This window comes from Cetorhinus maximus, chromosome 3 (assembly GCF_964194155.1).
Source record: "Cetorhinus maximus chromosome 3, sCetMax3.hap1.1, whole genome shotgun sequence".
Taxonomy (NCBI): Eukaryota; Metazoa; Chordata; class Chondrichthyes; order Lamniformes; family Cetorhinidae; genus Cetorhinus; species Cetorhinus maximus.
In genome coordinates this window covers 126,090,522-126,234,700 of record NC_135881.1, presented here as the reverse complement: position 1 = coordinate 126,234,700, position 144,179 = coordinate 126,090,522, and positions in this window count along the sequence as shown.

Sequence of the window (144,179 nt, the reverse complement as noted above, 5' to 3'; positions counted from 1 at the left end):
AACCTGTGCTTCCGTTTCTTTATCCTCTTCCTCCGTGATGGGTAGGTATGCATGTGACAGAGTGTCTACGATGTGCATTTCCTTGCCCGGTTTTTATTTAACTCTGTCCTGGTACTTCTGCAGACGTATTAATAATCCTTGGATTCTTGGTGGTGCACAGTTCAGGGCTTTATAAGTATTGCTTCCGAAGACTTATAATCAGACTCTACCTCCACATGTTTGCCATAGACAAATTGATGGAAACGGTCTAGGCCAAACACAATTGCTCATGTTTCTATCTCTATTTGGGCAGACCGTTGCTGTGTTTCAGTCATTGCCTTTGAAGCATGTGCCACTGGTGCCTCATTTTGCAAGAGGACAGCTCCCAGGCCAGTCTTTGAAGGTCCACTGAGGTCTTGACTGGCTGACTGACATTGTAATACTTTAACACTGGTTTCTGGGTCAGTGCTCTCTTCAGATTGGTCAAAGCTTTCTAGTGACTTTGTTCCCATTGTCATTCCACATCATTTTGTAGAAGTTCGCTGAGGGGCCCTGTCAGGTCTGACATGTTCGGAATGAATTTCCAAAGATAGGTCACCATTCCCAAAAACCTCTCCAAGTCTTTCTTGCATTCTGGGGTTGGCATGTTCATGACTACTTTGATTTTACCCTGGTCCAGTTTCAGCACATGTCCCAAGTACTTGGTTTCATGAACATCTGTTTATCGCTTTGCCTTCTTCAACTTGAGGTTTCTTTCTCTAGCTCTGGCCAGCACCTGCCTCAGTCTGTGGTCAAGTTCTTCTCATGAGGCTCCCCAGACCAGTACATTGTTGATATAGGTTTCCATGCACTCTAACCCTTTAAACAGCTGCTTCATTGTTCTGTGGAACACCTCCAGAGCTGAAATAATAGCAAAAGGTAAGCGTAAAAACCTGTATCACCCATATGGTGTGTTGAAGGTACAGAGATAGGAGCTGCGTTCATCCAGCTTGAAGTGCCAGAAGCCTGAACTCACATTCAAGACTGAATAGTATTTAGCATCAGCTAGCTTACACATGGGGCAGGATTTTGCCATCGGTGAGCAGGGGGCGGGGCCCGCTCGCCAACGCGTAAAATGACACGGGATGACATTGGGCGGAACCCCCGATGAGATCCCGACCCATTTAAATTTTCAGGAAGGCGGGGGTGCAACAAAATCAGCTGCGGGCCTGCCAACCTGTCAATGGCCAATTGAAGCCATTGACAGTGTCATTTAACCAATTAAAGGACCTGCCTGTCCAAACTTAAGGTTGGCGGGCAGGCCAGGAGCCCCGGTGGCAAATAGGGAAAACATGAAACCTCATCCAGTGGCGGGATGAGGTTTCATGCAGGGTTTTTAAAAATTTAATAAAGTTATTATGTAAATTATGAACATGTCCCAACTCATGTGACATGAGGGGGGACATGTAAGGGATTTTTTTTTTTCTATTTTTAATATTTTTCAAAGTCCAGGCGATCTCCCTGAGGCTGCACTTAGCCTCAGGGAGATGTGCGCTCTTTCGTGTGCATGCATGAAAGAGCGCACTCTCGCTTTTAGGGAATCCCCCCGCCCGCACAGGGAGTGCATAGCGCTTCCCACTGGACGTCATGCTAGGCGGGCCTTAATTGGCCCGCCCACGTAAAATGGCGGTGTGGCCCGCTTCACTGGCGGGGATCGGCTCCCCGCCCGCCGGAGATTGGGTCGGGCCCGCCCGCTCAATTGGCAGAAAATTCTGCCCCGTGGTCTCTTCTACTGTAGGCAGCTGGTAATGCTCTCTTTGTACTGCCTGGTTTAGGTCTCTGGGATCCAGACAGACTCGCAGATTCCCATTTGATTTTTCTACAATTACAATTGGATTAATCCACTTTGTTGGTTCTTCAATTTTCTTGATGGTGTGAAATTTCTCCATTCCATCCAACCCTGCTTTCAGTCGATCTCTCAGCATTACTGTTATTTTCCTGCCAGTTTATTTGGGGTGTCACAGTTTTGTCAGTCTTGATGGTGAGTTCTCCTTTTAGGCAGCCAATCCCCTGGAACACATCTTTATACTCGCTCAGGATGTCATCAGTAGTGACAGTTATTATTCTCTTGATTAGCTTCAGATATTCACAAGCTTCAATTCCGAGAATGGGATTTGCATCAGTTTTCCCCACTATGAATGGAAGTGCTTGAGACTGTTTTTTGTAATTCACTTAAGTGTGCACTTGCCTTCTACTGTGATTTCTTCGCTTGTATAAGTAGACAGCTTCACTTTAGTTTTAGTTAGCTGTTTTTCTTTGCTTATAATACAATACGGGCTGATGGGAATGACATTTGCTTGTGCACCTATGTTAAGCTAGAAATTCACCATCATGTTGGCAATTTCTAAATCAACCTTCCATTTGTCTTCTTGGAATTTGTTGTTACTGCTCCAGCAACAAGTTCAATTTCAGTGTCTGATTCATTATCTGTATTTGTATGCATTTTCTTCAATTTACACATCTTAGCAAAGTGATTTAGTTTATCACAGTTCTTACATTGCTTTCTGTAGGCTGGACAACTACGTGGTAAATGCACTGTTCCACATCAGCTGCATTTAAATGTTTTAATAGCAGTTTTCTCCTCTTTACCTTCAGGTTGTCTATTTGTTCTTTCCCAGGGCTGTTTCTATTTAACTGCATCTAACTGCTTGCGCACGTGCGGCTTAACATCTTCTGTTATCTGCTTAATCTGGCATTTTGTTGTCTCTGACACTCTGCAGATATTTATTGCTTTCTCCAGCATGAGATCAACTTCTCTCAAAAGCCATTCTCTCAGAGTATCATTTGCCATCCCACAAATTATTCAATCTCAGATGAGTGATTCTTCAAGCTCTGCAAATCCACACGATCTAGCTCATTTTCTCAGCTCAGTTGCGTCCTGACTAATGTTATCACTGCCTTGTGTGCACATAACAAATCAGTATCTTTCATACATGATGTTCTTCTTAGGGCTGCAGAAGGTTTTATTTTTTTTCTATTATTTCTTTCAAGTCATTTTGTTTCTCATCATTCAAACATGAATGTTTTATAGACTTCTAGGGCTTCTTCCCCTGCTACATGAAGAAAGATAGAAGACTGTACCTGAGGGTCTTTTTTATCACTGCCCATCGCTGTGAGGTACAGCTCGAATCGCTACAGGAACTTCCTTCAGTTTTCCGCACAATTTCGCTCCAAACCGAGCTCTGTCAATGGTTTCAGAATCTCTATTGGTGCATTTGTCTCTGCTGCAGAGTGGCAAAGGCAACAAAATGCCAGATTAAACAGATGAAGATAATGATAAGCTGATTTACTTCTGACACCATGTCTAGTTTTTTTGTTTTAATGATGCACACAGGCCGTTAACATTGCAGCTGAGCTAACTTTATTGATAACACATTTTCCTAACATGAACACATATCTGTAGTAACTGAATTCTATCAAGGCTGGCAGCAACATGTGCTATCTGACCTTCAACCCCAAGTCAAGTGACCCCCTATCTGATACAGTGCACTGTATAATATCTAATACTGGAGTCTACTACCACAATCCGCTATTATCATGACAGACAGGGAGGCAGAAGTCCAACCTTGGCCCGTGAGAGGGGGCTGCAGAAAATGCCAAACACGGGAGCCCGGGGGTTAGGGGGGCCCAGGTCGTTGTTCTAATTGGAGTTTCTTGTCACCCAGCCTGCACAGCCAGAGGCAGAGCTGCAGACATGAAAGACTGACTTTAAAAAAAGTCGGAATCTTCAGGCTGCAAGTCCAATTATTTTGTAGTCGCTCTTTCATGCCAGTTTCACTGAGTTGCTGTGCAGCTGATTCTGACCTTCAAACAGTTTTGTGGTTCTGATGTTTTTTTGAAAAGCCCACCAAAAAACCACAAAGCTGCCTGAAGGTCAACAGCAATGCAGCTACTGGGAGAGATCTAGCTTGAAAAATGACACGTGTAATCTCTATTTTAGAGGCAATTTGATGCTGTTGGAGTATTGTTGGTGTGGGGGGGAGGTTGGGGGGAGTTGGAGGAGTGGAGGTGAAGGTGGGGGGAGGTTGGGGTTTTGCGGGGAGGTTGGGGGCTGTCGGAGGAATGGGGGGAAGTTGGAGTTTTGGGGGAGGGTGGGGGCTGTTGGAGGAAGGTTGGGGTTTTGGGGTAGGGTGGGGGCTGTTGGAGGGCTGGGGGGGGGTTGGGGTGAGTTGGGGGCGGTGTTGGGGAAAGGTTGGGCATAATGGAGGCTGTACGAAGGATAGATGGAGGTTGGGGAGTGTTGAAGTTGTAGAGGGAGGTTGGGGGATTTGGAGGGGTGGGGGGAGGTTGGAGGTGTTGGAAGGGTGGGGAGGGAGGTTGAGGGGTTTGGAGGAGTGAGGGGGAGTTTTGGGATGCTGGAGGAGTGGAGGGGTTGGGGGGAATTGGAAGGTTGGGCTGGATGTTGAGGGTGGTGGAGGGCTGGGAGGAGGATGTTGGAGGGGTGGGGAGGTAGTTTTTGGGTGGGGGGAAGTTGGGGATATTGGAGGAGTGGGAGGGGGTTGTGGGTGTTGGGGGGTTGGTGATGGAGATTGGGGGTATTTGGAGGGGTGGTGAGGAGATTGGGGGATTTTGGATGGGTGGGGAGGGAGGTTGGGGGTATTTGGAGGGGTGGGGAGGGAGGATGGGGGTGACGGAGGGTTGGAGGAGAGGTTGGGGGAATTGGAGGGGTGGTGAGATGGGTTGAGAAGATTTGAGGGGTGGGGGTAGGTTGGGGGATTTGGAGGTGTGGGGGGAGGTTGGGGTATTTTGGAGGAGTGGGAGGAAGGCTGGGAGGTATTGGAGGGGCGGGGAAATTGGTGGGTGTTAGGGAGGTGGAGTGGCAGGGGTGGCATGGGTGTGGCTGGGAGGGGTGGGGTGGGGGTGTGACTCTCTTTTTGCTGTTGGATTTTCTTATTGATTAATTACATTTTTCCATTTTAGGCTGTAAATTCACAGCATACAACATAATGTGTTTCACAGTTTTTGGGGGAAGGGGAAACAATTCAGTTGTTGAGTTAAGGCCTTCCTTAATTTATGTACCTTGCATCATTCTTCTCTCAAAAATTCAGGTCAACAATTCAATTTACATTTTTCCTGAGCTGTTGATAGATGTTTGATTGACAAATCCTGGGGATAGTGTCATTAGTGTAAAAGGGGCAGATGTCATTTAAGGTATATTGTGGTTTGGCACCTGAGATGTCAGAAGCGTAAGGCTGTATTAGCTATAGAGTTGAGTTGTCATGTAAATGTAATTTCTTTGTAGCCACTTTAATCACATCAGTCTATTGCTCTGTGATTAGTTATCCTTGGAGAATCAGCATTGGGCCTCCAATTTCACCACTGCTGCAGTCACTCTGCCTCCTGCTTGAGGATGTAATGAAAGACAAAACCTACATTTATAGAATGATGTTTCAAATCACTTTACAATTAAATGCCTTTGAGTTGTAGTCTCTGGTATAATGTAGGAAATGTTATCAAATGGTGGAGCAGGCTTGAGTGGCCAAATGGCTTACTCCTTCTCCTAATACATATGTCCATATGTCATTCTGGAAGGATGAGATGAGCTGGGCTAGATGGCCTTTGTCATCTATAATGGTCTTGCAAACAAAGGGTGGAATCATGGCTGGAGTTCTGTTTATTTTCTAGCTGATGGAATTTTACTCTGGGCAGGCTTTGTGGGGTGGAATTGCCAGGACAGGAGTGCACAATGGGCTTATAGGAAATCAGTAACCTGTTTTGTGCTGCAAATGATTCTCAAGAGTCTTTGCATTGACTTCAATCTTGTCCTTTTGTCTACTTATCTATTATCCCATTCTATCTTGGTGCTTTATGAGCTTTTTGAGGAATTAAATGTAATGATAAAGTTGTTTAACATAGTTGATATTGAAAATGTATAGTAGTGAGAAGCAGCAATCAGCAGAGTCTTCAGACTCACTGATCAAGAAAACACAGATACAATTGTGAACCATTCAGTTTTGTCGTCTGGCCTCTTAAAAGTGTCATTACACCTGAGGACTTCAATGCTTCTCACTGACAGTGAAGACTTACGTTAATCAATCATTCCAATTTGTTGCTCAGGGGTCATTTGACCTTTCTACACTGTGAGATTACTGATAAAATAGAATGCAATTACACCTCTTCTATGAAATAATTATATTGAATAATATTATGCACCCAGACAGGACAAAGTCTTCTACTTCTTCCACAGAATAAAAAAGATCTTGTGCAGTTTATCTGGGTTTCAAGTGTTGAATCTTTCCCCCAAATATAAATTTACTTTCACCATGTTCATATGATGCAATGTGTAGAACAAGTTAATAAGAGTTGAGGCAGCCACTGAAATCGGTGCTATCGTCTACGTTGTGATAAAATAACCAATAGAATATCTTCCTGTCAAATTAACAATACCGCATGATGCTGTTAAAGTAAAATTGTTCTCTCTGGTTTGTTTAACAGTTGCGGTGGGATTACCTATAGGACACACACAAACAAACACTGCATTATATTGTTGTTGCTCTGAATATTAATGACCAATGCTGCATGTATATTGAATGATATTTGTAACCAGATGTCAACAATGGACGTATCATTTTACTAGTACCTTTCTGTGATTGGTGAATTGATTGGTGAATCTTGAAAGGGGGGGAAATATCATGCATGATTGAGGGGGAGGGGTTGTGGATTGAAACTTGCTTTTAATCTCCCTACTGGTGATTTTTCCCCTTTTCCTCCTGACAGGGGTTTCTCAAAGAAAGTAGAATAGTGATGTGAGAAGTAGCCAGATAGCTACTATGGCGGGATTACTGGAGTCTTACAAAACACAGGAGAGAGAAATTTCAGGTCTTCCCTCTTTTCAGGCTAGGAGCTGATCTAATGAACTATCCTCACACAGAACCTGGTCACTTGGTCAGAAGCCAATCAAAACATCATCACTAGGTAGTTCCCTCTTAAACCAGGTCTCCTTTCCAGCACCATTCTGTCCAACCAGGCACACACTGTTCCAGGATAGCAACATTGTAGATGTTCTTCTTCCTGCTCCATTGAACATCTCTTTTAAACTGCAGCCATGGTAGTTTTTAAAGCCACAGTCCAATCTTAAAGCCACAGTCCAAGAAAAAAAATGTTCTTTACATTACAATAATTTCTGCATTTCCTACTCCTCTTCTTCTTTCCCTTTTAAGGCCTTTTCCATTAACCTCCTCATCTCCATGTTTTTCTTCCTTCACAAGAAGATGCAGGTGAGGCAAATCATTTATATCAGCACCACCATTTGAGCCACTACCAGAACATGGGAGAACATTCTGATCCAGGGATGAATTTGCACATTAAGCCCCCAGTCCCATAAGTCTTCCCACCAAGCTATGACTTGGGTTTCCTCGATATCCTGCTGTACCTGCCCACTCCTCCATTACAGGATGTAATAGGTTTTATATACCCTGTTCAGGCCCTGCCTGATCTTTTTTTTATTCATTCACGGGATGTGGGTTTCGCTGGCTGGGCCAGTATTTATTGCCCATCCATAATTGCCCTTGAAGAGGTGTTGGTGAGCTGCCTTCTTGAACTACTGCAGTCCATGTGGTGTAGGTAAACTCACAGTGCTGTTAGAGAGGCAGTCCCAGGATTTTGACCCAGCGACAGTGAAGGAACGGTGATGTATTTCCAAGTCAGGATGGTGAGTGACTTGGAGGGGAACTTCCAGGTGGTGGTGTTCCCATCTATCTGCTGCCCTTGTCCTTCTAGATAGTAGTGGTCGTGGGTTTGGAAGGTGCTGTCAAAGGAGCCTTGGCGAATTCCTGCAGTGCATCTTCTAGATGGTAGACATTGCTGCTACTGTGTGCCGGTGGTGGAGAGAGTGAATGTTTGTGGATGTAGTGCCAATCAAGCAGGCAGCTTTGTCCTGGATGCCAAGCTTCTTGAGTGTTGTGGGAGCTGCTCTCATCCAGGCAAATGGGGAGTATTCAATCACGCTCCTGACTTGTGCCTTGTAGATGTTGGACAGGCTTTGGGGAGTCAGGAGGCGAGTTACTCGTCGCACGATTCCTAGCCTCTGACCTGCTCTTATAGCCACAGTATTTATATGGCTAGTCCAGTTCAGTTTCTGGTCAATGGTAACCCCCAGGATGTTGATAGTGGGGGATTCAGTGATGTTAATGCCATTAAATATGAAGAGGTGATGGTTGGATTCTCTCTTGTTGGAGATGGTCATTGCCTGACACTTGTGTAGCGCCAATGTTACTTGCCACTTGTCAGCCCAAGCCTGGATGTTGTCGAGGTCTTGCTGCATTTGGACATGGGCTGCTTCAGTATCTGAGGAGTCGCGAATGGTGCTGAACATTGTGCAATCATCAGCGAACATCCTCACTTCTGACCTTATGATGGAAGGAAGGTCATTGGTGAAGCAGCTGAAGATGGTTGGGCCAAGGACACTACCCTGAGGAACTCCTGCTATGATGTCCTGGAGCTGAGAGGACTGACCTCGAAAAACCACAACCATCTTCCTTTGTGCTAGGTATGATTCCAAGCAGTAGAGAGTATTCCCCCTGATTCCCATTAATTCCAGTTTTGCTAGGGCTCCTTGATGCCACGCTCGGTCAAATGCTGCCTTGATGTCAAGGGCAGTCACTCTCACCTCACCTTGGGAGTTCAGCTCTTCTGTCCAGGTTTGAACCAAGGCTGTAATGAGGTCAGGAGCTGAGTGGCCCTGGCAGAACCCAAATTGGGTGTCAGTGAGCAGGTTATTGCGAAGCAAGTGCCGCTTGATAACACTGTTGATGACCCCTTCCATTACTTTATTGATGATCGAGAGTATACTGATGGGATGGTATACAGGACATACCTTGGCAATTTTCCACATAGCCGGGTAGATGCCAGTATTGTAGCTGTACTGGAGTAGCTTGGCTAGGGGTGCGGCAAGTTCTGGAGAACAAGTCTTCAGTACTATTGCCAGAATATTGTCAGGGCCCATCGCCTTTTCAGTATCCAGTGCCTTAATCCGTTTCTTGATATCACATGGAGTGAGTCGAATAGGCTGAAGGCTGTCATCTGTGATGCTGGGGACTTCCGGAGGAGGCCGAGATGGATCACCCACTCAGCACTTCTGGCTGTAGATTGTAGCAAATGCTTCAGCCTTATCTTTTGCGTGAGGTGCTGGGCTCCTCCATCATTGAGGATGAGGATATTTGTGCTGCCTCCTCCTCCAGTGAGTTGTTTAATTGTCCACCACCATTCATGACTGGATGAGCTTAGATCTGATCTGTTGGCTGTGGGATCACATAGCCCTGTCTATCACTTTCTGCTGTTGCTGTTTGGCACACACATAGTCCTGTGTTATAATAATTGAACCAGGGTTGACACCCTGGCCTTGATGGTAATGGTAGAATGAGGGATATGCCAAGCCATGAGGTTACAAATTATGTTAGAGTACAATTCTGCTGCTGCTGATGACCCACAGCACCTCATGAATGCCCAGTCTTGAGTTGCTAGATCTGAGTTGAGTTGAAATCTGTTCCATTTAGCACGGTGGTAGCACCAATCAAGATGGAGGGTATCCTCAATGTGAAGGTGGGACTTCATCTCTACAATGACTGTGCGATGGTCACTCCTACCAATACAGTGATGGGCAGATGCATCTGCAGCAGGTAGGTTGGTAAGCAAGTATGTTTTTCCCTCTTGTTGGTTCCCTCACCACCTGCCACAGACCCAGTCTAGTAGTTATGTCATTTAGGACAGGCCAGTTTGGCCAGTAGTGGTGCTACCAAGCCACTTTTGGCAATGGACATTGAAGTCCCCCACCCGGAGTATATTCTGTGTCCGTGCCACCCTCAGTGCTTCCTCAAAGTGGTGTTAAACACGGAGGAGCACTGGTTCATCAGCTGAGGGAGGGTGGTACATGATAATCAGCAGGAGGTTTCCTTGCCTATGTTTGACTTGAGGTCATGAGACTTCATGGGGTTCAGAGTCAGTGTTGAGGATACCCAGGGCAACTCCCTCCCGACCGTATTGCCATCTCTGCTGGGTCTGTTGCCAGTGAGACAGGACATACCCAGGGATGGTGGTGATGGTGTCTGGGACATTATCTGTAAGGTATGATTCCGTGAGGATGACTACCTTAGGCTGTTGCTTGACTATTCTGTGAGACAGCTCTCCCAATTTTGGCATTTGCCCCCAGATGTTCTTAAGGAAGATTTTGTAGTGTTGACAGGGCTGAGATTGCAGTTGTCACTTCCAGTGCCTAGGTCAATGCTGGGTGGTCCATCCGGTTTCGTTCCTTTTGTGATTTTGTAGCAGTTTATTACAACTGAGTGGCTTGCTAGGCCTTTCCAGGGGCATTTATGACTCAACCACATTGCTGTGGGTCTAGAGTCACCTGTAGGCCAGACCAAGTTAGGGACTGCCTTCCTTACAGGGCATTAGTGAACTAGGTGGGTTTTTACAACAATCGGCAATTCTTCCATGGTCATCATTAGACTTCTAATTCCATATTTTTACTGAATTCAAATTCCCGCATCTGCCATGGCAGGATTTGAACCCGGGTCCATCGCCTCCCTGTGAAATGTTCTGGCAGAGGAGGGATGGGATAGGGGAATTGATTAACATATTGCTCCAGGCTTTCCCTTAGTTCTTCCGTGGAGTTCGAAGCCATTGTCTCTCTCTTATGTATGTCCACAAGCTCGACCCTTCCCACTTGTGATGGGAACTCTGGGGTGAAACAAACAATTCTGTTCTACAGTGGGCATTCCATGGTCCCAAGCCACAATAAGGTTCAGGAAGTGGCGACATAATACTGCCCTTTGCCTATGTAGACAAATCAGGTTGGGCTCGTGACAGTCAAAACTGCCTCCATGGAACAGTGTATTGTTACATTGAACCCACACAGAGCCTCCTCTGTTGCAAAGATAGGATGTAGACACAGCATAGTTGATTCCCCATTACCACACCTCTCCAGGGATGTCCCAATCATCACTTCTCCGTTCCTCACAACATAGGGATGGATGTGATGGTACATCGCATGGTGACTTTCTCTCATTGCTCCAATATTTTCTACCTTATATACTCCCTTAGGAACGTTACCTGGTGTTATAATAGGTATAGCCAATACCATTACCAGCAACATTCCCCCCTTTACAATACAGTCAGTATTAGTAGAATACACCCACATAAGACCTCTGAGTTGGCAACTGGTTATGCTGGACTTCCCCATTGTTGTTACCCAAGTGATCATTACTAATTCATAAAAACACCTCCCCTTAGTGAACTTGTTTCAGGTTTTCCCTGGTTTGCTCTACTACCTAGGATCCATAAGTGCTATATGCATAATTCTTGGCAGCCTGTTCAAAAGCCCACTGTTTCTCCTTAATCAAGCTATTTATTGATTTGGCATGGTCCTCCAAAACAGTGGCTATCTTCTGTACTTGATCCACAAATACTGGCCATTACCCAAACTGTCAGTCTGAATCTTTTGTCCACCTCTTAGGATTTCCTTCAGCTGCGGGCTCAGGATGCGCACCTTTTGGTTCAGATTGGCTGTGTCCAAGGTATTTACCAACCTCGTCCCTGTATTAAACCTGGACACTAAATCATTAACCAATCCTCATTTTTCCCTCTTCAAGCATTGTTGGGGCTTTGGTTGGCGGGGTTTCCAGTTGGGCTCTCCCGCTTCTGGAGCTTTCACCTATGATCCTTGAGCCTGTGTTTGCTGTTTATTAACCTGTTTTACCAACTTTTCATATAATGGCCTGGTCAGATTGGAGCACCAGGGTAGGAGTCTGTTATGTGAGATGTTCAACACAACAGGTACCAACTCACAGTGTGTATTGCCTTACAAAGCCTTTTTTGTTTAACTAATGCAAGTCCATTGGTGGGCCCTTCTTCTAGTTCAGGACACGGGATGGGCTTTGGAGTGCTCACTGTGGTAATTGGGGCTGGTGTGGTTGGTGGTGGAGCCCAGCAAATGGCTGTCATTGGGATGTATCCTGTCTGGAAGGGTACTCCCGACTGCTATACTTCTGTTGGGTGCCCCTCCTAGGTGTTATCATTGGAAATGGGGATACACGTACTCCCCTCTGAGGGCACATTCCACCACCTGACAGTTTGCATCTGGTCCAAAACTCGGGTCCGCCTTCACATCAGTTTTACAGATTAAAGCTCCAGTTGTGCACAATACCAAATTGTGTCCACCCCTCCGACAACGTTGATCCATCCATCCTGAACATGACTCATCCATTATGTTGACTATTACCTCGGGGGACCCATCAGGGCGGTTTTTCTGCTCGATTTTATTGCCCCTGGCAACACTGATAACCATGACCACCACAACGATCGGACAATCAGGCACCACTTCATGTTCTTGCAAAACAAAATATTTACAATTTGCTGAGGTCCTCCCTTTTCCAAGGCCTCACCTGGGGGTTTAATTTTTTTTTACCCTTCCTGGCCCCTTTTTAGTACTGGTATTTGGGCACGTGGCGTCACTTTGGGCTCCGACTACTCTGACGTCTTCGGTGATTAGCCAGGACCCGTCGTCTTTGTGTGTCATCCCATATTCAGGGTCCCCTCACAACTGGCCATGGGTGCCGTTCCCTGTCCTTGATCTGGGGTTGAGATGTGTATCCTTTCCATTTGATTGATGTGGAACTATTTTATTCGCTTGGGTAACTGGATGGCATAGACCATAGGGCTAGCCTTTCAACGACGTTGTAGAGGCCTTTATACAAGAATTCAAATACCCCTGCCCTTGCATAGTTTCGGACCATTACCTAGTCACAATGTCCCACTTTTGAGGTTTCCCACAATCATGTCTATGCCTTACAAAAGCTGTCGCATTTTGTTGTACATGGCTCCGATATAATTCAGGCACCTTTATCAATAACACCTGTAAGTCATATGATTTCATGGCAGCTACCAGACCATCCTTCTGTTGTTGGGCAGGAATCACCAGTATTCCCGATTCCTCCACCACCCCTCGCCACAGGCAGTTGTTGGCCATATCGACAGCCACACAATGGGCTGTCAACCAGTCCAGTTCCAAACTCCTTTAGTCAAATCCCCCCTTTTGGCTAAAATACATTCCCATTGTGTCTCAAAGGACGCCACCCTTAGACCCAATGGCTTAGCTGCCGCTCCCATTGCCGAGTCACCTGTGAACCCTTCCAGCTGGAAAACCACGCTGCTAGCTGGGGCAACTTTCACGGCCTGGTCAAGCGGATTACTGTCCTGGAGGCTCCTGTCTCCACCAGGTAGCAACCCTCCCTCCCCTCCACACTCCCCATTCATTATAAATTATCGGACGCAGGTACTCGGAATGGGTGCGGCCCCTTCATACCGGGAGGGGGCTGATGGGGAGCACCCACCCCATTCGATTTGTGAGTGGACCTTCCCTTGGGCCTTTAACACTGCCATTTCCTTTCACAACTGCTCCACCTCAAAACTTCCCTTGTCCAGGCATGTATCCCTTTCCACAGGTGGCCTTCTCCCTTTCGGGGGCTTTTGACACTCTGGTTTAAAATGTTCCCCTTGTCCACAGTTATAACACTCCAAACTACCGCTGTTACCTTCCTTAAATTTTCCCTCCTGTTTCCATAACTTTGGAGCTGTACTATTGACCTCACAGACCTTTTTGCTTCTGCTCAGACCCAATTTTTTTATCCCACTGGTGCCTTCAAACCTCAAGGTAATTTTCCTTAACACTCTTGCCTCTGTTGCTTGCGGCTTTGGGATCAAAGTCGTTGAAGGTTGCCTGTAAGTATGCAAAGAATGGGCTATCAGGGTCCTCAGCCAATGCTTCAGGGGGCATCCCTGTAACTGACCCCGATTCAGGGGTAGTCCCCCATGTACCGTATCATAGACGGCCCAGAGATGGTCGGCAAAGGCATTGGGTGATTCTGTGGGTCCCCGTGTAACCCCTTCCAGTGGCCTGTGGGGGTCCCCCCTAGTGGTTCCCATGGTGCCTAAGACATTGTTCTGCAAGGCAGCATATTGCTCTCCTCTCTGCTCAGCGTTGGTGGGGAGGGCGGCAAAGAAACAACTGCCTAACGTGAACAGTAGTACTTTCTCCTTTTCATCATTATCTACACCATGTAATATGTAATGGCCAATTGATCTATCTCTAAGGAGTGGCCATATGGATCCCTTCCAATTTCTAATTTCAGGATCTTTTCGATCACACCCCAGAACTGATCAGGGTTATATGGAATGACAAATTCCCTGTCCAATTGACCATTAGGCAACCTATGTTCTTGCCGCATAGGTGCCATCGGCGGACATCCGCCAGGGTTACAGGATGGCGGCCGTCCACCCGGATGCCCGGTCATCTGCCTGTCTTCAGCCTCAAACTCCTCCTCAGTATCCTCCTTTACGTCTTCTCCCCACATTGCATATACTATCCACTGTTTTATCTGTAATAAGGCTCTGGTCAGACCACATTTAGAATATTGTGAGCAATTTTGGGCCCCATATCTCAGGAAGGATGTGCTGGCCCTGGAGAGGGTCCAGAGGAGGTTCACAAGAATGATCCCAGGAATGAAAGGCTTAACATATGAGGAACGTTTGAGGACTCTGGGTCTATACTCGATGGAGTTTAGAAGGATGAGGGGGGATCTGATTGAAACTTACAGAATACTGAAAGGCCTGGATAGAGTGGACGTGGGGAAGATGTTTCCATTAGTAGGAGAGACTAGGACCCGAGGGCACAGCCTCAGAGTAAAGGGAAGACCTTTTAGAACAGAAATGAGGAGAAACTTCTTTAGCCAGAGAGTGGTGAATCTATGGAATTCATTGCCACAGAAGGCTGTGGAGGCCAGGTCATTGAGTGTATTTAAGATCGAGTTAGATAGGTTCTTGATTGGTAAGGGGATCAAAGATTACGGGGAGAAGGGGGAGAATGGGGTTGAGAAACTTATCAGACATGATTGAATGGCGGAGCAGACTCAATGGGCCGATTGGCCTAATTTCTGCTCCTACATCTTATGGTCTATGGTCTTAATTCCCTTTTCGACTTCTCAATCTTATTCTGGCATTCCATGTGATCTGCCAGTGATCTGCCGGGTCTGGTGATGTTCCTCCATCAAACACTGGTAGGCAACTCTCAGATCGGCACATTGTCTTTCTGCTTCCTCCGCCCTGTGCATGCTCCTTTTCTGCTCATGGGTCACACTGCCTTTGGTTATTTATGCACTGGCTTTCCACAAATTGCAACCAACTATACTGCTTCTCCTTTTCAAACTCATACTTTTCTACTTCCTCTTTTCGACCCTGCCTTTCTTCCTCGACTTCCTTCATTATCCCATTGTCAATGGCTTCCCTTTCCGCTAACTACTGTTTCAATTGTTCTATCTCTTCCAATTGTATAGCTTGGTTCTTTTGATATGCCATCAACCAGACAGCCTTTTCTATGTTTGGCCTTCGGGTCGATCCCTGTATCCACCTGCCTGCCTCGTTCAACGGATTCTTACTCTGTAAGATTGTCTGGACTCATCTCCCTTTGAGATAATTTCTTGACTATATACTGAGTCACTAAAGCCTCCACCCCAAGTTTAGCCATTTCTCTACCTTCAGCCTCCTGGCTGGCTCACCAAAAATCCTGTAGGCTATTTCTACCACCTGGGTTCACAGGCTTACTCTTGATATCAATGACCCAAAACTCAAGACTTCGCCCAAAACGACTGCACTTTTATTTGATTTGTTACACACAGTTCAATAATACTTACACCAGTGAATACGCACCCCATGCTTTAGTTGCTTGGTTTCTCCAAGAAACAGACAGGATCGGATGGTCGATCCATCCTTGTCCATTCTCTGTTCTGATAGCTGACCAGGTTATCCTGCTTCCTTGTCCGGCTGCAGCAATGGCCTCGAGCTTAACGAATACCGTGCTTAAATAGGCCTCTGCTTCCCACCCTGCCATATACACACTTTCTGATTGGTTCATGATTGGCTCCTTTCTCTGATAGCGACGGTCCATGATTGGCTCATTTTCACCCCAGCAAGTTTGGCCAATCTCCTCCTAGATCTAAAATAAAAGCAAAATACTGCGGATGCTGGAAATCAGAAACAAAAACACCTGGAAAAACTCAGCAGGTCTGACAGCATCTGCGAAGAGGAATACAGTTGTTTCGAGTCCGTATGACTCTTCATCAAAACTAAGAAGTATAGAAATAAGGTGGAATATAAGCTGGTTGAAGAGGGGTGGGACAGGTAGAGCTGGATTGAGGTGAAGGCAAAGAAGAGATTTCCAAAGATGTCGTAGACAAAAGGAGAAATGGGTGTTGATGGAAGTGATATTAGCTGAGGAATGTGCTAATGATGACATTATTGGGAAGAAAGCAGGACAAGCAAGTGACAGATAGCCCTAGTGGGGGCTGGGATGGGGGGAAGGGATCGAAATAGGCTAAAAGGTAGAGATAAAACAATGGATGGAAATACATTTAAAAATAATGGAAATAGGTGGGAAAAGAAAAATGTATGGTAAAAAAATATATTAAAAATGATAGATTATGAGAAAAAGGGGGATTGGAAAGGGGGTGGGGATGGAGGAGAGAGTTCACAATCTAAAGTTGTTGAACTCAATATTAAGTCTGGAAGGCTGTAAAGTGCCTAGTCAGAAGATGAGGTGCTGTTCCTCCAGATCTGTTCACTTTAGCACCTCCCCCATCTGTCCCCGGTTCCACCAAGCAACCATTGCGTCAGGGTGATTACAAACTGCTGAAATTCTACGTTTTCAATGATATTCTAAACAAACAGCAATCATTAGTTGCATTACATTGAGACATTACCTTTTGACCTTTCTTTGAGTTTTAAGCAAACAACGTTACACTATATTTGTAATCAAAAAGGTCACAAACTAGGAGAAAAGAAACATTTGTTGCCTGGTTTTTAACAAGTCATCTTCCTAATATTAGCACAAAACCATGAAAACAACATAAAGATTCTCTGTTAACTCATATGCAGAAGTTAGCCTATGTCAGCCTTATAAATAATATTAAATAATAATTGTAAAGTGATCTTTTCCCTATATCCATAAAAAGCTTCCACAATGTAATGACCCTTTTATTATGGCAGCTACCCACACCACTGTTCCACAATCTTCCCACTGACTTTCCTTCCATCATAAGGTCAGAAGTGGGGATGTTCGCTGATGCTTGCACAATGTTCAGCACCATTCACAACTCCTCAGACACTGGGTGGAATTGTCCCAGATTTGCACTAAGTGCAGTAGCAGGCGGGAAAAAGAACGTTTTAATGCTGGCCATAATAGTGACATTTTATGTTGTTTTTCACCATCCCAGCTCATTGATCATGCATTCCTGCAAAACATGCATTTCAATGTCGGGCGGCCTCTGATTTCCCCGCCACGCCGTTACCTCACCGCTTACTCAAGCAGGGCGCCATATTTAAAGTGCAGTCGCGCGTATACCTCTCAATGCTTCAGCCCAGGACTGCTGCACAGAAGACAGAAGGTAGGGACCTGAAAGGCAAGAAGGCTGCAGCCAACCAATTCAGTGTCACGATCTAGAACGCCTTTTGGACACTGTGGAGGCCCACCCCGACATCCTCTATCCCTGCTCTGGCTACAGGAGGGGCAGCAACATCACTAATCCAGCTTGGGAGGCGGTGGCAGCGGTGGTCAGTGCCAATGCCCTGCAAAAGAAGACAGCCACCCAGTGCCACAAGAGGATGAATGATCTCCTCCGTTCTGCCAGGGTAAGTTACTCTTCTGTAATAGAAGCAAAACACTGCGGATGCTGGAAATCCAAAACAAAAATGTGCTAATAGGTGACATTAAGGGTAGAAAGCAGGACGAGCAAGGTACAGATAGCCCTAGTGGGGGTGGGGTTGGGGGAAGGAATCGAAATTGGCTAAAAGGTAGAGATAAAACAATGGATGGAAATACATTTTAAAATAATAGAAATAGATGGGAAAAGAAAAATCTATATAAATTATTGGAAAAAAAGGTGGATCGGAAAGGGGGTGGGGATGGAGGAGAGAGTTCATGATATAAAATTGTTGAACACAATATTCAGTCTGGAAGGCTGTAAAGTACCTAGTTGGAAGATGAGGTGCTGTTCCTCCAGTTTGCGTTGAGCTTCACTGGAACAATGCAGCAGGCCAAGGATGGATACGTGGGCATGAGAGCAGGGTGGAGTGCACATTCCTTAGATAATATCACCACCTTCAAAACCTCTTTGTCCTTTTGTCTATAACATCTTTTGTCTATCTCCACCTATCACTGGCCCTCTATCCAGCTCTACCTGTCCCACCCACCCCCCTTAAACCAGCTTATATTTCACCTCTTTTCTATTTTTCCTTAGTTCTGTTGAAGAGTCATATGGACTCAAAACATTAACTGTATTCCTCTCCGCAGTTGCTGTCAGACCTGCGGAGTTTTTCCAGGTATTTTTATTTTTGTTTTAAGTTACTCTTCTCATCACTCTCAACTCACAGACTCACAGGCCCATCACACATCCACAGGGCTCTCACTCACTGCCAGTTCAAGAGACATCACCATTCACTCTCTCATACATACCTTCATTATCCTCACGCCATCCATGGGACCACTCACCACCCACACATGCCAGGCATATTTACCATCTGGCCTGGGCAAGCGTCCTGCTTATACCATCTTGATCTGTATTCATGCAGGACAGGCTGGCACACAGTAAGAGGGAGAGGTCGGAGGCTGGTGGAGAAATGCCCAACTTCAAGGTGCTAACAGACTTTGAAAACAGAACCATCCAGCTGGCCAGTGAGAATCTGTGCCGTTCCTGAGCTGACAGTGAGGTCGGTGCTGCTCTACCAAGTGAGGATCCAGTAGTGTAACATCCATCAGACAATCATGCTGTGAGTGATGTGTCCTGTTCCGCAGTCCCCTATCATGCACTAATAATCTCTCCTTGTTTTCGCAGGCACATCTGGGAAACAGCCGAGGGAGCCCATGACCCAGGGTCTTGACTCAAGCTCCAAAGAAACTTCAGAAGAGGAATCTGCTGAAACCCTAATTGAAGACCCATCGCAGCGCTCACCCACACTCTCCACCATGGCAGAGACACACTCCTCGGTGGGACCTAGCTTTAGGGTAGCCTTGGGGTCACAATCTGGTGAGCACATCGCTCTGTCTGATCCACAGCAGGCAGCGGCAGGGGCTTCCCAGGTTTCCACCATTTGGAAGAATGCTGGAGACCAGAAATTTGCTGAGTCTGAATCAGATGAGAAGCCTCTGGACTCAGTCATGTCACAGTTGCTGCAAAGGCAAGCTCGGGAACAACAGGAAGAGATGTATGCCGCACTCACCAGATTGCAAGACACAATGGAGGAGTGCATCCGCCCTAAGGCTAAGGTGATAGCGCCAGCATGCCAATGCACCAAGGTCAACGCTGGTAGGATAGCAACCACCATGGAGACCTTGGTCCAGGACATCTGTCCTGCACTTCTGCGCGGGCTGAACTCCATCACTGATGCCATAGTTGGCTTCCAACAGTGTCAACGCGAGATGGGTACGGGGCAGCTTGATCTCACTCCAGCTTCTCCTCAAGCAGTCAGCCAGGGGCGCTGATTAGAGTCATCACAGACAGGGTGTAGCAGTCAGCAGGCTGCCTCCACCTCCACTGTGGATGTCCGGGGAGCACCAAAACATAACGGCAGGGTTAGGAAGGTTAAGAAGATATAACTCTTTTGAGTGAACCAAGTAAAAGAAATTAACAAAATAAGGGACAAATTAAAAAGCAGCTCCTAAAGGGAAACAGCAAAAACAAAGACAAAATTTAAAGGAAACTTAAAAACATTAAACTAAAATGTGATTAAGGGGGTTGATAAAACACCCCAGTCCCTGCGGTGCCCACCGGGCATGGAAGGCCTCGACGGTGCCGGCAGACACCACGCACTCCCTCTCCAGGGACACCCGGCCATGAACATAGCCGCAGAAAAGGGGCAAACAGTCGGGTGGGACGACCCCCTTGATCGCCCGCTGCCTGGACCTGTTTATGGTGAACTTAGCCAGGCCCAGGAGCAGGTTCACGAGGAGCTCCTCCTCCCTCCCGGCCCCCCCTCCGCACTGGGTGCCCGTAGATCAGGAGCGTGGTCCAGGTCCTTGAGGAACCGGATTCACGACCTCACGAACGCGCCCCGGGGCCCGACGAGTTGCAGGTCCCGCAGCGCACCTTTCTTCTCATTGTACACCGACCGCAGGGCTGGGTCTGCGTCGGGCTGACGGAGACGTGCCTCCGGGACGAGCACCTCCTTCTCCAACTCCTCGACCCTGGATTTCCGTCTCTTTGTCGACCCCTTCGCGTACTCCTGACAGAAAACGCGGACGTGAGTCTTGCCCACGTCCCACCATAGCCTCAAGGAGGGGAAGTCTCCCCGCTTCCTTCTCCAGCCGGCCCAGAAACGATGAAACGAGTCCAGGAACCACTTGTCCTCCAGCAGCAGGTTGTTAAGGTGCCAGTACGCTGACCCGTCCGAGCGCAGAACGGAGTGAGCTCCACCCACACCAGACGGTGGTCCGTGCACGGCACCTGCTGCACAAAAGCCGACGGAACGCAGGACACATATGCCTTGGAAATGTAAAGGCGGTCGAGTCTGGACGCTCCGACTCCAGGTAACACAAAGGTGAAAATGCTGGAGTCAGGGGAGATGTCGCCAGACGTCCACCAATTCAAAGGACCCGACCAGGTCCCTCAACTTACTCGCACCCAGTGAGCGGTGCTGGGCACCGTGACGGTCCCGGGCCTCGAGGGTACAGTTAAAAGCCTCCCCGAGGACGACGCACTCGCCCGCGTCGATGGAGCCGAGATGAGTGGACGCTTCCTGAAAAAAGCTCACTTGCTGCTACGCGTCCAGGGGAGCGTACACATTCACAATGTGAAGCGCCGCGCCCCCCCAGGTGCACAGTAAGGCGCAGCAACCTGCCTGGCACCGGCTCCTTGACCCCCAAGATCTCCGGCTAAAAATGTGGGGCCAACAAGATAGCCACCCTGCCAGAATTGGAGGCCAGGTGAATCATGTAGACCCCCCCCCTCGCCACTCCAGGAGCCACATAGCTTTGTCTCCCGGAACGGTATGAGCTTCCTGCAGGAAGCACACCGCATACTTCCCATCCTGGAGAACTGAGAAGTTCTGGAACCTGTGCTGTGCATCCCTGCTGCCTTGGATGTTGAGGCTAGTTTTGGTAGTCTTCATTGTTAGAAGTATGTGCAACCATCGCCATGCCTAGCGTAAGAAGGAGAGGACTATTTTAGTCCTTCCTCTCCTTCAGGAGCCCAGCAAGGAACATGTGGACCCTCCTCTTAGTGTTCTGGTCCAGCCCTGGGGTCTTGAGGGCCTCATGGGTAGGCCAGAACACAAGAGGAAAAGAATGCCACCGGTCCACGGCCGACTAGACCCTGTCTCAGCGACCGCGATTACTCTCTAAAAAATCCTGGATGATCCCGTAAATGGATGAGGGGAGGGTTAGTGGGGAGCACCAGGGGATCCACCGCCTCACCCGACAACGACTCTAAGTCATCCCCAGTGCTCACCACCAAACCCTGTCCTCCTCCAGGTCATCGCCTCCAGCTTCCAACCCCTCCCCCATATTGAGGACGGGGGCTGGTTTGGAGCTGCCAGTCGGCTCCAACTCCACCTCGATCCCACTCCCAGGATCAAGGGCAGAGGTGTCCTCACTGGTCTCCTCTCGGGACGCTGGGTCAGAGGGTGGTAGCGGCTCAGGGACCTACTTTGCCTCAGGCACCAGGTCGCCAGACGAGTCCGGAAAATGTTCCAGACCCAAAACGGTAGCACTCGGCGCCAAAGGCTGAGAGAGAGCAGGGAGGCCCTGCTCGACACTACCACCCAATTACCCAGCAATTGGGGAATCACCGTGGACCCCAGCAGGCCGGATGACATCTCAGGGGCATAGGGTGGGTCAGGGCAGGGCATCGCCTCAAGGACGATACTCTCACCAACCCCCGAGGGGCCCTGCCCAGGGGACCGCAGCAAAGAATCAGGGAGTTGGGCTCCCCCCGAGGGCAGAGCGAGGACTTACAGGGTGGAGATGCCACCACCTCTTCATCGGGGGAGGAAACAAAATACCTCACAAATCGTGAGATCCTCCCCCTCCGAGGGGTGGCAACTCTTCTGGGGTAGGCTGGGGAGACCTCCATTTGCGAGGCCTCCGCTGCCTCATCCAGCCTCCCCGGACACTCAACCCTCTGGAGTTTGGGCTGGTCCACCCTTGTAAGGATGACCACGGGCTCAGGGTCGAGCGCCCCACCGCCGCCAGACCCGGGAGCTGGCACGGGGATTACACCAGGCCCAGCACATGGCGCTGAGGTGCACACAGGCTCAGGAGCACATGCACTCACAACACCAGGGCCAGATGATGTTTGTCCCCCGGTGTCTTCAGGGGTTTGGGGTTCATTGTGGGGTTGAGGGGGTCTTGGTGGTCTGGGGCGGCTGCCTCCAGGTGGCGGGTCTTCCTCCATGCCTCCTTCTGCTGCAGAGTCTCTCCCAATGCCTCCCCAGCAGCCGAGATGGCAGTGGCTGCCAACGCCACCTCCCCTTGCAGGGAGGAAGATGGGACATTGGGGGGAGGAGCAGTGATGCCAGCCACATCCGCCTGAATGGTGCTGGCGGCCTTGGAGGCAGGGAAATTCTTCCTCACATGCCCCACTCCCTTGCAGGCATTGCATTACACGCCATCTTCCAACCAAAAGATGCAATAGGCGGCCCCCTCAAGGGTAACATCAAAGCCCCCCTTTCTGCACTCCTCCTGGACCAGACGAACAAAAACCTGGTGCCGGGAGGAGTACACATGGCGAAGGCTCGCATCCTTTAGGCCGAGCGGGATCGGCGCCACCCCCAACCTTACCTATCCTGAGATGACAAAGATGGGGGAGGAGGAGTTCATCGGGGACAAAGGGCGGTACGTTAGATAATTTGAGCCTCTGGGCAGTGGCCTCTAGAGTGTCCACCGCCAGGAACGTCCCGCCCACTGTGAGCCCCTTTTCGAGGGCGAGGTGCACCACCCGTTCGGCCTTTCAAAGAACTATAGCCTTCCTGTGCATTTTCGAGGCTGCGATGATGGCCAAAGGGCCTACAACCCCAGCCAGAGCCTTCACACAGGCCTTGATGGTCATTGTGAGGTGGGTATAGCACTCCACCCCAAGCTGACGGGTCAGCAATTTAAATGGTGACAGGGCCGCGGGAGATGCAGGGGCCGAAGAGGCCACTGCCCCCGCATAGGTGGCCCCGGTGAGTCCCGCCACCAGCGAAGATGGTGCTGCCATCGGGGAGTGCTACACCCACCCCGATAGAGGTAGAACAGGAAAGTCTGGAGCAAAGGGGAGTGAGTGTAGGGGGGAGCGAGAGGGAGAGGGGGAGGGACAGAGGGGATAAAGGTAGGCAGGTGCCTTGATGTTTCTTGAGGTTGGCGGGGGCGGGGCAGGGAAGATCCGATGTTCCACTGCAGGGGGAGGCTTCCCCTGGGCAGCTAGCACTGCCCAGGCACAGTTCAGGAATGGTGTTAAATGTCCGTAGACGCAGCTGGCTCTGGGCAGCACTAGCTAACCTAGGCAATGCAAGGCAAGGGAGGGCTGGACGGGGTACAGATCTCTTTCCCTCGATGTTCAGTTTCTCACAGCCCTCCCTCCTCAGATCTTCTTTCCTCCCCCTGCAGACAACCAAGCTGCAAAAAACTGAATCTTTACTGTCCCAGCAGACACCAACCTCCGACACAGGAGCAGTCCTCCCTCTCTGGCCATAGTTAGTCCTCTCCCCTTGTTCTCCCCAAACTCCCACTCCCAGGCTCTTCAGGCCTTACTAGGCCTCACAAGGCCCTGCCCTGCAGCAACAGGGTGGTGTAGTAGCAGCAGGATATAGCAGCCTGTAAGCCCTCAGAAATGGCTCTCCTCCTCCTTCCAGGCAGCAGCAGTCTTCCTCTGGGAATATAGGGCACAGAACAGACTCCCAAAAAAGGCAGTAGTAGCAGCAGAAAAGGTAGCACTTTCCAGCTCCAGTTCCAGCTCCAGCTCCGGTTCCAGCTCCAGCAAACAACTGCAGCAACAGCTCCCACTCAGGCAACAACAAGGTGCACCTGAGCTCAATCAGGAAGTTGTAACTCTTTTGAGTACAATCATAGTTCTTGGTTTCCAGGAGTGGGACACGAACCCACAACCCTCTGATTCAAAGGCGAGGGTGCTAAGAACTGAGCCACAGCTGACACCTCCAGGAAGTTGTAAATTGCACAGCCTGGGCACAGTGTTAATCACTTGTACACACTGTTCACCAATGTCAATAAACTCCCCAGAACGTCTCCCTGCCTGTGGCTCCTTGTTCTGATGAGCAGTGTTCTTGTCACTCAGTTGTGAAACCTTTCTGCACAAGATAAAGACAGGTGTCTCACTCCAGAGCCTCTTCCCTATGCTCTGTGCAACCTTTGGACCACAGTGATGGTCTGCCAGGTGAATTTAAAGTTTCACGACGGCATATCTATGATATGACCCTGATCACAGAATGCAAGTGAGATGCCCTCAGCCAGACAGGGGGCTATGTGGAGATCTATGGAGTGTCCTCACCATATGTCATCATCATCCTCCGGGAATCTAGCGACTTTCTCTCCATAACAGGAACCTTATCACAGAGGGTATGTGCACTGCCATAAGCCAGACTGCAGTCAAACATTCACAGAAGCAATGTGAGGATCTATGGTGTCTCCTCACTGCATGTCGTCATCATCTTCCATGAACCTAGCAACCATAAGGGCCTCCCAAGCGCGCCTGCCTTGTCTGGCCAGTGTGATGAACTCAGCACCAGAGTCGGTTTCACAGCTACTGCCAGTGGATGTCCTCATGATGCCAAATCCTGCAGCAGGTGGCAGATGTGACTGACCAGTTCCCTGAACATGCGCAGTCTTCAGCATCACTGGTTTTCAGTCATCTGCAGGAATGACAAGTGCCATCTTTGGACCCTGGATCTAGTTAGATTGCAGTCTGTGCTCAGGGAAGCATCTGACGGCACCTTCATGCCTCTTCGCTGCTTGAGTGGGCAGATAAGCTAGAGGCCTGACTCCAAGCATGTTAATGTGGCTACATCTGAACTGCCTCAGCTGCAGAGGAATGGTAACTTTATACTAAGTTTCCCTAATGCGGAGTCACTCCCCAGCCCCCCACCTCGCATGTGCATTGCCATCAAAACGCAGGCCAGCCCTTGCTCTCACCCACCGTCCCCGCTAACTTGCCGTAACTGCAGTGCAACTCCATCCCATCTCGCTTCAACAGCACTGCAGCACTTGCCCACCACCCACCCGACATTCAGTGGCATTACAATCGCTAGATCCCCCACTATCAACATCTTGGGTGTTACCATTGACCAGAAACTCAACTGAGGCAGCCATATAAATACTGTCAGAGACAGGGAATTCTGAGGCAAGTAACTCACCTCCTGACTTCTCAAAGCCTGTGCAAGGCACAAGTCAGGAATTTGATGGAATACTCAATCTCCTGAGATACCATTATAATTAACACCCCAGTGAATATTACACATCAATTGAAACAATTAATGATAAACTTCACACTTGGCTAGATGAGAGTTCTGTGTGATATAATTCTTTTAAGATTTTTCAAGATTTAAAGTGAAAAGTATATCTCGTTATTAGTTTTCACATACATGCCATGTAACTTATGTAATATGTTACATACCTCACAACTTAGACAATTATTGCTCCAGGAACTTTGTTCATTCCAGAATTTTAAATTAATGGCATGAATCTTTTTTTCCTACAGAAACATCAACTTTGTTTTTATTTTTAGTATTTCTACCTGTTCTTTTCTTGCAGGTAATGTCCTTGACTTGAATTTGTTTTCTTGCACTGTGAGCAGCTGGAAATGCCATTGTGAATGACATAATACTGTTTGAGTGAGGTGCCAAATTTACCATTATTATACCCTTCACAGTCATGAGTCGCTTGAATAATTCATGTAGAAGATGAGCAGTTGCCCGATGGAGAACTGAAGCAGAGTACCTCCCAGCATGATTTCCTTTCACCTAGTAGAATTTCCAAGCTGTTGCTGTAATGTGAGTCAACTTGTTTCTGAGTAAATTGCCCCACAGAGACAGAGGATGAGATTCCTCTGTTAGTGCAAAATAAATTATATTCTAAGCAGATTCTCCCTACAAAAAAAATCAATTCAATTTCAGTAGTGGAAAGAAGGTTTTATAGTAATGCCAAGGTAGATGGATTGCTATTTTGTTCCTGAGACCCCAAGTTCCACTTCCCTAGAATGATTTGATCAAGTCAGGTTTTAAAACAATGTGCAATTCAGATTGGAGCATCAAATTGATTCCATTGATATGCATCACAATTTCACCATACATGAGAAAAACTAAATCATAATTTGTCAATGTGAAATAATAATGTTTGTGAATTAGACTTATGAGCCTCCCTGAGGATGCACGGACATAGATTGTTAATTTACAGACATTCTTGCACATTCACAATAGCTTGTTAATCCCTGCAGAAACTCAGAACAGCTTAAAACATATCTGACTTCCTACAAGTACTCCATCTAAGAAAGTGCAAAGGTTCTGAAGAATCATCTGATATGTATAGTGCTTTCACCTCTGGGTTCATATCAGGGTTGACAGGTTGAAGAGATCCTTTCACTAATGACTCTCAGGGATCATAAATTAAATTAGCCTATAGCCAATGTAAAATTGATTCTTTGAAGCATAAAATTGCCCTAACGTTTGTCAGAATTAGTAACAACCTGATAATCCCACTTAAGTTAATCAGAAGATTAACAAGAAAATAATGAAAAAATAGTCAGTTAAGTGGAATAGGGTGTTCTAACATTGGAGTTTAACACTTTGTTCAGGTAATGTAGGGAGAGTACTGAACCCAATTCATTCTATATCTGATTGCCTCCGTGAAATTGTTGGTGAATGCAAAGTCCAAACACACTTCATTCCTTGGAGTGTCATTCATCAGTTGATAAGTACAAACAACTTAATCAACTTAAAGAAAAACTGCATTCATTCTGAACATGAATAATACAACTGTAAAACTGGTATGTACCTACCACAAATCAGTTTCTGGGTGTGACAGGATTGAGATTGAAGCAAAATAGATTAATTCCAATTAAGATGATCCAAATTCATTCTATATTTTAAGATTTAGACTCACTACACAAATACAATGCATAAATAAATTAAGCAACCCTATCTTGTCATGTTGGGAAGCAACAATTTTTTTCAAGTACTATCATGTATTCTGGCTTAATATATAGGATTTATCACCTAAAATTGAAAGAAGAAAAAGTTATTTTCTTATTTTCTTAAAGCATTCTCTCTTACATCATACTTATTCACCCTGCTTTTTTCATTCAAAAGTCCTAAGTCAAAAGAACGTTTTTTTCATATTTTTGTAAAATTCTGTCTCACCTTTAGTAAGTTTTCTCATTCATTTGACACCGTGTGACTCTGCGGTTCCATACTCTGGCCACCAGGTTAAGATATTTAGTAGGTTTGTTGATTTTCCTCTGAATATTATTTTATTTGTCATGTTAGTAGAAAATAATTTTATTTTTTAAAGCAGGTGCTTGTACATTTTTAAAGCATTAAAAAATAATATTTCAAAATACCAAGATTAAATTTATTCATTAATTTGTATTTAATAACCTTATTTAATTGTCCAATAGAAATTTCTGCCTGTCTCAAAAACCTGACCTCTAACTGAATGTTTTCAACCCATGACACTGCAGAGAGTTTTCAGTTACATCTGTGCATTTTGAGAATGGGCAGTTTACAATACTTCCAGCATGCAGCCTGCAGATCAGCAAAAGTACCAGGTTATGTCCCCTTCACCTCTTCTGAGGATTTGAAAGTTTAATTTACTCCAAAAGACTTTGCAACAAATTGGGAATTAATTGTTCAAGGCTTTAAGTTCAGGAAATTGCTATATTTATATCAAAACGTTACAATTATACTTTTCTTTTATGAGCTCCACAGAGAAAAACAGAAGCAGCCTGTTAACAAAAACAGCCGCGAGTGATTTTTTTTTCTGTTGCTGGTTGGTTAGAAAAGAAAACAGAAATTGTTAATATTTTTAGTTAATCATCATTTTTGATACATATTAATTTAAAATTTCTGTCCTTAATCGTTTGTGAGGCTTAACTATTTTTAATATGAAAACCTAGAAAGTGGATGAATAGGTAATTAAAATTGACTGGGACACTGAACCTGCCATTGTGTTTTTATTTTAACCTGCCCTTCTGAGCAGGCAGCAAGGGCATCTAACTAAAGCCAGTGAAGTCTTTCTTTGAATGTGTAGATTGTGCCATTATTTGAAATACAATTTTAACTTGTGGCTGGAGTAGGCAAACCATTCTGGCTCTTTCCTGCCAGGTGAAGTTAAGGTGAAGGGTTGACAGGACCACAAGTGACTCAAAGCAGGTCGCTTTTAAACTTTTTTTAATGTTACTCCATGCCCCACAAAGAAAGTACAGGTCACTTCTGCCCTAATTTCCCCACATGCTGAACATGTAACTGCCTCCAAAACCCCCAAGCTCCGACTTACTTGAGTATTAGCAAAATTCCCTTGGCGCTAGCTGGCAGCCTCCTGTCACCTGCCATTTCATTCTAATTTTCTGGTCCGCTGTGGCTTCCAACATGTTTCTAGTGGGCAGCTGACCAAGGGCATACAGATAAGACCTGGGAGCTGAGAGGGCTTGGGCCTCATACTGCTGAGGGCACAAAAGTTTGACATTTGCTTTGGTCCTCCCCTGGTTGATTCTCACTCAAGGTTAAACGAGGCCTTTGGAACCCATGCAAGCAATTAACCTCGAGCATTTTGTGGGGTAATGTAGTTACGTATGGCAATTTATGTTAATTAAAGACCAAATGAGTTGCCAAACTCACTAATAGTGCTGTCCCATTGCATACCACGAGTGCATGATAAGCAAGCACAGATCTCGAACCCATGACTTTCTGTCTGTTAAATTTAACAAAAAGAACTTATACACTTAAATGTTTGAAGGTAAGAACATAAAGCTAAGTATTGCGTAACAATATGGAAAGTGGTGGTGGGGATACTTAATATGGGGAGCGCACGGTGCTTGAGTGTCAGATAGTTTGAAAGGGACCAATGGCGGTTTGAAACCTATTCTCCTAGGTCACCGCCCACCAATGAAGAGTTAAACCCGCCCCCCCCCTCCAATACTACAAGACCCCAACAAACTGGAATGCTCCTGCTAGATCTCAGGATTTCCCCTCTTGATCTTGCAACCCCCTTCTCAGTGCTCATAAACCATGAGACCACATACTGAGTGCTACTTAATTAGATAACCAAAATAATGCTTCCAGAGCCATATTTTCAAATCAAGGAGATTTTTAATTCAACTTGAATTTACAAAACCACCATTATAAGGTGTATAACTCAGCTTTGTACGCTGGTGCCATCTTCTACAAAATTCATTTAAATGGTGTAACTTCTATCGAACCACATACAAAACAAAAGCTGAGATACTGTCTGATATTTTAAATAAATGCAGTTTATGTTAACTAATAAAGGTGATTATGACAGGCGAATCAAATCCCTTCACCTCCTCTCACATGCTTATTATTTCATTTTCAAAGGAGACAACATGTTGTACCACTTACTCTGAGTGGCATGATCCTAAATGTAATGTATGACAAAACATTACAGATGGTTTTCAGAGGCAATGGTACTTATCACCCCTGACAACAAATATTAAACTAACTGTAGATGGTAATTTTATTTCATTCAGTCCACAAAATAATTCTGTTTTGATATACTATTCAGAAAGTAAGATTTTATGGCTTACTGCTCTATCAAATTTGGGCACTAAAAAATGAACAGCTAAAAATAATTCTGCACCACTAGGTGGATATGTAAATGTAACATTGGAACATTATGGCCAGGGTTCTGAACGGGGCTGGAAGGAGTGTGAAATTGCATTGACGGGATTCCCTCTGTGTTCCCACCTGCCCTGACCTTGGAGCAATTTTATACTGGGGCAGGCAGGGCCTCATGCAGGAAGCCCACCCTTGCTCCAATTAAGGCCTTTAAGTGGCCACTTAATGGCCACTTAAGAGCCATTTCTCACTCAGCCTCAATTTTTAGGCTGGCAGGCAGATGACAGCTTGGGGGAAGCCAGAAATAAAGATAGATGGATTGTGGTGGGGGAAGTGGGGGGGGTCCATTAGAAGCCCTCCCCTTAAGGCCCGGTGACCTCCAGACCTCCATCCCACCCCAGCCGATATCCCTATCACCCTCCTCACGACCTCCCAGGCGTTTCCGACCATCCCTGCCTTGGGACCCCTGCAACTTACCTTGTCCTACGGGTCCCGGGACTTACTGCCAGGCAGCTCCCTACAGTACCTCTTCTGGCCACTGCAGAGCTGTACCTGGAGGAACTGGAGAGCTGCCAGCCAATCTGATTGGCCAGCAGCTCTCCAAGGGAAGACTTCCTCCCGGGTGAGGGGCGGAAGTCCTGCCTTGTGCCATTCAACGCTGGTTAGAGCACGATATGACATTGGAGCTACTGGAGTCCTGAAAATTCAGGCCTGAGTAACAGAGTGAAAGTAGTAGGCTGCTGCCTAACATTATTTGATGGGGCCATCAAAAAGAAAAAAAGTACATTTATCCTTTCAACCAAGCAGTTTAAGAAAAAATTTTGAAAAGGTCTGAAAACTAATGAAACAGTATATGAAGATGGCTGGAATTGGAAAAGGATTTATAAACAAAATGCTAGAAGTGTAGAAAAATGTCCCAAGCAAACATGTGTGGCCAAATATGGCGACCAAAAGGACAGCCACAATAACCCAGCAGCAAACTGGGGGGAGAAACAAACAACATTTGTAAATTCATCGCAGAAACAAACAAGAAAAGAATGAAACCCTGTAAATATTCTCTGGCCACAGAAGAACATAAGGAATGCCATGAACCCTGGTGCGGGAATCCTGTTTGGCAATGAAGAAATGAAGCAGCAGGAGCTGGCTGGCTCAACGAGTCAAAGTCTAGACTTTCCATCCCGCCCGAATTCATATTCAGGAGCCCCCTAAAGATGTGCGCCTGGACCCATTGAGAAACAAACTGGCACCAAGAACCCTGTCCCCACCTGTTGCCAAAAACCAAGATACACAAGCACCCCAACCTGCCCCCAGAGAAACGAATCAGCATCTGGAACCCCCCACCCCTCCACTGAGGTGTAAGTATCTGGATGGCATCCTAGCCTCCCCGACTGAGGCGCATTATCAAAAACCAATAGCACCATCTCCACACACACATCCTTCCCCATCCAATCCTTTTCCAGCTCTTATCCATTCCTTCCTTTCATCTCGACCCTCCCTTTCACCTTTCTTTTTTACATTCCTCAATCCCCTCTCTTATGTCCCCTTTCCTCTCACCCTCTCCCTTCAATCCTATCCACTTCCCTCTCCCCCCTTTTCCTCCCCATTCCACCTTACCCTTACCATGCTCTTTCCACTCCATTTCTTCTTTCCTCCACACCTTCTCTTCCTTTCTCCCTTCTTTCTTTCTGTTCTTTCCCATCCTCGCCTTCTCTCTTCGTCTTCTCCTACCTCCCCTTCCTACATCACCCATTCATTCCTCTTTTATCTCTCTTCTCCCATTCTTTTTCCCCAAGCCTAGTTCCCTTCTATCGTTTTCACCCTCCTTCAACCCCGTTTCAACATCTACCCTGAGGTGTCTCCCCATGCTCACCCACTCCCCTTGCTCCTCTCCTCTTCTGTCTTTATGCCTTTATTTTCTCTCCTCCTTTGCTTCTTTCCTTTGCTCCTCCTCTCTCCTTTCTGTGTTTTTTCTCTACTTAGCTGCCTTCCCCTCACCTCTCCCCCTCCTCTTGCACAGCAAGAACTACAATATGCATTTATATAATGCTTTTACCATTTAAAAAATCACAAGATGCTTCACAGAATCATATTTGGACAAAGATTAACAATGAGCCAAAGAAGGAGCTTGTTAAAATAGGTATAGGGCAGAATTTTCTCCCTACCAGGCGGGCCCGACCCAATCTCCGGCGGGCGGGGAGCCGATCCCTACCGGAGAAGCGGGCCACACCGCCATTTTATGTGAGCGGGCCAATTGAGGCTCGCCCAGCGTGACGTCCGGCGGGAAGCGCTATGCGCTTTCCTGTGCGGGCGGTGGTGGGGGGGATTCCCCAAAAGCAAGAGTGCGCTCTTTCGCGCATGCGCATGAAAGAGCACACATCGCCCTGAGGCTAAGTGCTGCCTCAGGGAGATCGCTGACACTTTAAAAAATATTAAAAATAGAGAAAAAAAAAATCCTTAACATGTCCCCCTCATGTGACTATGGGACATGTTCATAATTTACACTAAAACTTTATTAAACTTTTTAAATCCCTACATGAAACCTCATCCCACCGGTCGATGAGGTTTCATGTTTTTTCCAAAGCCTGCCGGGGCTTCTGGCCTGCCCGCCAACCTTAAGGTTGGACGGGCAGGTCCTTTAATTGTTTTAATGATCCTGTCAATGGCCTCAATTGGCCATTGACAGGTCGGCGGGCCTGCAGCTGATTTTGCTGTGCCCCCGCCTTCCTGAAAATTTAAATGGGGCGAGATGACATCGGGGGTTCCGCCTGACGTCATCCCGCGTCATTTTACGCGTCGGCAAGCGGGCCCCGCCTCTTGCTCGCCAACGGCAAAATTCAGCCCATAGGGTTTAGGGTGCTCACCTGAAAAATACCCTTGGTTTTGCCTTCCTGTGAGCAATTGCAGGAAAAATAGACTGGTATCTATATAATCCTGACTGACTGGAACACACTAAGATCCAATGGGAAATCATTGATTTCAGTTAGTTTCCCGCTTGCCCTAGGCAGAATGAGGCTGTGTTCAACTTCAGATATATACAAACTGACTCAGGCAATGATTTGCTCTGTGTTCCAAGTTAGAATTTAATTACCTGAACAAATTAACCAACAGTATTAAGCTGTTCACTGTTTGAAGATGAAATTCCACATTGACAGCACTAGTGCATTTGCACTGGGTTGTTTCACACTTCTGGTGCACAGTGTGGAGCTCTCTGGTCCCTCTAAGGCCCCTTTGTTTATAATCAATTGGTACAGTCTGCGCAGATGTCAGGGTAGACTGGGGTTTCAGGCACAGGAGATAAAACATGCAGATCTTTAAACTTATATCTGTACTTCCTGTTCTTGGAAGTGTGCCATTTTGCTTCACCTGCTATGTGAGTTGAGTCTGTTGTCACGACTCATTGAGAATAGTGCGCTGTAATATCAAGCCCCACTGTTCCCCGAGCCAAGACAAAAGTGAAAAGTTTGACCAAAGCACTAGATTGCCCCAATTCTACCTAACTGTTTAATATAGGTTAACAGAATCCGAGCACCAGGTTTGTAAACTTAATAAGTAAAGAACTGTTTATTGGACAAATTGTCTTTAACTAGTAGAAAAAGAAAGGAAAATGAACTGCTAACTTCTAACACTATAACTTAAACTCTAACCCCTTCTTAAATCCCTAACCCCTTCTTAAATCCCTATACACACACACGACACATAAGACACATGAAACATGGATTTTAAGGGTGGGATAAAACAGTTCATTAGCATCAATCCAGAGTACAATGAGTTGATTTTGACCAATGTCTTCCAAATTTCTTTTAGTTCTGGTTGATGACATGATGTGGTCTTCTAGCATTTTCAGTATTTAGTTCACTGGTTGAGAATTTGCTTTTCAATGGGCAGAAAGTTTCGCTTGGCGGGCGGGCGTTGATTTCAGCCGAGCGTGGCAACATCAATGCGCAGTCGAGCAATAGTTCAGTCAGCGAGTGTGCGCCAGAGCCGGCAGCACGCCCGCCGACAATTAAAAGGCCCATTAAGGCCATTAAATAATCAATTAAGCTAAATTTTTTGCTGCCTAACTTAACGGTTGACAGGCAGGCACAAAGGACAAGTGGCCTTTGCATTTTTTTGGAAACCTCATCCATGGGCGGGATGACATTTCCAAAAGCAAATAAAATTAAAATAAAAGTTTTGCAATTGAATTAATAACATGTCCCTGCTCATGTGACAGAGTCACATGAGCAGAGACATGCTTTATTACATTATTTATTTTGTTATTTTTTCTTTGAAAATGCTCACTCTCACGCATGTGTGAAGCGCTCACTCTCACGCATGTGTGAAGTTTGCGCTCAGCCAGCTCGCCCTCCTCCCACCCCTCCCCTCCCACCCAACCCCCGCACAGGCAACACTGAGTGCTGCCGCTCATGTTTCACGCTGGGCGGCCCTTAATTGGCCCGCCAGCATGAAATCGCGGTGCGGTGCTGATCGCGGGTGGCAGTCAGCTTCCCAACCACCCCCGCCGAGCTTGCCCACCAAGGGAAAAATTCTGCCCAATGTCTCTAAAGTGGTTTTCCCCTTATCCTTTTTACAGAGAGAGAGAGCAGGTTATAGAGGTATGAGGAAGAGAGATGTTAGATGTTTTTTCTTTGTAGGCCAGGAGTTTTCTGTTTTGTGGAATTACTAGAATTTTCCACACATAGGAGCAAGAGGTTTTAGGTCTTGTTCCTTTCAGGCTAGGAGCTATTCAGCTGCCCTGCTTTCACACAAAACCTGGTCACCCGGTCAGGAGCCAATTAAAATGCTGTTGTCAGGCTTGGTCCAGGACTCCTTTCCAGCACCATCCTGTCTTTCATGGCACAATCTGTTCCAGGACTGTAACATTGTATATATCTCCCATCCTGTTCCAGTGGGCATGTCTTTTACCTGCAGCCATTATAATTCTAATCTACAGTCCAACAGAAAATAAAAAGATATGTTCTTTACTACAGCCCAACAGAAATAAAAACATATGTTCCTTACACTGTCAATTCCCATGGGGATGGAAAAGCATCTCTTTGCAGAAAGCATCCAGTGGCCATTTTTATACCTGACCGGCACCCTCTTCAGCAAACTGCCGTCAGGGCTGGGATGAGGTGACTAAGCAAATGAATATAGCTTCTGAAACCAAGAAACCATCCACCCAGATGAAGAAACAATGAAACACCTTGAAGAGCTTTGCAATAATAAACGATTGTTTTACAAGTGAACCGCAAAGGTGTTGCACCAATTGCATAATAGGAACTTACAGTAGCACGAGGCCATGATTCAGCAGGCTCAACAGAAAACCCAGGACAAATGCAAAGCTAGCATACGTCATGTTTTTATCATTCATAACGAATTGGCTAAACACATTGTGGGTTCATTTATTAATCCTAGGCACATGTGAACAGATATACATGGACAGATAGCTTGAAGACATCAGAGCTATGTGCATGCTCTGTTGAAAGCAAAAGCAAAACTAAACTGGATCACATGACACACTTCTCTCCTCGTGATTTCATGTTCCTATCCCTTAAAGGCATATTACAACAGTACATAACCCCATCCCCACCTCCTATTGTGCCCTCTATTGTGTCCTTTGTCTATCAGTGCATGAGAGTTGAATTTCAGCCTATAATGAAGAGCGCAATTAATACTAAAAATAGGATACATATGTGTTTGATGGTTTTCAAAGCTGTACATTAATTCATCTGATGATGAGGATTCACACAACACATATTTTATCTTTTCACATACCTTAAAATCTAATCTAATTTAATAGGGCATTAAAGGAAGATGAAAAAGCTAATTGCTCACCTTTAGATATTGCTATCACCTTTTAAATAACACACTCCACTTCAAGCAAGAGGCAAATACAGTTGGAAAAGTCTGTGTAAGCTTACAAAAAGATTCTTATAACTATTTAGTTTGCAATAGTAATAACCTGTGAAGCACAGTAAGTCAAGCAACGGTCGCTCTGTCTCTGGGACCTGGATTGATTCCAACCCAAATTGACAAATGGAAGTCACCTCTGTCTGACAGCCCTAAGAGTTCCAAATGAAATGAGTTTAAGCATTTTCACTCCAGTCTCTATTTGGTGTAAGTACACAGGACAAACCTTTCCAATAATTAAGCACTAACAGACATTCCCACTCAGCAAAGGCACAAGAATGGCTGGTCTGAGAAATGGAAATGTCAATCTAGCACAATAGGGTTTGTCTTCTAAGATTGGGGTCATGTCACGTCACTGAAGCAGAAGAGAAGAAGCTTTACTTTTCATTTAACCCATGAGGAACCTTTCTGGAAGCCTTCAGATTAAACACAGGTGTTAAACACGGAAAAGAAAATATTTCACAGCACTGGTCACCCAAATTATTTTGTTTCACTTCCTTTGCCTGCCATATTTCTCTATCGGTTATCCATCCTTCATTCCTCTCCTCCTGGAGGATCATTGTCAGTTGCCCTCCAGTATCAGCCAAATGCTTATTGTTATTTGCAAGAGTACCAGCAGGTTATCTGATGATGGCAGCATCACAGCCAACTCCAATCCCAGTCCACATACATGTATATCCAGTTGAGGTTACTGAACATGATCAACATGGCAACCCTCTGCTGATCTATGGGGAAATGGAAGGGGAATATGACTAATAGGATACTTCTTACAAAGAGCAAGAACAGTCATGATGGGCTGAATGATCGCCTTCTGTGCTGTATCATTCTAGGATCCTAAGAAAGCCTAGCAGTTTTCTGCCATTTTTAATTTAAAGGTACTGAAGCCAATTGTAGCCACTAAGCAAGCTGAGGTTACTTAATTTAGCACAGACCAAGGATCCAAGCTGGAAATGAAAAAATCCATAGTTTTTAATTCACAGAAAAGAGTGAGCTAAAGCAGGAGACAGTGGGGTGAATGGTGACTTTAACACAGTGAGAATTAAAATAAGCTCTTATTGCTCATATTAGCTAATGTTCAATACTAATGAATTGGAACAATATTGATTGCTTTGGATAACACTCTTATTTCTTAAATGATGTTCGCTGACAAATTTGCTATACAAATATTCTAAAACAAGTATTTTTCATATGGTTGGGCAGTAGAGTGATGTGCTGGATCTTCAGCAAGCTGTGCACATAGGACACTGGTTTCTTACAACGATTGCCCATGAGGGGCAGAATTTTTTGCAGAGCGGGCAGGCACATGCCCAGCCCGCTCAAGTGTTAAAAAGTGCATGATGACATCGGGCAAGTGTCCCGAAGTCATTGCACACTCGGGCAATATTTCGGACGGCGAGCACGCACGGGAGTCGGAGCCACGCCCGTCATCAATTACGAGGCCAATTAAGACCATTAAAAGGGCAATTAAGGTAGATGTTATGTTGCCCATGTGATTTCGTGCTCATCACATGGGAAAAACGGGCAGGTGGGCAGCTCACAATTTGCTAAATCTCATCCAAGGGCTGGATAAAAAGGGTCAGCAGCATTGCCAGTGTGACTAGTGAGGGGTTTTTGAGATAGTTTGCTGCTGGTTGCTTATTGGTACTTGGCAGCTTCATCTCTGTTTGGGGCTTCATTCTTAGCATTTCCAGGCTTCATTTCAGAACTTATTGGTGTCTCCAAGGCTCTCGGAGGATTCAGACTGTATGGACCCTTCCAGGTATCAGACAGCTTTATGTTACCCTGGTAATGGGGATTGCGGTCGCTGCTGATGGCACCTCCTCTGAGGAGGAAGAGAGGGGCAGAAGGGAGAGGAGGCCAGGTGTCCCTATGCAGCTTCCAGGGGAGGGACGTGTGGGAGGAGAGGCGCACGCACAAGGGGCACAGGGCCAGCAGTTAGTCTGAGGCGGAAGGATCACAGAAGACACCACCATCCTGCTGCCAGGGTATACAGGTGGCGATGCAGCTACCTCAATATGCCTGAGGTGCAATGCCGAAGGAGGCTCAGCCTCTCAAGGGAGGCCATGACCTCCACTTGTCAGATGATTGGGCCTGAGACCAGCTCTGACTGTGTGGGTGGACACCACATGCCAGTGGCTCTGAAGGTCACAGCGGCCCTCAACCTCTATGCCTCCGGCTCTTTCCAGGGGTCAGTCTTTGTGGAGTTTTCCAATCAGCTGTCACAGTTGCGTGAAGCTGGTGACAAAAACTCTGTTCAGACAGGCACTGACCTTTATTCTTTACCATATCGTTGAGGCCAGCCAGGCTGAGCGAGCCAGAGGCTTTGCAGCGATTGCTGGGTTCCCCCCATGTCCAGGGTGCCATTAACTGCACACATGTGGCCATCAAGGTGACAGTGGGTCAGCCGGCTGCCTTCGTCAACAGGAAGGGATTCCACTCCTTGAACGTGCAGATAGTGTGTGACCACAGAATGCAGATTCTACAAGTCTGTGCAAGGTACCCAGGCAGCTCCCACAATGATTACATCCTGAGACACTCACAGGTTCCGAAGTTCTTCAGTGCTCCAGCCCGACTGGATGGGTGGCTGCTGGATGACAAGGGCTATCCATTGAAAAGTTGGCTGATGACACCTCTCCGCCACCCAAGTACAGAGGATGAGAAGTGGTACAACAGGAGTCATGCCTCCACAAGGGCAGTGGTAGAGAGAACTATAGGTCTTCTGAAGATGCGCTTCCAATGCCTGGACCGTTCAGGAGGAGCACCACAATGCCCCCTAGAGCGGGTGTCACTGACAGTGGTTCCATGCTGCGCATCTACAATCTGGCACTGGCAAGGGGGGACCCATTGGAGGAAGGGGAGCTTGACGCAGCTGCACAGGCCACAGATGATGAATCCAGTAGTGAGTCAGAAGAGGAGCACAGTGAGGAAAATGCTGAGGCGTGGAGGCAGACCTCGGTAACCTGCAAGGAGGCAGGGACACTAGGGATGCCATGATCCAACGCTCCTTCAGCTAGGCTGCCAAAGATCTGCTTCCACCTCATGCCGGGGCTCTCACCTCCATCCCGGATGTCTGAAATGACCCTTTCATTTTCACCCAAAGTCCACTCGATGCCTGTGCAATAAAGTATCCACCCACTCATGTCCAGCATTATATACTGGTGTACCCTGCACCAGAAAGCAAACATGTGAAGCATACTCAGGCTATCAGAACTAAAGTAAATTTAATGTTATTGTCACATTGAATGCATAATGACATGACCATTACTGGTGTTGATGTCCACACCAGCAGACATATAAACCAAGCATAAATGAACAGAAAACCACCCGTGAACTGTCCTTCTTGTTCTCATGGTGCCTTAAATTTACGCTTCCGAGTGCTACGTCTAGGTGCTCCCCCCTGACTGGCAGTGGCATTGGAGACAGCCTGCTGACTCTGCTGTCTTGTTGGCCTTGATGACCTTGGCGGGTGTCCTCTGGCCAGTGGAGCCTGTGCTGGCCCCACCTGGGAGAGAGCAGCTAGTGCCACGGCTGGCATCTCCCCAGTCATTGAGGCCTCATCAGATGCCACGGTCATTGGCAGAGGGGCGGAACGTCAGCTGCCATCACCCAGAGTGCCCTGAGAGGAGCCCGCAGAGATGACAGGCAGCTCGTGCTCCTCCCTGCTCACCATTGATGGACGGGCACCTAGCTGGGATATTGGGTGCCTAATCCATCTCCCACACTGGCACTGACCACATGAGATCATTGCCTGTGTGAGGGCTTGCAGGTCCAAGCGCAACCCCTGGAACCCCTGATTCTGTCCCTGGAACAGCCTTTCCATAAGAGTCGCCACTCTCTCAATGGAGGAGGCAGTGCACTCGGCCATGAGAGTCAACGCAGTGCTCATGCTCTGCATGGACTCCTCCACCATGGAGACCATGGCACAAAGACCCTCATGGATCTCCGGAAGATCCTCCCGCAGATCCTGCTGGACATCTAACATCTGCCGCCTAATGGATGACTCCAAAGGCTCATCATCTGCCTTTGAATCAGCATTGTCCTGGCCCCCAGCAGCCCTCTAACTGTCGATGCCCTGGGCACTCTGCCTCCACCTGCACCTCAAGCCAGTGTGAAGTGCCCTCACCACTGTGCACTGACATTCTTGCCGCTGATCTAATGCCCACTGAGGCGCTGGTACCTGGTTCAGAGAGCGGGTGATGCAGGTGCAAATGAAGCCCGGTCATCCTCCGGCGTCAGGGGTGGCGCTTTGGGGTCCAGAGAGCGAATGCATGCTGGCAAATCTAAGGAAGAACAAGGATATGTTAAAGTCATCACACTGTCACTGTGCATGCCGGGTACCCTGGTGAGACAATGGAGACCTGCATCATGGTGCCATCATCTTTCAATGAGCAATGGGGAATCCAGTCTGGAGGCTCTCATCAATGATCCGAAACTTTCACCTCTGTGCACTGCATTCTTAGCTTCGTCTGGAACCCCAGCCTCTCCACGCTCAATTGCGTGCCAGCTCTTGAGCTGGAGGGCATCCTGCTCGAACTTGGTCAGCAGCAGCAAGTTGGGCAGGCCTCCATCTGTACATGACCTCTCTGATTTGTTACAGCTCAACTTCTCTTGAAAGGAAAGAGGAGCATTGATTAGTCCACTCTCTACCTGCAGCGCCATTGCAGCCTGGCCAATCTCAGCTGACGAACACCTCGTAGGGCACATCCAAGTCATGGCCCTTGAGCTGCAAGGCACTCCTTTGGCCAGCTCCGGCACCAATGACAGTTGGCAGGGCAAACTCTAGCACCCCTGAGGTCCACGGGGGACTGACCAATGCCAACATGGTACTCACCCTTCCTGAGTGCAGCAGGTCATTGAACCTCTTCCAGCACCACACCCATGTGCACCACACCACGTCATGGCTGCTAACCAGCACTGCAACCTCCTCTCATGCCCTCTTTGTGAGGTGGGGTGGCCTCCTCCTTCCATCTCTGAGGACAAGGTTGTCCCTCCTGGTAGCCACTTCCTCCAGGAGGACCACAAGGCATTCATCCGAAAAGCAGGGGGTCCGAGTGCCCACCCGACCTGTCCTCCCGCCTGGAGTCTCCAGCCGCACTCAACTCCACCACTTAAGTTTGCTAATGCAGAACAGACGTTCTTCCGTGGCAACCTTCCAAGGGCTGCCTATGCCATTTTAAAACTGGCTGCCGGGTCACCATTGGACCGGCAGCCGACAGGCCCCCGTCCCCGCTTGGCATTTCAAACAGGGGGAGCCATGTTTCCCGCAGGTGGGGCCTTAATTGGCCCGCCAGTGTGAAACCGCGGTCGGGGACTGATCGCAGGCGGCAGCCCATTTCCCAGCCGATCCTGAGCCCGCCAACCACGCTCGCCCACCAAACTCAAAATCCTGCCCGAGGAGTTACTGATCTGTGCAGTGCCATGAGAAAAAGATGCTAAATTGAAGAGACACTTTTTTCTTATAAACAAGGTCAAATGCAATGAAAGTATGTGAATCACTCTTACCTGCCTCTCACCGCGACTGGTACAGGCATCAGGCGGAATTTTACGGCCCCTCCCCACCGGGGGGATTTTCTGGTCCTGCCAAAGTCAATGGACTTTGCAATGCCACATTATCTGGCCCCACCCCCTCCATGACAAGGCCATAAAACTCTGCCCCTAAAAGCAGGAGCTCAGCTCACACTCTCAGCCAGACAAGGGTAAACAATGAAGACAGAAAACAAGAAAATATTTGCAAAGTTCAGCTTAAAAGTCTAAGAACTAATGTTAATTAATATGCAAGTCACTGAGCATATGACTCGACTTAACGTTATCAGACTCAAACCTAATTGACTTCATTTCTTTTATTATATCATATCGACTGATCTGTAAGATATAATGGAGTTCTGGCCTGTATAGAATGCTGTCCTGCATATCTCATGTTAACAAGTGCATTTTTTTCTCTGTGGTGTGGAGGCCAACCCAAGATAAGGAGCCGCTAACAGAGATGAGCAGGAAGCTGGCAATTTACATGAGAGAATATAAAGCACTCCAGGCCCCAAAAGCTTTACCTTTCAGATGGAAAGGTGAGTACTGTTAAGAAATTCACTTTCAAAATAGTTAACATCCAAATTAATTAATTAAATAGAATAGAGGTGGTTGGGCAGGCGATGTGTTGGAGCTGTAGCTGTACCACGGTGACCACATCTGTAGCAGGTGTTGGCTGCTCGAGGAACTTCAGCTCAGAGATAATGAGCTGGAGTCCGAGCTGCGGACACCACGATGCACCAGGGAGGAGGAAAGTTAACTGGACACTGTGTTCCAGGAGGCAGTCACACCCCTTACATTAATTACATCAAATTTGGACCATGGTCAGAGACAGGAGGGTGTGACTGTGAGTGAGGCAGGTATGGGGATCCAGAATTTAGCTTTGGAGGAGCCTCAGCCGGTGCCCTTGTCCAATAGGTACGAGGTTCTTGCTCCCGGTGTGGACGAGGACACAGATGGATGGAGGATGAGCGAACTGACCATAGCACTGTGGTACAGAGCACCAGTCAAGTGGGGGGAGAAAAGAGAAATGCAGTAGTAATAGGCAATAGCATTGTTAGGGGAATAGATACTGTTGTCTGCAAGAAAGACAGAGTCCCAAAGGCTGTGTTGCCTACCCGGTGCCAAGGTTAAGGACATCTCTTCTGGTCTGGAGAGGAACTTGGAGTGGGAAGGGAGGGATCCAGTTGTCGTGGCCCACGTAGGTACCAATGACATTGGTAGGACTAGGAAAGTGATTCTGCTGAGGGACTACAAGCAGCTCAGGGCTACATTAAAAAGCAGAACCACAAAGGTAATAATCTCCAGATTACTACCTGAGCCACATGCAAATTAGCATAGTGCAAATTAGATTAAAGAGGTTAATGTGTGGCTCAAAGTTTGGTGTGGGAGAAATGGGTTCCGATTCATGGGGCACTGGCACTAGCACTCGGGAAGGAGAGAGCTGTCCCGTTGGGATGGGTTTCATTTGAAACATGCTGGGACCAGTGTCCTGGTGAATCGTATAATTAGGGTTGTAGATAGGACTTTAAACTAATTAGTGGGGGAGAGGGTTCAATTGAAGGGAAGTTTAGAAAATCAAAAAGAAACAAGAGAGCAGAGGTGCAGGGTAGTGAAGAGGCGAACAATAATCAAAGTGTGACAGGAAGGGGCAGAAAATATAAGCAGAAGAGTGCAGCAGAAATTAGAAACAGAATGAGTAATAATGGTAAAAAGTCAAAGCCTAAGGCTCTTTGTCTGAATGCACACAGCATTTGTAACAAGATAGATGAGTTGACAGCACAAATAGAAATAAATAGATATGTCTTGATAGCTTTTACAGAGACGTGGTTGCAGGGTGATCAAGACTGGGGACTTAATATTCAAAGGTATTTGTTGTACCGGAAAAATAGGCATAAAGGAAAAGGAGGCAGGGTAGCTTTGTTAATAAAAGAAGGCATCAGTGCGGTGATGAGTAGTGATATAGGTGCAATAGATCATGATGTGAAATCAGTTTGGGTGGAAATAGGAATAGCAAGGGGAAGAAGTCACGGGTCGGAGTCGTCTATAGGCCCCCGAAGAGTTGCCTCACTGTAGGACAAAGAACAAAGAACAAAGAAAAGTACAGCACAGGAGCAGGTCCTTCGGCCCTCCAAGCCTGCGCCGATCACATTGCCTGTCAAACTAAAACATTTTGCATTTTGTAGGACAAAGTATAAATCGGGAAATAATGGAGGCATGTAAGAAGGGCACAACAATTGTCATGGGTGATTTTTTTTCTGCATATTGACTGGGCAAATCAGATTAGCAGGGGAAACATGGAAGACGAATTTGTAGGGTGTATCAGGGTTTGTTTCTTACAGCAATACGTTGCAGAACCTACCCGGGAACAGGCTATTTTAGATCTAGTAATGTGTAATGAGGTAGGATTAATAAGAGATCTCGTAGTTAAGGATACTCTAAGGGGTAGTGATCACAACATGGTAGAATTTCAAAATCAGTTTGAAGGCGAGCAACTTGGATCTCAAACCAGTGTCCTCAACATAAATAAGGGCAATTATGATGGTTTGAAGAAAGAGTTGTCTAAAGTGGGTTCGGAAAATAGACTAAGCGGAAGGTCAGTGGATGAGCAGTGGCAGACACTTAAGCAGATATTTCATAACGCTCAGCAAAAATTTATCCCAATCAAAAAGAAGGACTCGATGAGAAGGATAAACCACCCATGGTTAACAAAGGTGGTCAAGGAGAGTATCCAATCAAAAACTAAGACGCACAAAGCGGTGATAACTGGTGGTAGGCCAGACGATTGGAAATCTTTTAGGAACCAACAGCGGATGACTAAAAAGCTAATAAAGAGGGAGAAAATTGATTATGAAAGTAAATTGGCAAGAAATATAAAAACAAACAGCAAAAGCTTCCATGGGTATATAAAAAGAAAGAATAGCTAAAGTGAGCATGGAATCTTTGGAGGATGTGACTGGAGAATTGATAATGGGGAACAGGGAAATGGCAGATAATTTAAACCAATATTTTGCATCGGTCTTCACGGTGAAGGACACTATAAACATTCCAAAGATATCAGATAAGCAGGAAGCTAATGGGAAGAAAGATCTTGTAGCAGTCTCTGTCACAAGGGATATGAGAAACTAATGGGACTAAGGGCTGACAAGTTGCCAGGACCTGATGGCCTGCATCCAAGGGTTTTAAAGGAAGTGGCTGCAGATATAGTGGAGGCATTGGTCGAAACATTCCAGAACTCACTGGATTCCAGGAGGGTTCCAGCGGATTGGAAAACCGCTAATGTAATGCCCCTGTTCAAAAAGAGAGGGAGACAAAAAGCATGAAACTATAGGCCGGTCAGCCTAACATCTGTCGTTGGGAAAATGCTAGAGTCCGTTATTAAGGAAGAAATAGCAGGACGTTTAGAAAAGCTTAACAGAGTCAATCAAACAGAGTCAACATGGTTTTGTGAAAGGGAAATCATTTTTGACAAGTTTGCTAGAGTTCTTTGAGGATATAACAAGCAGAGTTGATAAAGGGGAACTGGTAGATGTAGTGTATTTGGATTTCCAGAAGGCATTCGATAAGGAGCCACATAAAAGGTTGTTGCGCAAGATACAAGCTCACGGTATTGGGGGTAATGTATTAGCATGGATTGAGGATTGGCTAACATAGAGAAGACAAAAAGTCCGGATTAATGGGTCTTTTTCAGATTAGGAAGACGTAAAACTAGCGGAGTGCCACAAGGATCCTAGGGCCTCAATTATTTAGTGTCTATATTAATGACTTGGAGGAGGGGTGGAGGGTAATGTTTCCCAATTTGCTAACGATACAAAAATAGGTGGGAGGGCATGTTGTGATGAGGACATAAGGAATCTGCAAGGGGATATAGACAGGTTGAGTGAGTGGGCAAAAACTTAGCAGATGGAGTTTAATGTAGGAAACTGTGAGGTCTTGCACTTTGGTAGGAAAAATCAAAAAGCAGATGATTTTTTAAATGGAGAGCGACTCCAAAAAGTGCAACAGAGAGGGATCTGGGTGTTCTTGAGCATGAAAACACAAAAGGTTAGCATGCAGGTGCAGCTAGTAACTAAGAAGGCAAATGGAATTTTGGCCTGTATTGCTAGGGTTTGGAGCTTAAAAATAGGGAAGTCTTGTTACAACTGCACAGGGTATTGATGAGGCCGCACCTGGAGTACTGTGCACAGTTTTGGTCCCCGTATTTAAGAAAGGATATATTGGCATTGGAGGCAATTCAAAAGAGATTCACTAGGCTGATTCCTGGGATGAGGGGGTTGACTTATCAAGAATGGCTAAACAGGTTAGGCCTTTATTCATTAAAGTTTAGAAGAATGAGGGGTGATCTTATTGAAACGTACAAGATTCTGAGGAGGCTTGACAGGGTAGATGTTGGGATGTTTGCACTAGTGGGGGAATGTCGAACTAGGGGACATAGCTACAGGATAAGGGGATGTTCGTTTAAAACTGAGATGTAAAGAAATTTCTTCTCTCAGAGGGTAGAGAATGTCTGGAATTCTCTACCTCAGAGAATTGTGGAGGATAGATCACTAAGAGTATTTAAAGAGGAGGTAGATAGGTTTCTGAAATGTCTGGGATTTGAGGGTTATGAGGAGCTGGCACGAAAGAGGATTTGAGGCCTGGGGCAGGTCAGCAATGATCTTATTGAATGGCGGGGCAGGCTTGAGGGGCCGAATGGCCTACTGCTGCTCCTATTTCTTATGTTTCTTATGATAATCACCTCAGAAAAGAAAGGGCCATATTAAAATTTAGAACCAGAGGTGGGCCAATTAGCCCCTTTATCTGTTGCACTATTCAGTTAAATCATGGTTGATCTGTTAATTTTTGTTTGATGGTACTCCTGTGAAATACTTTGGGATGTTATACTAGGTTAAAGGTGCTTATATACTGTAAATTGTCCTCCCACCCCCCACCCCCCACCCCGCATGATTCTATAACTCTTCTCTTGCCTAACAAAAACATATCAATCCCTCAGTTTTGAAATTGTATTTCCTTATCAACCACATTAGTGGCCTCCTCAAAAGATTCAGCTCGGTTAGTTGGACATGACTTAGCCTAACAAACTAATACTAGTTCTCTCTGATCAGTTCAAATTATTCCAAATTCTTAATCATACAGTTGCTAAAGATAGACTAATGTAACCTCTCCAAAATTGATGGTAACACTAACAGGTCTGGTTTCTCCTTCCCATCCTTCTTAAATAATGGAGTGAAGTTTATGATTTTCCAATTCAGGAGCAGAATTCTGGAATCAAAAGGGCTTCAGAAAATTATGATGAGGATCCAAAAAACACAGAAGTGTTATGATCAATCAGGTGCCAATTAATACTAGCGCCTACTTACTTGATTTCATGATGCATGAACATGTGCACCATCTGACAATCAACATTTTGGTATACTGCCAAGCCGAAGGCAAATCTATTATAGAATTCTGGTGCAGGATCTCCAAACATGAATAAAATATTGCAACATTTTTTTTAAATCAGAAATATTAATTCTAATAAAGAGTAGACACCTGAAATGGCAGAACCTGCCTTTTATCTTGAAAAGGGTTGACCAACCTCATGGGCATTTTCTGTTCTTATTTTACAAACATAAGAAATAGGAACAGGAGTAGGCCATTCGGCCCCTCGAGCCTGCTCTGCCATTCAATAAGATCATGGCTGATCTGTTTGAGTTTCAAGTTCCACATTCCCATCTACCCCGATAACCTTTGATTCCCTTGCCTAACAAGAATCTGCCTTAAAAATATTCAAAAACCCTGCCTCCACCACCTTATGTGGTTGAGAATTCCAAAGTCACACAACCCTCAGAGAAAAAAAATTCTCCTCATCTCTGTCATATAAGGGTGACCCCTAATTTTAAAACAGTGCCCATTAGTTCTGGAATATTTCTTTTAAGAATGCTCCTTCTCTGAGAGATGGGGAGGAGGAATGGAATTTGTAATGGATTCTACCCTCCGTTCTCCCTGGCTCTGCATGAAGGCAGGCACGCCGCCCCTCCATTTTAACTTTCAATTTGAAATTGCTATAGAAGATAGTTCAATGATTTGCATTTTTTCTACTGCCAACTTTTACAGAATCGCATTACCATAGTGATGGGAGTCATTAGGAATTGCTAGGCTTCCTTTGAGACAATACAGAGAGGCACATTCATTATTTAATATAGTATTGGCCTTTTGACTTTAATTAAATGCATTCAACTATCATTGTGTGCTTGCTGCACTGTCTGCCAGAGCATTAGTCCAAAGTGAGACTTAATCCTTGCTTCCAAAACCTTCAAAGAATTCATAGCATAAATGAGAACAGAACAGAAAGTTTGAAACAATATATCTGGCTTCAAAAGGCCATCAAAATAGTGACTGATGAAGCCAGGGAAAAGCATTGTGTGGATATTTTAATTTGGAATGTGATAAAACATCATCAGCTCCTCTGATGGTGCTGTGGAATTCACAAAGCGTTTTTCATTTTAACAATGTGTGATTAAAAATTACAAGTCTACAGATAATAGCAACCTGCAACCGTCATAATTTAATCCATTCTAACTAAGTAATTTGAGGAGCTGTTGTATAGCTAATTGGGTCAATAGTTTTAACAAAGACACATTAGATGCCCAACTTTAGGAAGGATGTCAAGGATGTGAAAAGAGCACACTAGGGTTTAACAAAATGATACCTGGGGTGAAAAGCTTTAGTTATGAGGAATGTTCCAATGCTGCAATGTTCCAGTGAAGCCCGACGCAAACTGGAGCAACAGCACCTCATCTTCTGATTAGGCACTTTACAGCCTTCCAGACTTAACATTGAGTTCAACAACTTCAAACCATGAACTCTCACCTCCATCCTCACCTCCCTTTTTATCTCCCTTCTTCAACATTCATCTTCATCTTTTAATTTTTATTTTTTCATTATTTATTCTTAATTTTTATCCACTTATTTTTATTTATTTTCATTTTTATTCATTGTTTTATCTCCACCTTTTATCTTATTTTCAATCTTTTTCCCACCACCGTCCCCTCCCCCTACCCCACCCCCACAAGGCTCATCTGTCACTTGTTCATGTTGTTCTTTCCAGAGTGCTTACCCTTGTCCTGTTATTATCACATTCTGCTTCTGACCTTAATGCCACCATCAGCACCTCCTTTAGCCAGTACCACTATCATTAACATCCCTTTGTCCTTTTGTCCATGACATCTCTGGCAATTTCTCATTTGCCTCCACTTATCACTGGCCTTCTATCCAGCTTCACCTGCTCCACCCCCTTTAAACAGTATAAATTTCATCACATTTTACTTCTCTTTAGCTCTGAAGAAGAGTCAAACAGACTCGAAACGTTAACTCTGTTTTTTCTCTCTACACAGATGCTGTTAGACCTGCTGGGTGTTTCCAGCATTTTCTGTTTTTGTTTCAGATTTCCAGCATCCTTAGTATTTTGCTTTTATCTTAGTGCTTAATTCACTGCCACCTCTCTTCCAGGAATGCCAACCTTGAAGAAGTACTGCTCTTCTCTCCAACAGGATTTCTGCTTGTCTCTTTTGCTCTGTTCACCTTCATTGCTTTCCATTTCCCTCCTGGTGTTTGACAAGGTGTTGACCAAAACTCACTTTCACAGCCATAAATCCGTCCTCAGTGACCGCCTCCACCTGCGACTTACCCCACGTGGATTCCAACTGAAGTTCCTTCTCTCATGTTTCGAATCCACTCAGGATTACAGGTAACTCCGGCAAATACAACACTCCTCGGACTGCTGTTCTCACCGCATCCTGAGATCCACACTCAGTGCCATGCGCCGCCATATGAACACACTTGACCTCTCCCTCCAGCAGCACGAACTCACCCTATCTCTAAGCTGTCCATGTCCCCAGTTCCATTTTATTCTTAAAGTCTCATCCGACACCTTAAAAGGAAATTTTATCTCTTCCTTTCAGATGCAAAGGAATGCAAGCTCCAACAACTCATTGATACCAATGCCCATTCAGGACCCTCCACCCCTTTCCATCCCTTTGAACCCATCCCATTTTCTAATCCCAGCCTCAGCTGTGTATTCACCATACCCTCTGACCTTCCCATCTCTGATGCTCAACATTCAGTACTCAGCAAAGGACTCGGTTTCATACCCTTATGCCCTCACCTCAATGAATTCCAGGCTCGGCACGATGCTGAACTTTTCTTCCACCGCCTTCGTCTCCGTGCTCACTTCTATTGGCAGGAGTCCTCCCCCCATTCTACAGATCCTTTCACCTGCCTCCATTATTATCCCTCCACCTGGACCCCTCCCTTTGGCCTCTTATCTGCTTATGATCTTTTCATTGAGAACTGTCAGCATGACATCAGTTGTCTCAATTTCTCTGCTCCTCTCACCCACTCTAACCTGTTTCCTTCTGAACTTGCTGCATTCCGTTCTCTCAGGTCCAACCCTGACTTTGTTATCAAACATGCCGACATGGGTGGTGCTGTTGTTGTCTGGCGTACTGATCTAAACCTCGCAGAGGCTGAATGCCAACTCTCAGACACTTCCTCCTACCTCCCCCTGGACCATGATCCCACCAGCGAACATCAAGCCATTGTTTCCAGGACTGTCAGTGACCTCATCTCCTCTGGAGTTCTTCCTTCCACAGCTTCCAATCTCATAGTTTCCCAACCCCGGACAGCCCGCTTCTACGTCCTGCCAAAATCCACAAACAGGTCCCGGTAGACCGATTGTGTCAGCCTGTTCCTGCCCCATGGAACTAATTTCTTCCTCGCTTGACTCCATTCTCTCTCCCCTTGTCAAGTCTCTTCCCACCTACGTCCGCGATTCCTCTGATGCCCTACATCATATCAACAATTTCCAGTTCCCTGGCCCCAACTGCCTCCTCTTCACCACCCCACCGGGATGGTCTGAGGGCTCTCTGCTTCTTCCTTGAACAGAGGCCCGAACAATCCCTATCCACCACCACACTCCTCCATCTGGCTGAACTTGTTCTCTCACTGAACAATTTCTCCTTAAACTTGTCTTACTTCCTCCAAATAAAAGGTGTAGCTATGGGTACCTACATGGGCCCCAGTTATGCCTGTCTCTTTATGGGGTATGTGGAACATTCCTTGTTCCAGTCCTACTCAGGCCCCCTCCCACAACTCTTTCTCCGGTACATCGATGACTGCTTCGGTGCTGCTTCAGGCTCTCGTCTGGATCTGGAAAAATGTATCAGTTTTGCTTCCAATTTCCACCCCTCCATCACCTTCACATGGTCCATCACTGACACTTCCTTTCCCTTGCCTGACTTCTCTGTCTCAATTTCTGGTGATAGGCTGTCCACCAATATTCACTACAAGCCGACCAACTCCCACAGCTATCTTGACTACAGCTCCTCACACCCTGCTTCTTGTAAGGACTCCATCCCATTCTGTCAATTCTTTCACCTCCATCGCATCTGTTCTGATGATGCCACTTTCCAAAATGGCGCTTCTGACATGTCTTCCTTCTTCCTTAACCAAGGTTTTCCACCCACGGTGGTTGACAGGGCCCTCAGCCATGTCCAACCTATCTCCCACGCCCCTGTCCTCACACCTTCCTCTCCCTCCCAGAACCGTGATAGGGTCCACCTTGTCCTCACTTTTCACCCCACCAGCCTTCGCATTCAAACCACTTCTGTCAACTCCAGCATGATGCCACCACAAAACACATCTTCCCTTCACCCCCCGTCAGCATTCCATAGGGACCGTTCCCTCTGGGACACCCTGATCCACTCCTCCATCAGCCCCAACACCTCATCCCCCTCCCACGGCACCTTCCTAAGCAAACGCAGAAGATGCAACACCTGCCCCTTTACCTCCTCCCTCCTCTCCGTCCAAGGGCCCAAACACTCCTTTCAGGTGAAGCAGCATTTCACTTGCACTTCCCTCAATTTGGTCTACTGCATTTGCTGCTCCCAGTGTGGTCTCCTCTACATTGGAGACCAAACGCAGACTGAGTGACCGCTTTGCAGAACACCTTCGGTCTGTCCACAAGCATGACCCAGACCTTCCTGTCTCTTGCCATTTCAACACACCATCCTGCACTCATTCCCACATATCCACCCTTGGCCTGCTGCAATGTTCCAGTGAAGCCCAACACAAACTGGAGGAACAGCACCTCATCTTCCGACTAAGCACTTTACAGCCTTCCAGACTTTACATTGAGTTCAACAAATTCAGACCATGAACTCTCTCCTCCATCCCCATTTTTTATCCCCTTTTTTGAATATTCATCTTCATTTTTAATTTTTATTTTTTCATTTTTTAATTCTTATTTTTTATCCACATTTTTATTTTTATTTATTTGCATTTTTATTCATTGTTTTATCCCCTCCTTTTATCCTATTTTCAATCTTTTTCCCACCACCGCCCCCTCTCCTCACTCCACCCCCACAAGGCTCATCTGTCACTTGTTCATGTTGTTCTTTCCAGAGTGCTTACCCTTGTCCTGCTATTATCACATTCTGCTTCTGACCTTAATGCCACCATCAGCACCTCCTTTAGCCAGTACCACTATCAGTAACACCCCTTTGTCCTATTATCCATGACATCTCTGGCAATCTCTCCTCTGCCTCCACCTATCACTGGCCTTCTATCCAGCTTCACTTGCCCCACCCCCCCTTAAAACAGTATAAATTTCATCCCATTTTACTTCTCTTTAGCTCTGAAGAAGAGTCATGCAAACTCAAAACGTTAACTCTGGGTTTTTTTTTCTCTCCACAGATGCTGTTAGACCTGCTGAGTTTTTCCAGCATTTTCTGTTTTTGTTTCAGATTTTCAGCATCCGCAGTATTTTGCTTTTAAAAAGTAGAGGAACTGGGCTTCTTTATTCTCCAACCAAGTGGGGTAAGAGCAGACATGATAGAAGCATTCAGTACCATGAGTGATGACAAGGTAGGGAAAAGCCATACTCGCAACCAACTGCAGATGTTGGAAATTTGAAATAAGAACAGAAAATGCTGGAAGTACTCAGCAGGTCAGTGAACATCTGTGGAGGGAAACAGAGTTACCATTTCAGGTCGTGATGACTGTGTATATCCACTCGTCAGTGAATCAGTAACTCAAGGGCATAAATTTTGAATCATCACCAAAAGAACAAAAGGGGATGTTAGGAAATTTTTTGTAGAGTGCAGTGAGGACACTGAATTCCAGAAACAGTCTGGACACATATGTGACGTGCACCTGGTGAGCTGCACTTCGCTCAGGACTTCGAGGTTTGTTTGCCTACCTTGCTTTGGGCAGCACTCGCAGTCATCAGTGCCAGGCTTCACAGACAGCACCACAGCACTTTTAGGGGGGTTCACGGCAAGTATCTACCTACCAGATCAGCCATAAGGCAGGTGTGGCTTTGTATGGCTGCAGGGCTAGGGGGCAGGGGGAGAAGTGGCAAGGGAAGAGACTGCAGGACGAGAGCTATACTGGAGAAGGGGGGTATCCCAGGGTTTGTGTGGGTGCAGACGTTGATCTGTCCAAATGTCCTCAAGATGGTGAGGGCTGAGGAGGCAGTCTCCAGAGAAGATGAAGCCAGATGGAATTGAGAGGGTGTATGTGAGAGAGTGAGTGGTGATGTCCCTTGAGCTGGCAGTGAGTGAGATGCCAGGGAATGTGTAATGGCCTTGTGAGTGTGTGAGTTTAGAGTGATGAAATGGTTGCCATATCCTCGCGGCATGGGTGAGATCATTCGTCTGTTTTCTGGATGGCTGTCCTCTTGTGTGCAGCCTTGGCACTGACCACCTCTGCCACCGCCTCCCAAGCTAAAGTGATTGATGGGTCTCCTACGGCCAGAGCAGGGGTAGAGAACATCACCGCAGGCCTCCGCATGCCTCCGCAGCATCACTGAATCTCTTCTTGGCTTTTGGAGCCATGTCTTCACCGGTGCCCTCCTGGGCTGAAAGTATTGAGAAGTGTGCGTGCAGCTGCAGTTTAAATTTGGGGCCCTGGAAAAGGAAGCGGTGAGGTAATGGCGTGGCGGGCAAATCAGAGGGTACCTGCCAGCGAGACAACATGTTTCCTGTGGCTGCATAATTAATAAGGCGGGAATGGGATGTTAAGGTGTGAAAAACCATCGTTTCAGCTGGTGGATAAAATGTCCCTTTTCCCAATGCTATTCACTTAGTGCAAATGGCTTTTCTAACTTAATATTTATCCCATGGAATTTCTTTCATGTGAAACCTTAGCTTTGAAGTATAAAAACAATTAAATGTTGATTTAATAAGCAAAATTCTGGTAGTTTGAACTGCTGCTTTCGTGGTGGCCTAATGGCATGCCTGTTTCTGATCTAGATCAATGAGTGAAGATTACTGGCTGGATTTTTGCAGAGTCATGGAGATTCTATTGACCTTTAAAAATTGAGGATTGGAACCCAGATCTGGAAGTCCTGCCTCCATTTCCAGCAGATCCCATTTTTGCTGGTAGGGGAAAGAGGGTGGGGTATAAAGCCCACAGACACAAATTACGAATCAGCAAGACCATTTAAATTCAGTGTACTGGACGAGCAGTTCTGATTTTCACTCCAGGGACGGGCTCAACCTGCAATGTGTGTTCCATAACTTTATGGTGAGGAAATAAATGCTCTTGAAAAGTGGATAAGTTATGTAGAACTGTCAAGCTGTGAAGTTATTTAAATCCCTTGCTCTTTAAAGTTTGTCAGAAACTTCCTGCCTATGTCTGTGAGTGTAAATAAAAACAGTTTCTAGCAGTTTCAATAGCCGTTTGTTGCCATAACCTAAGTGCTATTATTATAGCATTATTACTACTTGACTGCTTCCACAATCTGTCACTATCACAGTGGGGAACTGTAAGTTCACAGTTTCATTGACAGCTCAAAGAGGTTATTAAAACATTAGTTGTCTTTGATGTGGGATTATGAATACAAATGTTTCTTTATGTAAGGAATAAAGTACTTGTGAGAATTTTAAATATATTGAATGGGCTTTCATGAATGAAAGTTTTTATATATATATAGTGAAGCCTGTAATAGGTACTTTTTATATAATTTCATTTCCGCATGGCTCTTGAGGTAGACCCATAGTGGATACTAGGGGAGTTGGCATGGGGCGTCTAAGAGAAAAGGGTGGCGGGTGACGGGCCTGAGTTGGCATGAGTTGGCATAAGGGCTATAAGGGGCCATGGGCATGAGTGGGGGAATGGGTTGTCATGGAGGGTATGAGGCACCATTTGGGGTGGGTGAGAGCTATAAGTTGGCATGGATGAAGTATGGTAAGTGGGTGCAGGGTGAAGGGGTGTGAGAGGTGAGAGCTAGAGGGTTTAACGTTTGTCAAAAAGACTGAGACAAAGCCCCAGAGAGCCAAGATGGGCCTTTTGGCCAGCCCTCATTGGTATTCAGCACCAGTGCGGGTGCCTCCAATCTGGGCCTGAGATGGTAAGCCCAACTCCACCTCACACTGCACCGGAACAAAAATTGCGCCATTCAGGGGACTTTTTCCTGAGGCAAATGCAATAAGCCCAGAAATTTCCCGACTCAAGTTATCTGCTTCGATGGTGAAAATCCGGCCCGACATTTCCACTTAATCCATTGCAATGAAAAGTAAGGCAGGCAACAATTCTTTTTGGACACAACAATCCTCTCTAGTTGTGACTCAGGTTTCAAAGCACCAGGAATATCATATGATTTTTTATTGAGTTACTCGATGTCTACCTTGAGCTGCACAAACCTAAAATGTAAAACTTAATGTTAGTGAATGTCACATGCATTATTTGAAATGGAGCTGATGATACAATATGCAATGTTTTAAAGCATTATCAGGTGCCTGCTCCCCATATTATCTGAAATGAAGGTCTGAGACTGCAATCTACCCAGCACATCTCACAAAGCGTAAAGGAAGCTGGTAGCTTGTGCAGAAAAATGCGTATTTGGCTCATTAACACCATAAAAGAAGTTGAAATTAGGGAATTTCTCCATTAAATGACTAAACATCTGAGCATGATCCAGTTGCACATCACCCATTTGGACTACTTGTGTGCCAAACAGCATAAGCAGCAAGTGATAGAGACTTCCCACGACCAACGGATCAGATCTAAGCTGTGTAGTCCTGCCACATCCAGCCGTGAATGTGGTGGACAATTAAACAACTCACTAGAGGAGGAGGCTCCACAAATATCCCCATCCTCAATGATGAAGAAGTCCAACACATCAGTGCAAAAGATAAGGCTGAAGCATTTGCTACAATTTTCAGTCAGAAGTGCCGAGAGGATGATCCATCTCAGGCCCTCCAGAAGTCCCCAGCATCACAGATGCCAGTCTTCAGCCAATTTGATTCACTCCACATTATATCAAGAAATGGCTGAAAGCACTGGATAGTGCAAAGGCTATTGGCCCTGGCAACATTCCAGCAATAGTACTGAAGACTTGTGCTCCAGAACTTGCTGCACCCCAAGTGGCAGGATTGCAGAGCTTAGATCTGATCCGTTGGTCATGGGATGCCTCTATCACTTGCTGTTTATGCTGTTTGGCACACAAGTAGTCCAAATGGGTGATGTGTAACTGGATCATGCTCAGATGTTTAGTCATTTAATGGAGAAATTCCCTAATTTCAGCTTCCAGTACAGCTACAACACTGGCATCTACCCGGCTATGTAGAAAATTGCCCAGGTATGTCCTGTACACAAAAAGCAGGACAAATCCAACCCAGTCAATTACCACCCCATCAGTCTACTCTCAATCATCAGTAAAGTAGTGGAAAGGCTCATCAACAGTGTTATTAAGTGTCTCTTGCTTAGCAATAATGTTCTCACTGACGTTGGGTTTCGCCAGGGCCACTCAGCTCCTGACCTCATTACAGCCTTGGTTCAAACATGGACAAAAGAGTTGAACTCCCAAGGTGAGGTGAGAGTGTCTGCCCTGGACATCAAGGCCGCATTTGACCGAGCGTGGCATCAAGAAGCCATAGCAAAACTGGAGTCAATGGGAATCAGGGGGAAAACTCTTCACTGGTTGGAATCATACCTAGCACAAAGGAAGATGGTTGTGGTTGTTGGAGGTCAGTTATCTCAATTCCAGGGCATCACTGCAAGAATTCCTCAGGTTAGTGTCCTCAGCCCAACCATCTTCAGCTGCATCATCAATGACCTTCCTTCTATCATAAGGTCAGAAGTAAGGATGTTCGCTGATGATTGCACAATGTTCAGCACCATTCGCGACTCCTCGGGTACTGAAGCAGACCATGTCCAAATGCAGCAAGATGTGGACCATATCCAGACTTGAGGTGTCAAATGGCAAGTAACATTCATGCCACACAAGTGTCAGGCAATGACCATCTCCAACAAGAGAGAATCCAACCATCGCGCCTTGACATTCAATGGCTTACCATCCCTGAATCTCCCACTATCAACATCCTGGGCGTTACCATTGGCCAGAAACTGAACTGGACTAGCCATATAAATACTGTGGCTACAAGAGCAGGTCAGAGGCTAGGAATCGTGTGACGAGTAACTCACCTCCTGACTCCCCAAAGACTGTCCACCATCTACAAGGCACAAGTCAGGAGTGTAAATAAATAGTCCCCACTTGCCTGGATGAGTGCAGCTCCCACAACACTCAAGAAGCTTGACACAGTCCAGGACAAAGCAGCCCACTTGATTGGCACCACATCCAGAAACATTCATTCCCTCCACCACCAATGAACAGTGGCTGCAGTGTGTACCATCTGCAAGATGCACTGCAGGAATTCACCAAGGCCCCTTCAACAGCACCTTCAAAACTCACAACCGCTACTATCTAGAAGTACAAGGGCAACAGATACATGAGAACACCACCACCTGGAAGTTTCCCTCCAAGCCACTCACCATCCTGGCTTGGAAATATATCACTGTTCCTTCATTGTTGCTGGATCAAAATCCTGGAACTCACTTCCTTACAGTACTGTGGGTGTACCTACACCACATAGACTGCAGTGGTTCAAAAAGGCCACTCACCACCACCTTCTCAAGGGCAACTGTGAATGGGCAATAAATGTTGGCCCAGCCAGTGAAGTCCACCTCCTGTAAAAGAGTTTTAAAAAAAGCTAACTGGCCTGTAGTTTCTTGCTTTCTGTCCCCCTCCTTTCTTGAACAGAGGAGTCATATTGACTATTTTCCAACCTGGGACCTTTCCAGAACTTAGGGAATTTTAGAAAATTAAAACCAACGCATCTACTATCCCAGCAGCCAATCCTTTTAAGACCCTAGGACGAAGTCCATCAGAACCTGGGAACTTGTCAGCTTTTAGTTCTGATATCTTTTTCAGTACCCTTTCCCTGGTCATTGTTTTAGTTCTTCCCTCCCTTTCACCTCTTGATTCACAATTATTTTTGGGATGTTACTTCTATCCTCTACAATAACAGCAGACACAAAATATCTACTCAATTCTTCTGCCATTTCCTTATTTTCCATTATTAATTCCCCAGACTCTCTAGAAGACCAACACTCACTTTACTTCCTCTTTTCCATTATAAATATCTGTAGAAACTTTTACCATCTCTTTTTATATTTCTAGCTAGCTTTCTCTCATACTCTAATTTCTCCCTCCTTATTAATCTTTTGGTTATTCCTTGCTTTTCTCTATATTCTGTCCAACCTTCTTACCTGCCACCCATCTTTGCAAAATTATACACTTTTTCTTTCAATTTGACACTATCGTTAATGTGCTTAGTTAGCCACAGATGGTTCATCCTTTCCTTCAAGTCTTTCTTTTTCACTGGAATGTATCTATCTGAATATCCTGAGATAGCTCCTTTAATGTCTGCCACTGCACCTCTACCTATCCATCCCTTAACCTAATTTCCCAGTTCACTTTAGCAAATGGTAACCCCCCCAGGATATTGATAGTGGAGGATTCAGCGATGGTAATGCCATTGAATGTCAAGGGGAGATGGTTGGATTCTCTCTTGTTGTAGGTGGTCATTGCCCTTTTTTAAAAATTCTTTCATGGGATGTGAGCTTCGCTGGCTGTGCCAGCATTTATTGCCCATCCCTAGTTACCCGTGAGAAGGTGCTGGTGAGCTGCCTTCTTGAACCAGGGCAGTCCATGTGATGTAGGTACACCCACACCCTGGCACTTGTGTGGTGCAAATATTTCTTTCCAATTACCAGCCCAAACCTCAGTGTTGTCCAGGTCTTGCTGCATGTGGACACAGACTGCTTCAGTATCTGCGGAGTTCTGAGTGGAACTAAACATTGTGCAATCATCAGTGAACGTCCCCACTTCTGACTTTATGATGGATAGAAGGTTTGTATCTCACCTGCCGACCCAGGTCCTGGTCTATGTAGGTATGGTACCATCAGATTTCTAAACATATAACAGCCCACACTGTCACTCAGTGGGCAGATCTAAAACTGTGGGTGGAATTTTCCAGTCCTGCCAGCAGCAAGTTTCATGGCGGACAGGGGTGGAAAATTGAGAGAGAGGATTTCCGCCAGCGAGAAAACAAGTTGGAATTTTCCCTCGCCATCTTCATGGTGGGCTGATGGCTGGTCGGATTTCCCACTGAGCCATGTTGGGAACCTCATCTGCATGCATTAGCATGTCATGAATACTCGCTAAAAACACAGGTCGTCAGAATCATGCTCCGCCTCCCGATTATGTGCCACACCATAGGCAATCAGATGGTCTGAATCACGACCAGATAAAAGTGGTGTGCAACTGTACACCTTCACTTCGCTTGTGACTTCAAGGTGAGTGCAACATTCAAAGCCTACCAGCAACAGGGCTGCTCTGGGTCGTCAGTGATGCCAAAGCTGCAGTGTTAGGCCATACTGGTGGGGATGTGCAGTACACCTGCTCACGGTGGGTGCCTTGGGTGTGCAGTAGGGCTGCTCACGGTGGGTACCTTGGGTGTGTGGTAGGGCTGCTCATGGTGGGTGCCTTGGGTGTGCGGTAGGGCTGCTCACGGTGGGTGCCTTGGGTGTGCAGTACAGCTGCTCACGGTGGGTGCCTTGGGTGTGCAGTACAGCTGCTCACGGTGGGTGCCTTGGGTGTGCGGTAGGGCTGCTCACGGTGGGTGCCTTGGGTGTGCGGTAGGGCTGCTCACGGTGGGTGCCATGGGTGTGCGGTAGGGCTGCTCACGGTAGTTGTTGTGCTTCTCTGGAGGAAAGCATTCATGGTGTGCTTCAGGTCTCAGGCTGGACTGCACTGACAAAGAGAGACCAGCACAGCGACTGGGGGCTGTGGAGAAATGACAGAGACATGTGGCTGAAGGGGAGGGCGGTCTTGGTTGAAGAACAATGGCAGGTCGAGGGAACACTGGGGATGGGAAGGTTGGAGCCCAGCATGGAAGACTAGCACACAGACACAGAAGGTGGGTGGGTTGGATTCGATTGGCAGGAATGGAAGGGGATGGATGCAGCCTCTAGAGTAGGAAATGGTGGATGGGGGGGTGTAGTGTGGCATAAGAGTAGAGGGTTGCATAGAGACTCATGAGTGGGGTGGTGGGGGGGGGGAAGGCTTGCACAAGAGGGACGGGTTGCACAGAGACTCATGGAGGCAGGGAGTGGGACAGTTTTGTGGTTAATCCTGAGGGAACCATGGACCTGAGTGACAGACAGTCATAGTCCAGGGACTGAAGCCAAAAGGTTGGGGTGAAAGATAAAAGTCAGTCCTGGGGCTCTGGACCCCATAGTCAGGGTGAAATGTTAAAGGCAGTCTTGGGGCTCTGGACCCCCATAGTCAGGAGAGATTAAAGGCAGTCCTGGGACTCTGTGGACCATGCTATAGGGCTAAAAATGGTACACACATTGTAGTCCCACACTAGGGAGGGCAAGGCCTGTGTGCACAATGGGAATCAGGCACAGCTTGCTGCGCAGAGCATGTTCATTGTCTCACACTCAGTGGCGAAAGGGGTGTCTGGCTTGGTACTGGGCTGTAGTTGGGATGGTCATGGTCAGGGGAGGCATCTGCAGCCTGTAATTGGGGGATAAGGTAATAAAGGGGGGGTACTCTTCTGCAGCCTGTAATTGGGGGAATAAGGTAATATGGGGGGGTACTCTAAGCTGTCTAGGTGGTGGAGGGGATCCCTCTGCATATCACCATCTCCACAGCCTCAAGATGGGGCGGGGTGAGGTCCACATGGGGCATAGGGACATCAACAGTCATGGGCTCAGGAGGAAGGGCAGAAATGTCCACAACAATAACTATGGGATCCAGCGTTACTGGTGGAGGCCGCAGAATAACTGGAGGGAGGTCTACCTGCACATCATGGGGTCCCGGGATGATCAGGAAAGAGCTGGACACATCTCCCTGACATTACACAAGGGGTGAGTAACTAGCATGAGCCTGCTAAACATTACATGAATCTGAGGCACATAAAGGCAGCCATTCAAAGAGTGAGAGCTTGGGTCACCCTTGCAATAAGAAGTCAAAAGAGGCAAATGCACGATGCATTCAATGATGCAGCCATTGTCATGAGCAGCAAATGTATTTCCTAAGAAGCATTATACATACAGTGAGTGAACACCCATGCCCCTATAGTGAGTTCGAAATTTCTTAACTTTTCTAACCCTACCACCACATCTAGGTGCATCCCTAGCATCCGCAGCAGAGGTGGAGGCAGCATGCTGACTGAAATGCCCTGTTGTCTGTGATAACCTTGGTGAGCATCCTTTGGAGGGCTGAGGCCTGGAGGGCCCTGGCCTACTTTGGGTCTCCTGTTGTGAGGCAGGTGCATTCTCCTTGGCCTGTGCAGCTGGAGATGATGGGGTCACAGGCAGAGGATCAGGATCAGCTGGGCACTCTCGGAGTCACCTGGGTGGATGGCACTGGGTGTCCAGCTGATGCTCCACTTCCCTGTGGGTGCTCAACAGCCCTTGTCTGACTCCTTGAGGAGAAGGGTTACCAAGAGTGAGGTCGAGGTGCCCAGCACCCCGTCATTTAGCTGCTGATGAATCCCACCAATGCCTAGAATGATGGAGTGCAGGTCTGAGCGCAGAACCTGCTGGACCAAGGTCTCCAAAGGGGCCACCATCTTTCCCATAGAGACTTCGAGGTGCTTGCATGTCGGAGCCATGGCATCAGACAGAATGTGAACGGACTCCTCCATCCTTCGCTCTAGTCTGTTGAGTGCCAGAGAGCTGAGCGGACACTGCCTCCGACTGCTGTGGAGACATGTCAGTGAGGTGTTCTCCAAAATGTACCCCAAGCTTAATCTAGATCTCTGACCCGCTGGGGTGTGTGTCTCTGCGCTAGCGGAGGGTGCAGGTGAACACAATGATGGGTCTTCATCAGAAGCATCCTCATCATCCTCCTCTGAGGTGGCCTGGGGGCTGGGGCTTATATTAGCTCTGGTGGTCTGCCTGGACATGCTGCTGGCTGTAAGAGGTAAAAAATAGATTCAGTTCATGAGCAGGCTGAATGCAACATTGCATGTCACTCACTGAGAAAGTCAGGGTGTGATCGACTCATGGCGGGCTCATCCGTTCTGGCTTGCTGGGTGAGGCTGATCTCGCCTTCACCACAGAAACAACCTGTCCTGCCCTGCTAAAACAGCAGCATTCTCCTCAAATTTGGAGAGCTCCTGGATGTTGGGCATCCCTCCTCCAGCCTGGGATCTCTCTGTGTTGTGGGCAAGCTTGGCCTGTATGAAGACAAATAGATGGGACGTGATGAGAAGGGATGGAGCAGAGGCTGGGAAGCATACATGCCGAACTGTGTATGCCAAGCTCTCCCAGTGCTGTTTGTGCAAGATGATAGATGAGATGCTGGTGAATAGGCTTTCAATGCTACTATCTTCCCCCATTAATATTATGTGAGATCATTGAGCTGTGTGACGCTTTGAGTGCATAATGCATTATGAGAGTGAGAGTTTGGAGTGAGCTGAAGGCTGACTTACTCTGGCGGTGCGGATGAGATCACTCATCCTCTTTCTGCACTGGATGGCATTTCTCTGGCGGTTGCCCATGAAGCGGACCTCCTTCACAACCACCTCCCAGCCCAGCAAGGTGAGGTTGGTGGATCTTCTGGATGCATCCCTGAAAAAGAACCTCTCAATGCTGGTGGACACCTCTAATTAAAGCCTACAGGGAGCCGTGGCTAAACTATGGTGCACTCTTCTTGTTCCTTGGGGTCTTCTCTGAAACTTCTGTCGGGAAGATTTAATAATTTTCATGATGTTATTGGAATTTATTGTAAAGTAGAGTAATAGTGGGGTCTATTTCTTTGTGTATGTCTGTGTGTGTTTGTGTGTGTGTTTGTGTGTGAGAGAGAGACTTAATTGGATTAAATGCAGCTGGGTCTGAAGGCTTTGATGTATTAGAAGATAATGTTAAGTAGGTAAACATGGGGGATGTTTTAGAATGTAAGAGGTAGCTTGAATTCAAAGGAGGATGAAATGTTTCACCTAGCCAGGAGAAGTTAAGCAACAGTCTGTTTATTTTTCCCAAAGATTACTGGTAAAATTGGTACTATGAGAAATTTTTATTATTAGAGCAGTAAAGTCCAAAGACATAGTGAAACGATGGGAATTTGCATTCAAAGGGGAAAATATGTATAAGGGAGAGAAGGCTGTGTTTAAGGATAAGCATTCTAAGATCTAAAATAAGTGTGAAAAGCTTCCAGAATCTAAGCCTCAAGCTGCTGTCTACAAGGAACTGAAGCTGAGAAAAACTCACTTTGAATTCGACTGTTCAGGGTATTGTGTGTTACTTTGCCTGGGTCTTTTAAAATCTGTGTGTCTCACTGTTGCCTTAATGGAGGTGTAACTGGGGTTTAGGTTAATTAGGGAATTTAAAAGTTATCACAGTAGTAATATGTAGATCTATGTATGTGCTTAAAATCATTTGTTCTATTAATAAATGTTTAATTTAGTTTTGTAAGAAGTTTGTAATTTTGTAATTTTGTAAAAAAAAGAAATTTGTAAGACTTGATGGCCTTCTTTTACTGAATTCAAAGACCGCATCTCGAAATAAGTCCAAATTGCAAAAATAGTTGTGGCAGCTGTTTCAAGTTTCCCTTTGTGATTTGGGCAGCTTGGCATTTACCTTCCGCCTGTCATAACACTTCCACCCACACAGCTGGGCTGCAAGGAGTAATGTGTCTGTTCGGGTGGCATTTAAATATGGCGCCAGGAACTTTGGCTCTATGAGGTGACTGTGGGTGGATGAATCAGTGCCCGCCCTGCCATGTGATTCAACGAGCAACTTGCCTATGCGTAATAAATTAGGTTTCGAGTGGAAGATCGGCATGAGAACCTGACCCATCGCTCTGTGGGAAACTCGCCGCTAATCCCGCCCACCACTGCTCTTGGTCTCCGGAATGGAAAATTCTGCCCTGTGCCTTGTATCATGGACTCAGGTTAATGAGAAAATGCCATTAAAAGCGTGTCAGAGCAGGCATCAGCAGAGGCAAACAGAATCCTTATTGAAAAACCCCTAGATTGCACTGCCATAGGAAAGATGACACCAACAAAAACAACTATCTATATCCAAAAGCAAAATACTGTGGATGCTGCAAGTCTGAAATAAAAACAGTTTTGATGAGACAATGGGCAGGGTTTTACCAGGCAATTGGATATGGGATTGGTGTCAGGCGGGTGGGTAAAATTGTGGAAATAGATATCAGGCTGGAAACTTGTCAGCTTTCCACCTCACTCACATTTTGCCAGGGGCGGTCGACAGTGCAAATGGAAACCCTTGTGGGTGAAACATGCTGCCAATGGCTCTTTCTCAGTGATGTGTCAGCAATGCAGCAAGGTAAGGAAGGCTAGTATATATCGGGAAGGCATTGGCACATCAAGCTGTCATAGCAGCACTATTAAGATGGAAAGCAGCAGTAAATGGGCCAGCCCTAGCATTCTGCACTTCAGCATCCACAGCAACAGAGTCATCAACATCACAGGATCAGCAGCTGGACTCAGCAGAGGAATGGCTGAAGGGTTGTACCCAGAAGAAGATGTGACCCTCTGTACAGGATCTATAGATCAAGGTCAACTACCTTGACCTCTCAGAACAGCAGTGCCCCTGAAGGCTGTGGTTATTATGTCAGGTGATTGCTGTGCACCTTAATGAAGGGAGATCTAATGCCATTGGGAGCAGGAAGCCACCCATTGTCCATGGTGGTCAAGGTAACCACAGTTTTGAACTTTTAAATGTTCAGTTCATTACAGGGCTAAGCTGCAGATATCTTCAGGATTTCACAAACTGAAGTTCACGAAAGTATTTGTCAGTTGATGGATGACTTGTATCAGAGAGCATCCAAGTATTTCAAGTTCCAAATGGATGTGGCCAGTCAAGCCCAGAGAGCTATTGCCTCAATGCTGGCTTTCCTCAGATCCAGGAAGTAATAGATTACACTCTTCTGGTGATCAAGGATCCATTGGATGAATCAGGTGTATTTGTTAATCATAAGATCTTCCACTTATTTTGCAACTGATATGCGACCTCTGCAAGAGGATATTACAGGTGTGTGTGAGGTTAGGATGGAGCTGTTATGACACTTCTTTCCGCCAACAGTCTTGGGTGCGTCAGTTCTTCAGACCTCCCCACAAACTCGATGGATGGCTCCTGGGTGACAAGATGTATCACCCCCTCCACAGAGGCATATGAGAGGTTCATTAGATGCCTTCTATCTACCAGGGCCATAACAGAGCAAGCCATTGGTTTCCTCAAAATGTGCTTCAGCTACCTTGATCATTCAGGAACACCCACCAATAAGGGCAGCAAGGGTCTCCTGCATAGTGGTGGTGTGCTGTGCCCTGCACAGCCTAGCATTTCAAAGAGAAGTGAAACAGACACCAGAGGACGTTGGGGATAGACAGACTTCCTCAGAGAAGGAGGAGGAGGAGGTGGGGAAAGAGGATGGCCTGGTGAAGCATGAGCATTCAGGTGCATATCATGGGTCCTGGCATAAACCTGCATGCAATGCCATCCTCTTGGCATGCCTTCAACTGAGGGTATGGTACCTATCAATGCCCTTGTGCTAGCTATTGCTCTGGCACTCATAGCATCCCCACACACCAGCCCCTTCCCACAAACAAATGTTTTCACTGAAAGAAATTGTCTCCACAATACATCCTGCATTAAAAGCTTGCCCATGCCACTCCCATTCTTTACTCTACCCATTGTCAATATGGGGTCAGCAATGAGGTTAACCATGACACTTCCTGGGGCACAAGACATGGCTCTTTGAAATAAAAGTTTATTCTTCAACAATAACAATGTACCCAGTGAATCCATTTGTGCCACTAAGAATGTTTCAACATCCTCTTTCTCTTACTTCTACATGTTGCTACCCCTGTGCCTGCAGCGGAGCTGGAGGCAGTCTACACATTTCCAGGCTCTGATGCATTAAATGTCCATGATGAACACCCTGTGGGATGTGAAGCTTGTGAGGATCCCTCCAAAGACTGCCCATCCCGCATCCATACTGGAGCAGCCTCGGCCACTGGGTTGGGAGTCAGTTGCTATGTCTTTCTCAGAGGAGCCAATAGGAAGGTCCATGACCTGGGCGCACCATGATGAGAGACCCCAATGCCAGCCTCCCTGTCTACCTTTTCCCATCCAGGGCCGACCTGCACCTTCCTGCTAACCAAGTGTGGGTGCGTACTTGGATGCATTGGGATGTAGTGTTTGGACATCAAGGTGGCTCATCAAACAATCAATCATCACATGAGGCTATTATTATGTGCCTGCATCCATTTTTTGGCCTTCTGAGCCTTCTGGGTATGACTCTCCATTCCTGTCCTTGCCTTCAGTATCTGCGATATGCTCCTCATCTTTTGCTATCGGTTCTACCTGTGATGTTAGACCCACTAAGGTGAGTCTCTACGCTGGTGGAAAGTGTTCAGGAGTCATGTGATGGTGCTTCCTCAAGAGCACTCCTCCTCCTCTGAGGAATACACTGTCTCCTCCCTAACCTCTCGTGGCCCCTCTGGCAATGCCCTTGCAGGAGATAAAAGACAATTGTCAGTGTGGCATGTAGGTGACAGAGAGGGTCCAGCCTTTACTTTTCACTGATAGCTATATTTATCCTATCCGTGAACAGGGCTCCACATAGGTCACATGTCGGAGCCAGCTGTAAGTGTAATATGTAATGCTTTTGCCCTCTCTCAAAAACATAAGAGCATAAGGAACAGGAGTAGGCCATTTGGCCCCTTTAACCTGCTCTGCCACTCAATAAGATCATGGCTGATCTGATTGTGGCCTCAACTCCACTTCCTTCCTGACCCCATAAACCTTGACTCCCTGTTTGATCAAAAGTCTGTCTCACATAGCCTTGAATATATCCAATGACCCAGCCTCCACTGCTCATTGTGGAAGAGAATTCCAAAGACTAACGACACTGAGAGAAAATATTTGTCCTCATTTCTGTCTTAATTGGGAGACTCCTCATTGTTATGTGCCCTCAGTTCTAAATTTCCCCACGAGAGGAAACATCCTCCCAATATCTACCCTGTCAAGTCCCTCGGAATTTTATATGGTTCAATAAGATCATCTCTCATTCTTCAAAACTCCAAAGGGTATAAGCTCAAACTGCTCAACTTTTCCTCATTAGGCATCCCAGGAATCACCTAGTGATCCTTCTCCATTCTGCTTCCAATGCAAGTATATCACTCCTTTAGTAGGGCGACCAAAACTGTGACAGTACTATGGGTGTGGTCCACTAATGCCATGTACAGTTGTAGCAAGACTTCCCTACATTTTACTCCATTCCCTTTACATTAAAGACCAACATTCTATTTGCCTTCCAAATTACTTGCTGTACCTGCATGCTAACTGTTTGTGATTTATGTACAATGACACCCTGCTCCCTCTGTACTGCAGCATTCTGCAGTCTCTCTCCAATTAAATAATATTCTGTTTTGCTATTCTTCCTGCCAAAGTGGACAACATTTTCCCACATTACCCCATCTAACAATTTTTTGCTCACACATCTATCTATATTACTTATCAGACTCTTTGTATTCTACTCAACACTTGCTTTCCTACCTATTTTCCTATCATCAGCAAATTTGGCTTCACTACAGTCTATCCCTTCATCCAAGTCACTAATATCGGGCAGAATTTCACGTACCACTGGTGGGTGTGCACCTGACCCAATCGAGCGTAAAATAGAATGCGATGACGTCGAGTGAGCATTCCGGCGTCATCGCGCACTCGCGCGGTATTTCGGTCAGCAGGCGTGAGCGGGTGCCAGAGTTGCACCCGCCATTAATTAAGAGGCGCCTTAAGGCCATTAAAAAGCCAATGGATGGAGATTTTTTGCTGCCAATGCAATTTTGCGCTCATCACAAGGGCAAAACGGGAAGGCAGCCAGCCAACAATTTCAAAAACCTCATCCAGAGGTGGGATAAAAATGATGAGCAGCATTGCTAGTGTCAGTAGTGGGATTTTGGTTGCATACAGTTTGCTGCTGGTGACTTATTGGTACTTGGCAGCTTCATCTTTGTTTAGGGCTTCATTGTTAACATTGGCAGTCTTCATTTCAGGACTGATTGGTGTCTCCAAAGGCCCCCGGAGGATTCAGACCGTGTGGGCCCTTCCAGATATCAGACGGTTTTCCGTTACCCTGGTAATGGGGATTGTGCTCTCCGCTGGTGGCACCTCCTCTGAGGAGGAAGAGAGGGGCAGAAGGGAGAGGAGGCCAGGTGTCCCAATGCAGCTTCCAGGGGAGGGACCTGTTGGAGGAGAGGTGCAGGCACAAGGGGCGCAGGGCCAGCAGGTAGTCCAAGGCAGAAGGGGCCGCAGAAGATGCCACTATCCTGCTTGCCAGGGTTTACAGGAAGCGATGCAGCTGCCTCAAAATGTCCGAGGTGCAATGCCGAAGGAGGCTTTGCCTCTCCAGGGAGACAGTGACCTCCATTTGTCAGATGATTGGGCCTGAGGTCAGCTCTGACTGTATGGGTGGACACCACATGCCAGTGGCTCTAAAGGTCACAGCGGCCCTCAACTTCTATGCCTCCAGCTCTTTCCAGGGCTCAGTGGGGGATCTGTGTGGATTTTCCCAATCAGCTGTCCACAGTTGTGTCAAGCTGGTGGCAAAAGCTCTGTTCAGGCGGGTACGGACCTTTATTCTTTACCATACAGATGAGGCCAGCCAGGCTGGGCGAGCCAGAGGCTTTGCAGCATTTGCAGAGTTCCCCCGCATCCAGCGACTGCACACATGCGGCCATCAAGGCGCCAGCAGCTGAGCCCGGTGCCTTTGTCAACAGGAAGGGCTTCCACTCCATGAACGTGCAGATAGTGTGTGATCACAGGATGCAGATTCTGCAAGTCTGTGCAAGGTACCCAGGCAGCTCCCATGATGCCTACATCCTGAGACACTCCCAGGTGCCAGGGCTCTTCAGTGCTCCAGCTCGACTGGATGGATGGCTGCTGGGTGACAAGGGCTATACATTGAAAAGGTGGCTTATGACACCTCTCCGCCACCCAAGAACAGAGGCAGAGCAGCATTATAATATAAGGGTGGTGATAGAGAGGACCACAGGACTTCTGAAGATGCGCTTCCAATGCCTGGACCATTCAGGGGGTGCACTACAATACCCCCCAGAGTGGGTGTCACTGATAGTGGTTGCGTACTGCGCTCTCCACAATCTGGCACAGGCAAGGGGGGACCCACTGGAGGAAGAGGATCTTGACATGCTGCACAGGCCACAGAGGATGAATCCAGTAGTGAGTCAGAAGAGGATCATGGTGAGGAGAATGCTAAAGGTGTGGAGGCGGACCTCCTTAACCTCCAGGGAGGCAGGGACACCAGGGACACCTTGATCCAGCGCTCCTTCAGCTAGGCTGCCAAACATCAGCTTCCACCACATGCCAGGGCTGCCGCCTCCATCCCGGATGTCTGAAATGACCCCTCCATTTGCACCCAAAATCCACTCAGTGCCTGTGCAATAAAGTTTCAAGCCACCCACATCCAGCTTTACATACTGGAGTACCCTGGACCACATTAACTAAAATGCTGAAACATACTCAGGCCGTTACAGCAAAAGAAAATTTACTTCATGTTGACACTCATAACAAATTAACAAAACCTTCCCTGGTCTTCAACCCCAGACCAGTTAAAATAAACAAAACATTGCACAACAGAAGATCACCCATTTTCAGTCCCTCTTGTGCTCATGGTGCCTTAAACTTATGTTTCTGAGTGCAACGTCTTGGTGCTCCCCCACCACCCCTCGCTGGCAGCGGCATTGGAGACAGCCTGCTGACTCTCCTGTCCTGTTGGCCTTGATGACCTTGGCGAGTGTCCTCTGGCCAGTAGAGCCTGTGCTGGCCCCTCCTGGGAGAGAGTGGCCAGTGCCATGGCTGGCATCTCTCCAGTTGTCACAGCCTCATCGGATGCCACAGTCACTGGCGGAGGGGTGGAGGAGCTGCTGCCATCAGCCAGAGTGCGCTGAGAGGAGCCCACAGAGACGACAGGCAGCTCATGTGCCAACATGAAGTCACTCTGGATCTCCCTGTTCACCATTGATGGATGGGCACCTAGCTGGCATACTGGATCCATGTCCCACACAGACACTGGCCACCAGAGGTCATTGCCTGTGTGAGGGCTTGCAGATCCGAATGCAACCCCAGGAGCCCCTCATTCTGTCCTTGGAGCTGCCTCTCCATGAGAGTTGCCACTCTCTCAATGGAGGCGGCAGCGCACTCAGCCATGGGGACACCGCAATGCTCATGCTCTGCATGGATTCCTCCACAACAAAGACAATGACATGCATTCCCACATGGATCTCTGCCAGATCCTCCCAGGCATCTCACTGGATATCCAGCATCTGCTGCCTAATGGACAACTCCAGAGGCTCATCATCAACCTTCGACTCAGCATCATCCTGGTCCCCAACAGTCCCCCGACTGCCATCGTCCTGGGCACGCTCTGCCTCCACCTGCACCTCAAGCGAGAATGAAGTGCCCTCACTGCTCTGCACCGAGATGCTAGCCGAAGATCTAATGTCCACCGAGGTGCTGGTATCTGTGCTGGTGTCTGGTTAGGAGAGCGGGTGTGACACAGATGCATCTGGAGCCTGGCAGTCCTCTGGCATCAGCAGTGGGTCTTCGGAGTTCTGTGATTGGGTGCGTGGTGACAATCCTAAGGGAGAACAAGGACATTAGTTTAAGTCATCAGACTGTCACTGTGCATGCCAGGCGCCCTGGTGAGACCATGGAGATCTGCATCATGGTGCCATCCTCTTTCAATGATCAATGGGGAATCCAGGTTTGAGACTTTGATCCATGACGAGACTACACAAGAATGTTTGCACAATCCGACACTCTCACCTCTGTGCGCTGTACTCTTACCTTCTCCACAGTCGGTTGACCAAGGTGCATGGAGCCTCTCCAGGTCCAAGGCGTTCTGCTCATATCTGGACAGGATTAGGAGGTTAGCTGGACCTCCGCCAGTCCACAACCTTTCAATGTTGTTATGGGCCCTCTTCTCCTGAAAGGACAGAGGACCATTGATTTATCCCCTCTCTACCTTCAGCGCCATTGCAGTCTTGCCAACCCCACCAGAGGAACACCTTGCAGGGCATACCCGAGTCATGGCCCTCGAGCCACAAGGCACTCAATCCAAGCAGCCAGGGCTCACCCCGTTGGCCAGCCCCAACCTCATTGACAATTGGCACTCAGACTCTAACACCCCTGAGCTCCACCGGGATGGGGTTGTGGGGGATGGGGGGTTATGGTGGTGGGGTGGCGACCAGGCTTTAACACTCCACCGTACTGATCCATGCCAATGTGGCACTCACCCTTCCTGAGCTCAGCAGGTTGTTAAACCTCTTGCGACACTGGACCCCGATGCGCCGCACAACGTCATGGCTGCTGACCAGGACTGCCACCTCCTCTCAAGCACTTTTTGTAAGGTGCAGTGGCCTCCTGCTTCCATCCCTGGTGACAAGGGTGTCCCTCCTGACAGCCACGTCCTCCAAGAGGACCGCGAAGCACTCATCAGAAAACCGATGGGGGTTGGGGAGCCAAGTGCCCACCCGACCTGCCCTCCTGCCTGGAGTCTGCAGCCACATTACTCTCCATAATTTATACTCGCTTGCTGACAACACCAGAATTGTCCCCATCCCCTGCAGCCTTCCAGGGCCTGACTGTGCTAGTTTTAAATCAGCTGCCGGGTGCCATTGGACCCGGCGACAAATACGTCACTGCCCCTGCTTGTCAACCATAGGAGAACCGCCATTCGCGCTCGGCAGGCCTTAATTGGCCTTCCAGTTTGAAATCACGGTCGGGGGATGATTGCAGGCTGCAGCCCGTTTCCTGGCTGCCCCAGTGCCTGCCAACCAAGCCCGCCCGCCAACCTCAAAATTCTGCCCATAGATTGTAAATCGTTGTAGCTCTAGCATGAGCCCCTTCAAATGTTGTGCTTCCATCCTAAGCAAAGAATGAATTCATAAGAGTCCCTACTCTCTAAGTTTTCTCATTTCAGCAGAGGAGAGCATACAACCCCCGGGAGAGGCACAGAAGCAGGTGCGGAGTGACTATCTTGTCCATACTGATACCAAAGGAGGAGGACACACTGAAAGTCAACAGGGTGGCATTACTGGATGGGGATATTGCAACAAGTCCTTTGAGGATGTAACAAACAGGATGGATAAAGGAGAACCAATAAATGTAATGTCTTTGGATTTCCAAAAGGCATTTGATGAGATGCCACATAAAAGGTTACTACAAGATACTAGTTACAGTTTGTCAGCCTGAAAATGCCCATTTATCCCCACTCTCTGTTTCCCGTTAGTTATTCAATCCTCTATCCATGCTAATATATCATAGATTTTCATTGCTGTCTCTGAAGATATAAAGTTATGATGGTACCTGAGCAGACATTTTGAGTGGTTTAAAAATAGAGAGCCTCCAAGTATATGTGCTGCATGGAGAAGACCACGGATGGGGGAGATTAATGGCTGCCAGCTGACACTTGCATGCCTCTCAACTTGCCAGATCTCAAGAGGTCATCGAATCATTTGCCGGCCTGGATCCATGTCTCCCAGACCACACCCCGGCTGCTGACCTCCTCTGAGACCACCAGCCATGCCTCCAGCCATTCTGAAAAGAGAGTGTGCCGCTTTCCTCTCTCAAATTTTGGTATCACTTCAAGTGCCATGTCCGACAATCACGAGGCATCCCTTCCTCTTCTGGCATCTATCTTCCTCCTCCTTTTGCTTCTGCAGCTTTGTTATCCAAATGCATGATTCTGTCACTGTACCTGTTGCCTGTGTCGTTTTAAATACTGCCCATCAATCAGGCTTCCAACTGTTCCTCCCACCCACTTCTCCTAATTGGACATCAAACCTGGAAGCACCTTTTTAATTGGCTGGCCTCCAGAAAATTCACCCGGAAGGCCTGCTACTGGAAAGGTCAGGTTGCCACGATCTGTCAGAACACAAGCGCATAAAATTCCACCCTTGTTTCTCTCCACAGATGCTGCCCGGCCTGATGTGTATTTCCAGCATTTTCTGTTTTGATTACATTTATATGGTGTCTTTAATGTAGCAAAGTCTCTCAAAGCACTTCATGTGTGAGTCATCAATCAAATTTGACACAGAGCCACAGAAGGAGTCATCAGTATAGGTGACCAAAAGTAGATTTTAAAAAGTATTTTAAAGGAGAATAGATAAGGTAAAGCAGCAAAGAGATTCAGAGAGGAACTTCCAGAGCTTAGGACCAAGGCAGCTAAAAGCATGGCTACCTATGATGGAGCGATTACAATCAGGGATGCTCAAGTGACCAGGATTGTCAGAGTGCAGAGATCCCAGAGTGTTGTAAGGACTGAACGATGTTCAGAGATGGAGAGGGGCATGGTTAGGATAAGAATTTTAAATTTTGACGTGTTGCTGGATAAGGATAATTAAGTATTTATTGCAAACACAAGGATGAGGGGAAAATAGGACTTAGTGTGAGCTAAGATACTGGCAGCAGAGTTTTGGATGAGCACAAATTTATGAAAGGTGGAAGAATGGAGGCTGGCCAGGAAAGCATTGGAATAGTCATGTCAGAGGTAACAAAGGCACATATGAGGGTTTCAGCTGCGGATGAGCTGAGTCAGAGTTGGGTGATGTTGTGGAGATGGTAATAAGCAGTCTTGGTGATAGAGCAAATGTGTGGTCAGAAGTTCATCTTGAAGTCAAGCTGAATATTAAGGTTGTGAATGATCTAGCACAGCTTCAGGCAGTTGGCAAGGAAGGTTAGAAATAATGGCCTGGGAACAGGGTTTGTGGCAAAGCGTAATGCATTTAATAATATATTATAGATAGATTATAAAACAGCAAAGTTTATCTAACAACATTTGATGGATGATATGATAATTGTTAATTATTTGCAATTTAATCTTCACAAAGACCTTGTAATTTTTGGTATTTGCCATGCCTTTATTTTAATAGTTTCTTTCTCTGTTATATTTAATGAAAAGTACCAGCTTTCATTAGTTCCCAACTGATTCATAGGGTACCTTGCATTGAGTCAACGTGTCCTGTGCAAAAGTCAATGGAAATTCTGATCATAAAGCATTGGATTGATTTTGCAATGGTGTCTCGAAGTACATATACAATAGCACAGTGTAAATGGTTCCAACATTTCAACCTATCACTTTATCGTTAATAGGCAATTCAGAAAATAATAATCTTTTGACCCCCAAGTAAATACTGTCATATCATAGATAATAGATAAAAGGTTCTGTAGGTTATTTACAATGTGGAGGTGGAATTCTTTCCAATTTCCATGTTGTTAGTTGAAGCCATGTCAAACTGTAAAAGTAAAGGAAGTAATTTTCAGACCATTAGTTATTAAGACCTTTTTAGTATCTGTTTGTAAGAAGCAAACCATTCTGAGTGACTTCAATGTGCACGTGGTGCATTAATGAAAACATTTTTAGTTGAATGATAACAATATTTGTGAGAGGAAAGCTCACCCTCCAGGGACATGATTTCATACAATGGGCCCTGTTAGATGTTACACTCAGCTGTGCTGCTTGCAGTGGCACAAAATGCTGCAAGGGAACCAGCAAACTTGGCAGCTCGTCTCAAAACATACCTTACGCCAAATTTTTGGGCCTACGATTTTGTGTGCTAAAATGCTTGGGCACGTTTCATGCCATAGTTTCATTAGGGATACATGCAAGAACATATAAATGAATGTTTGGCATAGTTTTCCAGCTCCATGCCAACATTGTGCTTTTTGCCTTCACAGCTCATTTTGAATGAGTGTAAAGAAGCATCATGAATGAGTAGAGGTCTCAAAAGGGAACAGGTAATGTATGGGGTTTTGCTGCAATACCTACAATACTGTGCTGTTTATTTAAGCATTTTTTTCAATGTTTCTCCATTTTTAATTAAGAATATGTATTTTTGCCATAACTTTTCAGTGAATAATATTTGCTATTTCAGTAGGTTAGTTTACAAACATACCCCTTGCCCCCACATCCCCTTCAAAAAAGAGCATTATTGTTTACCAGAAAACAGATATTCAAGAAAACAACATTCACAGGACTTCAGTAGAATAGGAACACGTGAAAAAAGTGGGCGCAGGAAAAGGAGGTCTTTAACTACGAACCTCCACAAGAGCTCACGGGATCATAAGGTACTTTGATGGAAGCTGCAGAAATCACTGGCAGGTTGCAGTTGAAGGGAAAGTTCATAATAGAGGTTGGGGTGGGAGCACACCGATACAGATTGATGCAGAGCAAGACAAAACAAGGCATATCACAATCAGTAAGGGGCACACAAGGAGACAGGCGGCTACACTGGAGTGAGATGGAGACTGAGTGGGTAGTGAATAAGGTTCACGTATTAAGGTCTGGTAAGTCCTTTTCAGGTTTTAACTATAAATTAAGAATCAAGATCTGACAGTACTACCCTTCAAGTAAGTTAGGTTAGCATTCGAGAGATAAATGAGTGGCTTAAAGACTGTTGTGGGAGAAGTGAGTTCCGGTCTGTGGGGCACTGGCACTAGTACTGGGGGTCTGTATCATTGGGATCACCTACACCTGAACCATGCTGGGACAATTGTATAACTGGGGAAGTAGAGAGGCTTTAAACTAAACAAGGGGTCTGAGGGATCAAGCTTTGGTAGATGTGGCAAATCAAGAGGTAAATTCAAGGCAGAGACCATTATAGTAATATGGAAAATGAGAGTTATAGAATAGCAGGAAGGGACAGAAAGATAAAACCTAAGAATTCACCAATAGTCAAGATTAGATGCTACAAATATAACAAAGCAAAACTAAAGGCTCTAGATCTGAAAGTGTGTAGCATTCATGGCAAAGTAAATGAATTGATAGTGCACATTGAAGTAATTAAAAATGATCAGATAGCCATTACAGAGATGTGGCTGCAGGATGATAAGGATTGGGTCCTGAATACTGAAAGGTATATGATATTCAAGAAGAATAGGAAGCTAGATAAAGGTGGAGGGGTAGCACTGTTGATCAAGGCTGGAATTGGTGCAATAGTTAGATATGACCTTGGTTGAGGAGATCAGGATGTAGAATCGGTTTGGGTGGAGATGAGGAATAGTAGGGGAAAACGTCACTAGTGGGAGTGGTCTACAGGCCCCCTAACAGTAACCACAATGTAGGACAAAGTATATAAAAAGAAATATTGAATGCTTGTGATAAAGGAACAACAAACATCATATCAACACAGCATCCTGCTCTCACCCCCACATGTCCGTCCTTGGCTTACTGCATTGTTCCAGTGAAGCCCAACGCAAACTGTAGGAACAGCACCTCATCTTCCGATTAGGCACTTTACAGCCTTCTGGACTTAACATTGAGTTCAACAAGTTCATGAGCTCTCTCCTCTCACCTCACCCCTTTTTAAGTCCCCTTTTTAAAATTTATTTTAATATTTTATCCACTTATTTTCATTTTTATTTTTATTCATTTATTAATTGTTTATCCCCTTTTTTTAACCCTTTTTCTATCCTTTTTCCCACCCCACCCCCAAAAGAGCTATCTGTTACTTGTTCCATGTTGTTTTTTCAGAGTGCTTACCCTTGTCCTGCTGTTACCACATTCTGCTTTCTTCCCTTCATGCCACTATCAGCACCTCCTTTAGCCTTACCACTACCATTTGCCTTTTTGTCCATGACATCTTTGTCAATCTCTCCTTAGCCCCCACCTATCACTGGCCTTCTATCCAGCTTCACCTGCAACCCCCCCCCCCCACCCCCCCCCCACTGCCCCTAACTTAAACATTATAAATTTCATCACATTTTTACTTCTCTGTAGCTCTGAAGAAGGGCCATACAGACTCGAAACATTAACTCTGTTTCTCTATCAACAGATGCTGTCAGACCTGCTGAGTTTTTCCAGCATTTTCTGTTTTTTATTTCAGATTTCCAGCATCTGCAGTATTTTGCTTTTATTTTAGCAATAATCATGGGTGATTTTAATCCACATTTAAACTGCAGAAATCAGACTGGCAGTAATAGCCTGGATGAGTAGTTCATCGAATGCTTTCTAGAATGTTTTGGGGCAGAACTTTCTGCAAGCAACCAGAGAGCAGGTTATATTAGACTGGGGATCATGTAATGAGATAGGATTAATTAACTAATTTTACAACCAGTTTGAAAGGGAGAAGAATGGGTCCAAGACTAGCATTTTAAACTTAAGTAAGGGCAACTATGTGGGCATAAAAGCTGAACTAGCTGAAGTGAACTGGGAAACTAGGCTAAGGGATAGATCAACAGAGAAGCAGTGGCAGACATTGAAGGGGGTATCTCAGGATACTCAGAATGAGTATATTCCTACTATAAAGAAAAATCCTAAGGGAGGACCCACCATCCGTAGTTAACTAAAGAAGTTAGGAAAAGCATCAAGCTTAAGGAAAAAGCATATAACTGCCCAAAGATGAATGACAGGTCAGATGGTTGGTCAGAATATAAAGAACGGCAGAGAATGACAAAAAGGTTAATCAGGAGAGAGAAATTAGAGAATGAGAGGAAGCTAGCTAGAAATGTAAAAATGGATAGCAAGAGTTTCCACTGGTATTTAAAAAGGAAAAGAGTAAGTGAGTGTTGGTCCTGTAGACAGTGATAGTGAGGACTTAATAGTAGATAATAAGGAAATGGTGGATGAAATGAACAAGGGAATACAAAACAAATTCCAGTAATAGCTGTAAATCAGGAGGTGGAAGGGAGAGTGGAACTTAGTGAAATTACAATCACTAGGGAAGTGGTACTGAGCAAACTGATGGGGCTGTGGGCTGACAAGTGTCTGGGTCCTGATGGACTTCATTCTAGGGTCTTAAAAAAAGGTGGCTAATGAGGTAGTTGATGCGTTGGTTTTAATTTTCCAAAATTCGCTAAATTCTGGAAAGGTTCCATCAAACTGGAAACTAGCAAATGTAACACTCTATTCAAGAATGGAGGGAGGCAGAAAACAGGAAACTATAGACCAGTTAGCTTGACATCTATGGTGAGGAAGGTGTAGAATCGATCATAAAGGAGGTTATAACTGGACACTTAGAGAAACTCAAGATAATCGGGAATAGTCAACCTGGTTTTGTGAAAGGGAAATCATGTCTAACCAATTTATTAGAGTTCTTTGAAGAAGTAACATGTACTGTGGATAAAAGGTGGTCTGTAGACGTGCTGTACTTGGATTACCAGAAGGCATTTGATAAGGTGCCATATCAAAGTTTATTGCACAAAATAAAAGCTGATGGTGTAGGGGGTAACATATTAGCATGGATAGAAGATTGGCTGGCTGGCAGAAAACAGAATGCGTCTTGGCAGGGTGTGACGAATGGAGTCCCGCAGAGGTCTGTGCTGGGCCCTCAACCTTTTACAATTTATATCAATGACTTAAGCGAGGGGAGTGAAGGCATGGTAGCTTAATTTGCAGATGACAGAAAGGTAGGTAGGAAAGTATGTTGTGAAGAGAACGTGAGGAGGCTGCAGACGGATATGGATAAGATTAGCGAGTGGGCAAAATTCTGGCAGATGGAGTATGGTGTGGGAAAATATGAAGTTGTTCACTTTGGCAGGAAGAGTAAAAAAGCAGAGTATTACTTAAATGGAGAACGGCTGCAGAATTCCAAGGTGCAGAGGGACCTAGTTGTTCTCATGCATGAGTCACAAAAAGTTAGTATGCAGGTACAGCAAGTAATTAAGAAGGATAATGGAATGCTATCCGTTATTACATGAGGAATTGAACATAAAAGTAAGGATATTATGCTTCAGTTATACAGGGCATTGGTGAGACTGTATCTCAAATACTGTGTGCAGTTTTGATCTCCTTATTTAAGGAAGAATGTAAATGCTTTTGAGGCGGTTCAGGGGAGGTTTACTAGATTGATACCTGGAATGAGTGGGTTGTCCTATGAGGAAAGGTTAGACAAACTGGGCTTGTTTTCACTGGAGTTTAGAAGAGTGAGGGGTGACTTGATCAAAGTATATAAGACCCTGAACGGTATTGACGATGTGGACGTGGAAAAGGATGTTTCCACTTGTGGGTGAGTCCAGAACTAGGTGGCACTGTTTTAAAATTAGGAGTTGCCCTTTTAGGACAAAGATGAAGAGAATTTTTTTCTCTGAGGGTTGTGTGACTTTGGAACTCTCTGCCTCAGAAGGAGGTGGAGGCAGAGTCATTGAATATTTTTAAGGCAGAGGTAGATAGATTCTTGTTAGGCAAGGGAATCAAAGGTTATCGGGGGGAGATGGGAATGTGGAATTTGAAGCACAAACAGATCAGCCATGATCTTATTGAATGGCAGAGCAGGCTCGAGGGGCCGAATGGCCTACTTCTGCTCCCATTTCGTATGTTCGTATATCAAGATTAGCAGGCGTCAGAGGTAGCATATCTGCATGACCTGGTAGGTGTACCTGGCAACATCCACAATAAGCAGGATCCACAGGCTCTAAGTCAGCAGGAAGTCAGTCACAGAACTAGGCTGTCTGCTGTATAGCCAATATGTGCCATTGCTGCAGTGATGTCATTTAAGGTCCAGGTCACTCCTGTCCAGCTCCTACCAGATATGCTGCATTGCTGACCTCTGGGAAGTGTGCAATTGGCCCCGTGGAACCAGCAGCTGCCAGTGAGTTTCATTATTTTGGAGCTTCAGATTTAGGATAGATTCATTCCAGATTTGCACTAAGTGTGGTAGCAGGTGGAAAAAAAGACCTTTTTAATCACCGGCAGCAACAGTGGTTTGTCACGCCATGTCATCCCATTCCTGGTGCATCCTGCCTCATTAACAATGCATTCCTGAGAAACACGCCAGAGCACTGGCGGGCAGGCCTCTGATTCGCCTGCCCAACCATTACCTCAGGCCTTCAGTAATCTGGGTGACATATTTAAAGGCTGCAAAGTTATGGCTGCCAAAAGGAGGAAAAATGTTGCCCCCAAATTTAGCGACGTCTCCATCAGGTGCCTATTGGATGCAGTGGAGGCCTGCCATGAAGTCCTCTACCACTGTTCTGGGAGAAGACCAGCAAGCAAGGTCACCAATCCAGCATGGGAGGTGGTGGCAGCGGTGGTCAGGGCCCTGCAAAAGAAAACAGCCACCCAGTGAAGGAAGAGGATGAATGTTCTCATCCATTTCACCATGGTAATTCACTCTTCTCATCACTCTCAACTCACACATTCACAAACACATCACACATTCACAAGGCTCTCATTCACTGCCAATCCAAGGGACATCACCATTCACTCTCTCACACACACCTTCATCTGCTCTGTGGATCGTGTCCTCATCCTATCCATGGCACCTCTCACCATCCACACATGCCAGGCGTCCTTCTCATCTGTCCTGGCAGGCATCCTGCTTACATTCTCTCCATCTCTATTCATGCAGGACAAGCTGCCACAGAACAAGAGGGAGAGGTTGCAGACTGGTGGAGGAATGCCTGAAATCAAGGTCCTCACAAACTTTAAAAATAGAGTCATCCAGCTGGCTGGCAATGATCTGGACCGGTCCTGTGCTGACAGTGAGGTTGGCAGTGCTGTACCAAGTGAGGATCCAGCAGTGCAACATGCATCAGACAACCATGCTCTGAGTCAGTTCCCCCATTCTACAATCCCCTGCCGTGCACTAGTTATCTCTCCTTGCTTTCGCAGGCACACCTAGGAACCAACTGAGGGGGTCCACAACCTAGGTCCTCAACTAAAGTCCTGAAGACACCTCAGAAGGAGAATCTGAAGACGCCCAAATAGAAGACCCGTCACCGCGCTTACCCATACCCCTCACCAGTGCAGAGACACACTCCTCAGTGGGGCCTAGTTCTAGAGTAGCCTCGGGGTCACAATCTGGTGAGCACATCGCACTGTTTGATCCACAGCAGGCAGCAGCAGGGACTTCCCAGGTTTCCAGCACTCAGAGGACTGCTGGAGGCTAGAAATCTGCTGAATCCAAGTCAGATGATGAGCCTCTGGACTTGGTCAAACCTCGGTTGCTGGAACTGCAAAGGCAAGCTCAGGTACATCAGGAAGGGATGTCCACTGCACTCCTCAGATTGCAATGCATGATGGAGGACTGTCCTCATTGCATTTCATCATCATCCTCCATGAATCTTGCGACTATTAGGGCCTCCCGAGCACACCTGCCTTGACTGACCAGTGTGATGGCCTCATCGCTGGCATCCTTGCCTTCAAGGACCTCATCATGGTCATTCCTTTCGATGTCTTCCTCATTGGAGGATATGTGCAGCTCCTCCATCTCCTCCTCAGTCAGGCCCTCCCCCCGTTGCAGCACCAGGTTGTGTAGCATGCAGCAAACAACGATGATGTGCGACACCCTCTGTGGACTGTATTGCAGTGCTCCACTGAACCAGTTGAGGTGCTGGAACCTCACTTTCAAAATGCTTATCATTTGCTTCACCAAAGTCCTGGTCATGACATGAGCCTCATTATACCGTCGCTTATCTAAAAATGCAAATTTCCTACACACCTTATTTGCTAAGTCCTCATCCATGTTTACTCATTAGCATTTCAAGTATCCTTCTACACCTAACTACTTTTGATAATTTCAAGCTTGCAGTCTAGCTGACTCCAACTCAATTAAATCACACACAGACAGACAGAATCATCCATACTCACCCCTATAAACCTACTTTACAATGAATCACAATAACATTTGAAACGTTTATAGTTTCGTAGCAAGGATGAAAGAGAGATGTGTGGGTTAGCTTAGGTATACTAAGAACCTCTCTGGGTTAAGTCTGAAGGCCCCTTAATGTATCCTAGAGCGTGCTGGCCACCACTTGGATGGCCTGAGTTTAGTGCGCTGCGTGGCTGCCCGAGGCCCCGCCCACCTCCACCCCATTTCATTTAACCGATTGATGATAGCTTCAGTCACTAGACTGCATGCTGTGCTCTCAGCTCAGGCGCAGGCATCCTCCTAACCTGCATTACAAGGCTGCACTGTTAGCTTGAACCATAATGGATACTGGCTCAAACCTTAATAAAGACATTGCAAGGAGGTGTGAGCACCTCCACCAGTGACTACGCCATGGCAAGGAAGAGACTAACAGTGATAATTGATACCCATAGGAATGGGTTTGCTGAAGTGATCAGTCATTAATGCAGATTGAGATGGGAAAGCACTGCCTGTAGTTAACATGATATTTTCTGAACCTGGTTTACACAAATAGAAAGTTTAAATTCAGGTTATGCTATCATAATGGCTGGAGTTTCTTATTTCTGGAGCCAGGAACCCTGTGTTGATCCTTTTCATAAACTCAAAGTTGGAGCAAGGAGCCAGAGTGACATTCTCCTGTGGATAATTATTTCACTGACATGAAGCAGCAGCGCCACCTATCAGCCAAAAGCATGAACTACAGCTGAGCTGAAATAAGGATTACATCAAAACAATAGGGTACAAAGACACTGCTGTCAATTGGCCAAAATACTTGCCAATACTCTTGAAAAGCAAAGGTAACATCTATGTTTCTTAGCAACTAAAGACATTGCTAACAGATATATATTCTTTTCAAATAAGAGTATTTGTAAATATATTTAGCAGATTAAATAAGATACTCCATTTTCCCTCTTGATTCAGCGGTGACTCAGTTAGCTGGGTCACGTGAGCCAAATGGATGATGGCTGCATCCCCAAAGACATGCTGTAGGGTGAGATTGCTACCAGCACGAGACTAACAGGTCGCCCACGCCTGTGATACAAGGTTGTCTGCAAGCGAGACTTCAAGCTGACCGGGATCAGAGTCAATGCATTGACTGCCTGTAAACAAGCATCACAAAGGGCATGGAAAAAGCAGAGGACAAAATAAATGACCAGATGGTGGAAAAGAGCACCCATGGAAGGAAAAATCATCAGTCAACTTCGGGCCAATACTAATCATCTGTGCCAGCTGCGCATGGCACTGCCACTCACAAATCAGCCTCTACAGCCACAATAGACAATGTTCAGTACAGAAAAGACATACACCCTGGGCACAGTTCATAGTCTCCCAAGATGGACAGATGTCATCAATATAAAAAACGTTACAGAGCCATTAGTGTTAACTGCAGATATAGAAGAGGATTGTGCAGCTTGGTAATTTGTTATGGTAGTGCTACTCCCTCAACTGGGTGAACATCTTATAACCGAACACATCCACAACCAACATGGAGAAGTTCACAAAATAAAAAAGATAAAAACATTATAATAGTAAAACATGTTAAGTCTGTAAACCTTATAATACAATAAAATTAATTTACTTCTAATATATCTTGGAAATTGTTATTCTTCATTCTGCAGAAAATGTAAACATATGAAATTTGTAGATAAACTAAACAGGGATGGCAAATAGTTCTGTAATTATAATTATGTACAATGTTAAATAATAGTGTCCAGTTCCCAATATTGCCTGGGGTAATATTTGTACCTATCTGAGTGCTTTTTGATTCCCTGTGCATCTCCAGAACACAGAATCACAGAATTGTTACGTTGTAGAAGGAGGCCATTCGGCCCATTGTGTCTGCACCGGCTCTCTGAGCATTTTAACTTTGTGCCAATCTCTTGCCTTTTCCCCATAACCCTGCTCACTGTTTCTATTTAAATAATCATCCAATGCCCTCTTGAATGCTTCAATTGAACCTGCCTCCACCACACTTCCAGGCAGTGCATTCTAAACCCTAACTACTTGTGTGAAAAAGTTTCTTCTCACCTCACATTTGCTTTTTTTGCAAAACACTTTAAAAATGTGCCCAACAGAAACAAAAACAAAAAATGCTGGAAAAACTCAGCAGGTCTGACAGCATCTGTGGAGAGAAAGAACTTCAGAGCTGAAGAAGAATCATATGGACTCAAAATGTTAACTCTGTCTTTCTTTCCACAGATGCTGTCAGACCTGCTGAGTTTTTCTAGCATTTTTTGTTTTTGTTTCAGATTTCCAGCATCCAGAGTGTTTTGCCTTTATCATAAAAATGTGCCCTCTGGTTCTCAATCCATTTACGAGCGGGAATAGTTCCTCACAATCTACTCTGTCCAGACCCCTCATGACTTTGAAAAATTCTATCAAGTCTCCTCTCAGCCTTCTCCTCTGCAAAGAAAATAGTCCCAACTTCTCCAATCTTTCCTCATAACTGAAGTGTCTCATCCCTGGAAACATTCCTGTATACCTCTTCTGCACCCTCTCCAATACATTCACATCCTTCCTATAGTGTGGCACCCAGGACTGTGCACAATATATTAGCTGAGGCCTAACCAGTGTCTTATATAAGTTCATCATAGCCTCCCTGCTCTTGTACTCTATGCCCCTACTAATGAAGCCTAGAATACTGTACACTTTAGAAACAACTCTCTCTACCTGTCCTGCCATCTTTAAGGTAAATGAGCTTGTGGCACAGACTGAAATTGGCAGGTATGATGTGGTGGGCATCACGGACTCATAGCTGCGAGAGGATCAGGAATGGGAGCTAAATACCCAAGGATATACAGCCTATCGAAAAGATAGGCAGGTTGGCAGTGGGGGTGGGGTTGCTTTGTTAGTAAGAAATGAAATTAAATCAATAGCAAGAAATGACCTAGGGTCAGATGATGTAGAATCTGTGTGGGCAGAGTTGAGGAACCGCAAAGGTAAAAAAACCATAATGGGAGTTATGTACAGGCCTCTGAACAGTAGTCAGGATGTGGGGCACAAGATACACCAGGAGATAGAAAAGGCGTGTAAGAAAGGCAAGGTTACAGTGATCATGGGGGATTTCAATATGCAGGTAGACTGGGAAAATCAGGTTGGTAGTGGATCCCAAGAAAAGGAATTTGTAGAATGTCTATGAGATGGCTTTTTGGAGCAGCTTGTGGTGGAGCCCACTAGGGAACAGGCAATTCTAGATTTAGTGATAGATAATGAGGCAGATTTGATAAGAGAGCTTAAGGTGAAGGAACCCTTAGGAGGAAGTGACCATAATATGATAGAATTTACCCTGCAATTTGAGAGGAAAAAGCTGGAATCAGATGTAACGTTATTACTGTTGAATAAAGGCAACTACAGAGGCATGAGGGAGGAGCTGGCCAGAATTGACTGTGAGATGAGTCTAGCAGGAAAGACAGTGGAACAGCAATGGCAGGAGTTTCTGGGAGTAATTTGGGAGACACAGCAAAAATTCATCCCTAGGAAGAAGAAGCATACTAAAGGGAGGACGAGGCAACCATGGCTGACAAGGGAAGTCAGGGACAGCATAAAAGCTAAAGAGAAAGCATACAATGCGGTGAAGAGCAGTGGGAAACCAGGGGATTGGGAAGCCTACAAAGACCGATAGAGGACAGCTAAAAAAGAAATAAGGAGGGAGAAGATTAAATATGAGGGTAAACTATCCAGTAATATAAAAGAAGATTGCAAGAGTTTTTTTTTAGATATATAACGGGTAAGAGAGAGGCAAAAGTGGACATTGGGCCACTGGAAAATGACGCTGGAGAAGTAGTAGTGGGGAACAAAGAAATGGCGGAGGAACTGAATAGGTACTTTGCGTCAGTCTTCACGGTGGAAGACACGAGTAACATCCCCAAAGTTCAAGAGAGTCAGGGGGCAGGGGTGAGTATGGTGGCCATTACCAAGGAGAAGGTGCTAGGAAAACTGAAAGGCCTGAAGGTGGATAAATCACCTGGGCCAGATGGATTACACCCCAGAGTTCTGAAGGAGATAGCTGAAGAGATAGTGGAGGCATTAGTGGTGATCTTTCAGGAATCACTGGAGTCAGGGAGGGTCCCAGAGACTGGAAAATCGCTAATGTAACTCCCCTGTTTAAGGAGAGAGTGAGGCAAAAGACGGTAAATTACAGGCCGATTAGCCTGACCTCGGTCGTTGGTAAGATTTTAGAGTCCATTATTAAGGATGAGATTTCAGAATACTTGGAAGTACATGACAAAATAGGACAAAGTCAGCATGGTTTCATCAAGGGGAGGTCATGCCTGACAAATCTGTTAGAATTCTTTGAGGAGGTAACGAGTAGGTTAGACAAAGGAGAGCCAATGGATGTTATCTACTTGGACTTCCAGAAGGCCTTTGACAAGGTGCCACACAGGAGGCTGCTCAGTAAGATAAGAGCCTATGGTGTTAGAGGCAAGATACTAACATGGATAGAAGATTGGCTGTCTGGCAGGAGGCAGAGAGTGGGGATAAGGGGGTCCTTCTCAGGATGGTGGCCGGTGACTAGTGGAGTTCCGCAGGGGTCAGTGTTGGGACCACAACTTTTCACTTTATACATTAATGATCTAGATGAAGGAACTGAGGGCATCCTGGCTAAGTTTGCAGATGATACAAAGATAGGTGGAGGGACAGGTAGTATTGAGGAGGTGGGGAGGCTGCAGAAGGATTTGGACAGGTTAGGAGAATGGGCAAAGAAGTGGCAGATGGAATACAACGCTGGGAAGTGTGAGGTCGTGCACTTTGGTAGGAAGAATAGAGGCATAGATTATTTTCTAAATGGGGAGAGAATTCAGAAATCTGGAGTGCAAAGGAACTTGGGAGTCCTAGTCCAGGTTTCTCTTAAGGTTAACTTGCAGGTGGAGTCGGTAGTTAGGAAGGCAAATGCAATGTTGGCATTTATTTCGAGAGGACTAGAATATAAAAGCAGGGATGTGCTGCTGAGGCTATATAAGGCTCTGATCAGACCACATTTAGAATATTGTGAGCAATTTTGGGCCCCGTACCTCAGGAAGGATGTGCTGGCCCTGGAGAGGGTCCAGAGGAGTTTCACGAGAACGATCCCAGGAATGAAAGGCTTAACATATGAGGAACGTTTGAGGACTCTGGATCTATACTCCATTGGAGTTTAGAAGGATGAGGGGGTATCTGATTGAAACTTACAGAATACTGAAAGGCCTGGATAGAGTGGACGTGGGGAAGATGTTTCCATTAGTAGGAGAGACTAGGACCCGAGGGCACAGCCTCAGAGTAAAGGGAAGACCTTTTAGAACAGAGATGAGGAGAAACTTCTTTAGCCAGAGAGTGGTGAATCTATGGAATTCATTGCCACAGAAGGCTGTGGAGGCCAGGTCATTGAGCGTATTTAAGACCGAGATAGATAGGTTCTTGATTGGTAAGGGGATCAAAGGTAACGGGGAGAAGGCGGGAGAATGGGGTTGAGAAACTTATCAGCCATGATTGAATGGCGGAGCAGACTCGATGGGCTGAATGGCCTAATTTCTGCTCCTCTGTCTTATGGTCTTATGGAATGGGTGATGACATGGAATGTATCTAGAACACTCACCACAGTGGAAAAGGGATACTCACAGGTAGAAAAATAAGGCCTGTCTATCATCTTTGGTGTCAAGAAATTTCACCAGTACGTACACAGCCATCATTTTACTATCGTTTCAGACCAAAAAGCATTGCTGAACTTGTTCAGTGAGGAAAAGGCTATGCCGCTCATAGCCTCAGCAAGAATACAATGATGGGCGTTGATTCTGGCAGCATACGAGTATGCTTTCGTCCAAAGGCCTGGAAATCAAATTGCAAATGCTGATACACTGAGTCTTTTGCCCTTACAAGAAAAAGATGAGGATGTGCCAGTTCCACAAAAACTAGTTTTAGTGGTAAATTTCTTATATTCATCTCCGGTATGTGCTAGACAGATCAGAGACTGGACAAGTCAAGACCCAGTTTTATCCAAAGTACAAGAACAAGTGCTTCATGGTTGGTCACAAGAGCATGTGTCCAACAAAATGAAACTATACTTTAACAGAAGACATGAAATAACCAGCCATGTTATTGTGGGGAGCATGAGTGATTGTCCCTCCAAAGGGAAGACAGCCATTGTTGATTGAACTACACAGTGCACATCAATGAATTCCCTGAATGAAGACCATAGCAGGCAGCTATCTATGGTGGCCTGGAATGGATGGAGAAATAGAGAGCTTAGTGAAGAATTGTGTGTAATGTCAGCAATTGCAAAAATTACCTGCAACAGCTCCGTTACACCTTTGGGAGTGGCCAGGAAGGCCATGGGTGAGGTTACACATTGACTATTGGAACCTTTCATGGGGACAATGTTTCTGCTCATTGTTGATGCCCATTCAAAATGGATGGGCAAATATAAGGTGAAGTCACCAATGTTTTCTGCTACAATTGAGAAATTACGTCAAAGTTTTGCCATTGACAGACTACCAGAAATAGACATATCTGATAACGGCACGGCATTTACGGGTGCTGAGTTTCAATGGTTTATCAGCCTCAATGGTATCACTCATGTAAAAACTTCATCATACCACCCTTACTCAAATAGACTGGCCGAAAGAGCAGTTCAAACATTCAAGTCAGGCATGAAAAAGTTAACTGGAGGTTCCTTAGCAACCAAGCTAACACGTTTTCTTTTTCATTACAGAACCACCCCTCACACAACAACAGCTGTCACACCTGTGGAATTATTGATGAAATGCCGTCTCAGGATGAGAGTGACCTTAATAATGCCAAACTTAGGGGGGAAGGTGGAAAGGAGTCAGGGAAGTCAGAAAACTGGACACAACTGGCATAGTCGTGACAACAAGTTTACGTGGAAGAGACGGTATACATGAAGAACTTTGGAGAAGGACCAAAGTGGTTAACGGGTGAAATAAGTGCAGTGACTAGACCTCTATCTTACCATGTGAATGTGGAAGACCGAGTCATATGGAGACATGTGGATCATCTAAGGAGGAGAGAAAGAAATCACCAAGAAATGATTCCACCAGTGTTCATGACCAGGTCAACATTTCCTGTTGAGAGAACTCAACCCAGTACAGACATGTCAGGTTTATCTGTTGTATCTGCAAGAGTTGAGGAAACAGATTTGCAGGTCCCTGCCAAAGAACTTGACATTCAGATAACTCCAGAAAAGGAGGTTCCTGACAAAGCTGTAGAACTGAGACGTTCTACATGCATAAGGAAACTCCCAGAAAGACTGAATTTGTAAATTACTTGTAATTTGTAAATAATTTACTATTTTGAGAAAATTGTATTTTTAAATGTATTATGTGTTTCCGAGTAAAGGGGGAGGGATGTGGTAATTATGGTTTTATGTAATGTGTAGGATACCTTTAAGAAGGGATCACATGATCTTATGTAACCAATAGAGGAGTAGCGCAGGCTACCTCTGTAGTCAGTGATCTGTAGTTAGTCGTGAATAGTATGGAGATAGGGTTTGAGTTGAAAGCACATTAGTGTAGCTGCTGAGTACCTCTGTAAATAAACAGAATGTGTTCCACCTAAGAAGTGTCTGCTGATCAACCCTGTCTATTGTACCAATTTGGCCATCCCACAACAAGCATGCAACCTGGATCCATAAGTCGCAACAAACTGGAATCCAACAGAGGAATATTAGAAAAAGCCATCAGAGCATCAATCATTGATGCTTAGTATCCTTTAAGAATTCTTACCTATCAGAAAAAAAGAGGCCAATTTAATTTGTTCAAAATTTTTACTGCTGAACATGTGTAGCATTCCACAACTGCTGAATCACAACTAATTGTAAATATTTGTCAACTAGTCAGAGCTGGCATTACGGACCATACTAAAGGACATGATTTTAAACTATCACCTTGGTAGTGAGGAAAATAATCGCTAGGAGGTGTTTTCAGGCTAACAATGGGCCAAATCTTCCTGGCTCCGGATCATCGGAGACTGGATGTGCAACTGAAGGTGCATGCTGGGATGCTGTGGGAGTCCTGACGCATGGACCTATGTAGGAATTGCCTGGGAAGTTTCGATTTCCAATGGACAATTCCCTTGTTCCCTGAGACCCTCTGCGAATACCTCCAGCTCTGAGTAAGTACCTAGATAGTTACCCAGGAAGCGTTAGACAGATTGGTCCAGATCTTCTGAACAGCGGCAATGATAGTCGGATTGCCACTGCCCTCAAAAATTCACCCGATAGACTCATCCTCCTGCACATTTCTTCCAGGACCTTCCTAGCCCAGCTTTCACAGAAACATGCAACGCAGCTTGCCTTGGGGAGCTCTATAGGAGGGGAGCAGAGTCGGGGGAAGACAGTGCACACCCTCTTTTTATGGCACTAGCTGCCATATTGCAAGTTTAAAAGTCAAGTCTGAATGTCAGTGAATGGGTGAGTGAGTGAATGCGTAAGTGAATGTGGTGGTGGATGGAATGTAGGGTGGGTGGATAGGTAAGTGGATAGTTGGGTATGTAAGTAACTGGATAGATGGGTAGCTGGGTAAGTGGGTGGGGTGGTAGGTGGGTGAGGTGGTAGGTGGGTAGGTAGGTAAGTGGATACATGGATAAGTGGGTAGGTGGGTGAAGGGGTAGGTAGGTAAGTGGGTAGGTGGGTAGATGGGTAAGTGGGTAGATGGGTGAGGTGATAGGTGTGTAGGTAGGTAAGTAGGTAGGTGGGTAAGTGGGTAGGTGGTTGAGGTGGTAGGTGGGTGAGATGGTGGATGGGTGAGGTGGGTAAGTGGATACGTGAGTAAGTGGGCAGGTCAGTCAGGGGGAAGGTAGGTAAGTGGGTAGGTAGGTGATGTGGTTAGGGGGTGAGGTGGTACGTCGGTAGGTGAGTGAGGTGGTAGGTAGGTGGGTGAGGTGGGTTGAGATGAGGTGGTTGGTTGGTAGGTGGGTGAGGTGGTAGGTAGGTAGGGGGTGAGGTGGGTTGAGATGAGGTGGTTGGTTGGTAGGTGGGTGAGGTGGTAGGTGGGTGAGATGGGTGAATGGATAGTCAGGTCGGGGGTTAGTCAGATTGGGACGGGGGTAGTTGGATTGGTCGAGTCGGGGAGGGGTTAGTCAAGCGGTTGATGGGGTAGATAGGTTGTGTCAGGGGGTACTTGGGTGTTCTGGGGGATAGTCAGGTTGTCAGGGTGTAGTTGGGTCTGGTGGGGGTCTGGTGGGAGATTGGTGGAGGATCAGGAGGGGTGGTTAGGTGGCTGGGGGCTAGTCGGGTTGAGGGGTTAGTCGGGGGCAGTCAGGTGGTCTGGGAGGAGTATTCAGTTTATTGGGGTATAGTGAGGTTTGGTTGGGGGTTAGATGGGGGGTCAGGAGGGATGGTTGGATGGTCAGGGAAGGTATTCGGGGGTGGGGGTGTTCAGGGGGTAGTTGCAGGGATATCCAGGGGGAGCAGTCGGTGGGAGTTGGGGGCCGGGGGGTGGTCAGGGTATTATTTGTGGAGTTACCCAGGTGTTAGGCTGGGTTTTAATCTGGCTAATATTTCCTGGATATCTATCCAGGTCAGTCACACAGAACTGTCCAAGGCTTCCAAGTGTAGCTCAGAGTGGGAGGCATTCACGGACGGTCCTGGGGAACTGGGGAAATACTCATTAGAAGGTGAAACTTCCTGGCCCATTCCCACTTGGATCCATGTGTCAGGACTTCCACGTGGTCCCGATGCACATCTTCAGTTCTACGTCAGATCTCTGACGATCTGGAGACCAGAAGATTTGGCCCATTAAAACCTAGTTAAGCACTAGGGTAACTTTTCAACTGAGCCTCAATAACTTCCCCCAAGCAGACCCGACAACCCCCACCTGCCCACAACCTGACTACCGTCGCCCCCCCTGCCAACCTGACCAGCCCATTACCCCCCAGGACCCAACCCAACCTCACTACGCATCCCCAATCCATCTACCCCACTGACCCGACTACCCCCCACCGACCACCCTACTACTCCTCCGGACCCGACTCAACCCGACTGCACCCTCCCACAACCTAACCACATCCCCTGGCCACCCCACTACCCCCTTGACCTGACCTTGGCTGCCCCCCTCCGAACTCCCAGTTTGACTATCCCACTACTAACCAACTACACCTGACCCGCCCTAACTACTCCCCTAACCCAAATACCCCTGACCCAACTACCCCCTTGACCACCTGACTAGCCTCCCCATCAGCTCTGAGTACCCCTTGAACACCCCAGACATGACTAACCCCTTGAACACCCCAGACATGACTAACCCCTGACCTGACGCAACTGCCCTGCCAGCACCCAACTAACCCCTCAACCCCAACCTGACAAACCCCCGACCTGACTAACCACTCACCCACCTGACTCACCCACCACCTCACCCACCTCACCCACCTACTCACCTACCACCTCGCCTCCTGCCCAACTTACCCACCTACCCACTTATCGAACAACCCACCTAACCACATAACCAATCATCCAACTATCCACTTACTTACATCTCTACCTATTCAGTTACCCACCTGCCCATTGATTCAATCACTTACCCACTCACTCACCCATTCGCTAACATTCAGACTTGACCATTTCTGTGAAAGCTGGGATTGGAAGACTCAGAAGAAATGCACAGAAGCGTCAAGTCAGGGAAACTTAGGAGCGCAGTGTCAATCTGACTATCAATGTCGCTGCTTGGAAGGTCCAGACCAAAATGGCTGTAGTAGATTTAGCATTTGTATGATAGAATTCTTCATCAAGATGGAGAGTGATGTAGTCGATTCTGAGACTTGGGTCCTGAATCTTAATAAAGGGAGCTACGATGGTATGAGGTGCGAGTTGGCTATGATGGATTGGGAAACGTTACTTAAAGGGATGACGTTGGATAGGCAATGGCAAACATTCAAAGAGTGCATGGGTGAACTGCAATAATTGTTTATTCCTGTCTGGCGCAAAAGTAAAACAGGAAAGGTGGCCAAACCATGGCTTACAAGGGAAATTAGAGATAGTATTAGATGCAAGGAAGAGGCATACAAATTGGACAGAAAAAACAACAGACCTGAGGATTGGGAGCAGTTTAGAATTCATCAAAGGAGGACCAAGGGATTGATTAAGAAGGGGAAAATAGAGTACGAGAGTAAGCTTGTGGGGAACATAAAAACTGACTGTAAAAGTTTCTATAGGTATGTGAAGAGAAAAAGATTGGTGAAGACAAATGTAGGTCCCTTACAGTCAGAAACAGGGGAATTTATAATTTATCTTCTGAGATTCTATAGACCATGCAACAGTTCCTACAGATTGAAGGGTAGCTAATGTAACCCCTCTATTTAAAAAGGGAGGCAGAGAGAAAACAGGGAATTATAGACCAGTCAGCCTGGTAATGGGGAAAATTCTAGAGTCCATTATAAAAGATTTAATAGCTGAGCACATGGAAAACAGTGGCAGAAGTGGACAGAGTCAGCATGGATTTACGAAAGGGAAATCATGCTTGACAAATCTACTGGAATTTTTCAAGGATGTAACTAGTAGAGTTGATGAGGGGGAGCCAGTGGATGTGGTTTATTTGGACTTTCAGAAGGCTTTTGACAAAGTCCCACGTAAGAGATTGGTGTGTAAAATTAAAGCGCATGGGATTGGGGGTAGTGTATTGAGATAGATAGAAAACTGGTTGGCAGACAGGAAACAAAGAGTAGGAATAAACGGGTCTTTTTCAGAATGGCAGGCAGTGACTAGTGGGGTACTGCAGGGATCATTGCTGGGACCCCAGTTATTCACAATATATATTAATGATTTAGATGAGGGAACTAAATGTAATATCTTCAAATTTGCAGATGACACAAAGCTGGGTGGGAGCGTGAGCTGTGAGGAGGATGCAGAGATGCTTCAATGTGATTTGGACAAGCTGAGTGAGTGGGCAAATGCATGGCAGATGCAGTATAATGTGGATAAATGTGAGGTTATACATTTTGGTATCAAAAACAGGAAGGCAGATTATTATCTGAATGGCTATAAATTGAGAGAGGGGAATGTGCAACGAGACCTGGGTGTCCTCGTACACCAGTCACTGAAGGTAAGCATGCAGGTGCAGCAGGTGCTAAAGAAGGCAAATGGTATGTTGGCCTTCATAACCAGGGGATTTGAGTACAGAAACAGGGATGTCTTGCTGCAATTGTACAGGGCCTTGGTGAGACCACACCTGGAATATTATGTGCAGTTTTGGTCTCCTTATCTGAGGAAGGATGTTCTTGCTATAGAGGGAGTGCAGCGAAGGTTTACCAGACTGATTCCTGGGATAGCAGGACTGACATATGAGGAGAGATTGAGTCGGTTAGGATTATATTCGCTGGAGTTCAGAAGAATGAGGGGGGATCTCATAGAAACCTGTAAAATTCTAACAGGACTAGACAGGGTAGATGCAGGAAGGGTGTTCCTGATGGTGGGGGAGTCCAGAACCAGGGGTCACAGTCTGAGGATATGGGGTAGACCATTTAGGACTGAGATGAGGAGAAATTTCTTCACCCAGAGAGTGGTGAGCCTGTGGAATTCGTTACCACAGAAAGTAGTTTTTAGTAAATTTTATGTTTTCAAGAAGGATTTAGCTCTTGGGGTGAAAGGGATCAAAGGGTATGGGGTGAAAGCGGGAGCAGGCTATTGAGTTAGATGATCAGCCATGATCATAGTGAATGGTGGAGCAGGCTCAAATGGCCAAATGGCCTACTCCTGCTCCTATTTTCTATGTTTCTAAGCATCAGAGTAGAGTAAATGCGAGAAGGAATAGTGATTGTTGATGGATGATTGATGAGGACAAGGCCGTTGATGTGGTGTATATGGACTTCCAAAAGGCATTCAATACAATGCCACACAACAGACTTGTGAGGAAAGATATAGGTCATGGAATAAAAGGGACAGTAGCAACGTGGATACAGGATTGGCTGAGGGATAGGAAACAGAGTGTATTGGTTAATGGGTACCTTTTGGATTGGAAGAAGGTTTGTAGTGGAGTTCCCCGGGGTTAGGCATTGGACTCTTACTTTTCCTGATGTATATAAATTATCTAGATCTTGGTGTGTAGGGAACAATTTCAAAGTTTGTGGATGACACAAAACTTAGGAGAATTGTAAACTGTGAGGATGACAGTACAGAACTTCAAAAGGACATTGACAGATTGGTAGAGTGGGCAGATAGAGGGGAGATGAAGCTCAATGAAGAGAAGTGTGAGCTGATACACTTTGGTACAAAGAACATGGAGAGACAGAATAAAATAAAGGATACTATTCTAAAGAGTGTGCAGGAGCAGAGAGACCTGGGTGTATATGTGCATAAGACCATAAGACCATAAGACATAGGAGCAGAAATTAGGCCATTCAGCCCATCGAGTCTGCTCCGCCATTCAATCATGGCTGATAAGTTTCTCAATCCCATTCTCCCGCCTTCTCCCCATAACATTTGATCCCCTTACCAATCAAGAACCTATCTATCTCGGTCTTAAATACACTCAATGACCTGGCCTCCACAGCCTTCTGTGGCAATGAATTCCATAGATTCATCACTCTCTGGCTAAAGAAATTTCTCCTCATTTCTGTTCTAAAAGGTCTTCCCTTTACTCTGAGGCTGTACCCTCGGGTCCTAGTCTCTCCTACTAATGGAAACATCTTCCCCACGTCCACTCTATCCAGGCCTTTCAGTATTCTGTAAGTTTCAATCAGGTACCCCCTCATCCTTCTAAACTCCATCGAGTATAGACCCAGAGTCCTCAAACGTTCCTCATATGTTAAGCCTTTCATTCCTGGGATCGTTCTCGTGAACCTCCTCTGGACCCTCTCCAGGGCCAGCACATCCTTCCTGAGATACGGGGCCCAAAATTGCTCACAATATTCTAAATGTGGTCTGACCAGAGCCTTATAAAGCCTCAGCAGCACATCCCTGCTTTTATATTCTAGTCCTCTCGAAATAAATGCCAACATTGCATTTGCCTTCCTAACTACCGACTCCACCTGCAAGTTAACCTTAAGAGAATCCTGGACTAGGACTCCCAAGTTCCTTTGCACTCCAGATTTCTGAATTCTCTCCCAATTTAGAAAATAGCCTATGCCTCTATTCTTCCTACCAAAGTGCATGACCTCACACTTCCCCACGTTGTATTCCATCTGCCACTTCTTTGCCCATTCTCCTAACCTGTCCAAATCCTTCTGCAGCCTCCCCACCTCCTCAATACTACCTGTCCCTCCACCTATCTTTGTATCATCTACAAACTTAGCCAGGATGCCCTCAGTTGCTTCATCTAGATCATTAATGTATAAAGTGAAAAGTTGTGGTCCCAACACTGACCCCTGCGGAACTCCACTAGTCACCGGCCGCCAACCTGAGAAGGACCCCCTTATCCCCACTCTCTGCCTCCTGCCAGACAGCCAATCTTTTATCCATGCTAGTACCTTGCCTCTAACACCATAGGCTCTTATCTTACTGAGCAGCCTCCTGTGTGGCACCTTGTCAAAGGCCTTCTGGAAGTCCAAGTAGATAACATCCATTGGCTCTCCTTTGTCTAACCTACTCGTTACCTCCTCAAAGAATTCTAACAGATTTGTCAGGCATGACCTCCCCTTGATGAAACCATGCTGACTTTGCCCTATTTTGTCATGTACTTCCAAGTATTCTGAAATTTCATCCTTAATAATGGACTCTAAAATCTTACCAACGACCGAGGTCAGGCTAATCGGCCTGTAATTTACCGTCTTTTGCCTCACTCTCTTCTTAAACAGGGGAGTTACATTAGCGATTTTCCAGTCTCTGGGACCCTCCCTGACTCCAGTGATTCCTGAAAGATCACCACTAACACCTCCACTATCTCTTCAGCTATCTCCTTCAGAACTTTGGGGTGTAATCCATCTGGCCCAGGTGATTTATCCACCTTCAGACCTTTCAGTTTTCCTAGCACCTTCTCCTTGGTAATGGCCACCATACTCACCCCTGCCCCCTGACTCTCTTGAACTTTGGGGATGTTACTCGTGTCTTCCACCGTGAAGACTGACGCAAAGTACCTATTCAGTTCCTCCGCCATTTCTTTGTTCCCCACTACTACTTCTCCAGCGTCATTTTCCAGTGGCCCAATGTCCACTTTTGCCTCTCTCTTACTCTTTATATATCTAAAAAACTCTTGCAATCTTCTTTTATATTACTGGCTAGTTTACCCTCATATTTAATCTTCTCCCTCCTTATTTCTTTTTTAGCTGTCCTCTGTCGGTCTTTGTAGGCTTCCCAATCCCCTGGTTTCCCACTGCTCTTCACCGCATTGTATGCTTTCTCTTTAGCTTTTATGCTGTCCCTGACTTCCCTTGTCAGCCATGGTTGCCTCGTCCTCCCTTTAGTATGCTTCTTCTTCCTAGGGATGAATTTTTGCTGTGTCTCCCAAATTACTCCCAGAAACTCCTGCCATTGCTGTTCCACTGTCTTTCCTGCTAGACTCATCTCACAGTCAATTCTGGCCAGCTCCTCCCTCATGCCTCTGTAGTTGCCTTTTTTCAACAGTAATACCGTTACATCTGATTCCAGCTTTTTCCTCTCAAATTGCAGGGTAAATTCTATCATATTATGGTCACTTCCTCCTAAGGGTTCCTTCACCTTAAGCTCCCTTATCAAATCTGCCTCATTACACATCACTAAATCTAGAACTGCTTGTTCCCTAGTGGGCTCCACCACAAGCTGCTCCAAAAAGCCATCTCATAGACATTCTACAAATTCCTTTTCTTGGGATCCACTACCAACCTGATTTTCCCAGTCTACCTGCATATTGAAATCCCCCATGATCACTGTAATCCTGCCTTTCTTACACGCCTTTTCTATCTCCTGGTGTATCTTGTGCCGCACATCCTGACTACTGTTCAGAGGCCTGTACATAACTCCCATTATTGTTTTGTTACCTTTGCGGTTCCTCAACTCTACCCACACAGATTCTACATCATCTGACCCTAGGTCATTTCTTGCTATCGATTTAATTTCATTTCTTACTAACAAAGCAACCCCACCCCCTCTGCCAACCTGCCTATCTTTTCAATAGGCTGTATATCCTTGGGTATTTAGCTCCCATTCCTGATCCCCTCCCAGCCATGTCTCCGTGATGCCCACCACATCATACCTGCCAATTTCAATCTGCGCCACAAGCTCATTTACCTTATTTCATATACTACATGCATTCAGATACAACACCTTCAGTTCTGTATTTCCCGTCCCCTTTCTCATTGTCATCCCTTTATCTGATGTGCTTGAAGTTAGATTCCTAGCCCTTTCCAAACACTCTGTCCTATTTTGTGTTCTGGAGACTTTAATAGCCTCTCCTGGGCTCTCCTTTCTTTTCAGTTTTTTCATAATTTTCCATGAAGCTGAATCCACCCCCCCACATGCTAACCTGCTGTTTTGTTTCCCATTAGTCATACTTCTTGGAGTTTTACCCTTCCCTCCCCCCCCACTTTCTAGTTTAAAGTCCTGATTCGATGGGACAGCACTGCTCCCACTCCAGAGGAAGACGCATCACATGTAAGCACCAGAGGCTGAATTTTACGCTCGGCGGGGGGGTGCGCACCCGACCCGACCGAGTATAAAATGACACACGATGACGTCGGGTGAGCATCCCAATGTCATCACGCACTTGCACGATATTTCGGTCGGCAGGCATGCGCCAGAGTCAGCAGCGTGTCTGCCGACAATTAAAAGGCCTGTTAAGGCCATTAGAGAGATAATGAAAAGAAATTTTCTGCTGCCCGTCCAACCTTACGGTTGGCAAGCAGATGAAAAGGCCAAGCAGCCTTTGCATTTTTTTTGGAAGCCTCATCCACGGGCGGGATGAGGTTTCCAACATTAAATAAAAATAAAAAACAAATTTTAAAATTTATTTAATCCCTGCTCACGTGATAGAGTCACATGAGGGGACATGTTTTATAATATTTTCAAGGTCTTTATTTTTTATTTTGAAAAATGTTCATCTCCCCGAGGCAGCTCTGTGCCTCAGGGAGATTTTCAAGCGTGCACCTGCGCACATGCGCAAAGTTTGCGCTCACCGTCCTCCCCGCCGCATACAGGCAGTGCTGAGCGCTGCCTCTCACCTTTCACACTGGGCGGGCCTTAAATGGCCCACCAGTGTGAAATCGTAGCCCGGCCTCGATCACAGGCGGCGGTTGGCTTCCTGACCACCCCAGCCCGCCCCCACCAAGCCCACCCAACAAGGGCAAAATCCTGCCCCAGTTCTTTCCTCTGGACATAATGTACTAATAGGTTGGACAAGTGCAACAATTGTTTCACCTTTATGAAAGCTTCTTTCTGTGGTGTCTCCCAGGACCAACATTGGTTCTTCTTGAATAGGTAATGCAGAGGAGTACCAGTTCTGTGGAGAAATTGGGTAAGAGCCCATAATAATTGATTATTCCTAGGAATGACTTGAGCTCTGAGGTGTTCTTTGGCGCAGGTGCCTCTCTTGTGGCGCTCACTTTCTCCTCAACTGGGTGGAGGCCCTGTGAATCTACCGGGTGACCCAAATAGATCACCTCCCTTACTTGGAACGTGCACTTTTCTTTTTTAAACGCACTCGAGCCTGCAAGAAGCATTTTAAGACTTCTTCTAAGTTCGCCAAATGCTCCTTTTCAGTGAGTCCTGTCACCAGAACATCATCTAAATAAATTACAATTTGGGGTAGTCCCTGCAGTAAACTTTCCATTGTTCTCTGGAATATGGCGCAAGCTGAGGAGACTCTGAAAGGCAAATGGGTATATTGGCACAAATCTTTGTGTGTATTAATTGTGACAAATCCCCGGGAGGCCTTCTGTAACTCTAATTGTTGATTAGCATGACCCATATCAAGCTTCACCTGCCAGCTTAGCATATAGGTCTTCAGTTTTTGGTATGGGGTGTCTGTTCAGCTTAGCCACTTTATTAACTGTCAACTTGTAGTCTCCACAAATTCAAATGCTTTGGTCGGGTTTAAGGATGGGGACTATTGGTGCTGTCCATTCTGGGAACTGCACAGGTTGTATAATGCCCAATTTCTCTAATATGTCCAGTTCAGTGTTGATCTTTTCTCACAGTGCATAAGATACTGGTCTTGCTTTCATGAATTGGGGGGTTGCCTCTGGATCAACATGAATTTTTGCTTGCAGCCCCTGAATCCTCCCAAGTTTGTCCTTGAAGGCTGAGGCATATTTTTGTAGTAGCTCTGGTAACCCATTTGCTCTCAGCTGGAAAATTAACTTAATCTCCTTTAGCCAATTTCATCCAAGGAGGCTTGGCCCCTTGCCTGCTACCACCATCAAGGGTAGTTTTACCAATTGGCTTCCGTAATGGATAGTAAATCTACTTATGCCTTTGACTTGGATGTCTTCACTTGTGTAAGTTTTTAATTTGGCATCAGTTTCTTCCAAATTTAATTTATGTTCACCATACTTCAGATATTTGAAGGTGTGTTCACCATCACCAGCTACTGTAGTGGAAGCTCCTTTGTCCACTTCCATTCTAATGGGTCTGCCATTTACCTTCACTGTTATATGTATTGGTTTTGTCTCTCCAACCTTCAAATTAAATAATGAATAAATATCTGAATTTGTTGCTTCGGGCTCTTCTACATTACAGAACTCACAGGGCTTTTTCTTCTGTTTGAAAGTCTGCCTGATTCTTTCCTTGCACTGTCTCATTATGTGTCCATTTTGATGACAATAAAAATATTTTATTTTTTTAAACTGCCAATCAATATAAGGTTGTTCTTCCACCTCTATTGCAATTATTCCTTGTTTTCGCTGCTAAGTCATTTCTATTTATTTTTCTGCTAGCAGTGGCTGTTTCCCGCTTCTCGGCAGAGTCTTACGTTTTTGTGCCCTTTTTGGCCAGGTCTTCCTGGCCAACATGGAGGACAACCCCATTTTGCACTCCCTCTGTGGCTTTTGAACCCTTTACTGCACTTTCCATGGCCATTGCTATCTCTAGCGCCTTCTTAAAATCCAAATTTGTTTCAGACAGCAACCTCTTCTAAATCATGTCCTCATTCATACCACACACTAAACGATCTCTGAGCATATAATTTAAAGATGCATCGTTCTGTTAACTGTTTCAAACTTGCCACATAACAAGGAACTGTTTACCTTGGGCTCTATTTATTGAGTTAAATTTGAACCATTACATCGTTATCGAGGACTTTGGCTGGTAATGACCTTCAAAAGGTCCACCAATTCATCAAAACGCTTTGAGATTAGGGCACTGGGTGCCGTCAATCTTCGAATCAAGCCGTAGGCTTTACTCCCACACGTAGATAAGAGGATCGCTCATCTTTCCTCTTCCTCCGTAATGTCATTGGTTTGGAAAAAGAGCCCGAGGCATTCAATATAATGAGACCAATTGTCCATGGCTGGATCGAAAGCATCAATTCTTCCGAATTGCGGCATTCTGTGAGGGGATTGCTTCAATGATTGGGACAGAAATTCTACTTACAATTAGCATGCGAGGTACAGCCCAATTTCGTTTCTCTGGATTTCTTTTGTTAACTTGTTTTATTCTTCAAGCCTGTTTGTTGTATTTTCACTTTACCCTCGCTTTTTTCTTGCTTTTTCCTCATCACTAGTTTGTTGGATCCTAGTCACCAGTTTGTTGGGACTTATGGATCCAGGCTGCATGCTTGTGGTGGGACGGCTGAGTTGGTAAAATAGACAGAGTTGATCAGCAGACACTTCTCAGGTGGAACACATTCTGTTTATTTACAAAGGTACTCAGCACTTCTGTGCTTTCAACTCAAACCCTATCTCCATATTACTAACTACTAACTGCAGACTACTAACTACAGAGATAGCCTGCGCTACTCCTCTATTGGTTGCATAAGATAATGTGATCTTCCTTTATAACATCTTTCTTAAAGGTATACCACACATTACATAAAATCATAATCATCACATCCTCCGTTCTATTCTTCTCTACCACTTTGTGAAGATGAGGAAATGAAAGAAGTCTCACTACCAGACTCTTCCCCACTTTATCACAACAAGAAGAACTTCATTTATGTAGCACCTTTATTGACAAATATTCCAAAGCACTGTAAGACCCTCTACCTGGTCTAAAGCTCCTTGTCTTGGCTATCAACAGCACACAACAACTTGAATAAAGTTTCACCAAAGGTGATTCACCTTTATTAAACCACTAAACATAGTACATACTCATGATAATACTGGTTGCTTAGCTTCCCTGTGGGCCAAAGTCCGTCTCGGTGATGAATCCTCTGTGTGCGTCTTCTGAGCAACTAGCTCTAACCACTGGAGCAAAGATGGTTCTGTGGGCTCTTTCTTTATACCTTTTTTGTTATAGCCCTGTGCTATAGGTAAAACCTGTTTTTCATCCATTTATTTGGTTTTTAATGACATCACTGTTCATCTCCATGCTTTCTCTAGATGTTCCCTAGTTAGGCCCCATTTGTAGGTCATTCTTGAGGTACCATAGCCAGCTTGACTCCACTTTGTTATCTCCAACACTGTTCTCAATCTCCAGAGCTGGGAGGAGAGGGTGCATTTATTGCCCCTTAATGAAGCTCAGTCTGTTTATCTTCCCTGGTACGAGCCCTCCTACAGGTTAAGTCATTTTGCAGAAATAGCTGATTCTGGCAAGGCTTTGACTTGTCTAAGTTAACCATCATGCTTTGTGTTTAGAGCACACAGTGCAGTTCAGAACAGTTCTTTAGATATATCTTCGGCCTGGGTTCTTCTTATACCTTGATGTTCCATGTTACTACCATGAGACAGATTCCACACACAGGGTTACACCATAAATAGTCTGCATTAATTAACATAAAAGAAATAAAGAAACTGTTGCATAGTTAAGAAGTGAACGTACATTCAAAAGGTGAATAATACGTTGGTTTACAGCATTTCACAGAAGTGTAGTCTCCCAGAGCTATCCGCCATTTGTGTTTGTTTCTGACTGCCCATTCATAGGCCCAAAAATTTACTCAAAGCCAGAAAGAGAATGGGGGAAAGGGTTTTTGGATGGGAAAACCAGAAGTATGGATAGCAATAGACTGGGTTAGGTGGTTCTTCTTTTCACAGAAAACTGCATGTCTCTAGAATGAACGGAGGATTTTGCTGCTTTATTTGCCTCTACAAGATTATGTGGCTCAGGGAGGAGGCATGGTGTGAGGTTAGGGGGAGGTGAAGGAATGCTTTGTCATGATGCTCCAGCCATGGTGTAGGGCAGGCTTGATGGACAAGCTGGCATTTTTGTAGCGAAATTTAATGGCAGGACATCTTTTAAATGCCTTTGGATGATATTGTATGCCATGGGGGGGATGGGGGGAGTTAGTCATCATGGAGGGGTTGGACATTGCAGGGGTTCATCGGAGATCATGGGCAGAATATTATGCTCAGCGTGCGGGTGCGCGCCAGACATGCCCGAGTGTAAAATGACGTGCGATGACATCGGGTGAGTGGCCCTCGTCATTGAGCAGTCTCGTGATATTTCATTCGGCGGGTGCACGCCGGAGTCGGCTGCGCGCCCACTGACTATTAAAAGGCCTATTAAGGCCATTAAGAAGCTAATTAAATTCAAATTCACGCTGCCCGTCCATCCTAATGACAGGCGAAAAGGCAGCAAATAAACATCAAATTAAAATGTTATTTTTGAATTAAAAACATGTCCCAGCTCATGTGACAGAGTCACATTAGGGGACATGTTTTATGACAATTTTATTTCCTTTTTTCTTAAACAGTGCTTCATTTCTCTGAGGCGCTAGACCCACTTGCCCTCCTCCCACCCCTTCCCCCACCCCCCCCCCCTTCGCCTGCACAGGCAGCGCTGAGCACTGCTGCTAGTGTTCCACGCTGGGCGGGCCTCAATTGGCCCACCGGTGTGAAATCGGGGTGCGGAGCCAATCGCGGGTGGCAAGCACCCTCGTCAAGAGCAAAATCCTGCCCCATGGGAAGTTGGACATCATGGAGGACTGGATATCGCAGGGGAGTTGGACATTACATGGTGGGGGGGGGGGCGGTTCAAACATCTTGGTGTCAGACAGCACAGGGGTGTGAATGGGGGTTTGATCACACAAAGGGTATCTTTTGAACTGGGGGGTGGGGAAACACTGCACGAAGGGCACTTACTGTATGGATCTGGCCTTCTTGTCCCTTTCACCTGTGAGGATTCTGTAGGCCTGGGAATCCCAGTCTCCATGGATTAAAATTAAAAATCCAATTAAAATGGAAGCATTCAACATCTTTAAAAGATTTTGGTTCCCAATCTGCTGCATGCAGAAGTGTTGATTGCCTCCGATCCGCCTCCATTAAATTGGAAGTGTGGTTAGGGTTCAGTTGAGAATTTTTACTTTGCCCCCACCGACCCATCTTTGGGGGTTATAATATTTCTGCTCCCACACACTCATTGTCTCATCATTTCAGCTTTATTTTTTGTATTTTTATTATATTAATCAGCCATTCACTTCACATCCCTTTCCAACTACAATCCTTTTCTGGGTTTGAGAGTAGTTAGTCTTATAGTAGATATTGTATGTTTTACAAATCAGAACCATATAGAGATGACACACTAGTTTCTATGTGTGTAGAAGCTTTATTTAAATGTCTGCTCCAAGCTTCCAGCTCTTTGCTCCCAACCGAAAATGAGCATCAGTGAGAAGGCTATTGCTGAGTGAATGCAGCTTGATAGCACTTTCAATGACCCCTTCCAAGAGCAGACTGATGGGGTGGTAATTGGACGGGTTGGATTTGTCCTGCTTTTTTATGGACAGGACATAGCTGGGCAATTTTCCACATAGCTGGGTAGTTGCCAGTGTCGCAGCTGTATTAGACAGCTTGGCTAGGGGTGTGGCTAGTTCTAGAGCACAAGTCTTTAGTACTATTGCTGGAATGTTGTCAGGGCCCATAGTCTTTGCAGTATCCAGTGTCTTCAGCCATTCCTTGATATCATGTGGGGTGAATTGAAAGGCTGAAGACCTGCATCTGTGATGCTGAGGACCTCAGGAGGAGGCTGAGATGGATCATCCAATCAGCACTCCTAGCTGAAGATGGTTGCAAATGTTTCAGTCTTGTCTTTTGCACTGATGTGCTGGGCTTCCCCATCACTGAGGATTTCTGGAGCCTCTGGAGTTTAATTGTCCACCACCATTCATGACTGGATGTGGCAGGACCGCAGAGCTTAGATCTGGTCCGTTGGTTGTGGGCTAGTAGGGTAGCTAAGCATGTTAGCTACTCAATTGTGTGAACCTGTGAGATTCTGACCTTGAAGTTATACTGATGGAGACAATCTGACCATCTGTAAATGTGTAGAGGTTGATGATCAGATCCTGACATGGCTAATAATGTAGTCAACATTTGTTGATCAGCATGGACTTTGAACTTTCTACTGTCGATATACACGTGCCAATGTTCACAAGTGTAGATGCAGGCTAGTACTTCCCAACTTCCAGTAGAGTATTTGATCTATCAGAATAGCAGCTTCCAACTATGGGCATGGCACATAAGCAATTGGTCGTTCACTTCCTTCAATGTACAATGTGAGTACAGCTCCAAGTGCATTTCCTAGTACGTCTGTTGTGACATACATTTCCACATATGCATTGAAATGTGCAAGGGTTTGCAGAAATGCTATCTTCACCTCTAACATATCCAACGTTGTTTGCTGTGTGATTGTCCATTCCCATTGTGCATCTTTTCACATGTAGCTTATGAAGAAGCCCCATGACCTCCGCATACTTCAGAATAAATTTCTGATAAAAGTTGGTAGTACCAAGGAACGATGCCAACTCTTTCATGTTAGATGGGGTTGGAAGTATGTGAATGGTGTTGATGTTGTCTTGTGCCGGCTTTACTCTAGCTGAAGTCATTCTATACTCTAAAAAGTCAACCTGGATGCTGCAACTGCATTTGCCCTGGTTGAGTGTCAAATTATGTTGTGAGTTGAGTGGGCATCACCAATAACCGCTGCTCATGCTCTGTGTCAAGTAACTATGATATTTTCCTTATATAATTGCGGAATACTTTAAAGCAGGCTTATGTGTGTGTGTTTGTGTGTGTGTGTCTGTGTGTGTATGTCTGTGTATGATTCTGTGTGTGTGGTTAATTTAATTAAACGAAAGATGGGTAGACTGCAAGATATAAATTATCAAAGAAGTGAGGTGTAAAATAGGCATTTAAAATGGAGGTGAGTAAAGCTAGGGTGAGGTGAGTAGATACGTTATGAATGGAATTAGCATTTTTAGATAAGTAGAGAAGTGCTTGATTTTCAAAGGGACGTGGAAAATGTTTAAAACTGGCAAGATAGATAAGGCAAGATTATTACATTAATTTTTCCGAAAAGTGCTGGCCATAATGATAACACAAAAGTTTTTTTATATTCTGGGAAAAGTAACTTCTAAAGACAAGTGGAAAAAATGGGATTTACAAATCAAAAGGGATAAAATGTGTTTAAAGAAGGATGGAAGGCTGTGTGAGGGGTGGCTGTATGAGATCTTGAAAGGTGCACCATGTGAAACAGATTTGGGAAAAAAGCCTCTAACCACCCTGCAAAAGTTTGCTGTTCCAGTAACCAACTTTATATTAAAAGCCTTTAGAATTCCATTGTCCAGCAGGTGCTTGTAGTAATATGACTGGATGACTTTATAAATTTGGAATCTATTTGGACTGTTGCCTTAAAGGGGTGTATAGTTGGGAGTCTGGTTAAGTAAAAATTTTGGGATCTGTTATAACTATGTAACTGTAATCTTGTGTGTGTTTAAGTTTGTTAATAAATGTTTTAATTTAATCTTTAAAATTTCTAAAGTTGGTAATGGACTCATTACTTCTGACTTCAGTGCACAAACTTTCTCGTAATAATTACAAATTTCAAAACTATTGTAACAGCGTGGCCAAGCTTCCTTGTGGATTTGTTCAGCCTAGCAAATACCACCTGCCATAACGTAACAATGTGCTTTGTCCATTCCATAGACAACAAAATCGCCCAGTAGGTTGAGTGTCCCCTCAATATCTGACAATGCTGAAGAAATAATTCTCTGGAATGTGCTAGGTGCTGAACTTAGTCCATAGGACATTTTGCAGTACTGAAACAAACCTTCATGACCAACAAAAGGTGTAAGATATCAGCTTTGCTTTGCTAGTGGGATCTGAAGACAGCCCTGTCACATGTCGAGCTTCATGAAGACTGTGGAATCATAAAATGATGCTGATAGTTCTTGAATTGTAAGAAGTGGATACCTATATGGAAAGATAGCTTTTTTTACCACTTTAAGGTTAACACGTACAGGTTAACAGGCCAGAATTTTCCGGCTGACATGCGGATGGCGTAGCCTGCACGTCAGTGCGTAAAATGACGCACGCGAGTGTGCCAACGTCAGCGCGCGCCATTGCGATATTTCGGTGGGCGGGCACAATCAGTTCGCCCGCCATTAATTGAAGGGCTTGTTAAGCCCCTTAACTTGCCAATTGTCGACGATTTTGAGGGGCCCGTGCTAACTTTGGGCTGGGGCACAGGCCTAACGGGAAGGCGGGTAGGAGATTATTTAAGAATAGATTTGCAATGTCGGGATATGTGGACTCAGAGGGGTGTTCATTTTTTTGACGAAGTTATAATTGATTAAAGTGTTTGAAAGTTGCCTGTGTGATTGTTAGCAGTTCTCATCGATTTCCAAGAGCTTCTTGTGTACTTTGAAACCAGTCTGCAGACAGTAATCTTTCTCGGGCCTGCAGCTTTCTGGAGGCCTCCATTTAGCCTGGGGATATGGGTTCTGATCTCTCCACTGGAGGCAGCTCCCCTGAGGAGGAAGGGAGGGATAGAATAAGGAGGTGGCCAGGAGTGGACAATCAGCCTCCAGGGGAGCCACCTTTGGGAGGCCAGGCAGAGGCACAAGGGGCACAGGGCCAAGAGGTTGCCCAAGGTGAAAGGGTCCGCTGAAGATGCCACTATCCTGCTGCCAGGGTATACAGGCGGCGAAGCAGCTACCTCAATATGACTGAGGTGCAGTGCCGAAGGAGGCTCCGACTGTCAAGGGAGACGGTCAACTATATCTGTCAGATGATTGGCCCTGGATCTCCCCTAACTCTGTGGGTGGACACCCTATGTCAGAGACTCTGAAGGTCACAGTTGCCCTCCACTTCTATGCCTCTGGCTCCTTTCAGGGCTCGGTGGGTGATCTTTGCAGTGTTTCCCAATCAGCTGTCCACACTTGTGCCAAGCAGGTTACAGATGCTCTGTTCAGACGGGTAGCCACCTTCATCCACTTCCGCTGCGACCAGGCAAGTCAGGCACAGTGAGCCAGAGGCTTCGCAGCCATTGCTGGCTTCCCCCGCGTCCAGGGTGCTATAGACTGTACACATGTGGCCATCAAGGCGCCAGCAGGTGAGCCCGGTGCCTTCATCAACAGGAAGGGATTCCACTCCATGAACGTACAGATAGTGTGTGATCACAGAATGCTGATTTTACAAGTACGTGCAAGGTACCCAGGCAGCTCCCACGACACCTACATTCTCAGACACTCCCAACTGCCGGGGGTCTTCAGTGCTCCGGCTCGGCTGGATGGTTGGCTGCTGGGTGACAAGGGCTGTCCCCTGCAAAGGTGGCTCATGATGCCTCGCCACCATCCAAGAACAGAAGCTGAGCAGCGGTACAATAGGAGCCAGGGCACCACAAGGGCTGTGGTGGAGAGAGCCATCAGTCTTCTCAAGATGCGTTTCCGTTGCCTGGACCGCTCAGGGGGCGCACTCCAGTACCCCACAGATCGCGTCTCTCTGATAGTGGTAGCATGCTGCACTCTGCACAATCTTGTGCTGGAAAGGGGGAATGCAGTTGAGGATGAGGACATTGACGCCCTAGATGAGGCTGCACTTGATGAATCCAGCAGTGACTCAGAGGATGAGGAAGCACAGGGCAATGATGAGGGGCACAAAGATGACCCGCATTTACACCAAGGAGGCAGGGACACCTGGGACAATTTAATCCAAAGAACCTTCAGCTAGCTCCACATACATGGATCAGCAGGACCAGCATTGCCTGTCGCTTCCACACGTAGCACTTAGGTGCTACATCTTCCACCTGTTCAGCTGCAACTAAGGGCTTAGTACAGAAACATCAATGTCCACTCAAACACTCATGATAAATATGTGAAAAAGAAAAATGCACCACAAACAAAAGACCCTCAGCCATGGTTACAAAGGTGGACTTTATTTTGTCCAAAACAAAAACGCACACCACTTGTTAGCAATCACAAAAATATGGGTCCCTATTCTAAGGCCAACACAAAATCACCAGTGACATACCCGTTGAGTGCCTAACGTGCCTTATGCTTACGTTTCTGGGCGCTACGTCTAGGTGCCGCCCCATCGCTCAGAGTGGCTTGTGAGCCAGCCCGCTGACCCTGCTGTCCTATTGGGCTCGATGACCTTGGCGGCGTTCTCTGGCCCGTGGAGTCTGTGAACTGTTCCAGAACTGACACCTCCCCAGTTGTCGCAGCCTCAGCGGAAGAAACGTTGACTGGCAGAGGGGCGGAGGAGTTGCTGCCCTCATCCAGAGCGCCCTGAGAGGAGCTCGCAGCGATGACAGGCAGCTGCTGCGTCGACGTGAGGTCCAAATCTACCTCCGGGCTCACCGCAGATGCATGGGCACCGAGTGCTGGCGCTTGGTGTCCACAACATCTCCCACATTGGGAATGACCACCCGTGGCCAGTACCACTGTGAGGGCCCCAATCATATTTTGACCCATTTGGTGGAAGCCCCTCTCTATGAGAGTCGCCAATCTCTCATTGAAGGAAGCCTGAAGCTCTACCCTGAGGGCAAATTCTTCACATGCACTCTGCCTGGATAACTCCGTCGCAGTGAGCAACTGAACCATTCCCTCATGCAACCCTGCCAGATGTAAACGCACTTCCTGCCGCCTTTCCTGCAGCTACTGCGTTGGGGATAACTCCAGAGGCACGTCATCAGTGCCGGACTCAGCATGTGCCTCGCCCCCTGCAGCCTTCCGGCTGCTGGCGCCATCGGCACTCTCTGTCCCTACCATCTCCTCCAGCGACCGTGAAGTGCCCTCTCCACTGTGACCCGGGACACTAGCCGACGGTAAATTCTCCACCGGGGTGTGTGTGTCTGCGCTGGCGCCTGGCTGGCTGAAATGATGTGCCGCAAGTTGCACTTGTTGCCCCTCAGGTTTGGAGGGGGGGCTGCGGGATCGACGTGCGGGTCGCTCTGGTGATGATGCTGAAATTAACAACAAGGACAGTGCATCAGTTAGCGTACATTCAGTTCAACCTTTCATCCCTTTCCCCCCCAGCCTCATAAGTCGCTCACCCTTAAAGACCCTAAGGAGAAGAACATTGGTGAGTTGAAAAAGAATCAAGACGGGCCCCAACCATTAAACGCACATGCAGACAGGCTGGTCAGATGGCCTCATGAATGCCACATGGCTAGGAGTGGGGGGAGTGCAGGGGTACCTGATGCGGATGCATTGTTGCCTGGATAGTTGCGGGGCTGAGAAAACATCACAAACAGTAGTGACATTTGCTGTCAATCACAGGGGATTGAGCGGTCACATTATTGCCCTTCATTCCGTAAGGAGGGGCATAGACCGGGTGGGCAGAAGGCAACATTTCCCCTTGGCGCAGGGATGAGTAACGTGGTGGCATTCATCTAAGTTGATTCATCTAAGATGTTCACAGCTGAGGTGCTGAGGGCCTTTTGGACAAAGTAATGTGGGGCACACTGGCTGAAAGGGTGCTGGAGGTCCCAAACCCCCTCAGATGAAATAAGTCTTTGGCTGTGCAGCAGCGATCCAATGGCATGTTAGACCATGGTGATAGTGATCAAAATGGGATAAGGTGACTTTGGAAGGTGGTGGAGACGCGATTCCTCAAGGGGACGAGGGTCCCTTCTGTACGACCCACACCTCAGAGTGTCTCAGTCTATGAATGAGCAGTGTTTCAGCATTCACAATTGCAGCAACCATCAGTGGTTTGGACGGTGGGCAGACAGAGTGGATGGGACTGTGGACCTCAAATACCTGGCCGCTGGACCCCAGCCTCACCGCCCCCGGCCGCCCTGGCCTCCTGACTCCTGCCCAGCTCCATTGCCTGCTCTTCAAAAGGCGTGAGGCTCTGCAGGAGAGCGTGCCTGCCTCCAGTCCTCTGGCGCTCCCAGGCATTGTGGTGAGTTTTTACCTGCAAAACAGAGAAGAGCATTTATTGGGGTTGATCACTCATGTACTCTGCACGCACACGCCGCACCCCAACCACAGTGGCCCATCTGAGGCCTCCAGCGGCTCCTGTCCACACTACTGGTGATCAGTCCCCAGAAGATCGTACGGCTGGTCCCAACACCCTCGCCCAACGGCCACCTTAGACACATTCAGAGTCCATCACTTTGAATAGCACACGGGTCTTAGCACCCATGGCAAGGAGGTGCAACTAGGTGCGGCGCCAATGCCAGCAGATGGCACTTGCCTAAAACACCTTGAGGCACCACTTGCACCATCTCATTACCATCAATATAACATGTGTTGGAGTTCTGAGTATGTTGCCCCCAGACTACTCAAATGCCACAAAGACCAACATATGCTGTGGGGAGAACCCTTCTTCTCCTCAACCACTAAGGCTGATGTAAGCATAGTCAGTACTCATTTGCCCACCCAGTGTGTGACAGATGCCCTCTGCAGTAACAACAGCAAGACATGGTGGGGGGGCTCAAAGGCTAAGGCTGCCTTCTGGGTCAAATGGCCAAGACAAACATGGTACTCACCCTTCCAGAGCGCAGCAAATCATTGAATCATTTCCTGCATTGTCTGCCAGTGCGCCGCACATCATCATGGGCGCTTACATCGTCACCCACCTCCTCCCACACCTGGCTGATGACATGGGGGGCCCTCCTCCTCTCATCCTCTGGATACAGAAGTTGCCTACGGATGCCCACGTCTTGCAGGAGGACAGCAAGGCATGCATCGGAAAATTGGGGGGGACAGTGGCCCCCCGCTGGCCTCTCCTGCAGCTGGCGCCCCTCCTCCTGCTCATGCTGCTCTGCACTCGCACCTCCCTCCCTCTCTCCACAAGTAACCATGGTGCACTGCCTCAAGCAGGCTGCCTGGCCACTCTTTAAACAGGCTGCCGGCTCCCCATTGAAACCGGCAGTCTGAGGCCGCCCGCCCCTGCAACTATTTTCCCGTTCTCCACGGGAGTCGCTTACCCGCTGGACGGGCCTTAATTGCGGAAAATGGCGGTGCGGCCTGTTTCTACAGCGGCAATCGGTTGCCCACGCGCCGCCAAGTCGGTCGGGCCTGGCCAACCGACAAACGGAAAATCCTGCCCTAAGTTTGCCATTTTTGCATTGCGCGATGACTAGGTTCGATATCCATGGCGATGAGTCGATTCGCTCAATGATAACATCTGCTTCTAGTTGTTTTAGTTCCTGTGACACTTCAACATGGATTGCAAACAACAACTGTCTCAAATTTTGTGAAACTGGTGGAATTGATGCATCAACACGAAGAGCACAACAGTATTCTTTAATCTCCCCAATTCCGGTAAATATGGAAAGATACTGGTGTATTTAGTCTGCATCGTCAATCGCGTTAATGTGTGCTTCAGCAGAGTCTGGAAGTTTGATTCCAAACTTATCGAAAGGTTTTACCCCCATAAGGCTATGTAGAGCATGAGCCTGTCTAGGGTGACATTTTTGTAGAACACTGCAAATGTGATCATTCCCAAAACCAGAATAATAGAGCTTGAAGAGGCAGGAGTGAGAGAAATTTGCAAAAAGATAACTGTGGTAGAGTTTGTCGCTCAATATAGATACTTTAACACCAACAGTGATGAGAAGCAGCATTTAAATGTCTGTCAACATGCCTGAACAATCCTTAAAATGATCCAGTGCTTTACCACCCATGATGGTACACACGCTTTGCTCCTCCATGTATCGGACTGATGAAGCTCTCTTCTTTGACCTACACACCTTTGTGAAGTGGTTCCACTTTAAGCATGAATTATACTTTTTCCTTCAAGCTAGACATGGCGTTGTGAATCAATGAGCACCTCCACAATTTGGGCACAGTTTTCAAGGTATCTGACGTGATGGGGCATGTGTTGTTGGGACTGCTAGGTCTCTTCGCCCATAACCCTTGACCTCGAGTTGGTTGGGTATGCTGTGTCCGCAACCCCGAGTCTGAGGTTGCATTTCGGTGTAACCTCTTTGAATCTAACATGGCAGATATGATTTGGACTGCCAAGGTCATGGCTTTAGATTAATTCATTGTTCTTCATGAGGAGGGGTTTCTGAATTCATGGAATTGAAGTTATTTCAATTAATTGGTCATGAATTAAATTCATATGTAGAAGCCACTTGTCACAACACTGCCATGTATTAGTTAATGGGCTCACCATTTCCTTTGCATCTCCGGTGAAATGTTTATCATTTGATCATCACACTTTTCTTTGGCCCATTGTATTTTTTGAGAGCACTTACCACCATATAAAAGGTTGATGTGTCTTCAGTGAGCTGCTTGAATATGTGCTGGCTTTCTACTCCATAGGTATTGTTTTCTTGTGGATCACTGCTCTTTGTGGGCCATCTATACCCATTGCAACCAAGTAGTTCCTGAACCCCGACATCCATCGATCCCATGCCATTGGTGGATCTCCCAATGGTGAAAAAAGCAGTGTAGGAGCAGTTAAATTTAAACGTGTTTAGATAAAGGGCTGCAATAAGTAGGGGGGCAGCAGGTGCAGTGCCTCTGAGCCTGCAGCATGCCAGGGAGATGGAGGAGAGGCTGTGGAGAGGGCAAACTCTGTGAAATACCCTCGGCCAATTTGGAGCCTGACTCCTTCACAATAACAGGAGACTGTCTGGCAGATCAGCCAATGTACCCAGCATCTCAGTGTGCATGCCCATCAGTGTTCTCCTGTACACAGTCCATCAAAGTCCTATCTGAGTCCCCTGTAGCAGAACTTATCTGCAACCTCATCTTCCGGTGAGCTGGCACATGAACTATCCTTTACCCCTGGACTGGCTGCAGCCCACTCGTGCCCATTGACCCACCAAGTGCTGATCCAAACTCTATTCTTGTCTCTAAGGTACATGCCGTGCTAGTACCTGGGCAGATGACTGAGTGTCAGATCAAGTGATGGTGTTTCTTCATTGGTGCTGCTCCATTGCTCCCACTGTTCCTTTTGGAGCTGCTGTGGCTGGGCAGGTGGCAGTTCCTGGGTGTCTGAAATCAGAAAATCATAAGGGGAAGGTTGGTGTGAAGGAATGGGACCGAGCATGGAAAGCAAAGAGTTGCACTATTAGCAGCTTGCTTATCATGCCAGATATCAGGGATGAGGGTGAGATGGGAATTGGGAAGGGACATAAGACAGAAACATCATCCTCAATGTCCTCAGTGACACTAAATGCAAGGGACACAGTTGCATTCAGTCCCATGATGTGGAACATTATCACCTCAAGAGGACTCAGGTGATGTAGGCATGCCTGTCCCTCATCAGATCTGTCCTGCTCCCTTCCATTGTGAGTCACCTTGTCCTTCAAGAGAGATGGAAGAATGCCAGTAATTGTGCATACTGTGTGTGGGTGGTATGCCTGCCATAGCTGAATAGCTGGAGTTATGTGGAAGCAAGACATGGGTGTAAGGCTGGTAGCATTGGTTGGTGAGTGAGGGTGAGTTGGCGTATCTGGATATTAGGCGTGAGTCCTGAGTGTCAGAGACTGCTGATGGATGAGTGATGGGGTATGATGCATTGAACAGTGTGAGAGGCTGATAGCGTGGTAAGTGCGAGTTGCCATGTGAAGATGTATTCACCAACCCTGACCACGCAACCTTAGGACATTAAAAATCTTGTGACACTGCTGTCAGATCCTCAGGGCCAGACTCCTTGCATTGACCTTCCTTCAGAGCCTCTTGGTTCCCCTGCAGAAACTCAGGCTGGGATTTTCCAGCTCCATTTTAGCAGGTGGGGCCAGAAAATCTCACCCTCAATCTCTATTCTTTTCCACCTCAAACACTAAGTCCTCCAGCTCTGCATCCGTGAACCAGGGACACTCCTCCCTCTTCCAAGTGCTCCATTTGTGCAGCTCCTACCTCTAGTCAGCATCAGTGCAGACAGCAAGCAAGCAGCTCCCTTCCACAGAGTGCAGCTCCCCTTTCAGAGGAACAGGCTAGCTGCACCACGTGCTTTCAGTGCACACCATGCAGATTCCCCTGCTGAGTGCTCAGGCAGCCAGCAGTTGGGCCTTGTTTGGACAATGCAATGATCTTACAAATGAGGTGGCAGCACCAGGTGCTACCCTGCCTCAACTGCAATAGGAGTAGACAAGTCACAAACCACTAACACCACAACCAGCAATAGCCAGTAACCAATTTTTAGCCCAAGAAATTTACATTTACTGTCTTCATAAGGTCATTAAACCCCCTTCACCATCGCAGGTTTGCCTTGCGGATGTTACTTCTGACATTGACCTGCTCTGCTGTCTTTGCCGATGCATGTGGGCAGCTTGTCTTGATGTCTTCCTGCTGACTGGTGAATAGAAGAAATGCCCATCCTCTTGCCGACCTCCTCCACTAAAATCTCCAACGCAGCTCCTGCTAGCTTAGTGTTGTATAGAATCTTCAAATGCTAGTGCCTGCAACCAAAATGCACCTCCCCTTTAAACTTTGCAGGCTGCTTTTAAATGGTGTCAGCAAAGTGTGAAACTGATGCCCTGATTAGGCAAGCTGTCAATAAACAGCACAAGTAGTATTACCAACCCACCCATTTAATTTAAGTTACTGAAGTGGCTGGCTTTAAGGCCTTCTTTGCGGGCATATGATCAGGTAGGAGCTCCAAGCGTGATGCACAAAAATGCATTTATGGTAATTTCTCTCCATAGGGTCAAGATTAAACAGAAATGATTTGCTGTCAGGTCACTGCAGGGATGTAGGGATTTTTTTTAATATAGTGAGTTGTTGTGACCTGAAAGGCACTGCCTGAAATGGTGGTGGAAACAGATTCAGTTGTAACTTTCAAAAAGGAATTGAGTAAATACTTAAAAAGGAAACAGCTGCAGGGCTGTGGGAATAGAGGAGGAAATTGGGACCAGTTGGATAGCTCTTTCAAAGGACGGTATTGGTATGATAGGCCGAGTGGCCTCCTTCTTTCTGCACTCGTCTCAGATTTTAAAGTGTTTTGGTAACTCATACAGAGGCAGACTTCCACTTCTAATAATGGTTTTGTTAACAAGCTACTCGAATAAGAATAAGTTACTTATGCAAATGCTCTCTTGTCTCAGATTGAAGAAATAGGTTGATTGAAATTAAAGAGATTGAAAATGAACCATTTCCTTGATAGTTATTACAACATTCAGCCTGTCAAGTAACTAGTATTGTGAGATAAGAGATTTATTTTTCCAACGCATTCCCTTAATATGTTTAAAAGACAAAATGACACACTGAATAGCAGACATGATAGAGGCTTTCAGCTTTAGAAAGCTACCTGCCTGATTGAAAAACCATGTAAGCCTCCACAGCTATCAGTTTTGTTCAACATCCAGCAACAAAAAGACCCAGAGCTTCCACTTATTCCCCTTGATTTGGTAAAATACTTTTGCTTTCTGATGTGTTTCAGGTTGACAGCTTATTGAATACCTTTCACTTAAAAGTTTTCTTTATAGTTGGACGTGTCAAGGACCAAATGGATATTTTCAATTTATAAAAGTAACGGGTTGATCAGTTGTGAGAAGAATACACAGAAAATGGCAACAAAGAGATTCAATGTGGCTTTTTTCCAATTGCATAGAATTTTAGGCACTCACTTCAGACAGTTAAACAATAGACTGAAAGCAAATGAAAGGAAGTGAATTCACCACCAAAATCGAAACTGTTGCATGGTAATGCTGTCAATGTAGCAGTAACACTGCTTCTGCAGCTGAGAGCCTTTGGCCATGCAGGAAGGCTGTACTGAAAATAAATTTGATGTGGAGGCTGTTGCTGCATAACACACAAACTCAATTGTGGTAAAGTTGTAAAAGCCCTTGTTGGGCACAGATGTGGTGGGAAGGGCAGGGGCATAATGGAGTTGGGTTAAGGGGTGCAAACAAACCCTAAAACCATCAAGAGTTTGAATTCAAATGGCAGCAGTTACCATTATTAGCTCTATATCCATGTTAGTTAGTTTTAAATTTCAAGCAGTATTGTTCATCTTCAACCAGTATCACCCTCAGAATAAAATCATTTATTTAGAGAATCTGTTCATTTAAAGTCCACAATTTAAAGGGGAAATGCAGAAAAGGAGCTTGGAGGAATTGGGAGATGTTTAGGATGGATGCACTAATTTTGAAATGGGTGAAGCTAACTCTAAGTAAGTATAGAATGAAAAATATGTGGCTCGGTGAGGTTGAAGAGGAAGAGGAAGCAGATATAACAATTAGGTGAGCCTTTTGCCACATCATTCTCATACTGGGCTGTACTTATTTCTGTTATTCAGTACAATCCCCACAGAGACCAATCATTTTTAAAAGGAATCTCCATGATGCCAATGGAAAGAAAACCACTGGACAAGATTTCACATCTTGAAACTTTTACTGTAACAAACCAACTAAAATCAGCATAATTCAAACATTGATTAACAGACAAAGGATATTTCAAACAAAAAGGTGAACTTCATTTTAAATAGTCGATCCAACAAAGATACACCTCACATAGTTACAAGAACTCAAATTACTTTCTGCACAAATAATGCACCACGGGAAATCCCACAGGCTTTCCAAATCAGCCTTCACTATGTAGAATCTCTCACTTCCCATTCAATCGTTTTGGCCCTTGAGTCGCATTTACCAGCAGCCATATTCCATCTGAAGCCCCCAAACAGGGTTATCACCGACAAGGTGCACACCTATGAGCATACAGATGGAAGAGATCATTGGGACATCCAAACAGAGGAGCTTACAGGGACATATAAGCTACAGTGAATAGGTTGTTTAGGTGTACTCAGAGGACAATTGATCATAAGATGAGACCTACTATTATATTATGAAAGGTTTGATAGAGTGGATACAGAGAAAATGTTTCCTCTTGTGGGTAAGATCTGAATTATCAGACATTGGATAGGCCTCACAGAATATCATGTCCAGTTTTTGTCTCCACAGATGATAGGTGATCGTGAAACTTTGGATAGTTTGCAGAGGAAGGACACTAGACTATTTTCCAATATAAAGCATCCCAGTTATGAAAACGAGTTGGGACTTTATACTTTAGAGAAGAGTAGATTTAGGGATGATCTGAATAGGAACATAGGAACAAGAGTAATCATTTTAGCCCTTCATGCCTATTCTGCCATTCAATGAGATCATGGCTGATCTGTGACCTAACTTCATATACTCCATTGAAGTCTAAATTATAAAGAAGGGAATATATTGTGTTCCAGTTGACAGTTTGTTCCAAATAAATAGATTAGGCAGGATGAGTGGTCATAATTTTAAGTTGTATAAGAGAAGATCAATCTTGTGGTGCAGTGGGTAGCATCCCTTCCTCTGAGCCGGAATATCTGGGTTCAAATGTCACTCCAGGACTTGCTGGCCTGGGAAGGTGCATTCATATTGTGACCAAACTGGTTGAGGCTGCTGAAAATTCTTCCAGCATATGTGAATGGCAAGTGGTAAGAGCAGGAGAGATTCCTGATCAGCCATGTGATGGAAAGAAATTAAAGTCGCTACCATCACTATTCCTAGCTCCAGACTACAACATGCATGTAAAAGTACAAATTGCCACACTGCCTCGGGCTCGTTGGAAATCGGTTGGCTCAGTTAGTTGGATGGCTAGTGTGGATAAGATTTGTGCCAACAGCATGGGGTTTGATCACCATTCCAGCTGGGTGCATTTGGAACCTGCCTCATTGCCCTATCTGCAGTGGAAGTTGTGGTGCTGTGGGTTGAACCTGCCTTCAAGCAGAGAATTCAAGATGTCAGAAGTTGAATCTTTTCCCCAGAATGTAGTAGATCTGGAACTGGCTGCCATCTTGTGTGGTGGATGTTAATGCTGAATTGCTTCAAGCCAGAGCTGAACCTGTTTCCGGCTGGGGCAGATGTCATCTCTTCCAGAAGGGAATTCTGCAGGGAATTCAAGGGTCATAGTTTTGATCACCTGACTGCATCAGATAGGAAATCCCCAGATTCTTTTCCCTTATAGACCTGGGTTTTTATCTGTATTTTCACCACACTCAGGAGACCAGGAGTATTGGATGGGTGGAGAATGTATATATTGTAATACACAAGATATGATAATTCTGCGGAACAAGCTGGACTAGAGGGCCTTTACCTCTCTCTCAGTCATTGTTTTCACATTCGTAGAAAATGACATGAGAGGGTTTAAACTAATTTGGCAGGTGCAGGGGAACCAGGGTGAAGCATTAGAAAGGAGAAACAAGGCACAGAAAGGGCTGGGAGAGACAAGCAACATTATGATAAAGAGTAGCTCAGAAGTTGAACAGGTGCGGGAGAGGGGGTGTAGATAAACAAAGCAGATGGGGTTAGAGCACATATACATATATGCCAGATGCGCGGGAAATAAAAGGTTTGTGTGCTGCCGGGAGAAGTGTCCATATAAAATTATGGGGTAGAATATCACCTATGTCAGGCGGGCTGGGCGGAGGTAGGCAGGTAGCCAATTGCTGCCCACGATCGGCTCGCACCACCATTTTACATGGGCGGGTCAATTAAGGCATGAGCGCGAAAGAGCGCAGCAATCTCCCTGAGGCACGGAGCTGCCTCAGGGAGATTGAATAGACAATAAAAGTTTTTTAAAATTCAAGTAAAAAATTATCTAAACATGTCCCCTCATGTGACAGTGTCACATGAGCTGGGACATGTTTGGGCATTTTGCAAAATTTATTTAATTATTTTATTAAACCTTCAGGAAACCTCATCCCGCCTGTGGATGAAGCTTCCTGGAAAATGCGGAGGCCGCTTGGGCTCTCTGCCTGCCCACCAACCTTAAGGTTGGATGGGCAATGCTGTTAACAACGTCAATTACTTTTTTAATGGCCTTAATAGGCTTTTGACAGTTCGACCAGCGCACGCCCACTGAACGCGATATCAAAATGACGCGCGATGACATCGGGACGCACAGCCAACATCATCGTGCGTCATTTTATGCGTCGGCGTGTCGGACCCACCCCCGCACACCAACAGCAATATTCTGGCCATGATGTTGTAACAATAACAGAGACCTGGGGCAGAAATTTACGCACGGCGTGTGGGCGCGCGCCCGACATGCCCAAGCGTAAAATGACGTGTGATGACGTCGGGCGTGCACTCATGTGGTATTTTGTTCGGTGGGCGCGCGCTGGAGTCAGCTGCACGCCCACCGATAATTAAAAGGCCTATTAAGGCCATTCACAAACTAATTAAATTTACGCTGCCTGTCCAACCTAACAGTTGGCGGGCAGGCGAAAAGGCCAATTGGCCTTTACATTTTTTAGGAAACTTCATCCACGAGCGGGATGAGGTTTCCTGAAGCAAATAAACATTAAATAAATTATTTATTTTGGAATTAAAAACATGTCCCATCTAATGTGACAGAGTCACATGAGGTGACATGTTTCATGAATTTTTTATTGTCTTTATTAATTTTTTTAAAAAGCGCTTCAATCTCCCTGAGGGAATTGAAGTGCTCTTTCATGTGCATGCATGAACTGTGTACTATCTGTGGCTCTCCCTCCTCCCCCTACCCACACAGGCAGCACTCAGCGCTGACGCTCGTGATCCACGCAAGGTGGGCCATAATTAGCCTGCCCACGTGAAATCACAGAACGGAGCCGATCGCGGGCGGCAGTCGGCGGCCTGGCCACTCCCCGCCCGTCCCCACCGAGCACCCCCGCTAAGGGCAAAATCCTGCCCCTGGATCAAACAGGGGAGTAACAGACATTTAATATTTCTGGCTGCAATATATTCAGGAAAGATAGGGAAGGGTAAAAAGGAGAGGGGTATCCCTTGTCTCCTCCAGCCACCACACCCCTACCTCCCCCCTTTCTTCCCTTCCTTCAACAATTGGCCAGCATTTAAACCAGAAGCTTGGCATCATGCAGGCTCCATCTTTTTTGATTTACCACATAATTTTCACGATGCATTTAAACCTCGGTGGTAAGTTGCACGGTGGACTTCATTTAGGTGTGTCAACACCAAAAAGTAATGGATAAATATATGACCTTCATCAATATGCTCAGAAGTAGCAGGAGAAAAATTGTTTAAAAGGCTTTCCCAGGAGGTAAAAGGGGAGGGCACATGAGTCCAGCTAGAAATGGAATGAGAGTGCACCGACCTCATGGCCTTTTCTCATCCTAGGTACATAACAACCCCAAATTTAGGCCCCTTAGTGCCACTGATGCCAGTGCCATAGAAGCCCCAAATTGAAAACAAGTTGGTCAGAACACCTGCAGCCAGTTTCAATGTGGTTCATGTGGTTTGCCCTGACTAGCGAGGTGGTAGCACGGGCCTGTCATGCATGCATCCAAAGCATATACAGTGGACAGATTTTGGTGGCAAACAGCCTCTAGCACTGATTTGTCACACTATCTGCCATTTTGGACTGCGCAGGCCCAGTTACCATTCTCTCCTATTCTCTCCCAGGCAAGTATGTGTTCAGCTGCATGAGGGACCTCCCACCATTGTTATTTAAAGGGATAGCCATCCAACTTCCAGGTGAGGTACTTCTAACTTAGTTTAGCTGGTGCAGTTAGTGGAAGTACTGTGTTGTGTTTTAGGAAGGGTTTTGCTAACTTTTTGGACTTTCAAGGGAGTGGTGCTGGACCTTGACAGGGAGGTCAGAGGAGTTGGAAGGCCATTCAGGGGAAAACCTGGTTGAGAAATGGATGCTACAGTTCCAATCCCCATTGGATTGATTCAAAAGTGCAGCATAGGCAGCAGAGCAGGGAAACAGTGCGCAGAGTGAGGAGGAGGAAGGCTTTCAACAGAGAGCTCTGCCCACCAAGAATCTTCAGAGATCACTTCCACCTTGACGTCAGTCAAGAGCAGTGTCTGAGGTGCCTACATTTCAGCAAGGAGGTGATGACTGAAGTGTGCCACATCCAACAAGCCAACCTGCAGTCTCACAGTAGAGTGAGTACAGCACTGCCAATAGCCGCCAATGTCATTGTTGCCCTCAATTGTAGTCGTACCTTCCAGGTGGGAGCAGACAACATCAGCACCATCTCACAGTTCACCATCCATTATTCATCAGGGAGGTGGTAGAGCCTCTATATAGAAGGAGAGAAGACTTTATCATCTTCTTACTGACCAGAGAGAAGCAGGCAGAGAGAACACATAGTTTTGCCACCAAGGCGGGATTCTCAATGGTGCAGAGTGCAATTAACAGTGCTCTGTAAGTCCCATGAGTTAATGGCTAGATGTTCCATAAAAGTATGGGCTACCATTCTATTAACGTTCAGTTGGTGTGTAACCATGACCGGGAGATCCTCTTGGTAAATGCTTGCTATCCTGGCAGCAGCCACAGCACATTCATCCTACAGCAGTCAGCCATATCCACCACCTTTGGACCACCACGAAGAACTAGAGACTGGCAGCTGGGGGATAAGGAACACTCACCATACATGTGGCAAATGACTCCCCCTTGTGGAGCAAATCATTGGCTTCCTGAAACAACAGTTCCACTGCACGGACCACTTGGGGGTGAATCCTCCAGTAGGCCATAGATCCAAGTTTGTTGTGGTCTCCTACATCCTCGATAACCTCGCTAATATTAGGGCATGGACCTTGCCAACAGGCATTTGTTTGGAGGCCGCCTTGGGAAGAGGAGGAGGAACAGGAAGAGATGGAGGAACAGGAAGAGGTAGAATAGGAAGAGGAGGAAGAAGTGGCAGGAGGGAGGCACCCTGGGCCACTTTATTCTGAATGGGCTGTCTGTTTATGGATACTGAGATGCCAGTTCCCTGAGATATCATGTCAACAATACAGTTGCTCCATGATTCCCCACCTTTCAACCCATCTGCCATGTACCATCACAACATCCTCTTCATCAAAATCCTGAAATAAAAGTCATTTCCAAAAAAATATTCCAAAATAACTCTATCCAACTAAACTTCCAATAATACATAGAAAAATGAACCATTTACCCTGTGCCTTACCTTAGTGACTGTCTTGTGCTTTTGTCCGACCTTGTGCTCCTGCACAGTGTTATCCCAATGGATGCAGCATGGCTGTGGAAGGCTGATGACTTTCACTGGGGAGCCACAAACATCTTGCAGGGCGTCCTTAAGCAGCTCTGGGCCTTGAGGGCCTGTCTTCAGACTGCATCACCTCAGCATGGACAGCAGCAGTCTGGGTTCACTGGCTGACAGGCAACAGCAAGGGCTCTGACAGTGTGTGAGCATACTGAAGTAAATAAATATGATGTGATAGCGATTATGGAGATGTGGCTGCAGAATGGCAAGAATTGGGTCCTGAAAATTGAGAGGTATATGACATTCAAGAAGAATAGAATGCCAGGTAAAGGTGGAGGGGTAAATGCCATCCTTGATTAACAGTGCTACCCCTCCACCTTTACCTGGCATTCTATTCTTCTTGAATGTCATATACCTCTCAATTTTCAGGACCCAATTCTTGCCATTCTGCAGCCACATCTCCATAATCGCTATCACATCATATTTATTTACTTCAATATGCGCTATCAATTTGTTTACTTTATTATGAATGTGCATTCAGATACAGAGCCGTTATTTTTGTCTTTTTGTTATCTTTGTGACATCTAGTCTTGATTGTTGGTGCATTCTTAGGTTTTTTACTCTCTGTCCCTTCCTGTCATTCTCTGACCCTCATTTCCCATATTGCTATTTTCCTCTCTTGCCTCATCATCACTCTTTGATATACCACATCTTTCCACATTTAATCCCTTCCCCCAACTATTTAGTTTTAAACCCTCTCTAATTCTGTAGTTATGCCAATCACAAGAACACTAGTCCCAGCTCGGTTCAGATGTATACCATCCCAAAGGATGCCCCCAGGACTGATGCCAGTGTCCCACAAACCGGAACCCACTTCTTCTTTGAGCCATGTATTCATCTCTCTAACTACCCTATGCCAATTTGCATGCGGTTCAGGTAATAAGCCAGAGACTATGACCTTTGAGGTTCTGCTTTTTCTGTACTTTTCTCAGCTACTTAGCTACTGCATCATATCTAAACTGTTGCTTTTTAATAAACCTAATAAACTACCTCAAAAATGCCTACGAATACTCGACTGCCTATCTTAGGTATCTGTGGCTCCCAAACCCAAAATCATACAGATTGGTGTCAGAAGTGGAATCCACAATAGTCGAGGTACATTGGCTTGAAATTTAAAAAACAACAGTCTTAGGTTGTAGTTAAATGCACATGGAGTAGTTATCAAGTGAAGCCAGGAGTCACAATGGCATTGGCTAGGGAACGGCTGATAGAGAGTCTGACTGAGAAAACAGGCGCGCCTGGAGCGAGAGATAGCCTGGGAGCTGTTGAAGACTATGATGGAGATTGCGAGTGTATTGCTGATAAACTCTCTAAAGAGGCCTAGAAAGGGAAGAAGATTAAGTTAAAGAAGGCTCAGAATAAGTTAGCCTATGGTACACATGTGTGTGTCTTAGAACTGAATAAAAAGTACAAGGAGTTAAGGGAACAGGTCAATAAATTGCAGAAGAAAAGTGATGGTTGGCAGGAGAGCACTGTTGCTTTGCATGTCAGGTTGGGAACAGGAGGCAGTGATAGAGGTCATGAGAATACGATTGTAGTGTGAGACCAGTGGACTGCACTCTTGATAATTGAGGCCATCTGCAATTAATGTTAATCGACTCTGGCTTCTCCGCCACCACCATCCCCAATCCTCACCGAAAACCCATCAAGTTGTTATTGAAGCATGGCGTTCTTCATAAACATAAAGCTACTGTGTGAAAGTATGATTGAGACCCAACCCTGCCAAGTTGCAGTTAGAGACTGTGATGGAGGCTGTCAGCAATGAATGTTAGTCTACTCTGACTTCTTCACCACCATCCATGATCCTTACCCCAACCCTATGAAGCTGTACTCTTACCCAGCTGAGAGTATACCTAGTCTCCTAGGCCGAACAATCTTCAGCTGCTTCATCAATGACCTTCCTTTCATCATAAGGTCAGAAATGGGGATGTTTGCTGATGATTGCATGTCATAAACCTCTCAATTTTCAGGACCCAATTCTTGCCATCCTGCAGCCAAATCTCCATAATCTCCACAATGTTCAGCATCATTCGTGACTCCTCAGCTTAAAGACCTCAGCAGCAGAGCTGTGTATGCTGTGTTCTGCTCACAGGCCAAAGTGAAACTGAGACTGGATCATATGACACATTTCCCTTCTAGTGATGGCATGCTGCTATCCCTTAAAGGCAGATCACAACATCCCCCTTTCTTTTTAAAGATACTTTCACCACTTCTAAAGAAGTAGAATACATGTACAGGTTTAATTATCATTACATAAGTGTATCAAACTGATGAATCTATGAATCTCTAAAGTGTAAAAGTAATCTGCTGCTACACCCAAATCTTGTAATAGTAACATTGTCTGGAGGTTTCTTTAATTGCTCACAGTGATCTGTGGGATTGTCATTTTTGGGTGTTATTCCTGATTTCGTTCAGGATCATGTCCTAGATGCAATTGCACTGTATGGTTGTTGAGGAGCTGGAATGGATTTGAGTTGTCCTCATTTACCTCTCACCATTGTGCCTTTGTGTGCAATTACTTCATAGGACCTTAGTTCTGAACAAATCCATGTCACCTTGGATGGTTGCCACATCCCTTCTGTGGGACCCTGGATGTGAACTTGTTGTCCCAACTCTAAACTTGGCAATTCTGTGCATCTTAATCATGCACGTTGGCCATCTTCTCTTGCAGTTTTAAAAGTTGCTTTCTAGCTTCTAAGAGAGTAGGATGGGTAAGAGTAGGTAAATTGGTATGCACTGGTCTGCCGGCCATGGAATAGTTACACTTAAAGTTGTCACTCTCAGGTGTAACATTGCAATTTGTAGATCTTGCTTGGTCTGTCTACATTTGATAATTAGGGATTTCAACAAGCAAATCATTTGCTCAGCTAAGTCATTAGATCTAGGGTAATGAGCAGAAGAAGCAGCATGATCAATATTCCACTTCTCACACATGTCCTTGTTTTGAAATTCTTTTATGAGTTGTGGGTGTCACTGGCAAGGCCAGCATTTGTTGCCCATCCCTAGCTGCCCTTGAACTGAGTGGCTTACTAGGCCATTTCAGAGGGCAGTTAAGAGTCAACCACTCTGTGGATTTGGAGTCACATGTAAACCAGACCAGGTAAGGACAACAGACAGCCATCCCTAAAGGGCACTAGTGAACCAGATGGGTTTTTATGACAATCAATGATAGTTTCACGGTCACCATTACTGAGACTAGCTTTAAAGTCCAGCTTTTTTTTACTAATTGAATTTAAATTCCACAAGCTGCCATGGTAGGATTTGAACCCATGCCAGCAGAGGATTTGCCTGGGCATCCAGATTACTAATCTAGTGATGTTACCACTACGCCACCATCTCCCCTAGAGTAGTGGCTTACCAATTAATTGCACACTGTTACCTGTAATGATCTCTCTAGGCACAGCAAATAAACTGAAAATAGCACTTAGAGTAGTGCAACAGTTGTGCTTGACATTTTGTGCAATTGTTGAATAATGGAGTACTTAGAAAAGTAGTCAACAATGACGACGAAGTCAATACCATGGACATTGATGTGGTGTCTTTGATGAATGGACCACAGGAGACTCAGGTACAGGTTACAATCGTTTATTTGAGCAATTGCAAGGAGAGCACCTTTTCAATACAGCTTGAGACAGACAGCACTCTGCTAAGCTACAAGTGTTCACCATATTTATACATTATTGGTCACATACAAGAACATCCTCCAGATTCCGAACTTGTCAACATATAGGTTTACATTAGACAGACAAGTCTCTGGTAACAAAGGGTACAAAGGTACATGCATCATCTGACCCTACTTTCACCCTGGCGACCTTTCCCCTATCTCCACTATGACCATCTGTTCTTCCCTTATCTACTACAACCAAACCCAATCTTGGCTGTTTTTCCAACCTAAGGCTCCAGTCTGACTCCCAGAACACCCAATCTATCATAATTGCATTCTTCTTTGTCCAGTGTGGCCTTGCTGGTAATCACAAGCCCTGAGGGTGTGCAAGGTTCAAATCTCTCTCGATCCCAGCCTGACCTTTAACTGTTAATTGCAGGCTTCGCATGCTTAGGTATTTTAAGTAATCCCAGAGACCTTCAGTAGATTCTTACTGCATCCCTATACTTTTTACTGTATCCTTATATTTCTACTGTATCCTTATATTTCCCCCCCTAACAGACATGAAAGAGATCTGATGTGATTTTGGACAAAGCATGGGTAGGGACTTTGGAATGAGTGGTTCTTTGTGCTGACTTGGCATATAATCTTAACATGCCTCACATTTCTTGACGATAGCTTCAATGTCATTGTTCATGCCCAGCCAATAGATTCTCTCGCTTGCCAGCCTTCTCATCTGATCTATGCCCATGTGTGAGTGATGAAGTTTCTGAAATATATCAAGTCGCAAGGATTCCAATATGATAACCTGCCTGCCTTTAGAAATGACTCCCTGGGAGACATCTAGCTCATCCCAATAAGGTCAAAATGGTCTCATGTGCTCGTGGACATGCTGAATTGAATCAGCCCATCCTTTGATGATGGTTTTCAACACTTTCTGTAAGTGGAATCTTTCGCTGTTTCTTCTTGTATCTGCTGGTATTTGCATTGCACAAAATGTATTAGGTCAATTGACGGACTTGCGTTCTCCAACAAATGTAATGTTGCAGTTACCTTCAAACTGACAATTTTGTGGAAACATTCTGGATATTTCGATGGTGCGTCATGAACTGAGGTGATAGGAGTAGTTTCTGAAGTTGATCTGTCATGTGATGTCTGACAAATTCCATGAATTTTCACAAGTGTGAAGTCATGACATGCTGGTAGACCAACAATTGCTGGCCTTTAGTTTCCATGATATAGAACATCTGTGGCATCCAGGAGGATTGATTGTGCTTGCATTCCAGGACTATGGATCCTGCACATGTAATTAGTGAACCATTGTAGCCGAAAGTTTCACAACAGTAGGTTGTGAATGTCCTTCCATGCCTGTAGATACATGTCTTTTAGAATTTACCAGGGTAGCATGTTGGCACATGCCCCTATGTCAATCTTGGCCAATAACGAGTATTTGCCAACTTTCTTAATACAGATCATTTGAATCTTGGCAAACACTTCAGGCGGTATGATGGTATAAATGTTTTCCAGGAGATTGATGGTGTGAAACGTGTTCACTCTTTGTCTCATCATGCACATCATCATCATTTTCTGGCTTGTCAATCACCTCCTGTATATGTTACTGACAGGATACTAGATGGTCATCCTTCTTGCTGGAAGATACCCTGTTGTGAATGGTCTGTTTGGGTCAGTGCACAACCCTTTGTAGCTGCATCACCCTTTGCTCTAGTGCACTACCACTGCCAATGTGCCTTACTGCCATATGCCTTGCAGAATTGGTGGAAAGGTTAACCCTCCCTTGCTCACTATCGATCCCGCCTTTGCCGACTAAGCTAACCCAGTGCTGGTCCTCTCGACACACAACTCCACTCACGGAACTGACAGGCTATGCACTATAATCCCACACGAGGAAGCCATCTGTTTTCCAGCTCTTTACTTGAGTACTAACCCGGCCTGTACCTTCAAAGCTTTTCTGTGCAGTCAGCATGCTACGATTCCAACACTCTCTAAAGCTGCAAACCCATTGGAGTCTGACCAAAATGTCAATGGTTGCCTCATGCCATGTAGCACAATCTAAGGCTGTTCACCATGTCGTACCTGTACTTAATCTAGCTGCTTGGCTGTTTGACCACAGCTGAAGGCCATGTTGTATTTTTATAATGATATAAAGGCACCAATCACTCATAAGAGATTGTGTAAACACATTGTGGGTTCATTTATTTAGGCAAGGCACAGGAGAACATACATACTTGGATAGAATGCTTGAAGACCTCAGCAGCAGAGCTGTGTGTGCTGTTTTATGCTCACAGGCCAAAATGAGACAGAGACTGGATTACAAGACATACTTCCCTTCTAGTGATGGCATGCTGCTATCCCTTAAAGGTATATTACAACAAAGAATGGGTCCCAGACATGCCTAGCTACCTGACGATCAGTGTGACATGAAATGGTTAATATGGTCTGAAGACTAAGAAAACATTTTTCAATGATCGAGGCACTGACACATACTTCATAGAGAGACCGACTTTAAGACAATTAAGTTGAAAATAGTCATAGGGAGTAAACTTAAGTTAAAAGTAAACGGAATTTTGAGTTGGGGCAATTGAAGGTGAAGGAGAAATAGTATTTAACAAGAATTATCCACATGATGGATGTAGGTGAAGGGAGAGCTGGAGAATATTTTAAGTCCATGCACAATCTGTTGTCCTAATTGTATGTACTTACATGCTAATAGCCTAGAAATGAACAACACATGTGCAAAAGAATAAGGAACATCACTGAGTGAGGTGATATGCAGGTGGGGAATGTCAATCCAAGTCAATAGTGATCAGATAATTCTGGTAGCTTTAGTATGTTATCCATGATCCATAATCAAGAAATTAGGGAAACAGTTTGTATTTTAGAAATAACTATGTTAGCTAGAAATTAGTTGTGAGAAGTCAATAAGGATATTCCCTTCACAAGGGAGGAGCTGTAAGAAGTGGGACCTTTAATAAATGATACTTTTCAGAATAAATATTGAATCCTTATGGAATTTGTAGGCATGGCATAAGACCACCTCAGCCGGGAAATTGTTTTCTTTCTATCTGTGGAAAAACCCACAAACAGTCTCTAGAAATGTCGCCTTGATTCAGGCTTCCATACTGACATTCCTAAATTGGTAGGATGAAGCCTTGTGTACCATCCTACCAAAATCCTCCAGAAGGCTTGTAGTAGCTCTCCAAAGGACTAAGTGGGGATGTAATGTCCGGGATGCAAGTAACCCATGGGCTCCACGATGACTCCCTAGATAGTGACTGGAAGGTCACCATTGCAGGCTTATGTTCATTCATGTTTTTGTTCAATGTTTCCGCAGACGCAAGAATGAGTTCCCCATGGATGGAGCAGGCCCTTTGCCACCAGGCTGGGCTGAGGGAAGAGCCTCACCTGATGAACAAGGGGCCCCCCAAGAACCAAAAGCTGAGGCTGACAGAGCCATTGAGCGGAGGTGTCTGGCAAGACCAAGGGTCTACAGAAAACACCCCTCATACTTCCAGATTAGAGAGAGACATGCTGTAGATACCTTCGCACATCTAGGGATATGGTGTCTCACATCTGCCTTATTCTCCAGGAGGAGTTGACGCCACAGGGCCAGGGAAATCATCCATTGCCAATGGCTCTAAAAGTGACAGCCACTCTGAACTTCTTCACCAGTGGCTCATTTCAGGCCTCCACTGGGGATCTCTCACAAGGGATTGCAGGTGCCCTACTTAACAAGGTGCGCAATTAAGTCTGATTCTCCCTAGATGAAGCCGGCCAAGCTTCCAGAGCAATGGGAATTGCAGTGATCTCTAGTGATAGCGGTGCTATCGACCGCTTTAAGAGCTCCCTGAGAATAGCCACTACAATTCGTCAACAGGGAAGGGTTCCAATCTCTCAATGTGCAGCTGGTATGCAACCACCAGAAGCAAATAATGCAGATATGTGTGATATACTGTGGAAGATCCCATGACTCCTACATCTTGAGTCACTTGCAGGTGCCACAGACCTTTGAGGGCCCTCAGTCCATCCAGAATTGGCTCCTCGTTGACAAAGGCTACCCACAAATGACGTGGTAGATGACACCTGTTTGACTGCTACAAAGTGCCTCAGAGGAAAGCTATAACTGCTCATTCTGCAACACGTCCATTGATTGAGCAGATTATTAGAATCTTGAAGATGCGTCCTCGATGTCTGGACTGGTCAGGCGGTACTCTCCAGTACTCTTTCCAGAGGGTCTCATGCATCATCGTGGTTTGCTGTGCTCTACACAACCTGGAGCACCAAAGGAGGGTTGTCCTGCTAGAATGAGAAATGGAGGAGTTGCACATCTCTTCCAATGAGGAGGATGTCAAGAGGGCTGAGCTCAATGAGGGAGAGGAAGCTGAGGCTCCAGAGGAAGAGGCCATAGCACAGGCCAAGCAAGGCAGGCGTGCATGTGACATGCTTATAGCCACCAGGTTCCAGGAGGATGATGATGAATAGCTCATACAAACTTCTTTACAATGTCCTCATCCTTGGAAGGTGCAGCAGCCTTTCTGTTATGAGATAATAGCTGCAACAGTGCTATTTGTGAGCAGAGTTGAGATGGTGCAGCCTCTTCAAGTATCTCATCAACATTCTACTGCCTATCTGTGCAGCACTGCAATCCTCAGTGCACTTGTAGCAGTATGCCTGCAGTCTGGCATGGTGCCTCAAGGAGGACAATCATCACTCAATGGTTCTTTCCTTCGTGTGTAAGTGCGATTCTGAATCTGTATAGTGTTTTGTCCGCACAGGCAATCATTCAGGCAAGAGAAGTGCTCAGGCCTCATCATCATAACTCTGTCCCCAGCACTAGATACATCTTCAGGCTGCAGTCATCTGTAACTCTCAGTAATGGATGTGAGGCTGCACTTCAGCTCACCTTTCAATGGACTACGAAAGCTTCAGGAGCAGCATAGTCTAATACCTGTCAGACACTCATGATCATGCCTCCATCTGGAGTCTCCCAGTGTCCTGTGCTGCCTAGCCATAGCATTTGTGGGCCCGAAAAAAAAATGATGACACTCCTTCTGGACCTTAAGGACCCCAATTGTAGCTAATAAAGAACAGATATCAAGTATCTCAGAGACTCACTCTGATTCCATTTGAGACCTCCACATTTTCATTCCAACAGTCTGACAAATGCACACAGAATGCACACAGGCAACCACTGCAACGGTAAGTTACAGATTACCATGTTGACTGACCCTCTCTGAGCTAGCAGAGGGTTAATGTGATGAGATACTAGCCAGACCTTCTGGCCCAGCACAGAATCCTCCCATGTCCAAGTCAGCCACCTGGAGCCTCTGCACACAGCTCCCGGGTCACACAGTTTTAACCATCTAGCAGGAATCGCAAGGCGCAACATGTGTCAGTGAGGTTCATAGCTCTAAATCATGGAGGTGGGAAGGTGGGGATTAATATTAGGGTGATGTTCAGATGTGCACAAGGCCATGAGATAATGCAGCAGACAGACAGGAGCACATAAGAGCTCCAAGTTTGGGCTCACATAAAAAGCTCACTCAAGGCTTACAGAAAGTACATGGAGGCCAATGAAAGATGCACTGACTCCATGCATATCACCATTCAATCCTGTAAGATCCACATTGAGCATTCTTCAATGCAGAAGCATCAGGGCTAAAGCAGCCTCCAGGTTCTAAACTCACGAAGCAACATTATATGAACCTCTGAAGCAGGCCTCAGAGAAGCCTTGGCCAACCACAACTTTCTTCAAGCCAGATGCTTCACTCGTATTGATACAATGCAGTGAATGGTCAGGCTCTGTAATGAGAGGGTCCCAGACACCATAGAGCTGGGGCAAGCAATGGGACATCTGGGATGAGGGGGGGGCATCTGTGACACTTGACTAACCACAGAGCATATCATCAGATAGAAGAGGTATGAACAACATGAGGAGTGGAAGAGTCAAAACCTATTTATATTTGTGTAAGTTCTATTTGGATACCTATGCTGCTTTTGTGTTCTTAGTATTTCTTTTTTTTAACCTAGTGCTGCGTCTTGGCACTTTCCTGACACCCACAGCAAAGGTGGAGGCAGCATACTGACTGCTACACCCTGTTGTCTGTGATGACCTTGGCGGGCGTCCTTTGGGGGGGCTGAGGCCTGCAGGGTCCTGGCCTGCTTTGAGTCTCCTGCTGTGAGGCAGGTGCACCCTCCTCGGTTTGTGGGGTTGGAGGCGATAGGGTCATAGGCAGAGGGGATTGGGATTGGCTGGACACTCTCAAAGTCACCTATGGATGGCCCCGGGGTGTCCAACTGACAGTCCTCCTCCCCATGGGTGCCTGAAGGCCCCTGCCTGACTCCATGAGGAGAGGGGGCACTTGGAGTGAGGTCGAGTTGTCCGTCCGCCTCTCGCTTAGTCACTGATGGATTTACCTATGGCTAGAGCGGTGAAGTGCAGGTCCTGGCACATACAGGCGCAATGTCCTGGACAAAAATCTCCATGGCGGTTGCCACCCTACCAGTGTTGACCTCCATGCACTGGCATGTCGCTTCAACAACATCACACTGAATACAGACGGACTCCTCCATCTTCTGTTGCAATCTGGTAACGGCATCTGGCAACCCTGCCTGATGTTCCTGTATCTGTTTTTGCAGCTCCAACATCTGTGTGAAGGCCCAGTCCAGAGGCTCATTATTTGACTCGGACTGTGCAGAAGTATGGCCTCCAGCAGCCCTCTGAGTGCCGGTGATCTTGGATGTCAATGCCTCTACCTGCTGTGGACCCGGATCTGTGTTGTGCTCACCAGATCGTGATCCCGATCCTGCTCTACAATTAGGTTCTACTGAGGTGAGTGTGTCTCTGCGCTGGTGGAGGCTGTGGGTGAACGCTGTGATGGGTCTTCATCTAGTGTGTCCTCAGGATCTTCATCTGAGCTGGTGGGGGGCTGGAGCTGAGGGGTTGGCTGCCAGTGGGCCTCCTCCTTTTGCTGCTGGTGTCTGTCAAAGAGAGAAGAGTCAACAAGATTACAAAGCACTCAGTTTTATCAGGTGAATAATGAGCTGTTGATAGGTCCTTACGGGCTTGGGAAACGCTGGTCTCACCAGACAGCTCTGCCACACACTCTTCCTGCTGGGTGAGGGGCCTAAGCTCAGGCATCCCCCCTCCAGCCCCGGATCCCTCCCTGTTTTGTGGGTTATCTTCTCATGCATAAAGACAAATGGACAGACTGTGAGCAGGACAGCTGCCGAGACAGATAATAAGGGTGCCTGCCTTCTTTGGGTGCTGAAAGGACCTATGTAAGGGCTGAACAAGATATGAGAAGAGATGATGTCAAAGTGTGTGTGAGAGAGTCAGTGGTGATGGGCCTTGTGATGGTAGTGTGTGAGATCCCTGTGAACTGTAACCCTGCAAATGTATGATGGGCTTATGAGAGTGTGAGTTGAGAATGTGGAGGAGGCTGAGTTACCCTGGCAGAGCAGATGAGATCATTCATCCACTTCCTGCACTGGATGGAGGTCCTCCTTTTTTTTAAGAATTACCTAGAAAAACTCAGCAGGTCTGGCAGCATCGGTGGAGAAGAAAACAGTTGACGTTGGAACATTCCTTGTTCCAGTCCTACTCCGGCCCCCTCCCACAACTCTTTCTCCGGTACATCGATGATTACTTCGGTGCTGCTTCATGCTCTCGTCGGGACCTGGAAAAATTTATTAATTTTGCTTCCAATCTCCACCCCTCCATCATTTTCACATGGTCCATCTCTGACACTTCTCTTCCCTTCCTTGACCTCTCTGTCTCAATTTCTGATGATAGACTGTCCACCAATATCCATTACAAGCCTACCGACTCCCACGGCTACCTCGACTACAGCTCCTCACACCCCGCTTCCTGTAAGGACTCCATCCCATTCTCTCAGTTCCTTCGCCTCCGTCGCATCTGTTCTGAAGACGCTACCTTCAAAAACAGCTCCTCTGACATGTCCTCCTTCTTCCTTAACCGAGGTTTTCCACCCACGGTCGTTGACGGGGCCCTCAACCGTGTCCGGCCCATATCCCGCGCATCCGCCCTCACGCCTTCTCCTCCCTCCCAGAAACATGATAAGGTCCCCCTTGTCCTCACTTATCACCCCACCAGCCTCCGCATTCAAAGGATCATCCTCCGCCATTTCCGCCAACTCCAGCATGATGCCACCACCAAACACATCTTCCCTTCACCTGCCCTGGTGGCATTCCGTAGGGATTGTTCCCTCCGGGACACCCTGGTCCACTCCTCCATCACCCCCTACTCCTCAACACCCACCTATGGCACCTCCCCATGCCCACGCAGAAGATGCAACACCTGCCCCTTCACTTCCTCTCTCCTCACCATCCAAGGGCCCAAACACTCCTTTCAAGTGAAGCAGCATTTCACTTGCATTTCCCCTAACTTAGTCTACTGCATTCGTTGCTCCCAATGCGGTCTCCTCTACATTGGAGAGACCAAACGCAAACTGGGCGACCGCTTTGCAGAACACCTGCGGTCTGTCCGCAAGAAAGACCCAAACCTCCCTGTCGCTTGCCATTTTAACACTCCACTCTGTTCTCTTGCCCACATGTCTGTCCTTGGCTTGCTGCATTGTTCCAGTGAAGCCCAATGCAAACTGGAGGAACAGCACCTCATCTTCCGACTAGGTACTTTACAGCCTTCCGGGCTGAATATTGAATTCAACAACTTTAGATCTTAAACTGCCCCTCCCCCCATCCCCACCCTGTTTCTTCCCCCTCCCTTTTGTTTTTTCCAATAATTTATAAAGATTCTTCTTTTCCCACCTATTTCCATTATTTTTAAATCTACAACTAACACTTTGTTAGTCTTTCCACCCCACTCCCACTAGAGCTGTACCTTGAGTATCCTGGCATCCATTCTTAATTAGCACTTTTCTTAGATAATATCACCACCTTCAACACCTCTTTGATCCTTTTGTCTGTGACATCTTTTGATTATCTGCTCCTATCACTGCTTGCTTGTCCCTAAACCACCCCACCCTCAACTTCTCTCTCCCCCCGCCCCCCACCTTAGACCAGCTTATATTTCACCTCTCTCCTAACTATACTTCAGTTCTGCCGAAGGGTCATGAGGACTCGAAATGTCAACTGTTTTCTTCTCCACCGATGCTGCCAGACCTGCTGAGTTTTTCCAGGTAATTCTGTTTTTGTTTTGGATTTCCAGCATCCGCAGTAGTTTTTAGCTTTTTTTTTTATCTCCTTTTTTTTATTCATTCATGGGATGTGGGTGTCGCTGGCAAGGCCAGCATTTATTGCCCATCCCTAATTGCCCTTGAGAAGGTGGTGGTGAGCTGTCTTCCTGAACCGCTGCAGTCCATGTGATGTAAGTATACCCACAGTGCTGTTAGGAAGGGAGTTCCAGGATTTTGACCCAGCGACAGTGAAGGAACAACGTGACACAACATGCTTCATAAAAAGTGAGCTGAAAAGCAAACAATCTGGTGTGAGAACTCGCCATGCTGGCCGGCAGGAAACATACCACTTTTCACGCCTGCCACTGCACTTAGTCTCTGGAGCAGAAAATTCTGCCCACAGTCTTCCACAAACAGCCTACAGCAACTTCTGCGCAATGAGTGCTGCTTCCCTTTAAGAGGCAAAGGCTGCCTTTAAGAGATGCAAGCTAACTATGCATTGTGCTAGCCATGCACGCTGCTAGGCCCCCTGTTGGGCATGCAGCCAGTCAGCAATCTGCGCTAGGCTGCACACTGAAATCATGTAGTTGAACACAAAGTTTGCATTCCAAGCCTGAAAACCATCCATGTGATCCCTGCACCTAAAAATGGGCCTGAATAAATATTTCCCCAAACAAGTCTGCATTTTCAGCAAAAAACTGTAAACTCAAGTATGAACAATACAAAGGAATAGCTTGTGTAAGTAAATCCATTACAAAATGCTTTAGAAGATAAGCTAAAGTATAAACCTTGGGGGCAAAATTGGGCTTCATAGCACCTTTGCTTTGGGCACCGTGTCACCCCTTAATTTTTCGAAATAGCATCTGCATCATGTGCACACGTTTCTGATGCATTGTATGTGGCCGGCATATTGCTAAAGGTGTTAGCGGGTGCACTCTTAATGCTTGCCGGCAGCAGGCAGAGCAGGTGGATCATGATATCAAACATTGGGCAATGCTGATTGATGCCAGCATTACCATTTTACAATCCAACCTTCACTCTCTCTTAACCTCACACAGCTGAGCTATGGTTAAGTAGCATGAAGCATCCCATAGCAATTTAAGGGAATCTTCAACAATTCTATTAATTTTGGGTGCTTTTTGATAACCTGTTAAAAGTTTAATAGTCTACAGGGAGATGTCTGGCTGGTGCTGAAGTACTTTCTCGGTGACTTAAAGGCTTGTGCACAATTAAGTTGCCTCAAAACATGGGTGATCTAGTTGGGCTTCCCCTTGGCATTGAGCATGTCTGGAAAGAATGAGCAGAGGTCACACAGAGCAGAACAAGCTGCTGGAAGCAGAAGGGGGAAGAAGGGCCCTCAGCAGGAGGCACATCTACAGATGGCCTTTAGGGAGCAGCTCTGTTGGAGAACAGATTGCAGGAGCGCTGTGAGACCCTGGATGCCCTTTTTCACACTGGTATCCAGAGTCATGATGAGAGCAGTCTGAGCTTCCACTGCAGCACCTAAACGATGGGTAGTTTCCCCTTGTGCTGCAGTGGAAACTGAGGCTTTGGTTATCAGGCAATGCATCATGGCTGGCTCCACAGGCGTGTTGATGAAGGTAGCCATGCATTCCATGTTATGCAAAGCCCTGTGTTAAGTTGGTGCTGAATTCCTCCATGCTTTTGACACTAAGCACATGATCTTTGGCAGATCCTATCTTTGTACAGCCAGCCTTTGGGTGGGTACATCCATTAATTAGCCTTCTTCTTTAACCCGGCCCATCAAAGTCTGAATCCTCTGAAGAAAAACTAATGTGTGGCCTTACTCTTCAGTGAGCTAGCACCTGTGCTCTCCATTCCCTGGCTGCAGCACTCTTGTACCTGATGTCTCGCCACATGCAGATTCCACCTCTATCTTATCTTCTAACTCACACACAGCATCAGTACCTTGTTGGTGACTGCTGTGGTGAAATCGAGTGATATTGTGCCTTCATTTGCACTGACTTCTTGCTCTCCCTCCACTGCCGAGGCAGGTTGCAGTTCTTGGATGTTTGAAAGGGAAAAGGGATAAGGGTTGGATGTGAGGAGGAAAAAAGAGAAAGTAGGAAGTGTTTGCTTACATCATCAGCGGCTTCTCAATCAGAAAAGACTGAGGTGAGGGAGAAGGGGGATGTGAGAAGGAAGAGTGGGCTTGTGGATACCCTCATCTTCAGTGGTGTCAGCTCTGCCATTGGGCACGGCCGCAGCAATGGCCCTTCCCATAATTTCCAGCGCCATCCCCTCCATGTTGGTAAGAACATGCAGGCACATCCCTCCCTCTCTGATTAGTTCATGTTACCTCTGGCTGTTTGCAACCATCTTCTGCAAGATAGAAGGCCAAGTGTCAATGAGTGTGGTGTCATCTGTTTGGATGATGTGGCTGTCATGGCTGAATAGTTGACAGTGTGTTCAAGCTGTGAGATATGGGTTTGAGGCTTGGAAAAGTAAGTGAGGGTGAGGTGAAGCGTCAGCCATGAGTCCTGACTGATAAAGATTGTGGTTAGGTGAATGATGTGGGTGTGGTGAATTGACAAGTGTCTGAGGCTGCTGGTGCAGTTGATAAGATATGGCATTTGAAGATGATTCACTAACTTTAACCACTTGTCTGAGATCATTAAACATCTTGCAGCACTTCATCCAAGTCCATGGGGTTATACTCCTGACTTGACCTCCATGTCTATCTGCTTCCACTGCCTGTTTGCTGTTGTTCTCTTTCCTCCCTGAGGATACAGAACATCTCTCCTCCTTTCCATCTCCTCCACCAAGACCTCCAGTGCAGTGTCCAAAAACCCGGGGCCCACTCTCTCCCATAGTCAACCACTGATCTCTCTTTCCCAGGTTAGATTCAACTGCAGAATGACTCCCAGCTTCTGCTGCAGCAACCATGCACATCTCCTTTAAGAGGGGCAAGATAGCTTCAAAATGTGCTGACTAGCTTTTAGGATCTAGAAAGTCATGTGGCCCAGGTTTTGATGAGAGTTGCAGGTTGAAACCTGTCCGTCACCAGTTCTGATCGAACAGTTTGTAAATTTGTTGTGCTCACCTCATTTGCATTACTATAGGATCTGGCTGACCAGATCCCACACTGCCTCCTTTTCACTGCTGTTGGCTACCTCTGCGCACAGAAGGGGCGCTAAGCAGCATTGTCCAGAAACCAAGTGATGCAGCCAGCCTACTTTTCTTAAAGGCTCTCTCCCTGTTAAAGGGAAGCTACACCACTGAACAAAAGGCTGCTGGTAAATCATTTTGGAAGAGTGAAGTTAGAGGAAAATGGTGCAGCAGCAAGGTAGAGGGCTTGCGGATTTAATGATGCCACCTTGGAGGCACTGGTGATCCACATGGAGGCCAGGAAGGAGGCAATGTTTCCTCAGTGGGCCAGGAGGCCCTGAGAATTACAATGACATCACACGGGTGGTCAAGATGAGGAACTGGATCCTCACATTATATCTCATATACACAACACTAACCTCTCATGCTGCTCAATGCACCACAGCTCCATCAGTCACCTAGCAGCACTCCCCAGCACTCAGGACTCAAGCCTAACATGCAGATACTCTACTACACTCTCACAGACCTTCCAATGATGCCAACATTGCACCGACCTTTCACGGCCCCCACAGGCCTTCAGCTATTCAACTTTGGCAGACACATCAACCAATCACAGTGCAGCACAATCTGCCCTCTCTCTTGCTGAAGAAAGAGGAATGCATGGGTTAGGGAGGGAATGGGGGGCTGGGGTGCTCTGGGGTGCTATTACAGATGGCTTCAGCTGGAAATGCGGTTTCACAAGATCCACTAATTTGTTAAAGGATTTAGAATTGGGTGCGTTCGGTGCCGTTAACCTTTGGATGAGATTGTATGTCTTGCTACCACATACACTCAAAAGGATTGCTTTTTGCTTTTCTTCCGTGGTAATTTCATTCACTATGAAATATAAACCAAAGGGCTCTACACACTGCCTCCAGTCTTTCATAGTCGCGTCATAAAGATTGATTCTGCCATAGGACGGCATGACTGGTGAGTAGTCTTTTCTTTTTTCTTAAGATTTGATATACTCACGTTAACAAGGTGAGGTGCAGCGTCGGAGCTACTTTACCCTCGTTGCCGTTGTAATGACTTGACGCACAGGACAGGTTTCAACAAGAAGCAGTTAAGAGCTTTTCAGATGCTACATGCTTGAACCAGGTCTTCGACAAGGAAGCCCCACCCCCGCATTATCTGCACTTAAGGCTCATTGGTCAGAGCCTCCAGAACAATCACGTGACCCCTGATAGACAGTAGGAGAGGCTATGCCTTCAGTGACTACACACAATTATTTGAGGCCCCTGCCCAAGATCAGGATTGGGTGACAAGGGCTAACTCCTCAGAAGGTGGTTCATGACACCAGTGCGCCATTCCCGCTGCCCTGCTGAGGAGTGTTACAATGCTGCACATGGCTCAACGAGGGAAATCATAGAGCACGCCATAGGATTGCAAAAAATGTACTTCTGATGCCTTGACCAATCTGGCAGAGCTTTACAATATGCACCACAAAAGATGTCCAGGATTGTCTTCATCTGCTCTACCTTGCACAACGTGGCATTGCAAAGCAGAGAAGAATTGCCAATCAAGGACATGGAGCAGCTGCAAACCTCCTCAGATAAGGACAATGGGGGGGAATATGAGGAGGACAGAGATCTTGCGACAGCTCTCCCAGATGCCAGGGCCATGCAGAGACATGCCAGGGCTGTCAGGGACAATCTCATCTTCAATTGTTCTGCCCAGGAATGAGCCACCCACCTGACCATCATTTCCTCACCTGCAAACCTTTGCCTGCTCTGATTGTGCAGCCCACATCTGCCAGCCTCCACCTGGAGCTGCCTCACTACACACGTCCTTTAGCCCCTAGAAGACCAAGGGGACCGGACCTTTCTCACACAGGAAGAAAGGAGGTTACTTCTCCCAATGATATCGGTTTTACACATACTCAAGTCGATGAAACTATCATGAGCCATCTCTCAGCTCCTTGCCCACATTGTCAAGGCCATGGTTGCACAGACAACACATCACTTCTTGCATTCGTCAGCGACCTTGGCCAATCTGCTTGGCAAGTCATTTACAGGGAGGTCAGCAAATGCTTCATGTTCAGCCATGTCGCATTTTCTTGAGATACAATTCATGTGACACACATGACCATCCAATAATGACTGATTTCTGACACACCACCATGTTGTTGCCTATACAGGTGAGATGCCCGTCAATCCCCTTCATTCAGCTACAACTGCCAAACATGAAGCATGAAAGTTCAATATGCCCTCCAAAGGAGGATATCCCAACAGATCCACATAATGCACACCGTAGTCAAAAGATATTGTGATATCGAGATGTATGTGCATACCATAGCAGAGTCTCAACACCCATTTTTCTTGTACGAGCATTATACCTTGTTGCGACCCCAACATTAGCAGCTGATGAGGAGCAGGCTGCTGAGAGCGTCCCCGCCACAGGATTTCCCACTGCACGCACTTAGAATTTGTATTATGATTGCGTGAATTGCAGCTCCTGACATGGTAGGGAGACACATCATTCTTATTAAATTCAGCCCTCAGTATGTAAAATATCATGGACTTTACACACTGACAATTGTTTCTAAAGAGCATGCTCAGTTAATTCAGAAGTTTTTAGTTTTGTATTATATAGTAATAACTACACTCAAGGATACAAAACAACCAAGTAAAATATAAATTAAAACCAAAAAAGCAGGAGAGAACAACATAACATTGTGCTCAGCAGAATAACATTGCAATGAATCCCAGTGCAAGTTCAGAATGCTTAAACACCTGAGGCAAGACATCATCAATAATATCAAAATGTCATGGAATCATTATATTTGAGTGCACAGAATGGGGTCATTCAATCCACTGAGCCTATACTGCATCTCAGGAAGATATGTTCACTTAGTCACACTTCCCTGCCCTTCCCCTCACAGTGCTTCTCACACACACTCAACTTGCAGCAGCATCCAGCCTTCCCTTTCTATGCACTTCATCACCTCCCCAATATGGATCCACCAGTGCAGCTCATCCCAGGCTTATGCAAAGTGATGCATGTGTCTTATGGTCACACCCACCGAATACACTGCATCCATCGGGTGACTACCTCACTGTACCTCAATTACAGGTCTGTATTTTGCTCCTTATAGGAGAAGGGAGTGCAGAATGCAAGGGAAGGGGTCAGGAATAAAGGTCAATTGGCACCAACAATACTGCTCCTAGAGGAGGAGGATCTGGGGATAAATGGCACATCTGCATCCCTGTCAATCAGGGATGGAGAAACAGGGAGCTCACAGATAGCTGGTGACAGATTTACAAATATGCCAACTTCATTTCATCAGTGGATGAGCTATGTGAAGATTGAATATGATGATGAAGATTGTAACTTTGCCATGGCTAAATCATATCCATTCATTTTGTCTTCTAGAGTCTTCATGTGCACAGCAAGTGTCTCAGGTTCCGATGAGAACAATTCCTTAGCAAACATCGTTCCCTCTCAGGGTGCACCATCACAGAATGGACAGCCACACACCAGCACAGACACTTATGCTCCAACACGGTACTCACCCTTGCCGGGCGCAGCAGATCATTAAACCTTTTGTGAAACTGCACCCATGTGCGCCGCACAACATCGTAGCTGCTGACCTGGGCTGCCACCTCCTCCCAAGATCTTTTTGTCAGGTGCGGTGGCCTCCTCCTTCCATCCCAGGGGACGAGGATGTCCCTTCTGGCAGCCACTTCCTCCAGAAGGACCGCAAGGTACTCGTCCGGAAACCAGGGGGGCCACGTGCCCACCCAACCTGCCTTCCCACCTGGCGCCTCCAGCTGTGGCTGAGGCCAGAGCTTCGGTCTTCAGCATGCAGAAGATATGTTCTTCCCAGGCAGCCTTCAAGGAGCTGCCTGTGCCATCTTAAACCACCAGCTGGGTCGCCATTGGACCCAGTGCCCTACAGGCCCCCTCTCCTGCCCGGCCCTTCCTGACTATTGGAAAGACGCATTTCAAGCTGGACAGGCCTTAATTGGCCAGCCAGTGTGAAACCGTGGTCGGGGGCCAATTGTGGGAAGGGGCCTCTTTCCTGACTGGTCCCAGACCCGCCGACCATGTACACCCACCAAGGGTAAAATTCAGGCTATAAATTTGTCTATGGATTCTGCAGGCTTTTGTCGAAATGACATGAACTCTAGTCAATGAATACAGAAATTATAATCTGATACTGAACCAGTCTTCCAATGTAGTCCATAGCTTTTGGGGATCCTTTAACTCTTCTGCTGTTAATCCTGATGTGTTCAGGCTGTGTAGACCTTCATTCCCAATTGCTGGGACAATTTTATGGCTTGTTTAACTGGTTCAGATACACCTGAATCAAGAAACTATACCTCTGTACACTGTTTAAACATTTTGAATTTGGATAGTAGGTCAGCTGCTTCCCAATTCATACTGAGGAACTTTGTGGACATTTTGACAACAGCCCTTTGACATTCCTTCTCCTATACTACTTAAGATGAGGGTTGCTGTAGCTGCTTTTGTGCGCTTTTCTGAAGTTCCACCCATGCAACCTTCTCTGGCTTGATTTTTATGATGGTTTTGTTATTTTTTGCTGGACTCTCCCTCGTTCGCTATCGATCCAGCCCACACCCTGGTCACTTGCCTCTCCTGACTGAGCTAACCCAGTGCTGGTTCTCCTAACATCCTGTCCCACTCACTGAGCTGACAGACTATGCATTGTAATCTCACCACGAGGATCCACTGCTTACCAGCTCTTTGCTTGAGCACTGTGTCTTTAAAGGTTTGCTGCCCTTTCACCACGCTGTGGTTTCAACACTCTCTGATGCTGCAGCTCCATTGTGATCTAACCAGAATGTCAAGGGCTGTCTCATGCCATGTAGCATGGTCAAAGCCTGTTCACCATGTCATACTTGTACTTAATCATGTTGTCAGGCTGAACACAATGTTGTTTATAAGGAATCACTGCTGCATGCCATGTTGTGAGTGTTATAATGATATAAAAGCGCCATTCACTCATAAGGGATTGGGTAAACATGTTGTGGGTTCATTTATTGAGGCTAGTCACATGAGAACAGGTATGGATAGAAAGCTTGGAGATACCAGCTGCAGAGCTGTCTGTGTGTGTTCTGCCTAAAAGCAAAAATTAAACTAAAACTGGCTCACATTACATACTTCTTTTCTAATGATGACATGCTTCAATCCCTTAAAGGCATATCACAACACATTTATAGGATTCGTCAAGTACCAAGCCACTCCCCTAATAGGAAGAGAGGTGTGGTCAAAATGAAGGATAATGACCACATTTGTAATTTTCTTAATTTCCATCCAGTCTGAGTTTGTACAACCCAGGATCTCTTCTGCAACCTGCCTTGTTCCTAAACTTATTTTTGTTATACTCCGAGCGATTTACAGGTACGTGCTTAAAGCAATGTTCCTGTGTTCAAAGTTGGTTTGGTTGTGTATTGTTTGAAGATTTCAAAATTCTTTGGTAAATGGCAACTCCCTTCTGAAAAATGCTGCCTAGGTGTGTACGCTAAGAACTGGAAAGGAGCTGTACAGGCACAAGCTTCTGTGTAGGAGCTTTAAAGAATAACTGACAGACAGCAGTGCTGGGAGCCAAGTCTCATGGGAGCATTAAGTAAATGTTGGCAGTAAAGGATTGAGCAAACCGGGACATTGTTGGTTTTGTATCCAATTTAAACCCTTTATAAATTCATATTATCAGAGCAGCTGGTGCCCAGTTTGTTTCTGTTTACATCATTGATGGCCTGCTACCATTTTACATAGAATTACATGCGGTCATTTATGCTCAACATGACCCTCCTCCCACCCTACTTTATCTAACTAACCCTATTAGCATGACCTTCTATTTTCTCTCTCCTCGTAAAGGAATCTATGTTACTCACCTGAATTACCCTTGTGATA